At 47.3% G+C, this 137,611-nt stretch overlaps 1 protein-coding gene across 2 annotated transcripts; it reads left to right on the forward strand.

Annotated features, from left to right (window-relative positions):
- Positions 1–17,048: 17,048 nt before the first annotated feature.
- LOC143478139 (roundabout homolog 1-like) lies at positions 17,049–100,008 on the forward strand. 2 transcript variants are annotated; one of them, XM_076977094.1, is made up of 6 exons: positions 17,049–17,171; positions 17,388–17,534; positions 33,955–34,098; positions 72,275–72,361; positions 98,571–98,897; positions 99,026–100,007. In XM_076977094.1, the coding sequence occupies exons 3-6, from the start codon at positions 34,005–34,007 to the stop codon at positions 99,055–99,057; spliced, it is 540 nt and encodes a 179-aa protein (XP_076833209.1). In that variant the 5' UTR covers positions 17,049–17,171; positions 17,388–17,534; positions 33,955–34,004; the 3' UTR covers positions 99,058–100,007. The 2 variants fall into 2 exon arrangements, with proteins under 2 accessions (XP_076833209.1, XP_076833210.1); XM_076977095.1 differs by lacking the exons at positions 17,049–17,171; positions 17,388–17,534; positions 33,955–34,098 and adding an exon at positions 57,668–57,714 and having other exon boundaries at positions 99,026–100,008.
- The last annotated feature ends 37,603 nt before the right edge of the window (positions 100,009–137,611 follow it).

Consider the following 137,611-nt stretch of genomic DNA (forward strand, 5'->3'; position numbering starts at 1 on the left):
GTTCTCTGGACTGCGCTCTTCTGGACTGTGTGGACATCTTCCACATCTTTTCCAGCTCTTCTCTCCGCCCTTTGTATTTCTCAAGCATTTCCATGTTCCTAATGTTTCCTGATCACTTGGAATCACCCTATCTAACAATTTTCAGAGCAAAATGACAAAGCATCAATATGAATTGCAGCCTCTCTTGACATGTTGAACCCTTTTTTGGGGAGATGGTTGAGGAGTTTTGGGGAGGTCACTCTAAACGCCACTGTATTTTATATATATATTATATATATATATATATATATATATATATATTATATATATATATATATATATATATATATATATATATATATATATATATATATATATATGAGATAATATGAAAATATGAGAAAATCTCTGAAACTTCATGTTATTGAACTTCTGGTGTGCTTTGTAATTTAACACTGTTATGCATTAGTAGGCTGGAGATTATGTGGGTGAGACAACAATTAATATGATGCTACTAGCTTCCAAAAAAACATGGCACTAGATTACCAGGAGCCGTCCCAGGACTCAGGAAAAGGGATAATTACACAGTACACGTCAATGAACACAACTGACACAGCACCAGCCAAATGTGGCATGACTAAACTACATTACTTACACCATGTGAACAAGTGTGAGTGAACAGAGGAAAAGCTTTAGTGAAAATGCACTTCGCAAGTGTAAATCTGCAGGCAGACTTTAATAATTACACACAGTAGGGAGGCTAACATATTACGTCCACATTTTGTGGATACCAAACATGTTGATAAGCAAATGTCACCTTCATTACTGTCAATCACCTGCTATCATTACAAGTATGCGCTTGATTGTAGGTATTTAAGGAAATACATGTTCGCCTGTGTTTTCTTGACGTGACGGAGTCTGAAACGCCTTCAGGCCTTGAAATGCTAAATTGGCAGTGGACGCTGTTCCTGCAGAAGCTATTTCATTTCAGAGCTCAGTGGTCAGCAGGAGGTGCAGGTGTGTGTGTGTGTGTGTGTGTGTGTGTGTGTGTGTGTGTGTGTGTGTGTGTGTGTGTTTGTGTGTGTGTGTGTGTGTGTGTGTGTGTATTGGAGAGAGAGAAACAGAAAGATTAAGGCAGGTAGAGCAAAAGAGATACAAAGAGAGGGGCAGAGATACGAATTATATTGTGTTGGAAAAAAATACACACATACACACACACACACACACACACACACAAGGTTTTCAGGAAAACATGACATTTTGTGCTGTGTCCATTTGCTGTACGATGCTTTTAATCATTAAGCTTTGAGACCGTAAGTATGTTGCAACGCCATTAGACCATTTACTGGATTCTCATATAAGACACAAAATGGTTCTCTAAAACAGATCAAAAGAAAGAAAGCAAAACAAAAAGATAAATAAACGAATGGGAACTCACTATCGCTGCTGCTTCCAGATTATCATGCAGAAAGCTGTGGTAGTGCTGCCAAGAGCAGAGGGAGGAGCCAGGGGTGAAGGACTCCACCCTCAGCAGAGGGAGGAGCCAGGGGTGAAGGACTCCACCCTCAGCAGAGGGAGGAGCCAGGGGTGAAGGACTCCACCCTCAGCAGAGGGAGGAGCCAGGGGTGAAGGCCTCCACCCTCACAGTTGCCCATTGCCCAGTGCTGAGAGGCTTCCTCATCCTCATCCTCACCCTTAAATGTAGGCTCGTTAATTATGTCAGTGATGGAAGGAATCACAGGGCTACACACATCCAGGATCTTGAAGGTGCTGACTTAGGGCGTCCCCTCCTATCCACACTAATCTCAGCCTGGACGCACGAAATGCAGCATAGAACCCTTCAAGACCCTTCAAGACCCTGCAAGACCCTTCAAGACCCTTCAAGACCCTGCAAGACCCTTCAAGACCCTGCAAGACCCTTCAAGACCATACTCCTGCTCTATGATTCTTCTGGACTAAAGTTCTTGATGTGGAATCCTGAACAGATCTGAGAGGTGTTAGACCCTGAATCTTTCTGCAAATATGACATTTACTTACAGTGGGGCCCTTCATAATAGAGAAGGTGGCAAAAATACGTTTTCTGTGGGCAAGTTTCAATGCTCAGTGCTTTTTTATGTGTGCCGGATAAGCATATGAATCCAGTATACCTATAAATCATGTGGGTGTATATATTGTCAATTTAACAATATATGTTATTGGTAGTTTAGCTATATGGAGTATCATGCAAATAAACAGTGGTGTGATACCAGGGATTCATCCTTTATGATAAACCTGACCCACTAGGTTCAGTTCACCATGGAAGAAAAATACTTTAACACTTTAAATACTTTAATACTTTAACTTTTACTTTACTTGGCAGATCGGTGGAAGAATATAATATACCAGAAGCATATGAGCAAACCTAAAAACGTTCAGACAGTATGATACAATAAATACGATGCAATAAATACGATACAACAAGTCAGGTGCTGAGCAGTCAGCATTTCACTGCCACTGGGAGGTTATGAATGAGGTTAAGATACTTTAATTTCTACTTTTGTGGTGGTGATGGGGTCGTCACTGCACTCACCTTAGACATTGTATGAGTGTTAGCAGGAATTACTGCTAATTACTGCTCAAGAATCAATAGAGCTACACCTGTAGAACTGGGACAGGACTGGGCTTCCGCAGTCCCATCTGCAAGAACATTCACTAGTTAGCTTTTGTGGGCAGGGCCTAAGAATTTGAATGCCTCCACCTTATTGGACTACTGATGGACAGGTGGGTTCTGACACGAACCCATCGCCGTCTCAACCGTCTCAACCGTCTCAACCGTCTCAACCGTCTCATTGAGCTCCAGGTCTTCGGTCCTCCGCATGGCAAGACGCCCACTTCATTCGTGAAGACGGCCTTGTCATTACTAACGAGGCCTGCTTGGGTTGTGTTATCAGGGTTGAGATTGAGAAACGTAATTCTGGCATAAGAGCCAGGAGTGTCCAGATGATTGAGGGTGTAGTATAGACCGAGGTTGACTGCATCATCACTGGCCGAGTGGTTTGCTGTGTAGGCAAACTGGCGGATCAATGAGAAGGTGAATGATGGGTGTGAGATAGAACTGGCTATTCAAAACACGTCACGATTGCTCACGTTAAACCTACTGACCCGTAGTCATTACAACTGTTTATATCATCCTATATGGAATTGCAATGATAATGGTGATTTTAAATGTGGGCAATTTATACTGAGAAACAGGGAGGTTGGGACGTTCGGTGAAAACCGAGAGTGAATGGCACTGCGTCTCAATGTAGCAGGTGAAATTGCATCTACTCTGTTTGCTTTCCTGATGTGCTGGCATTTGGATAACCCGTAAATGTTTTTCCCCCCTCAAACTCGAGGAGAAATGGCCGGCAGACCTTGAACAAGGAGGAGGACGTTTGAGGCTTTTGTCTTTCAACACGGCTGTAAAAGTCACTGAGCTGGTTAGCCGGTTTGAAGGACTGTGTGATTTATAGAGCTTTTATCTTATGACCTGTAATGGTTTTAAGTGACCGGCCCATTCCAGAGGGATTATGGTTTTAAAAGTCTTGCTCCAGTCTGTCCTAATACTTGAATTGTGCTGCCCCGCTTCCATTGTTGAGGTTTTGGTTTCGCATCACCTTCTGACTGTCGTCCTGGTGCATTTGATTCCTCAGCAGCTATCTCTGTGTTATCTGGACCACTGCGTGGTCTTTTGCTGAGATGAGCGCGCGAGAGAGAATGATGGACTCCTTTAACAGTGGAATTAAAATGGCCTGTGATTTCGCCCTCCTGTGTTGTGCTGCCGGTTATCTCCGTGCGTTTGGGCCAGTCATGCTGAAGATGGATGTGTTGCAGACAATCTGAGGATCACAGACTGGGTATTCATTCTATGTTAGTATTACCAGACGTTACTGTCTGGTTGTAACAGACTGGGAAAATTGTAACAGAAGGATGTTTATCCTGATTAGATCTTACAATCTTGTTTCCAGTGGAAATTACTCAAATGACTATTACAGTTACTATAATGTATTTTTCAGAATCAAGCTGCTTCAACTAGGACAGTGAAATCCTTCCAGTCTCCAGCAGGAATGGATCCTCACATGTAACCCAAACACTGATGCATTTGTTTCTTACTACATTTTACACGAAACATTGCTAAAACTGTTTAGTGTCTTTAATTAACACCTTCACTGTCATTTTTTATCACTTTTATTTTGCACATTCGGAGAAGTGAAAATCTGTTGCAAGAAATGCTCACTAAAATATTCCATTTTCTGTCATTTCTGTTGGATGTGAGCAAGATGGGATGCGAGCCATCTTACTAACTCAGGGGGAGCAAGAGCAAAAGTTTATGTTCTGTTCAAATACATACGTACAGACTTCATTACTAGTTCCCACCTATAACAAAGACAAAAGAAAAACAACAGAAGGCCTTTAAACCACACAGATGTTGCTAACTTGATGAGTGACCCCACATATTGTGGTGTTTTCCTTTTTTATTGTTATGTTAACAAAATTATGCTGCTACTGTAAGTAAGGTTTAAACAATCACACGAGAATTTGTTTCATCGCCTGTAAATTAATTTACCTAAATCACAGTTAGAGAGGGTCTTGTCTCTGGAAATTCAAGTCAAAACTAATTGATTTAAAAGTAATCCTGGCATAATGTAAATGTGAGGAAAGTGTGCACATATTCATAGAGATGTGTGTGTCATCATACATATGCGCTTTCATTTATACAGATGTGCATCTATTCATACATGTGTATGTATTCCTACAGATGTGCACGGATTCCTACATACACGCACAGATGTGCACATATTCATACAGATGTGCACAAATTCATACAGATGTGCACAAGTTCCTAGAGAAGTGCACATATTCCTATAGATGTGCGGGTTTATGCTGAGACTCCTGGGTATTGCTGAGACGAGCCGTACAAGAGTGAGCCCAGCTCAAGGGACTTGTCTTATAGATGCTGTTTCCACAGTAACAGGGTTGGAGGGCTCTGTCTTCTTTCCCTCCTCACTTAAGTGCAAGTACATGCTCAAACACACACACACACACACACACACACACACACACACACACACACACACACACACACACACACACACACACACACACATACACACACACACACACACACAAACACACAACATACAAATGCATATTCACTGACAGTCTTATTGTCACGTTTTTATTTCCAAAGACTGAAAGCTATAAACAGGTGATTGCTTTTAGAATATGTCCAACAAAATTAATAAAGGGCCCGTGCCTAACCAACAAAAACAAATATTTGAAGAAAAACAATCCTGTTTATTTGAACCTTGTTTGTCTCATGAAAGGGAACACCACGTGAGTGTGAAGCTTGTGTACAGCACCTACTGATGAGGCGATCGAAGACAGAGAGTGCGGAGAGACGTCCTCTCCCTCAACCAGCACTGCTCAGACACTTCAGTCCCTTTTCACGCTGGCCTTAAATCTCAGAAAACATCTCAGGCAGGGTGTTTGTGGCCTCCAGCCTGCAGACAGGAGACGCCGACTGTGGCTTTGGTCAGACTGGACCTGGTTCTGCCCATCAAGCTGTGGATGGAGGAGTCTCCCAGAGCTGCTGGTGGACATTCACTATTACGCTGGCCAATACTAGGACGAGAGCGGACTGGGTTTTGACAGGTTGAGGCATGGTCTCCTGTGTTGGCTGTGCCTGAGGGAATTCAGCAAGAAAAAACCCACATTTCATTGCTTGAAAGTGAATAAACAAACAAGAGACAGAAATATGAGGATCCACAGCTCAGAAGAAAATTGCCTCATAGGTTTTCACCAGAAATGTATACTTACTTAAAACAAACATTGATGTGTGAATACTGTTAGATAATACATGACTCAATACATTAGAATAATGTGGAACACAGTGATGGCTCGGTCCATTGCCCTGTGTTTGGTTGACCAGACTAGTTCCTGAGCTTTTGCTGGACAGCATGATTGATGTTTCATATGCTTGGGAATTTCATATCAATATTGAATCAACAATCATTACAGGTTTGCATGATAATAGCTGTTTTATCTGGTAAAAAAAACTAACAAAAAAATGCAAAAAGTTAGTACCAATTAATTCGTTTCAAAAACGAATTACACAAAAATATTAATTAAACAGCACACAGTTCTTATGCAATACAGAATATATTTAAACGAAGGGGAGTGAAGGGTGTGTGTGTGTGTATGTGTGTGTATGTTTGTGAGTGTGTTGTTATTGCTGGGGGGGATGTAATGTTCCATAATATCACTGATTGAAATGTTTGTTTATGAGCAATTATGAAGAAAAGATATAATTTCACACCGATACACCTACATTGGCTGTTTTTTCAGTACTTTTTCATCTCTGCAATTCATATACAGGTCTGGCAATTCGTATCTATGGCTGGAAGAACGTATTCAAAATTCAAATATTCTAATTGAGGACCAACAATTCTAGGAGCTGAATATTCATCCCTTTTTGGATAAATAATGCAACGAATATCAGTTATTAGCATCAGTCTAAAACACCTGGGTCCTTGTGATCATGGCTAGTCCCTCGCCTGTGTCTGCTGGTTCCTGCATTAGCCTAGACCGAATGCATTAAGCACCGATACAAGATGACCGGGCAACAGAACAAATCATGCAGGCTCAGTGGGTGATGAAGAACGGACATTAGACTACCCGCTGTTAGCAACTGGGAGAAGATCTGAACATTGGACCTAAACTGTCAGGATAATTGTGTCATTTTTCATGTTATTAGTAACACTTAAACTGTGTTTGTTTATTTATTTATTTGCTCATTTATTTGATTCCCCGCATGTAAAAGTCAAGCGAGGTACGACGAGACGTGAGGTGCCAGTCAGTATGTTCAAACATCTTTTCTAGCGAGAGACACGTTTTCCGAAGTGTTTTGCACCGCGGGTGTCGGTGCGGCTGAATTCAGCCGATGACTCAGTCCTATTTGAATCCAGCCACCAGGGACCAGGAAGCGGCACTTGCTCAGGTGTCCTATGAATGTCATTTGTTTGCGAGGCAGATCTAAATAAGCAGGCGAGATGACGAAGACGCTCGGCCAGAAGAGCTGGCTTCTGTCCGTCTGACACACGACCACTAATTGGCCGATACGGGCAAAGTACGTGTACCGACGGGGCGGTGATCTTCGGGAGGATGGATCTGACAAAACGGTGGCATGTTTTTCATTTCCACCAGAGAGGGAGAGAGAGAGAGAGATGAATACAGACGGGGGGGGGGGAGAATGAAGGAGAAATAAGAGTGTTTGCGAGAGGTCAGAGGTCAGAACCCATATTTCAGCCCTGTCCTCAGAGCCGCGGAGGCACCTCGCAGCCTCCCCGCCTTGCCTGACCCGTCCGATCCGCTGGGGTTGAGGCTGACGGGGAGGTGAAATGAGAAAGAGAATGAGGAGCATGTTGTGTTTGAGGGCCGATGTGTGGGGATTGTTAAAACAAGTGTGCTGGTGCACATTGGCGTGTGCGTGTGTGTGTGTCAGTGTTTATATCTGTAGACATGCTGAAGCTTCATGTCAACATCATTGGTACATGGGTATATCATGAGTTGACATTTACACAGGCTTGTATGTGAACTGCTGTGTTGCATGGTTGGGGGTGTATGAGATGTCTGACAGCTCTGCTTTGCTTATTATAGTCTTTGGAGACTAGATGGAGCGCTAAAATAGCAGACAGCTGGCTTACAGCTGACCTTTCCAAAGTCTTCTAAGGCTAGCATAGCCTAGCGTGGTCTATTTCTTCTTCACTGGATATGGTTTCTGCCTCAGTGAAATATTGTACTATTTCCACCCCACATTTGTCGCCAGAAAGTGAATTAGTTACTATTGTCAAATTGTTTCTTTGGTTCAGTTTTTCACAGCCCATTATTGATGGACCATAACCAACACGAGTTATGTTTTACACACACACACACACACACACACACACACACACACACACACACACACACACACACACACACACACACACACACACACACACACACACACACACCCTGAAATGGAAACCAGCCTTCACTTTGCCCTGGCCAGTGTTACAGAAGCTTGCAGTGCTTCTCTGTGTGTATACATCTTCCTGTGTGTGTGTGTGTGTGTGTGTGTGCGTGTGTGTGTGTGTGTGTGTGTGTGTGTGTGTGTGTGTGTGTGTGTATGTGTGCGTGTGTTTGCATCTTCCTGTGTGTTTGTGTATATCTTTGGAGTGCTCTCTAAGCTTTTGAATCATTGCCTTGTTTAAAGCCTCACAAAGCAAGACCCTGTAGACATATGAAAGTTTTGATTTAAAGAGCTTAATCATTCAGTGAAGTGTCATCTAGGTTTATAGATCATACAATTATGATTATACAAGTTTTTATGAAGACCGTATATTGTTATTGAACTGGTTACTCCGTATTGGCGTCTATATCAGTGTCCGCTGGATTCTGTCATGGTTCTGTAGTTGTGGTGGAAGATGCTACCAGACCATGTTGTGCTATGAACACCAGAACATGTGAAAGGTTTGGAAAAGCCCGGGACTGACGTACAAGAAGTACATAGTCAAGTCAAGATTTTGCTGATTGATTGATTAATTGAATGATCAGCGCTTTTAATACTGTCCAGCCTCCTTTCCTGGTCAATGAGATGTTACACTTAGGAGCAGATGACTTTATGGAGTTTTTGGTTCACCATAGCCAGCAACTCTAAATGAATTCAGTGATTTCAGTCGTCAGGATAATCAGTACAGGACCCACAGGGGTGTGTTTCATCGCCAATGTTATATTTCCTATATAAACGAATAAACGCTGTGCATCTCAACCTAATCTAAACCCTCGCAGTTATACATTATGCAGATGACACCGTTTTAAACTCATATGATGATTCCTTAGTGTGCTTCCATAGAGAGACATCACATTTTATCAAGTGCTGCAGTGAGAACTACTTTCAACTCAGTGTCAAGAAAACAAAAGATATGGTCATTGATTTTAAATGAAACAAGACTTCAGTTCCTGTTACTGAGATTGATGGAGTCCCAGTAGCGAGACTGAGCATATGAGCACCTCGGAGTGGAGATTGATAAACGTCCCGATTGTGCAGAAGCAAAGAAAAGACTTGAGTTGGGCTGACGTGTGTTTGTATATATGGATAGGTAGGTAGGTAGATAGATAGCAGAAAGGAGGAAAATACTACAATAAGACATATAGTAATGTAATATATATGGTAAAAACACACATGAGAACCCCCGAGCTTCACAGAACATGCAGTGTAAGCACAATACTGTATGGCATGGGGGATTCAGTAGAAACGTGTGTCCATGGCGCAGATCTAAAGTTGTGCTCGCGCCTTGTGGGAACGAGCCTCGCGTCACCTGCACGACCCTTTCAGTTGTCACGTTAATGAATTCAAAAATGCTTCCGGTACACGGATTTAACATTTCATTTCTTAAAAAGACTGAAACTAATGAAAAAAAAATATCGTGCGTCGCCTTTAGCATATTTTTGAGAGTGCAGCCGCGCGTTTAAGGCAATTTGAGGAGGAGGCGAGGGAGAGGCGCGCGCGAGGAACGGTTTGGCGCGCGGTAATTAAGAGCTGGCTGGGTGGTGACTTGCTGGGTTGAGATAAGGAGTTTGCGGAGCAGAGAGGGGGTTATTAGCTGTGTTTACTGCTGCGCGCACACAGGCCCGTGGGTGTGCATGCAGCACGCGTCTTCCTGCGCGCGCCTGAGGTAGTGCGCGAGCGGGACTAGTGCGCACCGGTCTTTAAAACCACTCCACACACAGAAGACCTGCGTGGACTTACCAATAAGGCCTTTTTATGCACGTGATTGGCGGTCTCGTAACACAATCGCACAAATCACAGGGGGAGACAGGCGAGACTTTTACGCCCGTGCCAATTTACTCCCTGTACTCGCGAGATTTATTGAGTCCGACTTGAAAGGCAGCAAATTGAGAAGCAAAAGAACATCAGAATGGATCGATTCGCTTATTAGAATAAGCGGCCGTGATCAAGAGGACGTGCTCTTCAAACCACCGTCGTCCAGGAGCGACTGAGTCTCACTGGCCACCTTGCAGGTCTCTTTCCGAACCGTATACCGTATCCGCATCTTTATAAACAATTGTTTGACATTTTAAAATGACAAATAATTCAGTTTGTGGATGTGTAGGGATTCAACCCCCCCCCCCCCCCCACCCCTTTTGCAGGCGAAGTGGAGTTTAAAGAAGAGGAGAATGTCATTCAGTCTCCATTACCATATAAATAACCATGAACGAACAAGTATATGATCACTGCACTCTGCGGGGACGGAGAGAGCGGAGGAGAATGAGAGTGATTGTGAGTGGCCCCTCGCCTGCCTGCTGCCTGCCGTGGCCCTCGGAGGGCGCGAGCACGCCCAGCGGCCCCGCAGTGATTAAATAAACCAGTGCGCACCGTACGCGCGCGTCCGTCTTTGTGCCAACACATTAGAATGCGTGGGTGATATTTGTGAGAGACCAAGTAAAACCTTTGGTAGGTGAGAATATCGTTTCCACCGCCATCAACCCAGCTCGTGAACTGTTTCACTGGTGCATGTATTCGATCACAGTGAAAGGCTATTTTAACTGGGGGATTGGATAACCTCTGCAGGTTGCTGTGTTGGCCTGCAGAGCGTGTTTGCCGAGCCTGGGCCTCTGCCTCGACAGGCCCTAATAAAAGCCATAATCCGTTATAGTGACAGGGCATTTTGCTGCAAGGCTGGCAAATATGTCCTCAATCCATAAAAGGTGCTCGGAGTTTGGTCACGCGGCTCGGGCCTAAGCAAAGGGAGGTGGACTTCTAGATGCTACCGATTCTTCATCCACCACGAAGAGGTTTCTGTTGTTTTCATTCAGTTTATTTGAAATATTAATTAGGTTAATTAGGGTAATCATGCTAGCAAAAGACGCGTTCCTCTTCAAATGATGCTGCAGTTAAAGTTTGAAAATGTTTTTGAAGATATTGGTGTGTTAAAGTTGAAGCATGCTTTCCTATGCATAATTTTTATTCAAATCGCTTGGATGAATTTTTCAGCATAAAATGATATGGCTGAAATGTGAAATACTGATAATTTTGCTGGAGAAAGTGCATTTCCCCCACTGGAACCAAAGACACTCTAATCACTGTCTCTTGTGGACTGAATTCATCAGCTTGTTTACCAACCTTAACCTGGCAGACAATGTAAAAGCATCTCAATTTATACCTAATTAAGGTTGGTAATGTATGTAATTAAATACATTACTGTGTTCCAATTAGCAGGTCCTGGACACATACATCACTTTAATTGATATCCAGTTTGTATTGTGTATGTTGTTTTCCCAGAGTATCCCAATGCTAGCAGGTATTTTGAAGCATGCGTGTTTGTATGTGTGTGTGCACACAATTTGTGGCTGTATATGCAAATCCATGCATGCTGTACCACTGTCGTGTTTATATGTAAACCCATGAGCTCTGGGACGTTTGGGTACAGCGATAGTGTTCTTCATTATTCACCAACATAAATCCACTAGAGGGTGAAGAATGGTGATTTGGTTTGTGAATGACAGGTTCCAGAGAAGTGTGTGTATGTGTGTGTGTGTGTGTGTGTGTGTGTGTGTGTGTGAGAGAGAGAGAGAGAGAGAGAGAGAGAGAGTGTCTCATTAGCTCGTGTCTCTATGGGCATTTTTTAACTCTGCTATACTGACCTGTTCAGTCAGAATTCAACAGTTTGGTAATCAGTAAGAACACAGATTATTATCATTTGAAAAAAAAATAACTTCACCTCTTTCTAATTAAAAGTTTAACATTACAAATCTGCTAAAAGTACATTTTTACACTCTGGTCAGAGCAGAATCTTTTCTAATGACTTACAGCATGTTTAGCGTTATGGATTGGCTAGGGAGCTTAGAGCAGAGACTCTTCTGTTCTTTCCATTTGACTGGCCTTGTCCAGCACGTTCTGAGAGAGAGGAGGAGGAGAGTGAGGGATGACCTCCCAAGCTGCGCAGTAACGACAGATGACCTGATCAGTGATGGAGGAGAGAAGGGCTTTAGGGGAGGCGTCGGCACGTAGGCCCTCTTGGATGGGACTGATTGCATCCTGTGTTCATCACGGGCCGTCCAGATAAAGGGGGCACTGATCGATAGCCATTTCTGATCCTCCGCAGTGAGCTGAGCTTTATCAAAGGGAAAGAAGTCCCTTTTCCCCCGACAGCCCTTTACTGATAACTAACTACCTGTTTGCAGTTCAGCTCTGGTCAGCGTGGCACAGAGTATTAAAGAGTGGAAACGTTGCCTTACGTACAACACCTAACCATTTATTACAGACTTCTAAATCAGGAGAGGTTGAGGGTCCGCAGATGCATTGCTATTGTCAAAAAAGAAATTTCTAGTTGGTTCTAGTCATTTCTAGTTGGTTGTCAAGACAATTAATTAATATGTAATGTTTTCATGCCAGATGTGTGATTTTCCCCACGTGTACAAGACCCTGATATCACACTATCTAGCAGACTGTTTTTTCCTGTCCAACAAAAGCCTGTAAAGTGACTGTATGTGTTCCTGCTCACCGCTCACTGACAACTCACCGATATGCATAAATGTTCTAATTATGTCACATACGTTTGCAGTAGGAATATCATATCTTTCTATACCTCCCTCCCACTGGTTGCCTTTATGAAGATGTCTTGAAGTGGGGGGAACTTCCACCTGAGACCCAGTAAGCTGGTTGCTTAATGAGATGTAAATTCCTCTGAAATCTTCATCTTATACTGTGTATATTCAAACCACGAACCTTTAGTCTTTCAGTTCCACGGGATCTAATCTGCATTCAAAATCACAGTCGGATTTATAAGCAGCTAAACAGAATTTCATCTTAGTCAGCGTATTGGTTAGATATCAGATCTTAGGAATATTGCAAAAAGTGATTTACAATTTGAATGTAAAAGGAAACCATTTTAACAGACTGAAGCCTGAATGACAAATTCATACGAGACTAATCAAACAAGATTTGCTATTGTTCACTGAGTTTTTTGGGGTATTTTGGAGGTAATAACGTAAAGGTAGCATCTTGAAAGTAGTAACTTTTACTAATCCCACATCAAACGCCCCTCCCCACCCCTCGGAACAAAAAAACACCCATAAAACTCTCATTAGATCTTTAAAAACCTTAGGGGACCTTAAAAAGTAAGTAGACTCTTTCAAGCCAAGGAGACCAACTGTTATGCTTGTGCGGTTCATTAGAATATATTTACTTCCCATCCTGGTGTTTCTTTCTGTTGGCATAATTAAAGAGGAGACAGTGACCCTGCAGAACACCCCCCCCCCCCCCATCTCCTGAAGCAGGGCTACATTTAGTATGCGTGTGAGACTGCTGCACACGACTCCCTCTTTCATTGGATATGATGTGGTGGTGGTTGTGGGGAGGAGAGTGACCTTCACGAGGGAGCCAACACTGGATTACTGGTGAATAATGAGGATGTTGACTCATCTCTGCCCGAGAAGCTTTTCCTGGACTAAGTTTAAATGACCGCGCTGCACTGCAATGCAAGTGAAACTTGTACGCAACTGTTCGTGCACGCTACACTTTTTAAGACAATTAAATATGGATACATTAATCAGATAATCCAAAGGTCAGTGTTATCCCAAAGTGTTCTATTGTATTATGGAAGCATGTTTAAGACACTATAACCCCTTTCGTGTTCTGACTGGTTTTGGTTATGATGGTGACCATGTACCAGCTGTGGACGTGGCAGCACGTCAGAGGAAGTGAGATGTTCAGGGGAAAGAAACATTTGGCCTAAAACGTTTTAAAAATCAAAACAGGTTTCAATGCCACAAAATGCCATCTGTAGGCGTGAGAAAAAACGAAGTGCTTCATATGCATTCTGAACATGCCAGCATTACAAGCAAGGGCTTCTGATGTATTCGACAACAAAAGCCATGTTTTCCAATGGAGACGTTCTGTGATCGCTCATATGTGATTGTTCTTCCCATCGGGGGAACACATGTATGAGTGCTCACTGGGACAGAGAAGGGACAAATACAACGAATTAACATCGTACGGGCGACGGCGGTCCTAAATAGAGCTCGGGGCTCCTTCGCGAGATTGCAAATTCCCCGGGCCTGACAACAAAGCACCTGGCTGGAGCTAGACGTTCATTTGTTTTGACATGCTTTATAATTTAATTCCACCGCAGAATTAACTTCTAGTCCGAAAAAGCTATTAGCCAGGGATGGAGCTGACGGTCTCTTAGCTAGGCCTCTCCCAGGTGAGCCGCTATGTTTATGCCCAGCACGTCTGAATGAGTTTCATTGTGCTTTGGAGGATTCAAAGCTCAGGTGGTGTCTTTGAACAGCTCCGAATGGATTTGTGTATGATGTAGTGGAATTGCCTCTCTACTGCGGGGCAGGGTCCTCTCACCTCTGTGATGATGCCAGAGGACCAGAGCCATCGTCCCATGCAGGCTTTGATGAGAGTGAGCATTAACTAGCGCTTGGGTGTGGTGTGTGTGTGTGTGTGTGTGTGTGCCGAGCAGGACATGACTAGCCACTGGAGGATTTTTATATTGGTGGTCTGATTTCGAGCTTCTTACAGATATGCTCTGCTCTGAAATTACTCGCTGAAACAGAACCGCATTTGAACATCAGAAAGATGCCGAATAGAAGCCACAGATGGTTACTTCACAAAATACACCACCACCTGCCACTCCTGTAGTTTTCAACAACTTTCAAGAAAAAAAATAGTTTAATAAATAACCGTAGAGAAGCAGGAAAGTGAAATATCAGTTAGAAGCCTTTTGGGGAAAAAACAGAACTGAAATGGTATGTGGTGACACGCTGTTTTTTCTTGAATGTGCTTTTAAATGCTCTCACATTGTGGGTGATGAATATGCAGACTTTCTAGTGACTGCACTATAGGTTTACAAAACAATGTGGTCAAACCTTATGACTGGTTTGAATGATGGCATGTTTCCACTTTCAGAGATGAAAAGGTTCTTGATTTTAAGAGGGAGAGAAGATAATTCATGAGCTAATTGATTATATGTATTAGAGGTGGATAGAAACTGAAAGATCATCATAGTAATGGATGTTCAGTCTCCGCCCATCTCCACCCATATATGGGTTAGATTTTACTTACGCTCAATGTAGTTCACTCCGCCCATATATGGGTTAGATCTTACTTACGCTCAATGTAGTTCACTCCGCCCATATATGGGTTAGATCTTACTTATGCTCAATGTAGTTCACTCCGCCCATATATGGGTTAGATCTTACTTATGCTCAATGTAGTTTACTCTGCCCCAAGCCACTACAGATGGGTTTCAGGATTTAAATGTAAAACAACGAGGAAGGAAAGTCTGACTATGTGATTTCTTTTCTCGAGGCATCATGGAACTCCAGATGGAGGATGCCTTATACATACTGATGGAGATCTTCTCAGCTCGGTCCATCTGGTCTACGAGCTCACAAATCTGTCGCCTGGTGGCATTCTCAAAACTAAAAATGATGTTGTGAATATTACATGTGCGTCTCTCCTGAACACATAGTGTTGCACTCCATTCTTGTTCCACTATGGTCTTGTGGTCCATTCCACTCCCTCGACCCACGATGCAACACTGCACATTTAACGGCTATTGTAGGTTTGTATGAATCGTGTTCATGTGAAGCAGAGAACGTATCTCCACAAATGTGGAAGCCCAGAGAGGCGTCTGCAGTGAGAAGTTAACCATCTCACATTCTCCCACTACACAGCTGTCGTAGCCGCAGTGCAGCGCCGGTCGGTCTGGTTCCTCACGTCAGCGCTCCAGATTCCCAGTTATGTTCGTCTACAAAGGAAGAGAGAGCTTGAATATCCACTCCTGGATGATGCGTGGGTGCTGCGTATCGCGTTCGGATAAGCAGGTCGAAGGTGGCGGTTGGTTCTGAAGCTGAGAAAGTGACCCCACGGCACACGCGGTGAATTTCAATCGGCTGAAGCCACGATGGGGAGGGTGAGATGAACACATGTCGAAGTGCAACCAGCACACAGATCCTGTCACAGTGCAACCACAGCAGTTCATGAACACGGTTCTTTCATTCCTTTACAGAATAGTAGAAAAGACAACTTTTGTATATACGGCATTTCTTAAAGTCACAATTTGTATACAGAATCATCTAGCTTTTTTACAGGAGAAGTTACTTTATACCAACGGTTTACATTCAGCACTTTCAGTGCTGAGTAGCCTAATGCTTGTATTTAGGACTACAGACACAGTGCCTGAGTTATCGAGGCATCTCAGTGTTTCATATTGTTCGGGTATTTTCATAAAGTCGTCTCACACATAAAGATTCCATCCAATATTGACATTCGTGTGTCATGCTGATTTGAAAGAAGTGCACAGAGACCTTAACAGTAATTACTGTCACGTAGGGAAACCTGGACATGAACTATCTATCAAAAGAGGACCACATGTAAGTAGAGAGAAGGTACAGTCTCAGCATAAAAGATTTACTAGTGAATGTAGAATTAGCAGCCTGCACTGTAGTATGGGTAGAGTCTGCAAATAACCCATGGGTCAGTCTCTTTGTCCTCTCCTTGGTGAGAGACCATCAGAGGACATTAGGAAGGACTGGGGTCCTTCATTCCCTCTGGACATGGCCCCCATCCCCTGCTGGTCAGCCCCGTTAAGGTGTTAATTGCAGCAGGCTGCAACATAGATCCGGGCGGGACCTTTTGTGGAGAATGTTGGCCATGCAGCTGGAAGAGAGTAGCGTTTGTTTGTGCACTTTGAGCAAACAGCAATGCCAGGTATACATATGCCTGTTGTGATAAAGTGGACCACATCACAGTGAATAAAAGAATATAAAAAAATAAATGGGGACAACATTGTCTCTCATTGTCTCCTGTCTCACGTGCATCTCTCTAGTATGAGAGATATTTCTATTTATATGGGTATCATGTGGGTATTTTTCAGGTACATACAAAGCCCACACTCATTTTATGCTGCACGAGGTTTTGTTCCGTCGCAGTGTTGCTAGGTGATCGCGACTAGCATCTTAATTGACAAAAATGTAAGAAGTTAATTTCTAGGTCTTAAGTTAAAAGGAAGCTGCCCCAGGTATTCGCTCCAGGACGTACCACTTAAAAACCGCACCTGACAAAAAAATTAAGCAGAGACCTCTTTGAATGTGCTTGGAAATCCCATCGGTGTGATGTAAGTCAGGAGTGGGACTCAAATCAATCCACGATTCACAGCACCGTGTCGTCTCGGCGCAGTTTCAGGAGAAAACAGACAGACAAGGAATAGTTTGTACACCTTGCCACGCGATCTCTTAATGAGTAGTTGCAGTTAAACACCTCTCTCGATCGGGCACCTCAGTCTCTCCAACCATCTTCTCTTTGTATGTTTCTTCCTGCGTTTGAACACCAGTCACAGGTAACGACGGAGCTGCGTCGGAACCTCACCAAGTAGTGATACCGACCATCGAGTGGAAAGTTGCGTGCGTTTGCTTTAAGACATGGACGTGTAGTGTCTGTTCCAGGATCAGTTAAACGTCAACTGCGGACGGGAAAGTAGGTAAGTGTTACACCGTAAATTCAGCTTTCCGAGCTGTACACCCGGCGATGCGTTTCAGTATTATCGGTAAAGCGAGGGTGAAAGCAGTGAATAACGTAAAATATATTGAGCTTAGGAACACATGGCGAGTTCATGCATCTGAATGTTAGTGCCAGTGTGTTCTTTACGGTGTATCGACAACTTTCACTGCAGCTACGGAGACGCTGCATCAGCCCTGAAGCAGTTACGTGCCCGCGGCATTACGATCTCGCTGTACAAACGATCTATATCAGTGGACTGTTATTCCGCAGAATCTGATGACCATTTGCAGCTTGGAAGCTTGAATACGACATGCTTGGATGTTTCAACTGTATTCATTAATCTCGTTGTTCATAAGGTTTCTCGTTTAAACTTTTAGGGTGAACGTGCAGTAATGACAACTAGCATTGCCAACGTCTTTTGGCATATTGGGGTTTAGCTTACAATGTTCATTGAATGGATTCTCTTAAGTGTAAGCGAGCCGTCCGAATCCTGCTGTTGGGGTTTTTATCACTGGTTCTGAAAAGCTTCAATGGGACACTGGCAATAATATTTTGGTTCGTCGTAAAGACTTAAGGAAGGGAGCTGTCCTAAGACTGTGGTGCTGAAAGTTTAAACGTGTGCGTATTAGTGATGTATTGGACTCGCGATGTGCACTGAATACGTGATTTTTTTCCCTTTCTGCCTGGTAATGTCCTTCTTAAATGTATGAAATGGAGAATACCTCCATGAATTAATCATCACTCACAACGTGCCGAGTTTGTTTAATCCAGTGATTATAATGTGCCGCGGCGGTGGGCTGTCCCCAAGAGAAATCAGCGTTTCAGGGTCTTTTAGTAAACCTGAAGATATTGCAAACTGCAATAATTAATAGAAAACAAAGCACTTTTATTGCATATATAATATACTGGCATCTGCCACAAAAATATTTATCTAAGATTACATATATTAATTATATAAACATATAAAATTACAAATTACATCTATCTTTATACACCTCTGTAACAAAATGAAATGTTGTGTATATATATATATATATATATATATATATATATATATATATATATATATATATATATATATATATATACATATATATATATATATATATATATATAAATGTATATACTTTTTATTATTTCGTGCATAAAGCTGCCCCTACCAGTGAGTACCTAGTTGTTAACTAATGAGTGACGACATCTTTAGCGAGTCAATCTGGCTGTTGTAGCACGCGAAGAGGCTTCAATGAAATCTCACCGTTCAGCCACGCTGAGTTTATTTTTTTCGTGGTTTGAAATTGTTGGCCCGCAAGACTGCTGTGCAATTTGAGTGTGCCGTTCCTGTGTGCTGTTTACCACTGAATTGTAGTGGTTTTGTAACTTTTCCCTAATACCAGTCCTCCAGGAAGCCTTTGCCAACCAGTAAAACCAGTAAAGTGTGACTGGTTTTAAATCCCATTCCTTGGGGGGGTTTTGATTAAAAAATGTGAACTCGAGGATTTTGGGGAGCGCGTGGAGCAGTGGTGTGTAAAATACTCTATTTCTTGTGGCACCCTGCATTCGTGGTCTCACATGTGACCTCCACCATAGCAGGTGACTCACCTCACTGAAGTCCTCACTGTCATGTCAATTTCTCGAAAGCATGCCCCGGTAGATGGCTTTGGACCTTAGCCAGCCGAAAGAGATTACTATCTCCTTTCCTATGGTCCTATCACTTCACAATTCAGCAAACATAAATAATCATCTGGGGGTTAGCAGTGTTTGTTCAGTACATTATGTGACCCACAGCAGTAACGTAATAGGTTATAATATTTTCCTTCATATTGTGCAGCTGTGTTCTATGGTTCATTCCTGTGTTAGCTGTAGAGATGTTGACCTACTAATGCCACTGACCACCTTATGATGTGGCACTTTGTACTGTACTGCATGCTGAATTGCCAGAAAGGTCGTGCGTGTTTATGCTCTTAGGAGTTTGTGTAAGTGTAAATATATTCTCCCCATTTTCTGCATTAAAACATGCTTGTGTAAACACTCATCAAAACAACTGCAAGGACATTGGGAAAAAAATCACATTTTCCCAGTTGAATCATAGGCCTTGATTCCAGACTAACGCTACGGTTTGATGGTGCATTTGTATTCTCTAACAACTTTACAAGCACATTGTAGGTTGAAATAATAATAATTCAGCAAACTGAATAGATGTGATCTGGTTTAGTAAATTCAGCTGAGGCTCCTCCCGTCTTTCAGTAAAGTCCAGGTAGGTCTGCGTGGATTCATAATATATTTTTCTGTAAGCATCTCCCTGGCCTCTTGAAAGTCTCATTGCTGGCTTGTCTCATGGCCATGATAAATACTCATGCGGTGTGATTACCTGTCCAGAACATGTCTCTCGGTAGCAAAATGAATCTCTGCAGCCTGCATCTGTGTTCCTGTCCAGCCGTCCCCCGCCGTGTCCCCCGCCGTGTCTCCTGACGCGTCTGCTCTTATAAATGCTCCACCAGTGAATGGTAAATGTGAGATTGGGTGGACTTCAGAGGGCCTGGATTTATTATTATTCTCTTTCAATCTATATTTCTGTGTGCAACTGACACTGTCTCAGAGTTTAGTTTGAGGTTCTTTCTCATTCTCTCCCTCTCTCCCTCCCTCTTTCTCTCCCTCTTTCTCTGTTTGTTTATCTCTCCCCTCCCCTCCTCCTCCCCTCTCTCTCCTGGCCAATGTAAACATTTTGCATCTTAGTTTTTAATCTTATAAATGATCACAATCTCCCTTGGTTGTATTAATGGTGTGTTGGGGGAAAATACTAAAGTATTGCTGATCTACTATCAGAAATAATATGCTGCAGTCACACAACTGCTGGTCATTGTGTAAGATCTTACAGAACAGTGCATGATAAAATAAGTGTGTTTTTTCCATTGGCAGCATTTTTATAATGCTAGACGAGGTGGCATCTATAATTCTGTGAACGTTTCTCACCAGATCCTTTAACATGCTGCAATAGCTGCGCGCTGTGGTCAATGAAGCATTTTTGTGCAGATTCAGAGATATGCTTTTGAAGCATTGTCCTGTTGGGAGATCCAACCATGACCCAGATTTTAATCTAAAATCTTCCTTTATTTGTTGTAGTCCTTTATTCCATGAATTCACAGGCCCATGGTAAAGAAAACAAAGGAACAAAACCATCCATCTTCACAGAATCATAGATCCATCACTTCCTACATTAGATCCTTCTGAATAGACTAAACCCTCGTTACACCAAAGGTGCCTTTGGTATTTGTTGCCAAAATCAATTTCTGTATCATCTGACCATAGAAATGATGACAGTTTGGAGACTTAGTCTAATGCAAACAACCATTGTGATTGGCCAGCTGTGATTGGTCAAACTTTTATCTAACCATCCAATAGGTTTAGTATCTCAACTACTGTCTTAATAGAGTATTACAGAGTATTGGGCTATTTTTGCACAATTGTTGCCTGTGTTATCAACATCAACAGCCTTTCTCTCATTTAATTAGTACATGTTTAGTTTAATGGTGATGGTTATGTGGGCTTTGACCTGTGTGTCGCTTCTTAACGAAACAGGAAGTCAAGACTGACTGCTTAAGAGTTACTAACCACTTAAAAAAAGAACGGGTATAAGTGTGTGTGTGTGTGTGTGTGTGGTTCTGTTTGTGTTTTAAAGCTTAGATTTCTGCATATTTTCAATTTATGAATGTATATTTATAAACCAGTTATTTTCTTTATAGTCAAACTATATAAATTTAAACTATATATAACAGTGGGGAACCGTCAGGGCCCTCTACGCCCTCTCAGAGGGCCTAAAATATTCTTAAAGCATTATATATATAATTATCCAATTTTATTTTATCTACTTACAGTTTGACATTCGACATCTAAACAATTACAAAAATATAAGCAAATAAAATATTCACCCGTGTCTATTCAATCTGTGTTGGAAGGTGAGGGGTTGAGTGGAAGCCTGTGAGCCTGTGTCTCCCCCTATCAGGACTGTGATGCCCGCTGTTCGTTTACAGAGGGCCTGGCAGTTATAATTCAGCGCAATACCAGTTTCAAATGACAGCAAAATTGACCAATCATATCTTCTCTCTTAGTGGGCGGGCTTAACTGTATGATAATTTCCGCCCGCTGTGGCGACGCTAGCTGTCGTTAGCACCATCGCTAGCTAGTTTCGAATCATCCCTTTGACGTCCTCGTGCGCGTTGTTTACATATTCCGCTTCCGAGAACCACGGAGCTGTGAACCTTATTTTGTTTGGAAACTTATTTTGCTTAAGATGTTATCTAGTACAGATATTATTGTTTATTGCGTTTTTAAAGCTGTACTGTCGTCTCAGTTTTTCTTTATTTAGTTTATTAAGAAAGGAAAAAAAAAATTCGGGGGGGGGGGGGGGGGGGGGGGTAGCGGGCCCAGGTTTAAAGGTCACGGTTCGCTACTGATATATAAACTATAAATAACTATTTATAACTATTTAATTAGGCACTGCACTGCAATAGTTTCACTGAAGTGCTCTATACTTTCTCTTTTCTGCGTAGTCATTTAGTCCCTTTAGAACAGTTTAATTGCTGTTCAACAGGCAGGTGTTTTGTAAGCCTAATGCTGTTGACACCTTTGGTGAAGGGGTTTTATGAGTAGCCCGTAATGCATCAGGGACTGTGTTCCACTGGGTTCGTTTCCAGTCTCCAGTCTGGCTGGGCTTGGCCCAGGCTTGTGCCTGTCATCTAGGAATGGCTACGGGTTATGTGGCTGTTCTAACAGCTGATACACAACCGTGTCAGAAAAACACAGGAACAACTCTTAGGAGAACCTTTGGGTTCCTTTGGGTTGCTCAGTTGCTCATGTTCTGCCCGAAATCAGCTCTCTAACCTAAGGCTCTCCATCCTAGGGGTCTCCATCCTAGCGGACTCCATCCTAGGGGTCTCCATCCTAGGGGACTCATTCCTACGGGTCTCCATCCTAAGGGACTCAATCCTAAAGGTCTCCATCCTAAGGGAATCCATCCTAAATGTCTCCATCCTAGGGGTCTCCATCCTAGGGGACTCCATCCTAGGCACCCTAAATGTGACAGCGGCTTTGATGTAGCATCAGGCAAGCCCTGCAGTATCTCACCTTCAAACGTGCCCTTGTTTCTCCAGAGCAACAGCTGGTGAGAAAACCCCAACGCCATCTGTGGGCAACCCACCGCCGACAAACATTTAACCAGTTAGGGGAAAGAAACGTTCACCTTCTCCCCTTTTGTGTGTGTGTTCCTACTGCAGCGAATCGCTGCATTATTTAAAAGGTTTTAATGTCATAAAACAGCTTGATGCTCAGCAGGTGGCCGTTTAAATAATGGGGCGGTTTTTCATCCTCGGTTCTGTTTGATTGTGCTTTGGAAGCCAGGACTTCCCCGTCCCTCCCGTGGGCCCAAGAGAACTGGGCCAATGCGGCTGGTGCGTCCCCCGAGGCAGGGGTCCCTTTCTGTCCGCTGCCCACTTCTGTGGGACCACTTCCTTTCCTAGGGAACCAAGGCCTGGATTTCAAGGAGCCACGCTGGTGCTTTTCATGATCAAAGAGCATCGCTGAAACCACCGGGGCGAATTACGAGTTCCTAAACTGTGCTGTGCTCTCCCAGAACAGAACCAGCTAAAAGCGGATCTTATCAGTATTATAATGCTTGATTCGCACACATTCAGTAGCAGCATGGCATTTCATTTTTATCAGAGACAATAGAGTTGGGGGTGACAGGCGGACTGTGTAAACTGATCAGCTATCCATCATAACTAAACAACTCTCAGCACAACCATTTCAAGGTCAGTAGTGGTGGGTAATCTAGCATGTACAAGGGCAGAAGTGTAATATTGGATTCCACTTTACAGTTTCCATGAGAATTAAAATTTAAATAAAATTTATGGCCTCCGGTCAATGGAGAGACCTTGTTTGTCCTGTCTGCATCATAAGTATTGTGTTAAAATTTAAATTGCTCTGGGAACATTTTATTTTGGTAAATTTAATGGTGAAGTCTTTATTTGGGATTTCTTGATATAGTGGTTTAGCTTCATTGCATAACAGAACTGGGGAGTTTTTCTGGTTTGATGTCTTGAGGCCTGTGCTCCTTACTGAGCTGAATCTCCTCCAGTGTCTGAGTGTGGACCGCTGGTCTTCATCTTCCCGCCAAAACACTTGGCCACGCTCGGAGTTCACACGTCTACGCTGATGTTTGTGTTTCCTTCCCGGTGTTAACCATCAGTCCCGGCAACCCACTGGACTCTGACAGAGGAGTTATTATATCCCCCCTAACCCGCTGGACGGCTTCTCCTGGGGTAGCTGGGGGCATTTAAGTGACACCATGGGCACAGATGTGGGCTGGGCACTATAATAATACCTGCCCTCTGCTATAATCCCACCCCCTCCACAACAGCCCCTCACTCAACTTTAGGGTCAAAGGTCAGTATTTTCAACAGCTGCTCAGAACAAGGTCAGTTCATCAGTAACCTTGACCCCCCCTTGTTTGTTCCCTCTCTTAGGGATGTCCCAAAGTCCTACCCACTCTGCGTGATACTCTCAATATTTCCTGACACGCTCTGTTCACTCTATTAGGCCCTTTAATGTAGTATCATAACAAACAAGGCAGAGATTGGGCTAGCTGCCCCTCCCCCTTCCGTCTGGCTGTGTGTCAGCAGGTCTGACTCCAATAACTAAGATGGATGAAAGGGTGGTGGTGGTGGTGGTGGTGGTGGGGGGGGGGGGGGGGGGGGTTGTGTGTGTGTGTGTGTGTGCAGGTGGGGTCGCCTTTGTTTCCTGAATGCCAGCCAAAGCCAAGCATCTCGCGGCTTATTGAAATGACCTAATGTAGATTCAGAATCAGTAGGGAAGGATATGGGTCTATATCAGGGAGCAGGAGTGAGGAGTGTCCTTGTGTACGCCTGTGTGGGAGGGAAGGAGTGATTGTGGGGGAAATGAGTTGCAATGTTCCCGCCCCTGATAACACTGTGTAATTGAAATCAAAAGAGAGATCATGTGACTGAAAGAATTTGAGCCCAGAGACAGAGGAGTGAAATGAGAGAGGAGTGAAATGAGAGAGGAGTGAAGTGAGAGGGGTGAAGTGAGAGGAGTGTGAAGTGAGAGAGGGGAGTGAAGTGAAAGAGAGGAGTGAAGTGAAAGAGGGGAGTGAAGTGAAAGAGAGGAGTGAAGTGCCAAAACCAATAAATAAAGCAATAAATTACCCTGGCAATAGTTCTTCAGTGTGTAAATGTGGCATTAATTGTACATTACTTATTCATAAATAATGTAGTGTTATTCTTAAAATGTGTATATATTTTTTGCCTATAGGCGTGAGGAACAGCAGTCTGCCAGCATATGGGGGCCCCATGTTCCTCTGTAGAGGGGCCTAGAGGGGCCCCATATTCCTCTGTAGAGGGGCTCCATGTTCATCTGTAGAGGGGCCTAGAGGGGCCCCATGTTCCTCTGTAGAGGGGCTCCATGTTCATCTGTAGAGGGGCCTAGAGGGGCCCCATGTTCCTCTGTAGAGGGGCTCCATGTTCATCTGTAGAGGGGCCTAGAGGGGCTCCATGTTCCTCTGTAGAGGGGCCTAGAGGGGCCCCATGTTCCTCTGTAGAGGGGCCTAGAGGGGCTCCATGTTCCTCTGTAGAGGGGCCTAGAGGGGCCCCATGTTCCTCTGTAGAGGGGCTCCATGTTCATCTGTAGAGGGGCCTAGAGGGGCTCCATGTTCCTCTGTAGAGGGGCCTAGAGGGGCTCCATGTTCCTCTGTAGAGGGGCCTAGAGGGGCCCCATGTTCCTCTGACCACAGGCTGTATGGTCTATGGTCTAGTGACTGGTGCAGACCACAGGCTGTATGGTCTATGGTCTACCGACTAGTGCAGACCACAGGCTGTATGGTCTATGGCAGGCGTTCTCAACTAAATTTGTCCGCGGTCCAATCTTGGCAGATACCTGTGACCTGAGGTCCGGTGCGGCGGGGGGTGGCGAACGTAAGTTGTTGAGCGGGGGGGGGCGAACGTAAGTAGATGAGCGCGGGGGGAGGGGGGGGGGGTGGGAGCCCCTCTACAGACCACAGGCTGTATAATCTATGGTCTACTGACTGGTGCAGACCACAGGCTGTATGGTCTATGGTCTACTGGTCTACTGACTGGTGCAGACCACAGGCTGTATGGTCTATGGTCTACCGACTGGTGCAGACTCACTTATTTCTCAGTGTATACCTTTATATATCTTTAATGCTACTTGAAGAACAGATATTGAATAATTCACAACTGTTCAGAAACAGGCCTACATCTTTGTACTTTAATAAGGATTTTTCCCTGAAGTTAAACTGACTTGAAATAGAGTTTATTTATTCATTTGTTTGTTTTCATAAGTTGAGCATAAAATGAATTGATGATTTCTTGGAGAAACCTTTCTTTGTACCACTGTACAGCACCTGAGTGTTGAATAATATATTAGAATGTGGTGTGGTGCTTTTAGCTGAACACAGACCCGTCGTCTTAACTTTGACTTTTTGAGTCAGACATGGTCTTCAGGTAGGCTATGCTTCTTGAAATATTTTACTGCTGTTCTCAACTGTGAGCTGGTATACTGATCATTGTTAACTGTGACTTAAACAGACACTGAAGCGTTAGGGTAAAGCCTGTGAAAGCATGTGTCTGAAACTTTCCTTTATTGATTTTCACTATGTCCACACGTCTATGTAAATCTACCGAGCCTTATTTCCATGAAACTTCAATTCAGACTTTTAAATTTCTCTTACATGTTTCCAGTGTGGCCTCTCAGTGACTCATTTATAGTCGTTTCCATGGCGAGCGGATTTGAATAGCTCTGTAGGTATGAATTATGTACAGCAAGTGGTCCCATAAGAGAGAATCACATCCCCTCCCCTGGACCGCAAAGATGAGTGTGTCCCTCGAGCACATTGTGCTGGGCTGTGTAGTCTAAGTACCTCATGGTTAAAGGCCTATGAAGTCTGATCACTATTCACACATGGAGGCAGTCTGGCAGACAGAGGCACCTCAGCCCTGTAAACACAGTTATCAGCAACGACCTGCTGACCTTTGGGGTCAGGGGTCACAAAGGTTATCATTTCATGGGTGTCTCTTCACCTTGGTGTGGCGGGTGGGGGTGGCGTATCAATAAAGGATGGAAATCTCTGTGCCGTCTGACCTTGACTCGCGGTTTTCCATTATCGTCCCACTTTCCTGGCCTCGACGTGTGCTCAGCTACACTGATGGATCTACAAATCAGAAACCGATTCATTACCTACCGAAATGCAAAGAACGAATCACAGTTTTGGCTCAATCACCCGCAGGTATTTAGCCGATAGCAATAAGTCGACGGCGGAGAACGTCAGCACAAAGACCCGTCAGGCCCCACTGAGCTGTGCAGACAAGTTCGCTGCGTTAACAGCGTGCTTAGTCTTGTATGTATGAAGACGCAGACATCAGAAGTCGCAAGACACCGGGGGACGGGTGGCGTCCTGGTCCTGTTCTCCTCGCTGGGAACTCTGTTGGCATTCCAAACCGCTGCGATTGAAAATGCACGTGCAAACAAACTGGAAGCCTTGATAAATGTGGCCCTTTTTTTTTTTTGTCGCAAATGAACGAAGAGTAAATCTGCACGAACGCTGCCAGAATGTGACCGCGGTAATTAATAGCATTTGTGCAAATGGTGAGCCATGCTAGTAATTAATGAAGGCTTCTGAGTGCAGTTTTGTGAGGATTTTTTCGTTATTAAAACGCATTAACTTTAATCAAGCTGGTGTGCGATACTGCCTCATTATAGAAATGCCATTTATTTGTAATCTGAGCGATTTGAATACATTTTTAACCAAGTGAAAATCAGTCTGTCCTGGGTAATTATGGTCTATGTACAATAATCTGCATTGGCAAAGCCAGACTAGCCTATCTGACATATCCCTGTGGAACAGGAGAGAGACCAAGGGGCAGTGGAGTGAGACAGGGCTGATTGACCGCCTGAGTGCGTGCGTGCAGGTGCATCCGTGTTTGCACAAGCAAGCGTTTAAGAAGGTGCTCCTAATGGAATTGCTGGAATTCGGTCAAAAGAGAGATACTGGAACCACTGCCACTAATGATAAATACCCTCATTGTGCTCCACAAATGCTAACAGACAAACTTTTCATAGTGACATGCTAGTGATTTCCTAGACATGGTGATATTCTAGTGATTTCCTAGACATGGTGATATTCTAGCGATTTCCTAGACATGGTCATATTCCAGTGATTGTTTTCCTGACCAGAGGTGTCAAGTAACAAAGTACAAATACTTCATTACCTTACTTAAGTAGAAATTTTGGTTATTTATACTTTACTGGAGTAATTATTTTTCAGCTAACTTTTTACTTCTACTCCTTACATTTTCACACCATTATCTGTACTTTCTACTCCTTACATTTTAAAAGTAGCCTTGTTACTGCTATTTCATTTCGATTTATTTTCGTTCCAGCGTGCCCTCGTTTAAAAAAAAACCCTATCCTGACTAATCGCACCATCCGGATAGAGTGAATTTGATTGTGGTTGGATGAGAAGTATAAACACATAATATAAACCCTATTGGTTTGTACGTGATCCATCGCACCTGCACACATCACGTCACACTCCAATGAGGACATAGCAGACATATGTAGCTTAGTGTAAAGATGTCCGTGGCAGAGACTCAAGAGAATTCCAGTGAAGTGTCCCAACTAAGCACCAGCGAGGAGGTTGTTAGCCAGGAAGACCAACCAACCCTTGTACTAAAGTACATTCATTTTCAATGGGCATATGTGCACTATAGACCCCTGTGGTGCGACCTAAGCTTTTGTCCTTAATGGCTTGTTCCCCCCTTACATTACTTTTACTTTTATAATTTAAGTAGTTTTTAAAGCAGTACTTTCTACTCAAGTAAATGTGTATTTTACTTGAGTAGAAAGCTTGAGTTGATACTTCAACTTCTACAGAAGTATTTTTAAACCCTAGTATCTATACGTCTACCTGAGTAATGAATATGAATACTTCTGACACCTTTGTTCCTGACACAGGTCACCTAATATCAGTTATATTTTTCAGCGCACACTTGGATTTCAAGAAGCTTTTTGAAACAAAGACAAAGAGTCTGGATAAGCATTTGTCAGCTGTCGGTCTCATTCAGTGACACACAGTTGGGGTTCACTCTAGTGAAGTCATGCCACCATTTTTTTGAGTGTCAATCATTTTTTTGAGTCTCACCTGTTTTCTTCTCCTTCAATATAACCAGCACCACAATGCAAATCAAAATAGATATAATGTCAGGATTGCCATCCGGATCTGAGTGTGAGGCCCCCGGGAAGCGACCCGAATGTTTGGCCAACAGCACAATGACAAGTTCTAGGACTGAACAAGTGGCATTTAGGGATGTGTGTGTGTGTGAGATGCAGCGCTCGCATGGCTATTAACATCATATAACCTCCATGCTTACAGCGCGGCTCCCTTAATTAGAGCTGTGATTGGAGGCAGCGATCTGCCCTCCAGATAATGGCTGCAGCAGCCGCTCTGTTGCTCGATTCATCGTCTGCGGACGTCTGACGCGCGGGACACGACGGGACACGTCGAGACTCAGAGGCAAGGCGTGGGCGCTTTGTCCCTGCTGAGCCAATCAGGGTGGCCGGAAGGGCTTTCGAACACGGCACGTGGGACGCCTTAGGGTTGAACGGCAGCGCGAAATGCCTCGTCGTTCGGTGGGTCGTGCGTGTGTGTGTGTGTGTGCGTTGCGTGTTGCAGAGGTCATAGAGTGCGCACCGCAATAAAACAAAGACAGTTAACGGTATGAACTGCAGCACTGTGAACGTGCCGTTAAAAAAAAAGCACGCTCATCTAGTTTTTAAAAAAAATTTTGCAGTTTGTGCATCAGATGTCATCTCCGCTCGACAGTGATGTATCGACACAGAGCCGTAAATGTTTTAGTGTCAGGCTTTGAGCTTAAAACTGTATGAAATATCTCCCTGCCTTGTTGGTAAAGCTCTTAGTCAAATTATTTTCCCAATAGCACTCTCTCGTTGCAGGGCTGGGGGCACTTAACTGTGTCAGCCATGTCATGTCATGAAGCTTTTTAATGCTTACACTTCTTCCTGTACGTCAGTTGGGGCTCGTTCGTCAGCCGTGGTTCAGAGGCCTGGGGTGGAGCTCGCGGGTCTCAGTTGCGCTCATCTCCAGGATATAATCACCTTTTAATTCTTCCTCAGCAGAGCGTGAGAGAGATGACGGATAGATGACCCGGTCCCTCTGGCGAGGAGACCCTTCTCCCTGCTCGGCGGGCGAGCCTAGACTTTGGCTTTTTCCACAAAATTAATCCTCGTTTTCAGTCAGCCTGCTGGTTCTCCCATGTTGCTAATAAGGGTCTGAGATGCTTCGATGGCGTCCAATAAATTCCCCGAACGTCTCCTACAGGAATAATAGCACATCTTGTTAACTATACTGCCATACTCCATGATTTCGGGTTAAATGCCAAAGGGAGACTTTTGTCAGTGTAACTAGTGGTTTATTAAATTTTACTGTGGCACACACACCGCGTGTGGGGAACAATCTTATTGGTAATTATGCCTTTCAATTTTGAACATGAGATTCCTACTGTTTGTTCCAACTGTATAGTCAATCTCTAGTATTTGAACATCTGTAGGTTGCATACGTCCCCGGCTTGTGCAGCGCTCACAAACATGGCCTCTGATAGATCTCCGAGCTCAGCTACTCAGGCTGCACCACGAGGCCGTATGTCCACTGCAGTAAAAGCCCAGAGAAGACTTCCCATTGACATTCATCATACGTTGTCCTGCGCGCGGCCCAATGCATAAGCCCCGGCGTGCACGCGCGCGTCTGTTCTAGCGTGATTGGTGTCAGCACTCTGGCGGGACTGGATATATAGTAGCGAGTCTCTCTACCGTCGGTCGCCTCGCGCTAGTGTTCGCGTTGATCCTTTTATTGTAATGAAGTGGGCCCAAGAATAACGCTCTGTAAACGTGGCCTGTTTAGATCGCGTCTGTCATCTTTACGAGGTGTCGTGGCAGGAGAGGTGCAGGTAGTTCGCGGTGGCAGGCAAAGCACGTGACATTGACACGGGGAAATAGAGCTCGCTTGAGTAAATTGTGCACGCGACTGCAGCCGACCCGCAGGGAGCACGCGCCGCGCTCTTTCTCTCCGGTCTGGGCAGCTCGTGAAGGTCGCAGGTGCGAAGAATGTTTGTTTACCGTCATGGTAAACAGCGGGGCGCGTGACTAAGCAGGTGTTGCGCGATGAGTCAGGACGTCAGATGGCTGTAGACTAACGTGAGCTCGAGAAGTCTGCAAGTGCGTTGGATAGGCCTAGTGATAATTATAAAGGACTGCAGACTACTAGAGAACGAGGCATGACGTTAGTTTTGCTTATATATTTGTCTAATGCATTTGTTGACTGTGCCACAGATGCACACCATCATTTAAACAGCCACGTGCAAAATTGATCATGAGTAAAGACAGACAAAGGTTGAAATAACGGAACCGGATACGGAGCGCGCACCAAGCGCACGCGCACTCCGTGGGACGCATTGTTCCGCGTGGAGGGTGGTCGGAGGTCTTCGCGCTCTGGCGCGTGCCTTGTGAGGAGATGCAGTTTGGAGTGGGATGCAATGAATAAAACGATGGGCTGGTGTGTCCATTATTTGCACGTCTCGCTCTGAAACTGTTCAAGCGAATACACTGGAATCATATCAAAAACATGTCAGAGGAGCTAACACGTGGGTCATTTTGTAATTTGACACTGGCAAATAAACTATGTGCTGTCCTAGCCCTTGCTCTCTCTCTCTCTCTCTCTCTCTCTCTCTCTCTCTCTCTCTCTTTCTCTCTCTCTCTATCTCTCTCATAGCTAGAGAGGCAGAAATTGGAAGATGAAAGGAGAGAGATTAGGCTTGAAGGAACAGTGGGTGTTGTCAGAGGTAATCTGAAGTGCATTTGATTTCTCAAAGCCCTCGCAGCACCTCCCCCCGGTGATTTACCTGCTAAGCCCCCCAACCTTAACACTTCAACCTCCCCTCATGGGACACAGAGCACTATTCATGTGCAAATAGTGTCATGTCATTTTCAAAATGAAAGCCCTAAGTGAAGGAAGTGACAACTTAGTAAGTTCTGAGAATAGGCGGCGTGTCTGGAAACAGGCACGAAGAGCGTGTAGATTTAGGGAGGTTGACATTACGTGCTGTCAGCGTCCTGAAAGAGAAACGGGGAGAAAAGAGTGCAGATCTCTTCTCCTCCGCAAGCTTCATTGTGCCTCAGCTAAACCTTGGGAGGGAGGATTCTCGCCCCCTCTAGCAGCTTAGATTCCTTTACAGATTACCATGGCAGGTTCTCATAGAACACCGAAATAGCTTTATCTCGCTCCTGCAATTAGAACCATCTACATTTATATCTCGTTTCAGGTCACGCTTCTAAACTTTAGCAATCGTGTAACGTTTACATTTTAAAGAAAGGATTTCATTTTTTCTTTTCTTAAGTGGCACAAGAAGACGAATCAATGCATATATCTTATTCAGCTTACTTGACAGCAGACTGTTTGCGCCTCATATGCTTTCAAATCCAACAATTCTATTATAGGATTTTTCTTTGGTTGTTCACACATGAATTTCAAGGGAACTTGTTCTCAGCCATCAGATTAGTCATGTTTGATGATGTGACGTTAAGGATTTCAGTTAGTGATGCTGAACACATTCTGGGTGTGTGCGCTTCAGTCTCAGGTAGAATGGACCATAAATCGCTTTATTTTTCTCTCTCTGCTGGCTGCTGATTTGCTACATAAACGTGCATGTAAATTGGTAATAGGCGGAGTTTCACACAAATTTTCCATTATCTTGAATCAATCCGTTCATTAATCAAAAAGAAATGTATAATTCCTCTTCGCCGTCTGCAGCTGTAAGTGTTGCGTGAGGGGTTATAGGCCATCTTCCACCGAGCCTCTCGGCCAATGGGCTGTCACAAGCATCTCACGCCTGGTAATTGGGTATTTATCTGATTGATTGTGAAAAGCTCTGTGGCAGCCTATCTGACACAATTATCAGGGAGAATTCAATGTCTGTCTCCCCCACCCTCAGCAGGACAATAGCCGGACGGAGAGCCCACTGTGTTATGAATGAGAAAATGGAAAAACATGAAAAAAACCATAGAGTTAGAAGGATAAAAGCATACTTGCCCTCTGTTGTCCAGTTAGGGGCAAACGTTCCTGTCATCACTGTATGCAAATTGCACAATTGTGAGGGACACAATGCATAATTCTATCAGCCTGCCACAACACTAGGAAGAAATAGGGCGTGATAAGGGAGTGTGTTAGCCCACGGCGTCGATCTGATAGGGCCACGTGCTCACGCTCCTCTAATTCGCTGCCCAGGAAACACTTGGAAAGAGAGGGCGAGAGTGTTTACTCAGTGTGCTGGATGATAAGAAAGGGGGAATAAATATTCCAATTCACAGTCCTAGAGCTTCTTCCTTCGCAGTGAGCAAAATGTGTGTGTGTGTGTGTGTGTGTGAGTGTGTGTGTGTCACAGTTGCTGGACAGAGGGAAGAGGCAGTCAACTCAAGATTTTCAGTCTTTAACATGAAGTGATACTTTCCATGAGAAATGTTTTTTGTTGTTTTTTTTTCACAGATCAACAAGCTTGTTAAGACACAAATGTTGACAGATTATTAATTTCACTCGGATGCACAGTCAGTTACCATAGTTACCCCATGCTCATGTTTTCAGGGGTGCATGGGCTGACACTTCATAAACTAAATTGAAAGTGCATGTATGCATATAAACTGGTGTGCAATCATGTATAATATAGTCGAATATTAGACAACCCATAGAAGACTAATATCAGTGGGGCTGTGATGGATTCAGCCCTGTTCTGCCTTTATGTGTGGCAGATTAATAAGTTGCTGCACCTGTAGCTGTTCTGAATAAAACCTGGGAGGTAATTCATTGGATGCTGGTCCTGAGGTAGGGCCAGGAAGTGTTGTCATGAGAACCGTGCAGAATAAATCACCAGCTATATCATGGTAGCTCTTCCAGTCAAATATTTCCATGTTGCACTCTGCTGTTGGCACGCAGCTGTGCTTGCTAAGACTTGTATTCTGACCCGCAGCATCTCAGGACTGAGCAATGAATTGTTGTTATTATTAGCCTTTCTGATGTTGGTAACTGATGCTGTGGGCGTTTGCACAGAAGACCTGCACGCATTAGCTAACTGAAATCATTTTCATCGAAATAACACATAAAGCGCTCACCTGTGCACTTGTATTAGTTAGTTGGCGATTCGTCGCACAGCCGTGCGAAGGTCTGATGCTTTGTCGATGTCTCCTGACCCGTCGCGCTTTGCTTTTGAATCGGATTGTGAATGGACGTGTCTCCGTTTTCCTGTTCCCAGATGAGACGAGGAGGAGAGGGGACCCCGGGGATGCAAGCCCAGTAAACATCATGCGGTTCGCATGGTCGAGGGTCACGGCCTTCATCATCGTTACATTACTGCGGTGTGGGCACTCAGAAGTGGTGGAGCACTCTTTTGTCCCAGGTGAGAGTGAGTGCTTTGTTGTTTCATTAATTTAACCCCAGAGGGCACATCTAGAACATAATCCTGCAAGTGTCCAATGACACCCTCCACTAGCCACTACAACTAATTTGAACAAAGTCTTTCTCTAAACATTCCTGCACAAGTATTCCTGCCGGCTATAATTGAGCTGTGGTACTCTAAACAAGATCGTTTTTATAGTTCTCCTGTAATCAGACTAATGGTGGCTATGTCCTCTGGCTCATTTAAAAAAAAAAACTTTTCTCCATGTTACTCTGGTCTTAAGTGCTTCAACGTCTTCTCAGATCTGTTTGTGTTACTGACACCATTTAAGGAGAAATCAAAGGTTTAGCTTCTCAGTCTTATTTATAGAAGCACAGTCAGTGAACGTAAAGTGGCTGATGACCTGCTCAGTTCTCTGGTAGCTGGGTGTCGTTGGAAGCCTTGAATTCCAGGCAGTACAATACGACTTGGATTGACGAACTGTGGAATGAGTCTTTCTTGTGGCATGTTGTTCATTTTTGACTCACAAATATATCTCGTGCGATTGAAGAAAAAAGTCAGGGAAGGCACTCAGACAGATATTTGTGTGAGTCTGCCAACTGGGTCCTCATAAACACAATTAGATGTCTGTGAATGGGTATGTGAAAAATGTCTGTTAATGTGTGTTGTCATTAATTTTTTTTTTTTAGAATAGACATATTTGGTTCATTATAAGTGTTAAACACTTAGCTAGCTAACACCTGCATGGGAAATGCTGGTACCAGAGAGAGGGTGAACCCGGGCGTGCGAACAGAACTTGCTGACAAGCACTCTGTGCTGTCATAACTAGCCAAATATTCAACTCTAATGTAAAATATCTAGACAGCTTTAGTTTATTTGGTACTAAAGCTCGTCTCTGATTCCTAATTCAGATAACCATTATATTAAGGTTTTTAAAGATCATTACCATTTTAAAACATTGCTTTTCTAAAACCTTCCCATAATGCCCATAAACTATTGTTGAACCTATTGGAACGTAGTTCAAGTTTAAGAAGTCTGCCTCCATCAGTCTGCTTGCTATCAGTTCTTTGTTACTATCTTGATTTCTCATCTTCTTTTCACTAATTCATGGCCGACAGGGTGAAGGCTCTCTCTCTCCTTTAACACCTACTACTGCCCCTCTCCACCCCCCAGCTGCCCATCTTTTCTTGTTTACCTCCTCTCCTTCCATCTCCCCCAGTGCTCCCCAACAACCCCTCCCCATTCCTTCTCCTGCACCCAGGAAACAATTTATTTGTCTTCCGGGGCCGGCACGCGCCCCGCTCGCCGGGTTTGATGTTCTCGGCGGGTGTGTTGGTGTGGGCGGTAATAATTTCCGCCAGGCGCGGCCTCTCCGGGCTCTGTGTCGGCTCCTGCGCGGATACGCCAATAACTCGGGTTCCATATAGCGATGCTAATGATGGAGGCTGAACGCGGCTTCCACCCCAGTTCCCTCGGCCTGATGGGAAACCGCATTATGGGCCACTGAGCCGCAAACCAGCGTTCCTGCTGAAACCCAGGCCTGCTAAGGCACCGTTGTGTATGGTACTGCATTTTGGTACAAGAATGGAAAGTATGGAAATAGGAATTATTTTAAGGAGCAAACAAAATCAGTGACTTAAAACAGTGAAGTGTAGCAGTGCATGAACAGATATGACGGACTGTACCAGTTTTAATGAGGCATCTGTATAATTTAAGTGCTGAAAGTTGTATGTAAAGGCACTACTGTGCAAGAATATGAGAATAGCTTTGAAAAATAATGTGCTCTGAGTTTGTGAACAGCTACTGCAGCCATAGTCTAGGGGTTTTAACCAAACCGTCACCATATATCTGCCATGTTTGAACACATTCTTCCACTCTGTGATTTGATTTCTCTTGATAGCACGGAGTAGCTGAATTAGCTCGGCTGTCTGCAGCGTCTTCATCGAAACCAGGGCTCTGGGTTTCATGACATCATCACTTGGATGGGGATTGTGGTTATTGAATGGAGACTCGGGTTGCAGGCAGGTCAAACTCTTGAGATGCACCACCTTCCCCTCATCACAGACTATTTCCTGCCTGGCGGGGTTTTCAATCGGCAGATTGCTTAATCGAATGGGGAGCTTTTATCGAAGCATATGGGAAACGTCCTGTGGAGTAGCCGGCGCGGTGAGTAGCTGAACTTTTGATTTCGAGGTCGTGTGAGCGGAGATCGTTCCACACCGTCCGCTGACCCGGCGCTGGTTTACCTCTCCGCCCGCACGCTAAAATGGAGCCGTCGCTCCTTCCAGCAGGACGCGGCACTCTTGGAACCGTTTCATCGCTCACACCTCGGTGACGGCAGCGCTATGATCTGCACACGTCCCCCCCCACCCCGCCACCTACACGCACTCCGTCAGAGCCCAACCTGCGGTGATTAAATACGGGGTTAGTACAGCACTATAGGAATATTGAATTAAGCCGAGGGCCACTATGACCTTTTTTCGAAATTACAAAGCCAATTGCGTGAGACGGCAGAGGAGTTTAATAACAGGTGGTGGCGGGACACAGCCTGAAGGGTAATGGATTCCCTTCGGCCGCATACTGCTGACGACACTTCTTATAAACGTTACTCACTCTCTGCAGTGCTTTAGGGCGTATCTCTCAGCTGTCGGTCACGGGGTCGCTCTGTAGTCACATCTGCGGGTTTGCCTGAAATTAATATATAGATCCACATGTGATTGATTTATGTAATGATAATTATGCACAGTGATACAGTGGCGCCATGTTAATGATGGCGTGCCTGTGTGGCGGCAAAGTGTTCTGAACGCTGGTAATGATCACGGGTCGGTTGACTGAATCGAGGCCGCGTGCAACCTGCTTGTCATCAGGGATCGTTGTCTCTCGTTGCAGTAAAATGGCCTCCACCGTGATGCACAGAAGCTCAGATGCACTGCCTAACCATCAGAATTCAGCCAGATGTTAAATTGCCTTGCAGCAACTTATTTTATCCAGTATGTACTTTTGGCTTGGCACAAGCTAAATGTTTTCCCTACAACCCTTTTAAAAATCAAACCTCTTACACCGTCAACAGAGCCAGTGGAGGTTCAGCTTTGGCCAAATACATCTTAAGCATTCATGCTACGTCTGCCAAAGTGAAGGGGGATCTAACTGCTGCTGTCCTGGTCTTGGCGCGTGGAGAAGGAACGAGATGAGAAAGAGTTGCTCGATGTAGGCAACTCTGCCTTCGGTAAGGGCCTCCCAGCACGAGCCCTTCAATATCTCACCTCACAACCCGCTGCAAATTGCCCTGTAATGGTGTCTGTTCGAGAAACGCCAGGTTCACTCCAGCTCTCTTTTGTTTGTTTGTTTTCTCCGAAGGAGACGTAGAGCTCTGTTCAGGTTGCGCGTCTCGGTTATTGGAGGAAAGGAAAGGAACAACACGCTCGATTGCAAATTAGCTTCGAAACATCAAGAGTTGTACAATTGGTATTGACCAAAAAAAACAGCCGCCTCTCCTCGGTACAGGACCCTAATTAAGATCGGTCACATGACTTGTGGGGTTGGGGTTGTTTCGGTGGAACATTTGGTAATTAATACACGCTCTGTTATAAACCTCGTTCAAATCTCAGCGGCTCCCATTACGCAACGCGGGACGTTGTCATTCCACACACGTACCCCTGTGGTAATCATTCCTCCATCTCTGGATTTTATTTTGTCTCAGGATAACCATATCGTGTAAAGTGCTATGCGATAGTTCTTTGTCCTCCAGCTTACGGGGAGATGATTTCCCTCTCTGTCTCCCAGCTCAGAGGACGTTTACGACATTAGCAGACTGCCCAAAGCCAGCCGTCTTCACCTTACTCTTAATAACAGGTGGCCACTTCTAATGTAATGTTCTGGCTTATTAGCGGTTTTAACAGACAAATAACGCACAACGCGTCTAAAAAGATGTTGTGAAGTACCTGAGGGGAATTCACGTGGAGGCCTTTCACCGAGAACTGTTAGAGACAGCTGAACATCCATTACATTTAAAATGGCTGACAGCACAAATAAATGTTTATCTCCCACATGCTACAGCTATTCAGTGGACTCCTAATAACTTTCTTCACAGTTTATGAAAAAATGCTTGGTATGCATTATCCATTTCTAATGACACTCATCAAATGAGAAAAGTTTTTATTGTAACTTACATTTTTGCAAGCACACGGGCCTGTATATTAATAAAGCGTCTCTCTCTAATAATAAAGAGAATCTCTAATCATTTTATATCACCATCACGTTATATTAATGTAATATACTGAGAAAGTGTATATATTCCGTATATATTTAGTGTATATGTGTTCACTGTTATTCAGTATATTGCACTGTAAATTATGGTATAATTGCACTATAACAGTCATGTTGCAATGCAAGGTGTTAGACAAGATTTTTATACTTATAGCCAAAATACAAATCGAAGTCACATCCCAATTTTCAATTAGTTATCAAATATGTATCTTGGCCGGGAAGAATCTTCAAATCGTTGTTTTTGAAGTTTTGATGTGGTCAGAGTGCAGGTACCGCACCAGTCCTCCCAGTTCCCCATTGTGCACTGGATGGAAGTAATCTCCAGGTGTGAGATGACATACCCCAGTCCCAGCGTGGCGGATCAGGGCACAGCGGTGGCAGCTGCTCGGGGTCGGAGGTTCAGCCCCGCGTGACTTCGTTTCCACCCTTCCCCAACCTCCATTACCACCCCGCCGGCATCCTGCAGTGAACAACCCCCCCCCCCCTCTCGTCCCACCTTATGCACTTATATACCTGCCACAAACGCGCTACACAAGTGGCAGGCTTCGCCCTCTGAGATACACACAAGACTAGGTGGTTTAGAACACACAGCAGTACTTCATTTAATGCATAAATACGGCATGTAAACCGAGGGCACTTCAAAAGGACAGGAAGTAATTGGAATTCACATTGCTTTTCTGATTAATAAGCTGTTGAGAATTTCACAAGTCAAATCCCCAGTCATGTCGGAACTCATTAAGAGTTACTTGTTGGCCTGGGGAAACCTTTCCATTTTCCTTCGGTTAATATTCATTGTTTCAGGCAGAGGTCCCGTCTCAGACAGCGATATAAAGAGCTCCTGCTCCTCACGGGCTTCGTGGATCTCACCTTTTCAAGGACCTTTTTTTTTCCCTTTGCAGCTGGTCTGGATGAGGGTGTGTGCCGTGCAAATGGTGAGGAGACGGGTGTGGTGCTCAGACTGAACAGGTGCATGATTGGAAATCCATGCTGCAACGTGCCGTGGGGAAGAATGAGCGGAGCTGAGCTTCCTGTCTTCCCTAGCCGCACTTCCTTTCTAAACCTGCAGCTTTGGAGCGCTCCAATGATTTGTGCGTGTGTGTGCGTGTGTGTGTGTGTGTGTGTGTGTGTATTTGTAACAGGTAAATGATGACTGCCTGCAGAGAGCACCCAGTGTTCGCTTTTATGTTCATTTTTTCTGTTGTTTTCCCTCTTTACGCTCTTTGTAATAACGTAAAGTCGGTTTGGTGCTGCAGAATGTGCTGCGTGTTAAGACAAAGCGTTCGTGTGATGATGAACGCTCGGTCTTTCCGCATATTGCGATAGGGGCGCAGGGAACGTCTGCATCACCTGTCACTGATTGCAGGATCAAAATTCAGGTCTTGTCATAGCCGGAGCACAGATCCTGTTAGAGCGCAGCGGCACGGGGAAGAAGTGCCCTCGGCAGCCCCATGAAAGCCCTTGAAATGTGGCATTTAGCACTGCTTTTGAACCTATTGAATTGGCCTTCCTTTTCACTCAGGAGAGATATCGGAGATCCTCTAGGTAGTGTCGACGCCTCTTTCAGAAAGAGAGGCGGTTTCGGTCCTTTCATTCGTCTGTCAGCGGCTCGGCAAACTCCGGATCCCGAGGTGAAGTTGCCGGCGCTTTACGTGAGAACGGGGGGTGCAGGACGAAGGGCGCAGGCCTAAACTAGCAACCCTCGACGTCAAACGAGCGACCCTTGACCTCAAAAGGGCGACCCTTGACCTCAAACCAGTGACCCTTGGCCTCTTTGTCTCCGCTACCTTTTCAGCCACATCGCTGAGAGCTGCATACCATGTCTGCAGGAGGGATTAGCAAGACCGAGCGGGACCTCTGTCCCTTCTGGTCACCGGCGGGACAGATGCTGAATGTCCTCCCGTGCGGGTCGGGGTCCTACAGGGGAACAGAACCAGAACGGAGCAGATAGAGTAGAGGCCTGCATGTCTGCAATGGCCCATGGCGTGCTTGCATTAGCATTAGGGTTTGCGCAAACGTAGCTTAGCTCGGGGCAGCTTAGGTGAGCATATGACACGTTTGAGGAGCTGAGGAGCCTCCTTGGTGTTTGTGTGCTGTCCTATCACCCAGGGCTGGTTAGTGATTCATAGATGCATCACCTCTTTTTCTCCCTCTTATATTGCCCTTTTATTCCTGCGCTCTGGTTGTCAGTATGCCGCGCAGAGCGTCCCAGAGCCGACGATCAAGTCGCTTATTGCTTTGTGGAGCTCAAACACAACTGCCACCGTGCTAACAAAGCCCTGCGCCTACATCTCTTTGCGTACAGAATACAAAGATTGGATTAACCAGTTATTCCAGAATGCCCTAAACTCCCCTGACAGTAAATTGACCATCAGGACATCCTCTCTCTCTCTCTCTCTCTCTCTCTCTCTCTCTAAACTTAATCGCCCTGCCACTTAATCAACTACATAAATCGGCCTTCCCCTTGATATATATAAAAAGCTGAATCATGCATCTTAAAAGTTATTCAATGGCATTGAGAAGGCGAACCAACTTTTCCATTGTCCCTCCGAGCAGCGGCGGAGGGGCAGAACCTCGCGGTTCTGCGGGCCTGTTTAGCATTCTCCGCCGCTCTTTAGTATACAGAAAGATAGTCTTTGGCTTGGAATCGAAATGGCTTTTAGGAAATGAAAAACAGGCCGGGCATTATCCCCCTTCATCAGTCTTGTGCTGCTGTCTGCTCCGTGGCCTTATCTGTGCTGGCGCTGTTGTGTGGAGTCACTTCTTGTCATAAGACGAGGTTTTGGGGACTTTACAGAAAGAGAGGATTACTTTCAATAACATTTTTCATCTGACCAAAGTAATAATGGCGGAGAGCTACAAATATGTTTCTTACCGTTTAATATCCAATAGTGTTTGAAGGACTTTGATCTTACGTGTGGCGTTTGCATTTGTTCAGAGTGTCGTCTTCGGAAGTGGATTTTAAACAAATTTTTGTACCCGGGCTTTTCTGTTTGTTTTTCAAACTTTAGGAAATATCTGTCATACTGTTGTTTTGGCTCTGGACTCTGAGCTCGTTCTGTCTGCGGCCCAAGAACTGGCAGGTGTTTTCGGGCAGGTGAACCGGTGGTTCTCCCGTTATAACCGAATCATGTTTATGCAAAAGCTTGATAAAGGCCTGAGTCTGCTTCATGCCAGCAACCTGCTTAGATGAACAAATATTACCTCACTCATCCGATGAAGCTCATCTGTCCTACATCAACCGTGTAGTGCGGCCTCTTGGGTCCTGAGGTTCCTGCGATGGGGAGCAGGGTCTGGGGACAGGTGCATACGCCACGCTGTCTGGCTAATAAACTGCGTTTACAGCCCCAGCCGGGCGGCTAGAGTAGGCATTGCGAGCAGTAATTAAGGTGCTACCGGGACACAGAGCGTAGGCTTGCCTGATCAATTACTTCAATTTATGCACATTAAAACACTATCACACACCACCTCTAAGTGCCCGAATCTCGTTTGATGTCTTTCAGATGCAAACGCACACGAGCCGAGCACCGGCGCGAATATCGACCGGGCCGCGCGAACGCTGTCCTCGTGCGCTGACGGTTCTTTCTCAGTAAATCCTGATGAAAAGCAGCGTTGAGCTGTGGGTCGCTTTTATAAGGGCAATTAGAACCAAGGGGGATGTGAGAAACAGCGGACTACGGGTTCTGGCAGACAGACCCAACGGGCCCCATTACGGAACCTCTCGCGATGTGAATGCCAGGATGACACCGGCTTTGTCATGCTGTAGGCGTGCTGAGGGTGGAGGAGCAGTTTGGGTGGAGGATGGGATGGAGGTGCAGTGCTGATGGGTGCAGAACGGAGCCGATAGCTCGCTGGCACACAGCCCAAACCCAGACAGCTCAAGGATGCGCAGAGGACACTGGGTATTGTAGTGCGGCGGCTGGGACGGGATACCTGACGTGGCAGGGGGGGGGGGGAAAGAGGGGGGTTAAAGGTCACAGAGGTGCAATTTGGGAACCATGAAAGGAGCTTTTGATGCAGCCTATGCATGCATAATGGGACCCTGTGATGATGAAGATGATGATGATGATGATGATGATGATTTTATGATTATATATCGGTCTTTCTTGGCAGACCATACAACGAGCGTCACGTGTCTCGTCCTGAGTCAGGTGGACATATGTGAAACAGCAGAGTCCACCTCTCACTTGTGTCAGAGATCCTCTTCCGTCCATCTGCCGTTTGGACAACTGTCTCCCCGCTGTCTCCCCGACAGGACCTGCGAGTGCATGTGTGAGTGCGTGGGTGTGAAACAGAGACGTGGGCCAATGGAGTGAGATGCCAGAGAAAGTGCGTCCGCACAACAGCTGACGCCTCACGTCCTGGCCACGTGCTTCACAACTCTTCTGGAATATACGATACTTTAAAGTTCCCAGCATGGATTTAAATTTCTTTTCCATTGTGCTGTTTTTTTAAGCACCACAACCTTCTGCCTTTCATGTCACCAGATGGCAGTGAATTAGGAGTTACCGGTTTCTGTAGCGGTGAAGTGAGATTGTTCTCTTTGCTGGCTGCTGTGTGTCAGATTCTCGCTCATCCTCACCCAACGGTTGCCACTCACACGACTCGCGGCCACTTTCGTCCTGCCTGTGGCTGAGGGGCCAGTCCTGTCAGCGCAGTTACAGGGAAGTGTGCAAAGAACTGTTCGTTTCAGGGTTGAAAGCCAAAATGACTCTCGATAGCCCGTCTTTACTCTACACATAGAACGCGTTCTACCTCTCCCGCGCAAACACTCAAACACAGCATGAAATCATGGCTGCTGGGTAATAACGCGGAGGAGAGTTCTCCAGGGCCTCTGATGGGCCCCTCCTGGTTTCACACGGCATCAGATAAACCTGGGAGGGCTGGAGAAGCCACGCATCGATTAGACACTTGAGTCTTTGTCCCCAGAGGACATTCGATCGGCCGCCGTGGCTTGTGGGCAGTGGGGGAGGGGCAGGGAGAAGGCTCCGCCTCCCTCGCTATCGGACAAGGAGCTGCTGCCTATTGTCCATCAGCTCATTAATCATTTTTGTCATCTGGGTGTCATTCAGCCTGATGAGCTACGTACACTGTCAACTGAGACTCCCCCCTGATGCTTCTGGACACACACACACACACACACACACACACACGTATGGCTAAAGCAGACACACGCACACGTATACAGGCCAGAAACCTTTACATGCTTCCCAGCTGCTACTGAGTCCATCCGTTCATCAGTCTATCAGTCCATCAGACAGTCGGTCAGTTTGAGTATCATTCAGACAGTGAGTCTGTCAAACAGTCGGCTAGACCATCATTCAGACGGTCAGTCAGTAGTGGGTTGAATGCTGGTTGTGTCTGAATCTGACAGTGTAGATGGAGCTCAGAGTTCCTCATATAGATGTACACAAAGCATGAGCGCTAGACTTCAGTGGTCACGCGGTATCACTTCTACCTTACGGTCTCCTCAGCACTCCAGCGCTTGTTCAGCAATCTCAGCAGATCCCTACGGGCGTCTGGCAGTCCAACCGTGCAAACTCGTAAATACACTGGTGAGTTTTGTCCATTCTTAGCTTCTCCGTGGGCGGGTTGCTGGTTGGCTCTCCTCACCTGGCCGCACACATGCACCCCCCCCCCCCCCACCTGCCTGGCTCTACCGTTGAAGGTCTCTCGTTGGGGGTGTTTCGGAGTGGTTGATCCTCCCCCTCACCTCCCTTGTGCCTCCTGCCACGTGTCTCTGTCTTTGTGTAAGCTCAGCAGGGGACGTGGGAGCGCGGGGCAGCTTTAGCGTTAGTTTTAGCTTTGGGCTTCGGGTATCTGTGTGTTTGAAAAGTACACATGCGATTAAACCTCTGAGAAGATTTTTTCTTCTTTCCTAAGTGCCGATCGACCACTGTATGCGTGCGCCTATGTATATGTGTGTGGTTGTGTGGGCATGTGTACATGTGTCTGTGAGCGTGCATGTGTGTGTGTGTGTGTGTGTCCAGCTGCTATGGTGCAGAAGCATCATGGTTTCGCTCTCATCATGACACTGCTGACTCTACACATGTCAGGGAGTCAAGGTTACTCGCCTGTCCTCCGCCATGACACTCGGCCGAGGCCTCTCCAGCACAACATTACTAATTCATCCACACTATTTATTTATCTAATTGCTTTTTACTCCTTGACCAGTAAGTGGTAATATGGCGTCCCTCAGAGACCCGGGGATCAATACGAGGTCGGTGCTGTGGGTCTGCTGGTCCCGATACGTCTGACCCGAGCGCTCGAGCAGGTGCCCACGGCGATACGCACGCCTCCACGTGTGCCGTGAGCCGTCGCGGCCCCGTAACACGCGGGACCCTACTCAACGTCTCGCCCCGCTTTGACGAGACTGTCTCGCTCGCTCCCAGAGTCCCGCTGCTCGGCATCGATCCGCCGTCAGTCAGCGGGATGCTTTCAGCCTCTCTTCAAAAGAGAGGTGTGCGTCTGGAGGACTGGAATGAACGATTGATCGGGGATGGAGGGAGGGTGGCATTGATCAGCACCAGTCTTTCTCTCTACCTATTCACAGATGGCGTGACATCACTAGCCCATGATGAATCCATGGTCTGCAGTGTTCCAATACTGATTAAGCCGTGGGAGTTTTTTTTTGTTGTGTGTTTGTAAATTTGTTACACAAATGAATATACTCCCTGAAGTCTCTTTTAGATTCAGTTCAGATTCCATTAAAACTAAGATTACGCCTGTGCACCTAAACACATTCATTATTGACACAGTGCCGGTGTATAATAAAATTAAATTCCCAATTATAAAAAATAGCTATTAACTTTTTTTTCCATGTAAACAAGTTTCTGACCTTTACCCCGTCCTTTGGCCTTGTGCTCGACCACATTCTTTACATCCACTGTGTGACGTGACATGTTGACTCACGGGTGCCAACAGCAAAGGGCGTTTAGCCTGCGGTTACACATCATCACCGTCCAAACCGATGCGTGATTCAGCCTTGCGTGCGTGTGAGAGAGTGTGTATGCGACCTTCAAGACAGACTGCTAAATGAGCGTGATGGAGAAACTGCCGTAGATGTTTTTAAAGCAGCTGTTGAGGTGGTGCTTCAGTGTGTGTGTGTGTGTGAGAGAGTGAATAATACCTGACTTCAGTGCCCCTGTCTTTTGTTCTTCATCATACTCTCATCAGTTCAAATGTGCCTTTTTTTTACCCTAAGGGGCTTCTAGGAGCCTGGGCTTTGAAGGCGGAGGGTGACAGGGGGCAATTCAAGCCATGAATAACTGAACAAAGATCTGTCAGTTTGGAAGAGCAGTTTGCCTCCCCTTCAGGTGTCTGTACGCCATTATGCCATTTTAAACTGATCTCCCAATCTGGACCCTTCGGTTAAACACGGCTCCGCCCCCGTGTCGAGAGCAGGTAATTAAGGCTGCCATGGAGCAGACAGGTGCTCGCTCCCGGAGACCCGCCAAGCTCCGCTCTGTCCCCAGATGCCCCATTAGGGAGCTGGGAAGCCTGGAGAAAGCTGAGCCTCGTGTGGACCCAGAACTCCAACCTCCACCTCCCCCTCCACCCTGTGGAAGGAGCTGCATCCATACCATTAACCCCAGTGCCCACAGATACCTGCAGAGCCCAGACCGTGTTTGTGTGTGTGTGTGTGTGTGAGTCAACAATATGACTTTTCGTTGTTTTATATCTTTAATGAGCATATGGGGTCAAGTCTTCATCCAGGAAAAGAGTCATGGATCGCACTGAAACTGTTTCATGCCTTCATGAGGTGTTCGCTTCCAGTGATGTCAGAATGCTTTAGATATATGTAACCAATATAGTGAACTCCTATCCTGTGCTGATGTAGTGAAGATGAAGATAGCATGAAGGTAGTGAGATATTTCGGTACAGTGTTACTGGGCAGGGGTGGGTTTCCCGAAACGTTCGTAACGCTAAGTACTTCTTAACCTCGTACGTTTCATACGAGGTTACGAAATACTTGGCGCTACGAACGTTTCGGGAAACCCACCCCTGTTCTGTAGTAAAAAGACTGTAATCTCAAGGCAGTGCCTTCAGATGATCATTTAGTAAATCTCCGTGTAGAAGGCAGGAGGAGCTCGTGGCCGTGAGCCACAGGCGTGTGCGTGATAGATGTAGCTCCGCTCTTCCGTACTGGAGCCCTTCTGAGGCTGTAAAACCTCGCGGCATGACGAACCCACCACTCCACTGTCTCGCTTACACGCTTACTCAGTGCTTTTACATCCGCCGTAACTCATGTCCCCCTCTCTCTCTCTCTCTCTCTCTCTCTCTATCTCTCTCTCTCCCCATCTGGGACTGCAGAAGGCTGATGGTAAGCAATAGTAGTGTTCATACTTCCCATCTGTTCGTCTGACTGCTGTTTGTCCAGACAGCTCGCCGCTGACCACATACACTGAGGGCATCGTGTCTGCCCCTCCCCCCTGCTCCGCCCCACTCTCCCCCTGCTCCGCCCCACTCTCCCCCTGCTCCGCCCCTCTCCCTCCTGCTCCACCCCACTCTCCCTTGCTCCGCCCCTCTCCTCCTGCTCCAGACGAGGCAGCACAGGACAGGGCCTCCCAGTTTCCTTTGGGATTCTCCCCAACGCAGGCCCTCGAGGAACACAGCAGCTCGGGATGTAAAACCATCACCTGCATCCACACTCCAGTTTTGCATACATTTGCATATTCAGAAGCCCTCTGCATCTTCATCTAGTGCAGTTAAATTTATGTTTAACATGGTACACAAAGAATGCTCTGTGATATGTCATTGCAGCAGTAATAATACTGCAATATAATTATACGGCATTGTGTAAATGTGCAAAAAACTAAAATTTTATTTGATTACAGAGCTGCTGTCAGTGTCTTTGGTGAAACCCTTTAGGGAACATGTGTTAGGGTACCATGTTAGCTTACTATGTAATGTTAGCTTACCATGTTCCCCATAGAACTTCTCCATAGTGTGGGCGGGGTGGTCTGGGTCGTGCCCGTTTCCAATCACAATTACTGCTGTCTTTTTTTTAAAAACACAATTACAATCAGCACCATGAGAAGTATAATTGTACATCTTCTTAAATGCCAAAACATACTCTGATAAAATTTTCACCCATTCTGGGCTACCTCATCTCTTAAAATAAAATTATATTCAGCAGGCTGTGGCGTAAAATGCAGAGTCTGAACCGGTGTACACTTTGTAGCCCTTTGCAACCGTGCTGGTGTATTGTGACCCAATGACTCTATTAAATGCTTCACAAGAAGGCGAGGGGTGTGTCTGAAAAGTAATGGTGAAAAATGAGCTCCATCTCCGACCCTTCCTGAAAGGTCCTGATTTTGGACGCTGCCCCACCCGCAGCCTGACGACCGCTTAATGAAGGTGGGGGGAGGAGTCGCCCCTGCCGGCCCCGCCCCCCCAACATTCACACTCCCCAGAGCCGACGTAGAAGCGATGTGCAAGACGCCATCTCATTTGCATAATTTCAAGTTAGGGTTCTGGCAACGGTAATAAAGAGTTATGATAAAACTGTCATTAGGTCCCGGGGAAGGCAGGAGTGACGAATGCGTGGAGATTAATTCCCCTTCACTCTCCGCACCGCTAAAATGCCAGGGGAGTGGATTTAATGAGTTCATCCTCGCCATGGATACTGCAGCCCTTTGGCCATGCAACGCCGCCCACCCGACTCCGGGACCGGTAGGGTCCGCCTCCAGGTCCCGCCTCCATGTCCCGCCCCTTTCCTCCGCTCACGGTCGTATACTAGACCGTCTAGATTAAGTGTTTAAGGAGCCAGAAATGGTGAACAGTAGTTCTCGTTCTGCTCCGCTGCGCTTACGAGAAACCACCGTCTATTTTTATTGACTTTGCCGCGTTTGCTTTTATACCTTTAAATACGCCCCAGCCAGCGAAATATTTCCCCTAGATCTTTAAGGACTTTTCCAAACGTCGTTTTCAAGAGGTGGGGGTGCTTTTCCCTCAGCCTAGTGGACCCTCCTGCTTTCTGTAGAAACCCCCTTCACAGATACAGGCTGACAAACCTCTGCTCGTCCTGGGTGGAAACCTCAGGAGAAGCTGTTGGCGTCTGGCCTGCCCTGGACTGGCTCAATCACAGCGCCATATGTTCAGCACTGGCTGCGGACCCTGGAAAAGTGGACCCACAGTTCTCTGCTGCTTCTGCCCCAGAAGCCCCTACAGAACAGCGCCACCCCCTTACAGACCGTGTATTGATGGCTTTCTGCAAAGAACAGAGATTCAGTAAAACAACCGTGCCTAAACTAGCCTCGGTTCTCTCAATTAAACCACATTAATGAATGTTCTGTTTCATCCTGGCATTTCGTCCTCTTTAAATACCTTATATAATTCAAGCCAATAACACGGCATCCATTATGACTCCTCCTCATCCTCACGGCTACGACGAGGAAGCTCCAGGCACCCGATCCGATTATTAGCACGGCTCCACTCTTGCGTCCTACAGTGACGTCGTGTTCGGCCCTGCACCCGGTGTCCAAGAACTCGTGCCGAACGCCGTGACCTTAGGAGAACGTGGCAGCCAATGGCGAGCAGGCACCTCAATGCTTAGATGCTACAATAGCTGCAAAAGCCCATTTGCAATCACTCTCACGCTGCTGGATTAAGGATCAACACTGGGGGAACGGAGTTTACGTTTAAAGTTTCATCCCGTCAGACTTGTATCCTCATTTTATGGGTTATTGTATTTTCCCAGAGCTTAAATATTCGTGTGATCTGGCAACCAGTTATGGGATATGGAGGGATTGTGCAGCTCCCTACTCTAAAACTATTGTATGGGACATGAGCGGAATTATTAATGGTCTTGCGGCTGAAGAGCGGGACAGTGGACATTTATGGAAAATCTGAAACTGAATTAAGTGTGTATGTGGGTGTGTGTGTGTGAGGGAGGGAGAAATAGACAGTTGAAGGGCTTTGTCAGTCACTATACCTTATGATAATAATTTAAGAGTATTCTGAAATGAGATACATTATCATACTAATAAAAAATGTATCTTGCTTCTTGTGTGTGTGTGTGTGTGTGTGTGTGTGTGTGTTTGTGTGAGACTCCAGCTCCAGGCCTGCTTTCTTTGTCCTACGGCCGCTACGATGGCGTCTCTGACGCGTGTCCTCTCCGGTTCTGATCTGTTTCACCACCGACAGAACTTTGACAGCTTTATTGAGGCCATGTCAGTTTGCAGAGAATGTCACACTGACCACAGCACCAGATCCATATCTAAGAGGCAGAACAGAGCAAACACAATAGTGCAGAATCAATGTGGCTTTCACATCCCATCATACATCAGCTAGATATAAACTAACTTTCTCCCTTCTGCCTGCCAGACCCGGTGGAGCCCAAAGGCATTAAACACTACAGTAGTTTCTGTTCCTCTGAGGTCATTTGTTTCTACAGGACGGCACCAACATTATTAACATGTAGGTGAATCATGTGAACATATGTGTGACATGCGAAGGTGGTACATAGTATATTCCATGTAGGTGACCGATACGTATTAGTACAAACACTGTGTGCATTTTGGGGCATGGTAGGGGTAGGGGTGGGGGTAGTAGGAGTTGTAGGAGTAGGAGTAGGAGTAGGGGTGGGGGGTAGTAGTATTTGTAGGGGTAGGAGTAGGGGTAGCGGTAGGGGCAGGAGTAGGGGTAGGAGTAGGAGTAGGGGTGGGGGTAGTAGAAGTTGTAGGGGTAGGAGTAGGGGTAATAGGGGTAGGGGTGGAGGTAGGGATAGGGGTAGGAGCAGGGGTAGGGGTAGTAGGAGTGGGGGTAGGGGTAGTAGGAGTAGAGGTAGGGGTAGGAGCAGGAGTAGGGGTAGTAGGAGTGGGGGTAGGGGTAGTAGGGGTAGTAGGAGTAGAGGTAGGGGTAGTAGGAGTAGGGGTAGGGATAGGAGCAGGGGTAGGGGTAGTAGGAGTAGGGGTAGTAGGAGTAAGGGTAGGGGTAGGGGTAGTAGGAGTAGAGGTAAGGGTAGTAGGAGTAGGGGTAGGGGTAGTAGGAGTAGAGGTAGGGGTAGGGGTAGTAGGAGTAGAGGTAGGGGTAGTAGGAGTAGAGGTAGGGGTAGGGGTAGGAGCAGGGGTAGGGGTAGTAGGAGTAAGGGTAGGGGTAGTAGGAGTAGGGGTAGGGGTAGTAGGAGTAGAGGTAGGGGTAGGCGTAGTAGGAGTAGAGGTAGGGGTAGGCGTAGTAGGAGTAGAGGTAGGGGTAGAGGTAGGGGTAGGGGCAGGAGTAGGGGTAGGAGTAGGGGTAGGGGTAGTAGAAGTAGAGGTAGGGGTAGTAGGAGTAGAGGTAGGGGTAGTAGGAGTAGGGGTAGGGGTAGTAGGAGTAGAGGTAGGGGTAGGGGTAGTAGGAGTAGAGGTAGGGGTAGGGATAGTAGGAGTATAGGTAGGGGTAGGGGTAGTAGGAGTAGAGGTAGGGGTAGGAGTAGTAGGAGTAGAGGTAGGGGTAGTAGGAGTAGAGGTAGGGGTAGGGGTAGTAGGAGTAGAGGTAGGGGTAGTAGGAGTAGAGGTAGGGGTAGGGGTAGTAGGAGTAGAGGTAGGGGTAGTAGGAGTAGAGGTAGGGGTAGGGGTAGTAGGAGTAGAGGTAGGGGTAGGGGTAGTAGGAGTAGAGGTAGGGGTAGGGGTAGTAGGAGTAGAGGTAGGGGTAGTAGGAGTAGAGGTAGGGGTAGGGGTAGGGGTAGTAGGAGTAGAGGTAGGGGTAGAGGTAGTAGGAGTAGAGGTAGGGGTAGTAGGAGTGGAGGAGTGGAGGTAGGGGTAGGGGTAGTAGGAGTAGAGGTAGGGGTAGGGGTAGTAGGGGTAGAGGTAGGGGTAGTAGGGGTAGAGGTAGGGGTAGGGGTAGTAGTAGAGGTAGGGGTAGGGGTAGGGGTAGTAGGAGTAGAGGTAGGGGTAGGGGTAGGGGTAGTAGGGGTAGAGGTAGGGGTAGGGGTAGTAGGAGTAGAGGTAGGGGTGGTAGGAGTAGGGGTAGGGGTAGGGGTAGTAGGGGTAGAGGTGGGGTAGTAGGAGTAGAGGTAGGGGTAGTAGGAGTAGGGGTAGGGGTAGGGGTAGTAGGGGTAGAGGTAGGGGTAGGGGTAGTAGGAGTAGAGGTAGGGGTAGTAGGAGTAGGGGTAGGGGTAGTAGGAGTAGAGGTAGGGGTAGGGGTAGTAGGGGTAGGGGTAGGGGTAGTAGGAGTAGGGGTAGGGGTAGAGGTAGGGGTAGTAGGAGTAGAGGTAGGGGTAGGGGTAGTAGGGGTAGAGGTAGGGGTAGTAGGAGTAGAGGTAGGGGTAGGGGTAGTAGGGGTAGAGGTAGGGGTAGGGGTAGTAGGAGTAGAGGTAGGGGTAGAAGGAGTAGGGGTAGGGGTAGGGGGAGTAGGGGTAGAGGTAGGGGTAGGGGTAGTAGGAGTAGAGGTAGGGGTAGTAGGAGTAGGGGTAGGGGTAGTAGGAGTAGAGGTAGGGGTAGGGGTAGTAGGGGTAGGGGTAGGGGTAGTAGGAGTAGGGGTAGGGGTAGAGGTAGGGGTAGTAGGAGTAGAGGTAGGGGTAGGGGTAGTAGGGGTAGAGGTAGGGGTAGGGGTAGTAGGAGTAGAGGTAGGGGTGGTAGGAGTAGGGGTAGGGGTAGGGGTAGTAGGGGTAGAGGTGGGGTAGTAGGAGTAGAGGTAGGGGTAGTAGGAGTAGGGGTAGGGGTAGGGGTAGTAGGGGTAGAGGTAGGGGTAGGGGTAGTAGGAGTAGAGGTAGGGGTAGTAGGAGTAGGGGTAGGGGTAGTAGGAGTAGAGGTAGGGGTAGGGGTAGTAGGGGTAGGGGTAGGGGTAGTAGGAGTAGGGGTAGGGGTAGAGGTAGGGGTAGTAGGAGTAGAGGTAGGGGTAGGGGTAGTAGGGGTAGAGGTAGGGGTAGTAGGAGTAGAGGTAGGGGTAGGGGTAGTAGGGGTAGAGGTAGGGGTAGGGGTAGTAGGAGTAGAGGTAGGGGTAGTAGGAGTAGAGGTAGGGGTAGTGGTAGTAGGAGTAGAGGTAGGGGTAGTAGGAGTAGAGGTAGGGGTAGGGGTAGGGGTAGTAGGAGTAGAGGTAGGGGTAGAGGTAGTAGGAGTAGAGGTAGGGGTAGTAGGAGTGGAGGAGTGGAGGTAGGGGTAGGGGTAGTAGGAGTAGAGGTAGGGGTAGTAGGGGTAGAGGTAGGGGTAGGGGTAGTAGTAGAGGTAGGGGTAGGGGTAGGGGTAGTAGGAGTAGAGGTAGGGGTAGGGGTAGGGGTAGTAGGGGTAGAGGTAGGGGTAGGGGTAGTAGGAGTAGAGGTAGGGGTGGTAGGAGTAGGGGTAGGGGTAGTAGGGGTAGAGGTAGGGGTAGTAGGAGTAGGGGTAGGGGTAGGGGTAGTAGGGGTAGAGGTAGGGGTAGGGGTAGTAGGAGTAGAGGTAGGGGTAGTAGGAGTAGGGGTAGGGGTAGGGGTAGTAGGAGTAGAGGTAGGGGTAGGGGTAGTAGGGGTAGGGGTAGGGGTAGTAGGAGTAGAGGTAGGGGTAGTAGGAGTAGAGGTAGGGGTAGGGGTAGTAGGGGTAGAGGTAGGGGTAGGGGTAGTAGGAGTAGAGGTAGGGTAGGGGTAGATGTAGGGGTAGGGGTAGTAGGAGTAGAGGTAGGGGTAGGGGTAGGGGTAGTAGGGGTAGATGTAGGGGTAGGTGGGGGCAGATAACCCTTAACCTGATGAGGTGCCTTTGTCCCACTGTCCAGTCTGAAACACGGCGCCTGGCTCTGCTCAAGTGTGAATGTGACTCTCTGATGTGGTTGCTGCTTATTACCTAGTACAGGGGTGGACAGCCATGTGTGTGTGTGTGTGTGTGTGTGTGTGTGGGGGGGGGTTCAGAGCCAGACGATAACCCTCAGAAGTGGCATTTGAGACAGGGGATGGTGGCGGGTGGTCGACCTGTCTTCTCCCATCACCTCTGTGGGGGTAGATGAGGAGTACCCCCCCCCCCCCCCCCCAGACCACAGAACACAGGTGGGGCGTGTGGCGGAGGGGCACGGGGGACATAATGGAGATTCCCCAGACCCCCCCCATCCACCTGAGATAGTCTGACAGCTCCCCACAATACCCCCACCTCCCCACCCCCCAACCTTCCTCGGCCCCGTCTTTATCTGCTAATGTCTGAGAGGGAGTGGAATTCATTAATGACTAGAAAAGAGAACGTGTGTGTGTGTGTGTGTGTGTGTGTGTGTGTGTGTGTGTGTGTCTTTTCTACCTATCCTTTGTCTTGTTTTGCTTTTTATTCATCACTTTGCTACTTTGTAACATTCATCACACAGTCATCTGTTTGCCTTCTTCAAAGACCTGGCGCAGGACAGATTATTAACGCTCCTTATTGTATCTTGGCTTTAAAGAACAGGACGACCATTTTCTAAAGCTACTCTTTCATTCATGTCCAAGTATTCACCATAGAAACTTGGCACATTGGGTTACATTGGAAACCGTTCTTGGAGTAGATGGACAGACGCTGTACTGAATCCACCACTGATATGATAAGCCGTGACACACTGTTGTCTCACTTACACACTCGCTGTTGTTGTGAGATCACAAGCGTGTCCAGGAGTGAGCAATCATGACAATCTGTTTATGTACAGTAGAGCGCGTCGTCCTGGGAGCTGTGTGCGGGGCAACAGAGCCCTCCAGAGGAGAGGACGAGGAGTTCTCTTGCCCCTGCCCAGGACACCCCGTCCTTAGCTGAGACAAAGCAGGCCATGGTGGTCTTGTGTTCAGCAGTTTAAGCAACCGTGGCCCTGGTTGCCATTTTGGCCCAACAGAGACCCATCAAAGTGAGGTGAACCCCCCCCCAAACCCCCCCTCAACCCCCCATACCAACACCCCCTGAGCAGGGGTTTGGTATGGGCTCTTTTTTTGTATGCAGTAAAAATTCAATGAGATGCTTAATTACATCTTAACATGGGCTCCTACCAGCTGGCTTTACTCCCCAGCCTCTGATTAAAGGGATTAGACAAATGAAATTTAACAGCGTATTTGCATATTGCCGTGGAAGCGGCAGCAGGACACACTGAGGGACGTGGTGCTGCAGGACACACTGAGGGACGTGGTGTTGCAGGACACACTGAGGGACGTGGTGCTGCAGGATACACTGAGGGACGTGGTGCGGCAGGACACACTGAGGGACGTGGTGCTGCAGGACACACTGAGGGACGTGGTGCTGCAGGACACACTGAGGGACGTGGTGTTGCAGGACACACTGAGGGACGTGGTGCTGCAGGACACACTGAGGGACGTGGTGCTGCAGGACACACTGAGGGACGTGGTGCGGCTGGCCATGAGGACAGGGCTCTAGTCTCTTCTCTCCCTCTCTTCTCTCTCTGTGTTCTCTCTCTCTTTCCCCCTCTGACTCACTGTTCTCTCTCTCTCGCTCTCTCTCTCTCTCTATTTCCCCCTCTGACTCTCTGTTCTCTCTCTCTCTCTTTCCCCCTCCAATTCTCTCTGTTCTCTCTGTGTTCTTGCTGTCTCTAAACCTCTCACTCTCTTTCTTTTTTCTCTCTAAACCTCTCACTCTCTCTCCCACTCTCTCTCTCTGTGTCTGTCTGTCCTTGTCTCTCTCACTGTCTCTCTCCCTGTATACTGAGAATGTGCAGTCTGAATAAATGTGTGTGTCTCTCTTTCATGCTGTCTTTGCTGTTCCACTATTCATATTGATAGGATTGGTGTGTGTGTGTGTGTGTGGGGGGGGGGTGTTCCAGGAACAGGATAATTTGTAATGGAGCTACTGTAGGTTTAATAAAGCATGATCGGTTAAAGTATCTTGTTAGCAGAATTACGCATTACCATGGAACAGAATTACGATCGGAACACGGATGTATGGCAATTACTGTTTAGATGCACTTAATAAAATATCTGCCATTAAGACATCAGTCCTGGCTAGATCTACCCACCTTGTTCACTGAAGCTCCTAAAATAACCAGAACACGTGGAAGTGGCTTGATGAAGCGACATCTACAGAGTGTGTCAATATTGCTTTTTTACCATGCTGGTTATTTGATAAAAGACTGCGGAATGAGGAGGAGATTGCATGGCTGGCTCTGGGCTCCTGTCACGCTGGGTGTTTTCATTGCAGATGTGTTTTGTTTAGAGACCGTGTCTATCCCGGCGCAGCCGTTTTGTGTGTTAATTTGAGAACAAACCACATCAATCATTAACATTTTGCTTTTCTGATGAGGGGAGCAGTAATTAGTCCCAATGAAACTCACCAAACGCCAGCTTGGTCTGACTGCCTTGGCAGGAAGCTGAAGCATATCCGATTGTGAAGCAGCACTGCCACCTGCTGGTTGATATGTGAACTGTTCTATTTTGACTGAATAAGTACGAGAGGTACTTGGATTCCGATCTTGCAGGGCCAGGACTACAGAGATGAGTCTTTTGTCTGCTGATAAAGAACTGGTTTGATAACAATCATATTGTCCTATGTAAAGTGCTTTGAGATTTTGGAGAAAATAAATAAATAAACGAAAAAAACACATAAATAAATATTGTTGGAGTAGCCAGTCTGGACGAGGCTTAAATTACACAGTGATATGAATTAGACTAGAGTTTCAAGACCCTAACAACATTTCCGTCATCCGTAGTGAAATTTGGGATTTTTCAATAAATACAAATCAAGTTTGTTTTACATGATTTCATGATTAACACTTGGAGCAACACGATTCCTTTTCTTTACCTGGAATAAAACGCAGATTGTTATGCATACCTGTACATAAGGATTAGTTAGTGCTGCAATACGCAATGCTGAGAACATATAACTGTCGCTAGATCGCCATCTTGTGGCAAATGTTAAGATTGCATGGTAGTCTTTCATTATTCTTTTTAAGCACCCTTCAAAATCCAGGAACTGTTGATACAAAAGAAATTTTTTTTTGTGGTGGTTCGCGCTGTCACCTCAAAGCAAGGTGGTCTGTGTCCAATTCTCGGTTCTCCGGTCTGCTCTGTGTGGAGTTTGCACATTCTCCCTGTGCCTGCATGTCTTCTTTGGGCTCATGTCCTCCCACAATCCAAAGACATGTGTGTTACATTGATTGGCCACTCTAAATTGCCCATAGGTGTGTGTGTGTGTGTGTGTGTGTGTGTGTGTGTGTGTGTGTGTGTGTGTGTGTGTGTGTGTGTGTGTGTGTGTGTGTGTGTTGGCCATGTGGTGGACTGGCAACCTGCCCATGGTGTACACCACCCTCTCCCGGTGATGCTGGGATTGGCTCTGGCGCCCGGTTTCATGCTACAAGTGTTTGACTCATGAAGAAGCTGTGACTCAGCTGAGGTGTCATATCTGAAGAAAACAGGTTCAGTCCTGACATGTGTCACCCTCTACTGTCACGTCCCAAGATGCTTCTTAGTGACTCTGTCTCCAGCTGACGGAATGCTAAAATGTCCACAGGTGCTGGACGACTCGTTAATAAATTATTTTTTACAGCTAATTTTCCATAAATAACGAAAAAAAAAAATGTCAACAATGAAGACCAGGTTCACACATCCAATTGAAACCTTTTTTGGCCAGTCCAGACCAGATACTAGAGTCTCTGGGTGCAGTTTTTAGAGAATCAGTACAGTGGAACTCAAGCTTGTCAATGGCAGCAGGTAAACCTTGAGTAAACACAGCTGTGTACTTGGGAACCAGTGTGGCCAGGTGCAGCTGTGGACCTGGTGGCAGCTGGGAGGTGTTTATCCCAGTCGCAAGCCTTCATCCTCCTCCCCCTCATCACTCTGTTTCGCACAGTCCAGGCCAAAGACGAATACCTTCTCGTCTAGATGTGCAGTGTCTAGAGGCTTGTGCTGCTCAGGTTTAGGGAACGCCCCCTAAACCTGAGCAAGTAAGGAACGCCCCCTAAACCTGAGTTAGTAAGGAACGCCCCCTAAACCTGAGTAAGTAAGGAACGCCCCCTAAACCTGAGTAAGTAAGGAACGCCCCCTAAACCTGAGTAAGTAAGGAACGCCCCCTAAACCTGAGCAAGTAAGGAACGCCCCTTATTTCAGTGTGGCTCCCAGTAGCTGATAGATCATGATTAGTGTGATTGAGAACAGGCCACTTGACATCACTGCTATGTAGTTAATTTTCATTAGAGCAAATCACCATTCAAATTCACACCATTACCAAAGCAGCACCACTTTGGTCTTTGCAAATCTCAGCATTGCTGATGGATGAATGGATGGATGGATGGATGGATGGCGGATGACAGGAATCCTGATCCTGGTGTTAAGGGCTGGCTAAGGGTGTGTGTCTGCTCTCCTGCTCACTAACCTCTGGCATCCTCAGGTCTGTACCCATCCAGCAAGGCTTTGAGGGTCGTTACTCCAGCAGTTCAAATGGAAGGAGGGGACGATCTGATTGATTTAGCGGATCACTGTGTGCATGCTCTGGGCTCCACCGGGCATATCAGGTGGGTGGTTGTGCCCTCTTAGAGGTGATGCCCTCTTAGAGGTGATGCCCTCTTAAAGGTGATATCTTTTGCTTATTGATGTTTGTCCCACAATGTTCTGAGCAGATTTGGCAGCTGTGTTACTGTGTTTTCATCCAGTGTAAATTATTACCCATCCCAAAAAGCCAAAGTGTGATTTAAATGAGAGATTTGTGAAGAGCTCTTCTACGAATGGTACGCAAGAGACCAACCGGTTGGGATTTTCTGGGACAGAATTGTGCGAAACAGCAGATACACTGACCTTTACAACTTATCGATAGCACGAAAGTCATTTTCTTTCATAGAAAAAGCTGCTATTTGTTCAGAAATAAAAGATATTGTGCATTATGTATATGCTGATGCAATTTTATGCAATTTCAGATCCTATAAATTTGGTTTGGTTTAATAATTCAACATTTCTGCCTGTGTTGTCCCATTCGTCCATGATGAAACAAAGCAATACTGCATAATGAGTCAATAAACCAACCCATCTTTCATAAAGGCCATCGCGTCATTTCAAAACCATCATCATAAGGGTCCCTGACGACTCATATTAACCTTCATGACACGTAATGATAAATCACGTATATATCTTTCCAGCGACAGTGCTGAAAGCTTTAGCTCGGGCTGTAGGTGTGATAAATTAAAAAGGGATGGGTCGTCATTAGCAATGGGAGGTCCAAGCCCCTGGCACACGCAGCGGCCCCGTGTTCGGTAAAGAGATGCAGATCTATGCTAACAGTGAGGTCTATGTTCTAGCATGCATGTTTACGAGAAGACCAACGCATAAAACAACACGGGGGTCCTTCCTTATCTGCAAAAACGACTTTTAATTGAAGCTGAAGGTTGCGAACGGTTACGATAATGGATGGCGCTAGCACAGACAGGAGACGTGAGAGTAGGGTGATCAGGGTTTATAGTGCGCAGGCGACTGACCCATTCTAAATCACCAGAGCAGGCAAGGACGGCCGGAGCGTAACTGAGGGACGCGTCCTCCGCCACCATTACGCAGCTGGTTCTAAACGTCTCGGTTCTGGCCTTTCTCCACGTATTTATCCCAAGAGGCTGTGTTCTGCTGTTGTTATTATTGTTATTTTTTACAATCTTTAGCGCATGGGGATATGACGGAAAAGTCATGGAGTTATTCCAGCTGGTTCCACTCATTCCAACTCAGAGGAATCCTCTTCCAAAGGTCATACGTACTGTGGTAGAGTGTAAAACTTTGGGTGAACTGTTACTCGTCTACCTCACAACTGCCTAATGAAAGAATATCCTGAGGTAATTATCCGTGACAGCATGTGGTGTCTAGAAAAGTGAACAACTTATGTCTTTAGAGCTCTCGGATCTTTCATAATGATAATGGCACTACAGGCGTTATCGTGAGGTCCACCTCAAATTTGGCTTTATCTACTCAGTTTTAATCGCAGTCCATTTACCACGGCTGTGTTAGGAATGAGGCTGCAGGCATGATGGACTACCTCGGAAATACTGCGTTACGGCCTTTCTGTTTCACACCCTGAAAGTGCTTCATCATAGTTGTTTGCTCTGAGGATGTTGCGTGTCTAGCTAACACCTCGCGATGTGTCCTTCCTGTCCGGACCTTATGTAATAGATTTCTAATGATTCGTTCTATTCTCAGATAATTTCAGTGTTCGTGGCATTTGACAGTGATTCACCTTTTTTATGACTTAAAAAAAAAGGCACGTGAAGACTTGTGACACGAAGCGGTCTTTTGTCGTTATGTGAATTGAGAGCCTCGTCACCACCACCACTGCTGGGTTCACGGGCTTTGTCCTGCAGGAGGGCGTGTACGCGCCCACGTGGGGCGTGGGGCAGGTGTGCAGCGTGTCGTTGGTCTACTCTTCCCTCAGGGGTCAGATCGGCGTGCTTAATGAACGCAGGCAAACTTATACCCAAACCACACGAGCTCGGCAATCGATGCCACCGTGCTCCGTGTCCTGCAAACAAAGACACTCAACAACTATCTTGCTATCAACTAGAGTTCACCTCTGTCTCTCCCTCCCCTCTTTCCTCTCTCTCCTTGCGCTCTCTCCTTATCTCTCTCCTTCTCTCTCTCTCTCTCCCCCCTCCTCTCTCTTTCCACCGTCTTCCCTGTCATGTACTTGGTCATGCACCCGAGCGCGTCAAGGCTGCGGGACTCACGACTTGCCCCTTGATTTATCTCCCGCTCTCGTGTCTGCACCTCTTCCCCACGGACCGGGGCGTTGTAGCGGAGGCTGGACTCCCCAGCTCCCACAGGGACCGCCTTACTCACCCGCCGACACCTGAGCGTCTCCCTCACACCCGGCCGTGCCGCTGAGACGCGCCGCGTGGCCAAAACCGCCCGATCTCCACTCACCTCTCCTGCCATCACTCTCCGGGAGCTAAAGAGACAAGGATGTGCCCCCAGACGGAACGGCATTAGTTCTTGATCGACTGGAAGAACCGGTAACATCAAAAAAAGAGAAGATTAGCTCTTCCCAACTGAACTCTGGAACGTTCAGCACGCTGTCTGGTCCTGAAGTTACGGGCGTGGATCCTCCCCTGAGGCACTCGGGAGGGGATAGTGTGTGTGTGTGTGTGTGTGTGTGTGTGTGTGTGTGTGTGTGAGTGAAAGTGGCTTCGAGCAGCCGTCCGTCACCTCGCAGCTGTGTGTGATGTGAGAAAGCCGGACGCAGCTGCGTGGCGCGTCTCCCCAGCGTGTCTCTCCAGCGGGTCTCTCTGGTTCTGTCTGGAGACCAGTCTGCTATGACTGGTATGCTGCTCCCTTTGAACCTGTTGCTTCTCGGCACCTGGATAGCACATGGACATGGCTGGGGTAGGGACAATCCAGGGAGGACCAAGGGGGGGTGGAGATGGAAAGGGGAAAGGTCTCGTAAGTAACCCCCCCCTCCTACAGACTTTCTCTCTCTCCCTCTCTCCCTCTCTCTCTGTTTTCATTTCTCACATCTTCTCTTCAAGTCTCCCTTTCTCACCCTCAGTTCTTTCCACTCACGGTAGTTGGACTCAGGTTGCACTGAGGAATCTTCTGTCATTTTCTGAAGAAGTGTGACGTTTTTCATTTAGAGTAACGCAGAACACAGCTCAGAATAATCCAACCGTAGTGTATCCAAATCCCCGGGCTGCTCTTGACTGCCAGAACTCGTCACCACGGACGTGGTACTTCAGACGTCACTGTTTTCTCAGCTAATGTGTTTACGGGACCCTCTGTTCTCCTGGTCCGGTTTTATGGTCAGTGTTGAGTTGCTGAGTGAGTCTTGTCTGCAGTAAAAAGCTCTTTAAAGCAGCTCCTCTCTAAACATCCATTAATGATGTTTAGACAGTAGTGCAGTGGAGCAGGAAGCACGCTCACGGCGTGATGGTGTTCTCTGCAGCCTTGTTAATGGGAAGTTTTTTCATGGAGAGTTTGACTGACTGCCAAGGATGTTTGGCGGCGAGTTTTGCAAGGTGGGAATGAAAATGCACTGGTTTATTTCAGGCTTCTCACTGTGGTGGGTTTCAGTTTCACTACAAGAGAATTGTCATGTCGTCTTAACTGTTTCGGTGAAAAAGGTCCCACTGTCCTTATAACTTTGAGCTGACTTTCTAACGTTGGAGCACTGTTAAAACTCGAGCTGTTTCTGGCCTTGTGAGACACACGTAAGAAAAAAGGCATTTGTAAATCAGGCATCGTTAAATCTCTGTCTGGCTCAAGGTTGCATTTGATTTACTGAGTTTAAAGTTCACAGAGATCTCTCGCACTTTGAGCCATCTGTAGCATGACATGACCTCTGTGAAGGGAAGCTGTGTGAAACTCTGATGGACTTTACCATGAAGCACAGATGCTAAATTCAGCCCAATCTGTACCGATTTTTCATGCTTCACCGATACTTTGTTCATGATGAATAATAACAACGAATAAAGAAATCATCTAGAATTTACGAATAGGCCGAATAGCTTAAATATCAAGACTTTTGAAAACAGGTTTTAATTAATGAATTTAATTAATTCTGTTTTAAAGCAATTTAATGTTTATGTTGCTGTTTATTTGCCTTTGGGATTTATTGATTTATTTACTGGTGTAATTGGTCACATAAAAGATTAAATAATTAGTTTGGAATTAACAGTCCATGTTTCAGAATAATGCAGAAATTTTATGTGTGGTTCAACCGGGTTCCACTTTATTTTTCAGAAAATGGTCCATTTTCTTTTCTTGCTGTCCTCTGTTGAGAGGCCCCTGTGGTTAAGCTATGCCACATGTGAGTGCTTCTGGAAACATCACAACCATCACGTTACCAAGAGGCAGCTGACATGCTGTCTAATGACTCTTGATCATAAAAGCTCCATTTAGCCACATGATGACAACACACTAATTTGTATGCACGAGCACCTTGCCTATCAAAGAGATAATACCATCTAAGCATGACACACAGCCAGCAATCATAACCTGCAGGCAAACCTGTGACTCATAGGGATTTCTAATCAAAATCAAATCAAAATGTTTTGCTCTTTTTATAACGATGTCCTAGGAAGATCCAGTAAAGGCGAGAGATTTTAGTTTGTAGGAACGTTGAGGAACGTTGTGATGAAGACCTAAAAGTGTATGAGGAATAAACATGTGGACTGTGAGTTCTGCTGATATAGCTGCAGGAACGTTTGTGAGTGTGATAAGTGTGGTGTGCTGTTCTCAAACCTGCTTCTGATTCCTTCTCTGACCACTTTACAATAAAGCAGAGTGCTTCACCAGAACAGAAATGCCTTGGGTGTCATTTCAGTGATTGCCAAGGGACGGGATTGTCTAGCTGAGCCAGGAGGCAGTGAGAGTGTGTGTGTGTGTGTGTGTGTGTGTGTGTGTGTGAGAGAGAGAGAGAGAGAGAAAGATGGAGAGAGAAAGGGAGGAAGTCAGACAGACAGGTAAGGCAAACGTGAATTAAAGTCATCAGCAGTCCAGAGAGGGAGACAGGTATGTCTGCTACACCCACACTATTAATCATTAATGCTTCCTTCACATAATGAACACAACACACAACCTCGATATTTAGAGGCTTTTTACGTATGTTAACACACAGAATACTGTACACAGTGTACACAGTAATGACACACTTATGTGTACACAAAGGTCTGTGTTTAATACGTTCTCGTATGTATTTACGTCAGCTGTACCCGGGTCAGCTGTGGCCGGGTCAGTTGTAGCCGGGTCAGTTGTGGCCAGGTCAGTTGTAGTCAGGTCAGTTGTAGTCAGGTCAGTTGTAGCCGGGCCCCTTGCCTGGTCTTGGTTTCACATGGAGAGTAATAAATAAGCCTTTTAAAGGACTGGGGCTGTAATGTATTGGCCCAGCTGGTCTCTCAAATAAGGACGCAGATGCATTCTCCACCATTTGGAGGTCACTGTTCAAGTCCATTGCTCTCTTTCTCTCTCTCTCTCTCTCTCTTTCTTTCTCTCTCTCTCTCTCTCTCTCTCTCTCTCTCTCTCTCTCTCTCTCTCTCTCTCTCTCTCTCTCTCTCTCATGGCTCCAGGAGTTGTTGAAGCTGCTGTAATTGGGTAACAACGATCGGAGAATCTCAATTACTGTATATTCCATGAGGTCATAGCAAAGGATACAGGGGGGTGAGACGCAGAGGGATGAGACGCAGAGAAGTGAGACACAGAGGGGTGAGACACAGGGAGATGGGAGATATTACTCCACAGCTGTGTGCTGAAGCACTGGAAACTGCCAGTTTCTCATTCTCTACACCAGTACTGGCATGATACAATAAATGTATGTCATACTGTTATGCATGGCAGACCTCAAACCTAAACTCCTTCTCAGTCTCTTTTCATGATGTTGCTCTCCGTGGTGAGGAACTCGACCCCCAAGTTAGCAGGCTGTGAATAATGGCCGAAAGTGAAACTTCATGGAACCAGATTGGAAAAACAGGTGGACGGAGTGAAAGAGGCACCGTCCATAAATTACGATGCAAAATGTGCTGCGTTGAAGACGTGGGCTCTGGGCGCCCACTCTTGGGATTTGGTAGGGATCAAAAGATCGTTTGCTTGCACAGGAATCAACGTCTGAGGTCAAGAGCTCTTGATGTTGATTTCTCTCCCCTTTATGGTCATTGCAGGTGCCCTCATTTTGACACACATGGATACTGCACAAGCCTGAGTGTACACACACACACACACACACACACACACACACACAGCTCTTACAGATTAGTCACTGACTCCCACATGTACACACAGTGCCCCTAAATGCTATTTTATTGAGAAAGTTGCGATGTTGCTATTGCAGCTGGTGAATTTTCACCTGAAACCTGGATTTTCACTACTTTTGAATAGAATTTTCATCATTAGCACATCATTAGCACTTTGTAAATACTTAGTAGATTCTCTGTGCTGTGATTATTGGTTCATGGGACCCAGCTTGTCTCTCAACCTCGGGGGTTAGCACAGCTCAGGGGTGTGGTCTGTCCACAGCTCAGGGGTGTGGTCTGTCCACAGCTGAGTGGTGTGGTCTGTCAACAACTGAGTGGTGTGGTCTGTCAACAACTGAGGGGTGTGGTCTGTCCACAACTGAGGGGTGTGGTCTGTCCACAACTGAGGGGTGTGGTCTGTCCACAGCTGAGGGGTGTGGTCTGTCCACAGCTGAGGGGTGTGGTCTGTCCACAGCTGAGGGGTGTGGTCTGTCCACAGCTGAGGGGTGTGGTCTGTCCACAGCTGAGGGGTGTGGTCTGTCCACAGCTGAGGAGTGTGGTCTGTCCACAGCTGAGGGTTGTGGTCTGTCCACAGCTGAGGGGTGTGGTTTGACGATAGCTGAGGGTTGTGGTCTGTCCACAGCTGAGGGTTGTGGTCTGTTGATAGCTGAGGGGTGTGGTCTGTCCACAGCTGAGGGGTGTGGTCTGTCCACAGCTGAGGGGTGTGGTCTGTCCACAGCTGAGGGGTGCGTTCTGTCCACAGCTGAGGGGTGTGTTCTGTCCACAGCTGAGGGGTGTGGTCTGTCAACAACTGAGGGGTGTGGTCTGTCCACAGCTGAGGGGTGTGGTCTGTCCACAACTGAGGGGTGTGGTCTGTCCACAGCTGAGGGGTGTCATTCTATGCTTTTAAGCCCAACTGCTACTGACTGAAATTTCTTTCAAGTTGGAAGCCTCACAATGTGTCTCCTCTGTTGCTCAACCAGACAGATGTGAAAGTCTCACCAATTATTCAGTGTTTGCATACTGAATAATTTATGTTTTAATGAGGGGTAGATTGATTTACAGAATGAGCAGTTATAGAGTTGGTTTTTTTTGTTTTTTTCTTGTCTTGGGGCAGACAGCTATTTAACAAAGTTCCATCACAGTAAGGTTTGCATTGCTGTTGCTACATTAGGACATGGTGCAACATGTACCCAGAGACTAATCTACCTGCTGTCTTGGTCGTAGTTATTTTTTATTTAATGAGGAGTGTCGAGACAGGTTGTTGTGTGACAGCCTAATTTTTAAAACACGTTCATCTAATACAGAGTATAAATGTCATTCCTTGAAATGTTTAACATATGGGTAACTTTATTGTCGTACCGTGAAACATAAATTGGACATTTCTTGCTCTTTATATGCAGTTATGTGGAGTTGTGGGGTGTTCTGTAGCAGTCAGCAGTCAACATCAGCAGATATATATATGCTATGTCAGTGTCATCGGGAGTGTGTGGCTTACAATAGTGTGACATCTGTGGGGCAGCTTGTAATCAGAGGAAATGAAGATCGGCACTTCAAGGCCACACTCGTGTATAATTGAGTTTCATTTGAATAAACAGGCTGATTAGAAATGCAGAGGCTGCCATGGCGGAGACACAAGCGGCGGTTTCCGTCTCCCCTCTGTAGAACCGAACTGGGCAGGCTTTTGTTCACACCATTTGCCAACTGAATAGGACCAGTAATGCAACAATGCGGGTCGACAGAAGCCAGATTTAAATACCCAGCGCCTTTGAATACGCAAATCGAGGGTCTTTTCACTCGTGCTGACTTTGCGGTGCTCAGTTTAGTGCATCGAGAAAACAGTACCGTACTTACGTGGTCTGAAAAACTGGGTTAGCAGTGACAGCGAATAGACATCTGTGGTTTTAGCACACCTCGCAGGGGTCATAGGAACCTGTACCACAGGTTCAAAAGGTGAGCGAGGGCTACAGCCAAATCCGGCCTGGTGCTGGATGAATTAGCGCCAGATGTTTGACGCTTTCACTTTCCCTTTCATGTGTTACATATGCGAATGTAGCAAAAAAATGTTACGAGAGTCCATTCTGATTTATGCCGGAGCAGATATACCGTGTAAACCACCCAAATGCATTACGGTCGCTGAGCATGACCGTTTTCCCGCGCATTTTTTTCCCCCACTTTCATCTTTGCTAGTTCCAGCAGATGCTAACGCAGACAGTGCAACACTTCAGTGTGCAGCCGGACGTCCTTCAGCTGGTCGCTGCCACAGATAAATTTAAGTTATGTAGTGAACAGTTCGTGCGAGGTGGTCCAACACACCGCAGACGAGGGGAGCGGAGAAACCCGAGCCGTCCTTTGTCTTTCGTGCGTTCTCTCAGAATTTAGTGCCAGCCCAGAGTTGGCCAGGATTGAGCTGGCCAGGTTGTTTCCTGCAGTTTTGACTTGCATGTAGTCTTGATTCAGCATTTAAATTATTATTATTATTTAGCACTTTTCATCGTTTTCTTGGCGTATTAGAAGTGGGGACTACACGTCTATGTTCTGGTTATTCCAAAATGATTCCAGGTCTTGCTCCTGCTGTGTTTGAGAAGCAGGACATAGTTCAGTATCTATGGAGTGTGTGGTGGAGGAGTTCACCATTAGACAGTCTGTAGGCCAGACCTGCTTAGGACAGCGGAATGTATTACCGTTAGCTACATCCGGGCAAAACCATAAGATGAGCAGAAACAATTACACTTTCCACTTTGAATTTCACAAAATGAACACATCTCCGAATGTTTCCTGTGTAAATCTTCGCGCGTTCATAGGCCGTTGTACAATACTTGTTAAATGTAATCTAGACTGATCATCTTAAATTTGTACTTTGGACAATAAAACACTAAGCTAACAGCTAACAGAGATTTTGCTTACACAAGGGACCTCATGAAAGCACTTAAATGTTGTTAAAAACCAATACAGTGCATATTTTTATATGGGACACAGCCTGAATGGACTGATGATAATGCATTACTGAAATAAATTATGCACACGTGGAAGTGAATGTAATCCCAGGCCACCCAATTATTGCTTTAAGGCCAAACTACTAGTCTGCTTACAGAGTGTTCTAAAATACCCACTTAGATATCTGCCATCAAATAAATCTTTTAACACCACGCACATTTAATGGACAGGACGTTCCCACCAGCTGAAAGACGGCAGTCCCACTTCTCATATCTCTTCATTATGTTTCTATAAGAGATTGACATCTAAGCCAGCCAATCAGATTTGGAGTCACACGGAGGCTGACTTCTCTGTATCCTGTAAAATAGGACCAATCTGTTGCACCTAATTTAAGCCTTGCTGAAATTTGCATTAACACGCTCCTGTCCGCTGTCCCCTGTCCCCTGTCCCCTGTCCCCTGGCGGACTGCCATCTGCCTTCGTAGTGGATGGGGAGGTGAGGTTTGTGCGCTAGTCACCGTGCAGGAGTGCTTGCCCTCTCATTTACATCCTTAATATGATCACGTTTCTGCAAACTGGCACTGGTGCCACTTGGTTTGATGAAACAGAGTCCTTATCCGTCCATTTGCATAGACGCGAATGACCTTGGAGGGGCCGAGATGGAGATAAAGATGGTGTTGGGTGGAGAGATAGTGTCTGCTATTTACTCAGCTTGCATGAAACTCCATCAGATGTCCAGTAAACTGTGACCAACACATTCATTGAGAAAATGACCAAGTAATTACTCTTACAGACTGAATTAACTGGTGATATTAAAAAAACCCTTCTTTTCTCTTTTTGCTTTGCCTGAGCAGTAATTCTGAGAATTTCATCTATTTATGCATTATTCATTTCTATTGTCCTTTTTAATGGTTTTCCCTAGTTCATGCATATCATACATTGGCAATTAGAAATTTTATTTTATCGTATTCTGTAATTCAAGGAAATAATGCCTAATTTTCACGGTGGATTTGGAACTCATGTCCCTTAGGTCAGACTTGGGTTCAAGATTCACACATTGTGTATACACAGCCAGACGTTGCGTAGTGTTGAACAGTTGTGTGCTCTGTAAACCTATTAAAAACTTCTATTTTGTTGCTTGCTCTCTTTAAGGTTTAGGATAGGTGACAGGCACACACACATGCACACGCGCACACACACACACACACACACACACACACACACACACACACACACACACACACACACACAGAGTTATTTGGCCCACCACAGAGTGAATCAGGTGAGATTATAACAGGTTGTTGCCACAAGCGTAGGTTAGAACCATTACTTCAGAACCCAATGTCCTGATGAAGGTGCTTTTCTTCTGTCACGGACCCCCTCATTAACGTGTGAAGAATTCCCCGCCTTTTGTGACTTTGACACTTGGCTAATGACAGAACTCGCTGCAGGCCCAAAATGAGGTTTCATGGTGTTGAAAAGCAGGTTTGGAATTATTGTTTATGCAGGACCACAAGCCTGTAGGAATGCACAGCCTCACCTCAAACTATTTTGTTACGCAGAGCCTTTTCAAACAGTGTCTAGGCCTGTCAGCAAATGTTCGGTGGTTAAATGTTGTTAACCAGAAATTTTTTTTCCATCACAACTCCCAAGTCTGATGGGTAGTGTACTGCTTTGTTTTGTTAAATATATCGGCTGTCGTTATATTTTTTATTGAATTATATTTCTTGTGACTCTCCTTATTACCAAAATATTTGAATCCATGTGTCTCCTCAGCGCGAATGGTTTTGTCATTGTTGCTAATCAGCAGCACTGGTTCCAGAACTTCTACAGACGGGTCACTCGGGGGTTTCTGGGAGCACTTGGGGTCAGCCTGTCAGCGTAGTACTTGGGATCCTTCATTCATTCTTTGTGTTTGTGCGTTTAATTATGTACATTAATCAGTGCGTGTCTCAGAGGAGCACAGGTTCGAGCAGAGGCCCGAACGTTTAAACACGTTTATTCAGCACGCGATACCCGAACCGACCCCACAAGAGGATGAGCCACGGAGCCTTTAGAACTGCCACTCAGGTGGTAGAGAGACCAGGAAACACCAATTTATCCAACCCCAAAAATGGCACAAGCATCCACAAAGACATCTGATTAGAATCTGAACGGGGCCCTGGCTGTTTGAACTGGGTCAAAGGCTTAGTCACGGAAACAGATTCCGATTTTAAAACTTGGTTGGCTTCTTTTTGTGAAGGCTGCTGACAGGAAATTAATTGTTTTGGGTTGGCTTCTGCATCCAGTAGATACAGCACTCATCTATTAATCTTCTTTTAATATTAATGAGGTTTTGGTGCTAAGGGTCTGTGTGTGTGTGTGTGTGTGTGTGTGTGTGTGTGTGTGTGTGTGTGTGTGTGTGTGTGTGTGTGTACGTGGAATTTCTCACCTTGACTTAAATGTGAACAACAGCAAATTAATCTTTGCCTCTTGTGTACGCCTGCCTCTTGGCCAACATCATTACCAGTCTGGATACATCTTATTTCTTTTGTTGCTCTGAGCTCAGCTGTCCTTCGCTGCTTCGCGCCCCTTTAGCTCTCGTGTCTCCCCGTCCAGCAGACGACATGCAAAGATCCTCACCGCTGACTCCCAGGAGGGGCCCATTTTTTTCCCGGAGCCTGGTGCCTTGCATGCAGCGTGGCTGGAAGGCCAACTGGAAAGCCATATACATAATCCTCCCCTAATCACATGACTAATCACCTCCACAGAGAGATGTGGGGGTCCCGGGGTACTCCAGCAGGCCTTCCTGCATGGCTGTAGGGGAGACGCTGTACTAATCACCCCCACCCAAACACCCTCACTTGGCCACGCACTCCATGTGCGATGTACAAGCACAACGTTCCACGGCGTAGATGTAGCAGCGATCCCTCCTACGTTTGGTTAAGTGTATTTTGTTATAGTTGTTAGAATGCGTTAGCAATGAGACGTGTATAACTGAGTGCCGCTTGGTCGATTTATTGTGTATGTTTGGCTCCCGTGTGGAAATTGAGGGATTCTGTTTGTTTTGTTCGGTCTGAACGACTTTGAATTCTCCGGAGCTTTTTTTTTAAAACTCCCGTTAAGTCTGAACGCGTTCTTCTGAATCCAGTAATTAAGTTTATTAAGAAGTCTCAGCGTGTTCTCATGCAGTGAGGGAACAGTGTCCACTTAAACACACACATGCGACTCACAGTGAAACCGCAAACACGCTCCTCCCTCAGCTCACTCCACAAAACAAACCTTGCTCCCATTATAGAGTCAGAGACCAGGAGAAAACCTCCGGCGTTGGAGCAAACCAGGACTGGCGTGTCTGTGGGTCCACGTGGGGAAGCCGGCTAGGCTCATATGGCCCACACTAATGAGTCACCAGGGGAGGGGTTTACGACGGGCTACAGGGTGTGTGGGGCGGGGAGGGGGGGGGGGGTTGAATCTGCAAAGACCTGAAGGGCAGCTGGGTGCAGCACCTGTTAATGAGCTGTGAAGTGGCCCTCGTCTGAGCTCGGGCTGGGGCGCGGAGCTCCCAGAAGGCCCGGCGAGACCAGGGGCGACCCGGGCGCCACAGCTGAGCGACTCCTGGCCACAGCGGCTCTGCCCGAGTTCTCCTGCGTAGCTGTGTCTGTGTGGGCTGTTTGCACAAGGCTCTGTGTTGGTTCAACACTTAGCGTTATGTTATCCTTTTATCATATTTTGTCATTCGTGTAAATAAAGCTTCATTTTCGGGCTATATCTCAAACTCACATCCTCTTTTTTTCTATTACATCACACTTTATTTTCATACCCATTACTATAACAAGCTATATTCCATAAATCTGGAATACAGGGTGACTATAATGACCTTTTAAATGTCAATCTGTGCTTGCCTTCCAAAAAGTGGTGGACAGAAACATTCATTGCTGTTTACCATATACCCAGCACTGTGGCCCAACACTGTGGCCCAACACTGTGGCCCAGCACTGTGACCCAGCATTGTGTCTATGGTAAAGGAACATGCAACAGTGTACAAGATCCAACATATTAATAACATGGTGTCAGTACACAAACAGACTATGTTATACTGCCTTTATACTGTGTTTGCATGTCATTTATATGTATGTAGCAATGTTGTGTTTTTATTTGAAAAAATGAAAATGTCTCGTTATGTATGGTAAGGCTCATGGTCAGTGAAGAAACACAGGTGCAGAGACTTGTCTAATATACAGGGAAGTGTCACTATCAATTACATAAGCCCGTGTAACATATTCAGTCTCGTTTCACGGCTTCTTGCTACGATGAGCTCGGAGAGGCGCTAATGTTGATGGAAGTGTTGCTAAACATTACAAATCAGCAGTAATTACAAGTGAGGGCAGTTTAAATCGGAGTGTTTCTTCTATCTCTGCTAAACGCCCCGTGGCAGCTAAGTTACCCCCGCAGTGTTTTACACTTTCTGCGTTTACATTAGCATCTAGCATCTGCAGTGTTTGTGGGGTGACTTCAGTAGGAAATCCAGAGACGCTGGACAGGAAGTGCTCTCAGATGACTTCCTTTTAGTCCCTGTGTCTGCTGTTCATCCTTCACAATGATGCCAATCTTCATTTTGCGCTTGGACAGACTAGACCATGGTCAGCTGGTGAAATCTGACTGACTTTTCATTAAACACGCCCCCCCATCGGCCCCTCCTCGCCACAAATTAACTCCCTGTCAATGCCCCACAATAGAAGTGGGCGTGGGCCGGTCTGATTTATCCCACATTTAGCCATCAAAGGGGCATTAACCCCACCCCATATCCCCTCTCCCCAACAGAACCTCCCGTCCTGCCCCCAGGCCCGGCAAAAGAGGCGAAAGAGTGACAGTCTATTAAACAGAGAAAGTGACAAGCCCTAACTGGGGTGTGGCTATAGTCAGTGAGTGTGTTTAGGACTAAATATGATGGGACACAGTCTGTGTGTGTGTGTGTGTGTGTGTGTGTGTGTGTGTGTGTGTGTGTGTGTGTGTGTGTGTGTGTGTGTGTGTGTGTGTGTGTGTGTGTGTGTGTGTGAATTTGGAGTGGGTGGTCCTGGTTCTGCCCATATGCTCTCTTGAGGAGTCTGGGCACACATATAGATACTCTCACTCCAACTGAGGGAGACTGAGCTGGCGTTTCACCTGCTCATGGGAACCTGCTGCTTTCACTCTTGGTTTCCTTCTGTGGATCGATGGCGGACAGCTGATCGGACCCTCGTGTAGAACTTCTTTGTGTTGTTTCCTGTTCGGCGCCGTAGACCACGTCCTGCTTTCGGATATGAGAATGTGGACTCGGGCGCGGGGTTGCGGCATGAAGCCCGTGAGCGTGTGTGTGTTCTGGGCCCTGCTCCTGCCCCGCTGCTCGGTGCACGGCTACTCCGGCGCCGGGCCGGTTCTGGTGGCCACGCGCCCTGCTTCTCTCCTCTCAGACCCTGTGTTGCTCTCGACAGACGCGGGCGTGCCAGAGTCGGCCAGACAGGGGGTGACTCCCGCCCCCGACCCTGGACAAGAAGAAGGCAATACACTGGGCTACACAGGTACTGCTGTTTTCCTGTTCTCTTCCTCCGTCTGCAGACGTCCGCGTGATGGTTTGTCCCGTCTGCCACGTCCGATCCGTCTCTCTGTCTCTCTCCTGTCCTCTCTCTCATCTCCCTGACTTCACTGTCCTCTCCCATAACCCGCTCTGCTGTGGTTTGTTGTCACGTCTGTGGAAGTTGGACTCATTGTCTGACAAAGGCAAGCGATGCTGCTTGATTTCTAACTTTCACCGAATATACAGATTGGCAGAGAATAGGTTAGTCGTTAAGAAGGCTTTAATTATGGAGTAGAAGTCATTAATAGTCTGACTGCTCATGTTTTAGGTCTGTTCCTGTATATACATATACCCATTCAGACCCATTTGAAAGTATAACAGGTATGAAATACTGGTCTAATTTGCTTATGCCCCTCATGTGATCAGCATAAGAACTGTGTGAAGCTATTTTTAGCAAATGTTTCAGTAGATTTGATTTATGTGATATGTTTAACCTCTAGATGTCCCTTTGATGTATAGAGTGGTGTGGAACCAATAGACAGAGAGGAGAGATGTAAAGAGAGGAGAGATGTAAAGAGAGGAGAGATCTGAATATTCCTGCCCATCCTTCCTGCTTAAGTGAAAATCTATGCACCTTCCCAGGGCACAGAGACGAGTACAGAGTCTCAGCTGCCGTTATTCTTGGAGACAGTTCTCTAACACTGTGACCTTTGGTAGGAAAACAAGTCGATAAGCGAAAAGCAACTCTCACTACGTGTGTGTTGCAGTGGGAGGAGTCAGCCAGACACACAGACTCCAGGAGAACTGTGTGCTCACAGTTTCACTTCTCTCAAGGTCATGGATTTGTAAGCAGTGACCCGGTGGACCAGTAATCCTGAGAATATTGAGTCTGACACAACTGGGAAAACATTAATTTACATAGTTAGAAATACATTTTTAAAATACTTACATTTACATTAAGAATCCTATTGGTACAGTTTCATACATTTCATTTAAGAGCCAAGCAGACTCACAGTACGTGATGCCGACTGACACACACTACTCTGTTTTAAAAGTTAGCGGTTTGTGTGAGGTTTGTGTGCACATCTTTTACAGTCTAGTGTTTGACACCCAGACATCGATGGGTACGTTTCCCTGCAGCCCGTGTGGAACGATTTCACCAGCCTGTTCATATGCTGCGTGACTCTAGATTCGAGCTCTCAGAACAGGAGCCACGTAGCCTTTAGATGAACAGGAAGCTGCCGTAACAAGACTAACGAGGGGCTGGTGGCACAGAGGCTGCTGTGTTGAGAATCTTTTTCTCCAGGAGAAGACAAAGAAGAAAAAGAAGAAAAAGTTTGTTTTCACCGAAGTTAAATACCATCTCGCCATCCTGCCATTTGAATATGAAAGTGGTGCGTGTGTCAAAGATTCATTTTCAGCGAGGTGATTATAAAACGCTTTTCTTGCCTTGTTTTGAAAAGCGCAACATGCAGCAGAACACAGGGCCTCACATTTAATTCACGCTTTACAGTCAAAGTGATTCAGACAACGTTCCCGTTATATAACAATGAAGCTAATTATATATACGCTACTTTGTCTTTGTGCAGATCATCGCCGGTAGGCAGCCTGAACCGACACATTTCACATTCATGTAAGATTCTGTGCAGAGGTTGTGGACCATCTTGCTGGTTCTGTTGCCTCCTTTTGAAACATCACGTGTTCCTGTAGGCATCTGTATGTAGGACCTCACGGCTATGTGTCTAATGTCACACAGAAGACACTATAGCCACTATGTGGCCATTGGCTGATTAAGGTGATCGTTTGGTTTTCGTTGAGGCCTCATTACATTTGAAGTCCCTGTCCTTGATTGCTGATCCGTGAGCAACGATTATCCTCTTGCCTCTACATCTCTGATGAAGTGGACATACTCCTGGGCTTCATCAGCTCTCATACCCCCCCATCCCTGGATCAATGGCACCGTCCTGAACCCCCACCCGTGTGATGAGGTCACTGAACTGCCCCATAACCAGGTCCCCCACACATATAATGTACAATAACATATAACGGGGAGACGTAACGCTTGTGGGATCCTCTTCTAAAGACCAGGCAGGATCCACGGTCAGCTGAGATCCAGTGGAAGCAAACCTATGGAGAGAAAGACCAAGTTATTCAAACTAGCTGAATATACTTACGTATAGAAATAGAAGTCAGCTCGAGAGAATCGTCTGTAGCCATGAGAGCTGATTATGGAGGTTGGGTCCATTTCGCCGGCCTTAGACTGAGGTTGCTTTGAACCTGACATTTACATTTTATGACTGCCTGAGGCTGGCGGAGGAACCAGCCGGAGTCGTTGGCTGCACTTCAACTTTTCACGTCCACTTTAACGGAAATGAGCGCCTCGGTCTTTTATGCGTGAGCGTTTTATCACTCGGAAATAAAACGACTTGCGCTAGAACCTGCTGGAGGTGTTTGGCCTTTGGCGGAAGCGTGCGTTAGTCCGTGCCGGCTCACGCCCACACGACCTCGCCACACAGCCACTCGCCCGCAATTAAGCGTGTCCTGCAAACGCGTCTCCGTAACGCAGCCGTTTCTCCCCGAGAGTGGGAGGTAGGTGAACGTGCTATAATTAGACCAATTACCCCCTGTCTTAGCAGGGCAGCCACACTGCAGGCCCTGGAACGGAGAGGGCGTGCAGGGTGTGTGGGGGGGGGGGGGGTGGAGGTTGCCTTTTTCCCCTTTTAATTCTCCATCCGGGCTTAGCTTGCCCTGAGCTCCCCCTAGCTCCACTCTCCCCAGGTTCATTCTGCCAACAGGGGATGTGTGAGAGAGCTGAGCAGAGAGAGAATGAAGGGGGGGGGGCTTCAGAAAACACTGGATTAGCGGGGGTGGAGGGGTGGGGGGAGGGTGGTGTTGGCGGGCACCCAATACCATTTGGACCACGCACGATTGGCATGGGTAAGGGCATGAGAAGCAGCCATGCTATCTGCAGACGTCAAGCAGGCATTCTGCTCTGTAGAAGCGGACAGCCTTTACATTTCCCAAGGCGGAGATTCGCAGTCAATCGAGAGGCTTCTGCCTCAGCTCTGAATGACTAGCGTTTGCGAGCCGGCTGGGGGTGGAGAGAGGAGGAGGGGTTTGGGTAAAGATTCAAATGCAGCTCTTTTGTACGGAGGCCGGCAGTCCGTATGGCGCCCCTATGGCTGTCAGATGAGGCTGACGCTGACTGACAGCTTCAGAAAGATCCGGGTGACGTACCAGCCTTTGTAATGTGCAGTCACTCGAGGACAATTATCTCAGTTTTCCTTAGATTCTCACGCACTTGTGAGAAGCGATCGTCTCAGAGCGGCACTGGGCTTATCGGAACGTGCCCTCGTGACTGACGTGCGTTCGGTGTGCGTGTGAACATGGCCCTTGGCTGTCCGTTCGGATCGCCGCCGTCAGGGCACTGAGGAGAAGACTCCTTTGGCTGTAATACCAGGCCCAATGCCAACGTGTCGGGACGCGTTCAAGCGAGGCATGTCTCATCTTAGAGCCCTCTCATGGGTGTCGTTAGTGGCGAAGTCACGGGGGAGGGTTCGGCCTGGCACGGCCGGGCTCCCAGCTTGGTTGGACATCAGTATGTGCTGAGGGGAGGGTGCAGGCTCATACTGGGAGACATAAATCTCCACGGCACCTGATCCCTGAACTGTTCTGGCTCGTGCTGCGAGGGTCATCGGCAACACATATCCTATCCGTCATATTTATAGTGCTCATCACAACAGCCGGCTTGTTTTGTCAGCTGACAGCAGCGGGTGGGGTTTAGGGGGAGGGTGCAGATGGAGGCGTTTCAGGGTGGTTTCCACCATTGTTTGATTTTCTTTTCAGGGAAAATCTCAGTTAGCGGTAGTCAGTGGAGTGAAAGCAATAAAGTTCGATTCTGATAGAGTATTGTGTGGGAGATTGGAGGTGATGTTGACTGGATTATGAATGGTTTCGAACATGGCATATGTGTAGTGGGATTGAAGAACAGTGAGCATGCAGTCCATATCAGTGTTATGGGCACTTTTTAAAGTGCCTATTACAGTTTGAATCTCAGACTGAGACACTTGTTAAAAAGGTTTTTTGTCAGTTCCAACACACTGCATAACCAGCCTGTTAGGACCCGCGCTCTCATCCCGTCTCACCAGCCTGTTAGGACCCGCGCTCTCATCCTGTCTCACCAGCCTGTTAGGACCCACGCTCTCATCTCGTCTCACCAGCCTGTTAGGACCTGCGCTCTCATCCTGTCTCACCAGCCTGTTAGGACCCACGCTCTCATCTCGTCTCACCAGCCTGTTAGGACCCACGCTCTCATCCTGTCTCACCAGCCTGTTAGGACCCGCGCTCTCATCCTGTCTCACCAGCCTGTTAGGACCCGCGCTCTCATCCTGTCTCACCAGCCTGTTAGGACCCGCGCTCTCATCCTGTCTCACCAGCCTGTTAGGACCCGCGCTCTCATCTCGTCTCACCAGCCTGTTAGGACCTGCAGTCTCATCCCGTATCACCAGTCTGTTAGGACCTGCGCTCTCATCCCGTCTCACCAGTCTGTTAGGACCTGCGCTCTCATCTTGTCTCACCAGCCTGTTAGGACCCACGCTCTCATCCTGTCTCACCAGCCTGTTAGGACCCACGCTCTCATCTCGTCTCACCAGCCTGTTAGGACCCGCGCTCTCATCCCGTCTCACCAGCCTGTTAGGACCCGCGCTCTCATCTCGTCTCACCAGCCTGTTAGGACCTGCAGTCTCATCCCGTATCACCAGTCTGTTAGGACCTGCGCTCTCATCCCGTCTCACCAGTCTGTTAGGACCTGCGCTCTCATCTTGTCTCACCAGCCTGTTAGGACCCGCACTCTCATCTCGTCTCACCAGCCTTTTAGGACCTGCGCTCTCATCTCGTCTCACCAGACTGTTAGGACCCGCAGTCTCATCTCGTCTCACCAGCCTATTAGGACCCGCGCTCTCATCTCGTCTCACCAGCCTGTTAGGACCCGCACTCTCATCTCGTCTCACCAGCCTGTTAGGACCCGCACTCTCATCTCGTCTCACCAGCCTGTTAGGACTCGCACTCATCTCGTCTCACCAGCCTATTAGGACCCGCAGTCTCATCCCGTATCACCAGCCTGTTAGGACCCGCGCTCTCATCCCGTCTCACCAGCCTGTTAGGACCTGCAGTCTCATCTCGTCTCACCAGCCTGTTAGGACCCGCACTCTCATCCCGTATCACCAGCCTGTTAGGACCCACGCTCTCATCCCGTCTCACCATTTTGTATTTTTAGTATTTTGAATGGCTGAATTTGATATTTTATTTAAGAATTGTTCTATCGCATGTTGTTTTAAGTACTGCAGCAATGAGATTTTACATTAAATGTGTATTAATAAAGTAAGACACTATAGGCTACTGCCCTAAAAACGAGGTACAAACGTAAATGTATACAATCGTAAAATATACAATCAGATATATGGTTATACATACTTTGCCTGAGGAATGTCCAATACTCCAGTACTTTCTTTGGTACTGCTTTTCAGTACCACACATAATCCCACATACGTGTACTGGAACAGATAGCCTATCTATGGATGACATAGAAAACCTAAAAACATATTTGGATCCAGTGTGCAAAATACATAGTAAACAGGTATTTTGAATCAAAATCATTGTTGACCAGTATAATACATTTTTGACTTTTTTATTTTATTTTTATGTATTCGTGGCCATCTCCTTCGATAGGCCAGATACAGTGGGGCCTTTTAAACACGACTTCTTGTGGATGGTGCAACTATTTCACTCGCTGATTGAAATTCAGTTATTTTGCTCGGCCTTCCCCTGTCAGGGACGTGGTTGCTAGGTAACAGCTGAAGCACCGGTGCCGCCGTGTGTGTTGCTGCACCAGTTCGGTCTGAAGAAAAAAGCGTTTTTCTTTTCTTCTCTTATGCTGTTTAGGGCCTGTAAGAGCCAGACGTCATTAGAGAGACGACGTGCTACAGCCACGCCGGCTCTGTGGACGGTTGTAGCTGAAGGGGACGTCTGCTGAGGGACATGTCCAACAGCTTGGCCTGCACTGATTGGTCCGGGACTCCTTTGTAAAGGTGGAGAGGGTGTTCAGAGACTGAGACAAAGAAGTCACTTGGCTCAGTTACTCGAGACAGTCTCTCTATTCATTAGAGCCTCTCTGCCCAGTAAACCAATTAAGCCAATTTAGCATGAAAATACAGTGCGACCTGTTCTCGCTACTTTGCGTGGGAGTCAGAGTCGGAGCGAGGGGAAGTATTTCTCACTGACAGAGCTGGTTAGGGAAGATGGGGGCTTAGAAGTGCAGCGGAGTCACCGGAGACACTTTTGTTTCTTTGTAAGTGTTTCTAAGTCTTGTCGGTGCGTTTCATGCTCTAATTGGAATCCATGCAGCATTGCAGTGTTGGCATCGGAACACTAGAGGGCACTAGAGGGCACAGTCTCCCCATAACGCCTTTACAACCTTTACAATATTAACGCTCATAGGTATTGTTTACCAATATTATAGAGCTTTGTGGTAAGAGTAGGAGACTAAGAGGGGAGACCCTCCGTCTCTTTTTCTCATGGCTTAGACTCTAAGTGAGCGAGTGAGAATAGATTCTCTCTGTTTACCCGACTATTTTGAGTGCTCCACTGTGAGCATTTCTTCATGTCTTAAAGGTGAAGAAAGGCCTCCTATGTTGCCGTTACAGTTCGGGTTTTCACCGCACTGATGGGAAAACCATTTGTTCCGCGGGTCTTTGTGCGGGCGGTTTTGTGCACGGTGGATGGGCTTCTCGTGAGCGTGTGCAGGCTGAACGGCCTCCTGGCTCGGGCCAAAGCCCAGATGGCTGAAAGAGAGGCGTGTATCTCCAGTGACAGCACCGTGGCGGCCCGATAATGCCGAGCGATGCCGTGGGGGCGGGGTTGGCCTTTTGGGAGGCGGTCAGAACTTTGAGGCAGTCGGGGGGCGGAGCGGAATGGCACGCATCCCTGTCTGTCCCTCCCGGGTTCCTGCACAGCCCCTCCCAGCATCATTATCTATGCAAATGCCCCGCCCTCTTCCAGACTCTGGCCACTCCTTCTTTAACCCCTGACATAACAGACATAACCCTTTCATATTAGTTTCAATGTAGTTACCAAATAATTGACAGTAGTTAGTGAACAATACGCCTTAATATTTTAAGATGTAGATATGAATAAATCAGAGATTATCTGGTCATATCCGACATATCGTTTTGAGCAGGCGATGAACTGAATGTCTTAAGTTTGAGTTTCTTCAGATGTGAGTGTGACTGTACATGTTCCTTCCTGGTAGAATATATATGGCTAACACCAGAAGCGAACCGTGATCTTTAAACCTGGGCCCGCTAACCCCCCCCCCGAAAAAATAGTTTTTCCTTTCTTAATAGACTGCAATAATGAAAAACTGAGACGACAGTACAGCTTTAAAAACGCAATAAACAATAATATCTGTACTAGATAACGTCTTAAGCAAAATAAGGTTCCAACAAAATAAGGTTCACAGCTCCGTGTTCCTCGGAAGCGGAATATGTAAACAACGCGCACGAGGACGTCAAAGGAATGAATCGGAACTAGCTAGTGGTGGTACGCTAACGACAGCTAGCGTCGCCACAGCGGGCGGAAATTATCATACAGTTAAGCCCGCCCACTAAGAGAGAAGATATGATTGGTCAATTTTGCTGTCATTTGAAACTGGTATTGCGCTGAATTATAACTGCCAGGCCCTCTGTAAACGAACAGCGGGCATCACAGTGCTGATAGGGGGAGACACAGACTCACAGGCTTCCACTTAACCCCTCACCTTCCAACACAGATTGAATAGACACGGGTGAATAATTTATTTGCTTATATTTTTGTAATTGTTTAGATGTCGAATGTCAAACTGTAAGTAGATAAAATAAAATTGGATAATTATATATATAATGCTTTAAGAATATTTTAGGCCCTCTGAGAGGGCGTAGAGGGCCCTGACGGTTCCCCACTGGCTAACACAGGGTAACAGAGTTGGTACACACTCCTGTTAACACACCCACAACGAAGACGGCATGTCCCGCAGCTGTCCTGCGTCTCGGGTCCTGTTCTGTATCTTCCCGCGCTCCCCAATGTCATACTCGTAAAAGTGATTTGGGGCCTCGTCAGAACAGGACCAACACGAACGATGCGGCGTTGATTTGCGGCTTCCTGAGCTCCACACGCTTCCCCTCTCAAATCAGAGGAGCGCCAGCCGCACAGAGCATGTTAGGACCAGCATCTCAGCACCGCTCCAGAACACTAACACGCTCTCTCTCCTCTTCTGATGTAAATATGCCTGTACAAGCACTAACACAAAACGTTCAATAAACAAAGCCATTCCAGCTCGATAATAACTTTCTGAATGATATTGGAAGAAGTACTCATTCTTTTAGAATGATAAACCTCTCTATATTGTCTGGGTAAGGACACAAGACAAAACCTATAAATACATGCTTTTCCTCTCAAGGAAATAATACACTTCACATTTTTGTGCGGTATCGACATGCTGTCAGTGGCTGTACGATTAAACAGACCAATTTGGAACTGACATAATCAGAGACATGGGCGCAAACAAAAACGTGTTTTCCTTGCTACATTCAAAACACGCAGCTGGATGCAACAGTGTTTTGTCATGGTAATTATCTGCAGGCTTTTCAGGGTTGGGAGAATTACGCTGACTGAACTGCCAGGTATTTTAGGTTGTCAGGGCTTTTATGAAAAGGTAATTTTGCCAAAATGTAAACAAGTACACTTTAATATGATTTTTAATGTCAGTGGAAGTGAGAGTGGGATTACATTATTTCCCACAATGCCATGCACATAAAATAAGTCCATACTCAGTTTGTTGAAGGCATTCAGCATATTGGCACAAAATGTGGACGCAGTAATGAAATTCCAAGAGACACTTTTCCCTCCCTGTCTCTGGGGAGAGGTGGTATTGTCTCTCCATGGGGGGTATAATTCTCGGGGAATGTTTTTGTTTTGAGCCATGCTGTTTTGTTAGGTGATGTGGCCGGAATGGGTTAGTTTCACTGGGGGTAGGAGAAGCGGTTCTCTCTCACTCACGGCCTGCGTTACCCCCTAACCCCCATACTACTGCAACCCGGGTTTCTGAGGGGGGGCTGCATGAAAGAGATGTCCCAGCATGGAGTCCAGAGGGGCACACACACACACACACACACACACATCACAAGAAAAGAGAAAACGTCCCCAAACTTGCTTTGAATATCAAGCAGAGAATTACAGAGAGAATAGGAAGACGGCTTTTTATGTGCGAGTTATTGAGGTAGAAAATGTGGGGTCTGGGTCTGGGCCTTGACGCACTAACGGTCTGTGATGTCCGTGTTTGTGACTGGCTCATTAAAAAGGCTCCATGTTACAGAATGATAATGAATGAAACAGGCAGAACAGACCTGTTGTAGTGGTCTTGCAGAGTTTGTTGCGTGGGTCTGGTGAGGTTTGGAGAAGATTAGCGCTAATTTCCCACAGTAATATCAATTTCAGTTTTATAAGAAGGTCATACATTATTCTTTCTTATACTGTGAAATTTGGATTATAAATTGTTTACGGTGGATTATTTCTTAGGACAACCACATTCTGAATGGTGGGATCTTTATCATGGAAAGACAACGCGTTCATCAAGCGTCTACGGTCATGGAGAGCCATATACTTTAAACTTTGCAAGCTTTTATTTGGACATTAAATATCTTAAACTGGATGAACACAAGAGAAAGATTAGGATCGTCCTCACAGATAGCGTCTGCGCCGTTGCTTTGTAAAGCTCCTTTGACTGAGCTTGCCAGTTGGCGGTAAGACTGTCATGCAGCCCGTATCTCTGGTTGTAGCGGTCCTATCCATACTTGTTATGGTGGGGATTCAGCATAGGGGCCCTCCAGGGGGCCTGCACCACAGGGTGCTGCACGGCCCACCCGCACACTGGTGCAGGCGCCCTCACACCGGCCCTCACGCTGGCCCACACGCCGGCCCACATGCCGACCCCCTACCCTTTCGCCATTCCGGCAGCAAAACACACCGATGCCAGAAGATCTCCCATAGTAAGTATGTTAACTTTCTGTAGCAGAAAACTTTTCTTGAAGCACTGAGTGCTGGTTCAGTGGTCCAGTGTTCTGTGCAGCTACAACTGTCCGGGTCTGTGTGCCGTCTGACCAGAGAATAGCAGACTGTTATTGAACATTATTAATATTTCAGTTAAGGGTAACTTTGAGTTAAGGGTAAATTTGCTGAAATAGAATTTATAGAACTCATAAGAATCTTGAATTAGCAAACATGGTATGTATGAACATTCACACAAAATCCTGACAAAATAATCTGTTGATCATAACAGAATAATTCCCAACAGAATAATCTGGACATAAAAAGCTTGAAATCTTGAGCATAGCAGATGTGCCCATTCCTGGCGGTAAGTATAGCGTTAAGTATTCAGGCTGTTTTTTTAGCAGGTGGGCAGCTGATGGATTGATATTTGGCTCAGATGTTCAAAGTTCTCTGCTGTGACCTCGGTACCACTGTACAACTCAGTCAGTACTGTGAAAGGCATTGCAAACTTGACACTGTTACTGCTCCTGAGTGATGTGGGTCAGAAGCTTTCAGGTGCAGAGGTTGTCTGCTCTACCAAACACCCCTTGCTTTCTCAGATATGGACGCACTTGAAGAAAAATATTGGCCTCTTCTTGAAGCTAAATTGTAGAATAAAGATGGCTCTCTGTTAATTGTATCCTGAATCTTAAAGTTTTAATGTTTTTAAATGGCAAAAAGTAATTTAAACATTTCTGGATTAAAAAAACACAATTAAATGTTACGTTTTTGGTAGGATAAAAAAAAAACAAAACTACAAAACTTGCCCAACGTTAGTGCAGTACATTAGTGAACAGCAGAGGGCGTCGTTGCCATTTGAATGGACGAACCAACTGGTGGCTCTCGCAGTTGAATGTGCGCTGTAGCCTCAGCTCCGAAAACTACCCAGTACAACCAGTATCATAGATTACTTGTTTTAATATGGAATTTAGTTAATTTAACAGATTAATAATTGTCTGTGTTATCGCAAATACCCAAATTATCCAGCTCACGAATACTAATGTCCTAATTGCACAACGCAAGCAATTTGACAAATCACTGAGGAAAGAGAAGGTTCGGTTCTTTAGTCATCCACACTAAATGGGTCTAAACATACAATGCAATAATCCCGTTTAATCCAATTTAGCATTGCGTAGATTGTTTTTTTTTTTCCTGAGATTTGGGTTTGTTTTCGTTACGCACAAACATTAAACTTTGATTAAGCACAAGATACCCAAGGGATATATGTTATTAGACAACAGAAGCTATTAGATGGTCCTTGTGTTGGTGAAACCAGCTCGTTAAAGGTTAAAATTCTCCCATGGAATGATCCATTGTTCGCTCCTGTGGGGGGGATTGGAACATACCATTTGAGCTTCCATTCACGCCGTTTGAATGAAGTACCGTTGTTTCAAATTCCCTCTGCCGGAGGTGATGGGTCCACGCTGTAACGACAGGGACAGTAAAATTGAAGTTACAGGGGTTAAAAACATTAGGGAAAAACATTGGAATAATGCACCGGTTATCGGGAAGTAGTGGGGAAGTGGATCTGATTCGCAGCTGAAAAACTAAAGTCAGCGAGATTCTCCAGCATCAGTCTCTATTCCTAAGGAAATATCTGTGAAGTTTAGCGTGCGAGTTCAGAAGTGATGCTCTTGTGGCAATTAACGATGTGACAGTGTGTGTTTTTAGTCTGGGTGGACCTTCCTGACAGCTTTGCGGAATTCAGAAACTCAGTTGGCGAACTTTTTTAAAGGAGTGTGAGCTTTATCCGACTTGCGTTGGTTCAGAGTCGGATAATGATGCATCTTTATCTCGACCGACTGGATTATACTTAACTAATCTAGGACAAAGTCAGCTTGGATTTCGTTCATTATTGCTTTCAATAGTTCGTTTAGGCTCCCGTGAGACAACATGGGACTGTTTTGAACGAATGGACAAGCTGTCGTTGTGTTTTTTACTCATGGAGTACTCGTTAAGACCGACATAACCTGGATTACGCTCAGATTTGCGGAGTCTCCTATCATTGAGCTTAATCCCGATATCACGTTGTCCACACCAGACAAGCTGCTTGTGTTGTGAACTTGGAAACGAAACGGCATAAAGATTATGAGGGATCGAAAAGTTTCTCAGAACTGGTAAATTCTGTGGATTACCAAAATAACAAACATTAAAAACGTGCAGGCTGCTTTGGAGAGACGATGACACGAGCGTTTGGATTAGCGCTTTTATTTGTGCACGTCTGCGCAGGTATGTACGGCATATGAATGTGTGTATGCACACACACCCCCTCATCCCTCATCTCTTTGGGGTAGGGTTAATGGAGGTGTAGTAGCCCCCACTCCAGGACGCAGGTCAAACATTACAGGTATTCCAGATTACTGTACTACAGTGCAAATGGGAGATGTTTCTTTATGAAGGCCACTTCACTGTTTCTGTACACTAGTACACTATTGCGACACCCTGGAGTCTGAACACATGTTAATGCGTGTTCCTATCGATCCTATTAAACGCTTACGTTTTATTTCCATTTAAGTAATTATCATTCGTCATACACAGTATATATTCTGTCATGTTACAGTGATGCTAAAACCCATATGAAAGGCCAACAATGTTCCCAACTATAATTAACTCCAAAAAGTGCCTTTTTAAAAACAAATCTTGCTGAATAAAGTCTTTCTTTCTTTCTTTCTTTCTCTCTCTCTCTCTCTCTCTCTCTCTCTCTCACATGTCCACTGATATGACTATTATGAGTGCATTCCTTCTCGTCTTATCCATTGCAAATGTGGGACGTGACTGTTTTATTCTTCATAACTGCAGTTGTTTTAGATACAGAACAAATCTTTTAAAATACATTTTAAAAAGAAAAGAAAACAGAAAGATTCTGTGACTGTCACCGTGAGAGAATACTTAAAAGACTCTCACTGTTGCAGGGAGTTGCAATGTATTCTGTTAAGCTACAGAACCTGCTTGTCTTGTTCTGATGAATTGGTTAATCTACTGTTCCTTACAGTACATGTTTCACGTTCAGTCAGGCACTCTGGCTTTTGTGGGCCATTGTGCCACCGTAGTCCACACCGCGTCCACACCGCAGAGTCCTGAAGGACAGACTCGTCTCGGTGCGATCCGCCCGTGTCCTGGAGTCCCTGGGTTCTTGCTGCCCTGGGGCAGAAACACTGAAACCCTGACTGTAAATAACCATAATCCCCCCTCAGATCACTCCCTCTCCACAGTAACGGAAGTAAACCCAGTCTTAAATAAACCTTCACCTCAAGTTCAGCCATAAAGTGATAATGGTACACCATCAAACTTTGCTGCGTCAGTACGGGGTGATGGCCCTGGTGTCTGTGATCACGGTTGATCTTTAGTTGGGTTCTTACCGTAGGTGGACACTTGCAGTATTCTAGTTACTTATTATTCACTTGAATAATAAACACTATATGTCTGTTTTTTGCTTTTGAAATCTAGCCACATTTAGCTGAAGGTGCTGATGCAAAAGTGATTTTATTTCAAGACGCTAAATGTTTTGCTCATTGTGTTATTACAGTGTACACTTTCCTTGGTCGTTATGATTGTCTGAAGTAATTGTTTTCAAGGTATGGCTCAAAAGAGCGCTACAGTTTTAACTCCACTTTGAATTAAGCCTGTAGCTGAATGTCTGTTTGAAGCTGTCATTCTGCTATGAGAGGTAGATGGTGGCGGAAAAAGAGTTTATTCCAATGAAACTGGAAAGACAACTGACAACTTTTTAAAGTTGATTCATTTAACAAAGGCAGAGAGATCAGAGTAAAACTCTAAATAAAGCATTGCTGTGAATCCAGACTCCATTAGGGTTGTTTTGTAAGGTTGTCAGTCACAAGTGAAAGAAAAAAAAAACAACACAAGATTAAAGCAGTTTTTGTGTGCGTTATGAAAGCTCCTTACCAGAGTCCTGTTTCTCTGGCTCATTGTATATCCCGTGTTGATATTACCTCATCATGTTTAGCTGTTCTTTCAAGCATTCTTTACCATCTGAATGGGGTTCAATATGAGTAGTCACGTGGTCTCTCCAGTGCCAGTGCCAGTGGTGCATTCGCCTACAGTCCAGCAGTATGGCTACTCTTCTGCCATTTCTGGCCTCCGCTCGGCCCGCACGCAACGCCTTCGGTGGTCTTGTGAGGGAGCGCGCGGGCCCCACGGCTGTGAGATGGCGCGGGGCCGAGGAAGCGGCGAAACGCTTTAACACGCTCCTGCTGGGGCAGGGGTCGCGGGGTCGCGGTTCCAACGTTGGGGGGGGGCGGAGCCTCTCGTGCTAGGAGGATGCCCTGGCATTTCTGTTCCCGTGGCGCTTCGAGTCCCTGTGCGCTCCAGTTCCACCAGGCACTGGCCTGTAGGGCAGTCTTAGAGCGCTGCCATCTTTAGAATAAGTGCGCCTGTGGGGCAGAATTACACAGCGTCGCCATCTTCAGACTGAGCTGAGGATGTCTGGATAGTATTTAATTTTCTTTTATGGAAATAATGATCAGTTAGTCCGTGACGGTCGGCTGTCATTACACGAAGAGGGAATTTGGTTTAACGTCCTAAATAGTTTGAAATATGGTTTTACTTTATCCTTGCGCCAATTGAAACAGGCTGTCATGAACTGTATCCTGATGGGCTTATTCAGAGTCTAAAAATGAACTGGTTTGCTGTTCTCTGGTCTCATGGTGGAGCCAGGCTTGTGAAGACTTGCTGGGTAAGTCTGCAGTAAGTCGGCGCTGCAGAGAGGCTGTTAAATGATATTGAGACATGACGAATGTGCGGATGTTAACCTGGTGATTCACTCTGTTGTCATACACTAAATGGCTCTTATCAGTGACGGATGTCTCATCTGTCAGAAGTTCACCAACTTCTCACCCTGCGCTAACAGGAAAGATTCCGCCTCAGGGAATCTTTTCACGCTGAAATGCAACTTTTGGAGTAGGGTTTCTGGGGTCTTCAGGTGATTAGATAAGCGGTTAAACAAATCGTTGCACGAGCGACATGAAACGCGGCTACATTTCAGACGGATGCCTCACGTCGAGGGTGCTGAAGTGTCTTCTTCCTGTGTGTCCTTCGCCTTCTCGTCCTTCCGTGAAGCCGTGTGACTCGCGGAAGACGAACCCGCAGCTGTGATGGATGGCGGGGGGCTCTCTGCAGCAACGGGAGACGAGCGGGACCTTCCCGGGCCTCGGGACCTTTCTTTCCTCGGGTGCTCCTGGCAGTTCTGTCCAAGGTAGTACAGTGCAGTGTGTTTACTCGCCTGTGTGAGCGCGAGAGAGGAGAGAACACGAGATGTGTTGAGGAATGTTCTGTCCAGAGCAGTCGGCGTTTGGATGGATGGGGTCTTAAGTGCAGGATAATAAATCGTCAGGGCGTAAGGGGAGTGCGGAAGGCACCGGAGTCCCAGTTCGTGATAAATGTTCTCACAGGTGATCAGTGCGTATGCTTCTCTGAGGCTTCTTCCTCCCCCCGTTTCACCCTGCTGTAGGCAGACTTAGCACGGCACCCGGCTTTATCTGACCGGCCTCACATGCCCACATGGCACAGGTTACGCCGGAGGAAAAGGTACGCGTGCTAATCCCGAGCGTGCTAATCCCGAGGAGAGGTGCGCTGCTGCCGTTCGTGCCGTCTACACTTCCACCAGGAAGTGCTCTTCGCTCTCAGGGTTGAGGATTAGTAATCCTGATCCGTTCATACCTGTGAGAAACGACAGCACCCGCCGGGCCATGTGGGCTGGCCTCTCCTAAATCCCAATTAGCGTCCGTCTAAACCTAATTAAGAGGAATGAAACAGCTTGATGTTGAGGATTAAGGGCGAATGGTGGACGTGTAAATCTGTTCATTCTCGTCACCGTATTGGACTGTGAGGATCTTCTTGCAGGAGGTCCTTCATTGCCAATTGCGGTAATTTCTTTAGTCCACTCTGTTCCCATTGGTGCAGCCAGGGAATGAATTAGCAGCTCAGATAAGCCCGTGTTGTAGCAGTAGCTCAGGGACTTGCTCATCCCGTCCCAGAACACATCTTCTGTAATTGGCTTACAGGAGCGTTTTAATTGGATTAATTTGAAGATCAGCATATTGTCAATACTCTACAAATTTCCAGGTCACGTTACTGCCGATAAGCACATAATGGTTCTTGGACACCGAGTGCATCAGGATGATACGTGGTGTGCGTCGGGGACCCTGGGGTCTCCACTACCCAGCTGACCATCAATACCAGCTCTCGATCATCTGCTTTCCCCCCTTTACCCTTGTGGTATTTTAAAACCCTGGTGGAATGTAAGCATACGTCACAGGCTGTGTAGGGTAATGAGGGGAACCCTGGGTAAAATGGAGATGTTCGTGGTTGCTGCTTTAGAGTTTGTATAATGCGTGTCCATCTGTCTGGGAATGAACTGTGATGTCACGGTGTGTCTGAGACAGTTGGACAATGTTAAACCTTCTGGAGAAGGAGCATTCAAGCTTCAGTGGTTTTAGAGGTCATTCATACAAGGATTATAAGGGGGGGTTGCACTCTGGAGGTGGAGTCATTCGTCGTGGTCCAGTTAGTGGTGGTCGGTGTTGGAATTAAAAGCTTTACTGAAGTGAATGTGTCAGAGATGTTTTCAACAGTTTTTTTTTTTTCTCAAAGGAGATATAATCTTTAATGTTTTAATTTGCTGACATATTTGGCTTCTGACACGTCTTGTGATTGACAGCTGTCATCTGGCATTCCCTGCCGTCATTCATGGTAATCAGCAGCATGTCACACAGAGTAAATGAGGCAGTTCTGCTCATTCTTATATGGTGAAACAGACTCTTAACTCTTACTCTTTTTTTTTTTTTTTTTTTTTTTGCAAAAACTTGCATTTTTCAAACTGTGGTTACACTGGCTGTTAGAGTTTTTCTGGAATTTGTAATGAGTTTGGCATTAGCCAAACTACCTAAACTGCAGAGCTGAATCGCCCCTCTTTCCAGTGCCTGTCAGCCGTGGCTTGGTGAGAAATGGCTTATTTTCTCGGTGTGTCTAAAAAGGGAGTGAAGTATCCCACTTTCTGCCCCCTCCTCCCCCCTCACCCCCTTATTTGGCTGTTTTTAAGACTTGCCTTTTTGTTGCTGGTCAGCGCAGCGCTTTTGACAGATGAAGCAGGCCGACAGAGAGAACCCCCGCAGGCTCTGCCACGGGCTCCCGGCATTGTGTCGCCTCAACGGGGTAATTGTTTGACTCGTGGAAAGAGGAGGGGCAGTGGAGGGTTTGGGGTTCACAATAGCCCCCCCAGGGACTAGGAAGGCAGACACAGCCTCATCCGAAAAATGCAAACGGCAAAATGGCCCCAAAATGATCACTCCCCATCTCACATGATCACTCCCCATCTCACTCCCGTTTCACAACAAAGATGCTACAGCAATGAAATGCACACATTGTTCAGTCCAAATAGTTTTTTAGGATTTTGTTTTCGCCGTCGGGCTATTTTGAGGGGAAAGGTAAAAACGATGCTTTGAGCGTCTCCCTCGTTTGCCAGTTAATTGGTGCTTATGTGTGGCATTTTCAGGACTATGCGATACAGACTTGACAAGCTTAGACACTTCAGCTTCACCCAGTCTGCTGCTGTTGTCGGATAGAAGCGCAGCGTTACTGCTGCTTTGTGCATTTTAAAGAGACTCGGTCCCAGTCTTTTCTTATCCTCTGCTGGGAAGACTGAGGTCTGAAAGGTGGTATTGAAGACAGCCATTCCTCCCTCTCCCACCCTCTTTCTCTGTTCCTTGACAAGATCAGCTTCCTTGCCCTGGTGACCATTCTATTTCCTACACTCTGGAAAGCTTGGATACACTTTTGAAATGCTAAAAACCATTTGGATGCGCTTGTCTGGTAGAGAGAGCCCAGCAAAGTGATTGAGAGGGGGGGGGGGGGGGATTAAATTAGTAGGAAAAAGAGGGACCACTAATTAGTTGATTTAAAGGCACGGACCCTCCCCCTTGTGCCCTGTTCACCTTCTCACATAGACTACCTTTGATCCCTCTCAGCCCTGTTGCATTATGGGTAAGTGATTTTCTTCAATTATAGACCTCGTCCCTCTACAGCCCATGAACCAGCACCATCTAATTGGAACTTGCCTCTTAAATCCTGTTCTGTGGAACACATCGTAGTTCTTATTGGACCAGAATATCAATATGTTGGTATCTCACTTTAAAGTGACAGTTGCTTGCTTCTCCACTTCACACCTAAGGGCCTTCACAGCTGATGGAGTTACTTTGACAAATTTGTGTCAGATCAGCTACTCAGACTGCTGCATGCCCTGAGGCTGAACCTGATGCTGATAAAAGCATGGGTTCTTCACACAGGCACGCTCAGAAGAGCAGCATATTTAAAAGCCTGTCCTTGAAACCTCATAAGGATTTACAGTTTGAAATTCTACCTTACCATGCAGAAATATCTCCGGACACGGAGAATGGTCAACAAACTGATGTATTTTTGGTTGAACCAAAATATTGGCTTGATAATTCTATAGCTTGTTCACCTGTGCATGTCTAAATGTTTGGACCCATGCTAAGCTAACGGCATGTGAATCTGTGGCTTTGATTTAACGTGGTCCAATAATTTCAGTCGGTGTAGGAAAAAAAGCCAGAATTCTCTGGTGGTTACCCTGTCAGAAACTACGTCTTTTTCACCAACTGAAACGGAAGCCTTTGACTTAAACGTGAAGGCCAGCATTTGCTGAGCTGATTTTGCTCCAGTGTCGCAAGTTATTGGCTTTGAGAGAAATGTCACTGACTTCTTATATCCAGATAGATTTGCAGCTGTTTGATGTAAACAAGTAATTTTCCATCTTCGAACGAAACAGACCAAATAAATCAATTCAATGTTTGTGCCTGAAGAACACATGCATCCATGATTATAGTAAACAACTGTAATTACACAGAAACGTGTAAAACAGCTGTTTGTGTTAGCAGCATATCATATTAAATGTAGCTCTTTGTCACATCTTTTCCATCTAACCAGACTTTCAAAGAATGTTCACATGCGTAGTAGGTTCTCCTTTCTCAGACGGATTGTTAGCTAACACGCTGCCTCATGTAAGACAAGCCGCGTGGCTAAAGCCTCTTGCTAAGATACACGTGCAGCTATGCTAGCGGCTACGGTGGCAGCTAATCATCGTTGCCGTCAATCAAGTTTGAAGCCGCGCAGCTTGCGTTTCCGTCCGTGCTCTCTTAATGACGGTGATTGTGATGCCGCATTGTCCATTTTCTCCACGGTGTCAGCGTCCCGTGCTTCGGCATAAGAGTGTGTGTGGTGGGTTGCGTCAGAGCTGATTGACAGCCCCAACCTGTCAAATGTACACCTTTTATTACCGTAGACGGACAGATTTTAATAGACAATAGAAATGTCAGCGTTCTCAAGGTGATGACCTCAGGGGAGAAACGACATTCAGATAATGCTTGTAAGTAAAAGCCTTCTGTAATTATAGATCTGCAGAATTCAGATCTCTATTATACTCTAAGATCATGCTGGGTCTTTAACGAGCTTACTGGCATTAAGAGTCGAAGTTAATTGGGGGAGGGGGCGGGGAGGGGGGAGTGTCCACGGAGCGGATGCTAGGGGCAAAATTCAGCCGGCTTCACATGCTCTTGCTTGAATTCAAATCATCAATTTATGAACCTCAGAACACTGTAAAACTCTCACTGATCTCACATTTACCGGTGCATTCTGGCCCATGGAATTAAGTGTATTGGATTCTACGTGTTCGTAGTGCAGGTTGCGTGTTCCTTGATAAACCTGCAGAACATGTCCACTCGTACGTCCTTGCATCAGACAGGGACGTGAAGGATCCATTCCATGGCCTGCGTGGGGACACGTCTGCTTAGCAACCCTTTAAAAAGAAGACTTGGTAATCAACCCTCTGTTCCGCGTCTCTTGAGGCTCTTGAAACATTAACGCAGTGCTACACACGCAATTTGTCCAGCCTGCCTTGTCCCGGGTGTCCCAGCGTTCGCCGTGTCAACCGATAACTGCTACAACTCGTCCGATAAGTGCTCCAGTGTAACCCAGCCCCTCCCCCACCACATCTGCCATCTACTAAATGATATTTAAATGCCATTTGATTTTGCCCCCCCCCCCCCCTTCCTCCTCCTCCTGACCGGCCATCTCCAACTCTGCCAGCTTCGCAGACGTTCTGCCCAATGTTGGCGTAGAGCCCCGAGCTCCATATTCTTCCCCGAATGGACAGTGCCAAGCGGGGCCTGGGGTCAAGTTCACCACCCAGTGTGATGCGGCAGGGAGGGGGTGTGACCTTGGGAAATGCCGGCCTGTTATTGGACGTGCCGTGGGCCAGTGTAGGCAGTGCCAAAGTGCAATGCGGTTGCAGGAGAGGAAAGGCAAACACAGAACATGATAGGTCCAAGATACATGAGTATTGTGTATAAAGATTTACTTCTCAAATGTGTGCCATTTTTAAGCAGCACATGTTCCACAGGCTTGATTTAGCATTCTGCCGCAGTTCTCTGGTAACTGATATATGGAGAAGACTGTGGTCGAAACCTCCACAAATTTGACTCATCAAGGAAATGAAAAAGCTGTAATTCATAGTACACTTCATTTACACATCTTCCCACGTGCCTGTAAATCTTTCTAATAAACACACTGTTCCATGCACACTTACACGCGCATACATATGGGCAAGTTTGGCCCCAATTCCTTCTCTCTTTTAATTGTGAATGTCATATTCATGTTCTTTTCTCCTTTGGATCGAGATGTTTCCACACATGTAGACGTGAGCTGTAGCATACACATACGTGATGGGTGTTGTAATTGATACTGACTGCGTAGGGGATTGACAGGGTGGCGTTCTGACACACACAGTCTGGAATAGTCCATCTGTTCCAAACCACACATGGCAGCTCACTGCCTAACAAGCAGATCACGGAAGCTTCCGGAGCTCTCTACGGTCGGGCCCACCATGGCTGCCGACAGGTATGTTATTTATATGTGGGGAACGTTGTACAGTTCCAAACACCAATGTTCTTGTCTGATATTTTGTTTTGAAGTAGCTGCCGATACATGGTAGATGAAAACGTGTTGAATTCTTACATTTTCCTGGTTAAATTATAATAGTGACACGAAGACAAAACCGAAAATGTTATTGAAATTCCCTGCACACAGAGTTGTTTTATATAGTTTATCATTTTGTTTATCCACGATTATGGGTTTTCATCTTTATCCTATTTTATATCCTAGCCTTGGTTTACATCAAAGTCCCATCCATGTCCATGGTGTTTGGATCTCAAACCGTAGAGAATTGTAAATGTTAAATAATTTACGTTTTTTTTTCCTTTTAAGGTCCACTGAGAAAATCTTGATCAGACTCAAGAGTAATATGGCATGAGAATATAGTACAACCTGAATATCTTTCTCTCCTGCACCAACTGTGCGTTATTTAGTCTTCTGGGGCACAGTGTACCCATAGTGTTATTTATGCTCCACACATACAGTGTGCAACTGTGACCTAAATCATGTCATAGCTCCTCATCAAGAATCTCTCCACAACGCAGTATGTTCACCCGAGACCTGTAAACACGCGCCTTTGTCTGGAGTCCGTTCGCTTTGAGTATTGCCATGGACTCGTTTCTCCACCTAGACGTAGCAATGGGTGGTGGGTGGTGCTGGGTGGTGCTGGGATGTGGGTGAGATTGGGGTGGGGGGGGGGCGGCTCACATTATTTCATCTATCACATGTGAGACGATCCCTCCCGCAGCTGACTGAGGCCCTGACGGAGGCCCTGACTTCTCCAGCCTGTCTCCCACATGGGAACCTTTTGCTCAAAGCTCTCAGACCTATACTGGCAATTACAGCTACGTTTATAACATTTCAGGTGTAAATATCTCACTGAGATTTAGAGAATCTTTATGATATTGGTATTAATCTTCTAACGTTTCCATCACTGCAAGTGCTGACAAAAAGCAATAAAATGATGCACATAATAATATATCAGCCATAATGACAATAGATTAAAAGAGGGTTTAAAAGTTCCAAATACTTATAACACAAAAAGAACTGGACACATATTAGAGGCTGGGCGAATGGTGTGCTCAAAACAGTGGCACTGGACAAAGTCTGAAGCCATAGTCTCTTATCTCAAACTCTCTCTCCCTCCCTCCCTCTCTTCTTTTTCTTTATGGCATGACTCTTGAACTTTTCTATGGCAGTCATGAGTGCTGTGACTAACCCGGAGGGGCAGATCCTGCCCTTATCATAGCCATAAACAGCTGCAAATGAGCAGCTAATCACAGATGAGCTGAGCGAGATAGGCGGCGGCCTGCCGGCCTCGTGTGGGGCGTGTTGGGGGCGGTGGGGGGGGGGGGGGGGGGGGGGGGGGGGGGCTGGGTGGTGTTCGGGACGGGGTGACGGCCACGCGACCGCTTGTGCGTCACCACGGCCGTGATAAGGTGAGGTTCAGTTAGATACAAGGGAGTGTGTTTCAAGGTGCACTGACACCTTTGCAGGCACACACACACACACACACACACACAGATCTGCCGGCCGACCTTGCTCTAAAAGCCTGTGTGTGTGGTGGAGTGTTTGGTTGGCTATCTCTGTTCCTGTGCCAAGAAATCCTCATTGACAGGGACGGAGTGAAAGGAAACTCATTTCCACTCGACAGTAACAGAAGCACTGGAGCCGAACTTATTAGAACTGTCTTTCTCTCTCTCTCTCTCTCTCTCTCTCTCTCTCTCTCTCTTATATCCCTCTATCTCTAACTCCATTTCCTTTTTCTCTTTGCTAGTTGAGCGTATTCACTTGGCTCAGTGTAGATCTGTGATATGAATATATCCAGATGGTTTGTTGGGATTTTAATTACGAGCCTGTAACATTCACAGTGAATGGACCACACTGATTTCTGCCGTCCCTCGGTGGCTTTGAGGTATTTACATAAGGACACACACACACACACGTGCGCCCCCGCATGCTGCGTTATTATATGTCAGTATGTTTTAAAATAATTTATATTGTCATTAATGAGAAGCTGCCCTAAACACTGAACTTAAAACATTGTTTCCATACATTCTTTGTTCTTTGTCTAATTTGAAAATTAAACTTACTTGAACATTAAAAGTATATCTATTGGCTTATGCTCAAACCATGGTTGTTGAATCACGCAGTAAGCCACCATTACATGGTGTGTGTGTGTGTGTGTGTGTGTGTGGGTGTGTGTGTGTATACATGAGGGAGAGAGATCATAAGATTTATTTTCAGCAGCACATATTGGTTTGGCCTTATATTCGTTTTTTTTTTTTTTTTTTTACTTGGATATTTTCAGGCTGCGGCATCATGAGGTAGATTGTCTTCCAATATATTTTTTCTCTCTATCTCACTTTTTAATTACTTGCACAGTAAGGCTCTATTGGCAGGTTAGCTCAATATAGATAGAGATAGAGAGAGACTCTGTATGTGTGTCTCTGTGTGTGTATGACAGAGACACAGTCAGATGGTGTGTGTGTGTATGTGTGTGTGTATGAGAGAGACACAGTCAGATGGTGTGTGTGTGTGTGTGTGTGTGTGTGTGTGTGTGTGTGTGTGTGTGTGTGTGTGTGTGTGTGTGTGTGTGTGTGTGTGTGTGTGTGGGTGTGTGTGAGAGAGAGAGAGAGAGAGAGAGGGAGAAATCCGACTCTTGCCGGAGGCACAGATCGATGAGATCTTGGCTGCAGTATTCCCAGCTTCCCCTAGCTGAACTCCTGGAGTTGATTAGCCCAAGTCCTGCTCTGTGGAAGAGGAGAGAGATGAGTGGAGCGCGGGGTGCTCAGGAGGGGTCAGGTGGAGCGGATCAGAGCAGCAAGCGCGGAAAGAAAGCCACGCAGCGCACCGATGAGACGCCGGCGTTGTGAAGCCGTGTTTGGATGGAGGACCTGCAGGGGGTGCTTTGAAGGAGCTCTGCGAAGGGTAGACGTGCGCCGGAGAAACCGGCGTCCTGGCGGACAAGGCCGACTTTAATGAACGATCTTCTTCTGCTGAAAAGATTTGTCCTCCTTTGTCGGGCATTGCTCACTGCCACTGAATTCCTCTTTTTAAAATGGAGGCGAGCCTCACTCCTTAATGTGTGATCAAGGATGTGATCGGCGCTGAATGAGGGCCGTGGACCTGGCGCGGTTCAAAGTGCTGTGTGAATAAAACATACACTCCGTCTTCCATAGAGAACCCGAGTGGCTTTGGAAGCCCTGACAAGCAGAATTTACCTGCACATTGTGTGTGTGTGTGTGTGTGTGTGTGTGTGTGTGTGTGTGTGTGTGTGTGTGTGTGTGAGAGAGAGTGTCTGTGTGTGTGTGTGTGTGTGTGTGCGTGTGTGTGTGCACGCACAGACAAAAGCACACAGCTTTGTTCTTATGCCGTCTGCAGGATCAAAGGCGCCAATGTGAGCAGGTTCTGAATGGGGTTTAATTTTGGGCGTCTTCATCCACTCAAGCACCCAGATGCATTCAGTGTTTGCACTCATTATATTTTCAGCACTGTTTAATTAAACGTCTCTTTTGTGTCGCTAACTGTCTCATATTATTTGATTCAAAAGATCTTTGATTCTTTTCTCTTGCACTTTTTCACTAAAGTGTTGGAATTTCAGTATCTAGATGTTTCCATGGGACAAAATAAGATGAAACAGGCTAAGAAAATAGACAGTGGAACAGCACCATGATTCAGGACCATATCATGATTCAGGACAGCATCATGATTCAGGACAGCATCATGATTCAGGACCGTATCATGATTCAAGACAGTATCATCATTCAGTACTGTATCATGATTCAGGACAGTAGCATGTTTTGGGCTTATGTACATCACATGCTAAGCACCACACCTTTCAAACCATCATTTATGGATTCATTTATGATGCTAACTTGTAATATTTACAGTAAATAATGCAGTTGTTATTGCAGTGAACAGTTGCAGTTCTGTGTCAACTTGAACTAGCTTTCTGTCAATTTTGGCTCTTAAAACACTGTATTGCTGTAATTGGTTACATTCTGTTCTGTGTGAGTGTGTGTGTGTACTGTGAAGAAACATCAATGCAAACCCATGGGATCCTGCATAAATGAATTGTGACCCTGAACTGCTAATTAATCCCAGGTCCTTTTAATTGTTGCTGAATTAGATCTAAAGGCCAGTGTGGAGACACACAAACTCACACACACACACAAACTCACACACACACACACACACACACAAGCCCCCCCCCCCGCGTTAAAGATGCCACACTCATTTGCATATAAACCAGGTTTTGTGGACACAGTTCACTGGTCTCTGAACTGAAGTAATGACTTTGGCCACTGAGATTACCTCTTTCTCCTCCCATTTTAGCCACTTATTTATCTCCTTACAGCATGACAGAGTGTGGAACATGCACACACATGCGTGCATACGGATCCATGCCTGTGGCGTGTGTCAGTAGGACCCCTTATCTCATATAACACCCCCCCCCCCCCCCCCCCCCCCCCCCCACACACACACACACACACTGCTTCTCGGCTTTGATCAGGGAAGTTGCAAACGTCTAAAATGACGGTGTCTTAGTTCAAGTGTTGCTCCACTACACTCCAGAGCAGAGAGAGGATAAAGTAACCGGAGGGGGGGGGGGGGGGTCCTCACAAGGCCTTTGTTTGTGCACTAATACTCCCGAGTGCACTAATACTCCCTAAGTTAAATTCAGAGGCGTCTAGCAGCCAGTGCCACACCAGATCGATACTCACAGCAGTTCCTGCAGCACAACAATATTTTAGATTGTTTTTTTCTCCTAGTGGTTTATCAAGAGTTCCCCTTGTCTGCCTACAGCAGTTTGTCACGTCATCGATTCTGCGAATGCTGGAATCCATTGTTTTAATTGCCTGTGCTAGTTAAGGTCCTAGTATAATGGGCAGGTTCTTCAACTACGCTGCAGTGCATTGCTTCAGCTTGCAGCTGGAGCGTGTACGTGAGGGGAAAGAAGGGCTTGAGTGATGACTAGCCCAAGCAGAGACTCTGAAAGTGGTTGTCCTAGAGAGCCTCTGGCTGACTCCTCCTGCCGTTAATGTCTCATCTGCATCTCATCTCTACAGCCCCCCCCCCCCCCAATTCCCCACTTTTTCAAGTCTTGTTGAATTCTCCTCTGTGTCGTCTAGGGTCCCGGCTGCGTCAGGAAGACTCTCCGCCCCGGATCGTGGAGCACCCCTCCGACCTGATCGTGTCCAAAGGCGAGCCCGCCACCCTCAACTGCAAGGCGGAGGGCCGGCCCACGCCCACCGTGGAGTGGTACAAGGACGGCGAGCGGGTGGAGACGGACCGGGACAACTCGCGCTCGCACCGCATGCTGCTACCCAGCGGCTCCCTCTTCTTCCTGCGCATCGTCCACGGCCGCCGCAGCAAACCGGACGAGGGATCGTACGTCTGCGTGGCCCGAAACTACCTCGGGGAAGCCGTCAGCCACAACGCATCGCTGGAAGTGGCCAGTAAGTGCTTGGTTTTCTTTTATTGTTATTGTTATTGCTGTCGCTTTGGGGGGGGGGGGGGTTGGTTTAGCGCCTGTAAGAAAGGTGGCTCAACTCGGCGTGAGTGAGGATGTGAACTTCTTTTTCAGCTCTTTCTCAGCATTACGGGCCCTGTAAATAATGGCGGCGCTGATCAAGGCCTCCGCAGGACCAGCAGGTTTTCCCTGAGGTGGTTTGAAACCAGGCCACGGGCCCGATTCAGTCCTCAGTCCTAGTTCTGCGGCCGTGTTCGGAATAGCGGAGGAGCGGATGAATGGAAGGTCTCTCCCGTTTCCTCCAGGGACAGGCGCCTCAATGGACTCAGTGGGTTGGATAATCTCAAGGCGGGCAGGAAATGTTTGCCACGGTGGGCCTGCATGGCGATCTCAGTACATGGAGCTGGCCTGCTCCAGCTGGGTTGAGTAGCTCTTAAAGAACCCTCGGTAGGTGGTCAGGAGTCATCACAGATACAAAGCCTCTCTTGCTTTTGTTGTCTAGAACGTGGGGGGTGGCCCGAAGAGTGATAGGTAAAAGGTTTCTGTTGTCTGGGCCCTTTTTGTCTAATGCAAGTGTCGGTTGCAGAAGTGGACAAAAAAAAGTGAATGAGTGTGTACTTGGTGAGATTTGGATAAGGAAGAGAATTCTGCCTTTCTTGGTCTTTCTTAGTGGAAGGACTAGAGGGTTCTGTAACATTGCTGAGTAGTGGCAAAATAAACTATTCAAACCCTGGACAGATTGCCACATGTTTATGATGTCATGGGTTTATGATGTCATGGGTTTATGATGTCATGGTGTTTATGATTTCATGGTGTTTATGATGTCATGACGTTTATGATGTCATGACGCTGACGTGGTTTCCTCATGTATTCACCAGGACATTTTCATGTATATGGCCACTTTAGTTCACGTTGTATGCAGCTACAGTACCTGGTGATCGCTTGGCAAATATCTTCTAAGCTGCAAAAGGGTAGATGGATTTTGCAAGAAAAACAAGAATATACACTGTTATTGTTGCAAAGCACGACACAGTAGCGCCCGTGTGTGTTTTCACACCTTCCAGCTGATGTGTGTAGGATGGGAAAAAGAGGGAATGCTTTTTAAGCACACTGTAAATTTTAAAAATAGAAAAAAGTAATACTGCCTGTTACAAATGCAGAAGCAATTTTTTTTTTTTCAAATTTAGGTCTGATTTCAGGAGGCTATAATGTTTCAGAAATCACACACAGCCTACTCAGTGTACGGAGATAGATCAGCCAAGTTACACAACCTAGCAAATGAGTTCAGCGTACAAGAGTAGCGGTGCGTGCGTTTGGGTGATGAGAGTGTGGAGCTCTGTCTTATTCCACCCTTACTTACTATATTACAGTCACATGAACGGTGAACTTAAACGCTATATGAGTAACCATGTGAACAGCTAACTTTACGTGGTTTTGCTAATATTTCTCATTTAAAAAATATATGAAGAGCAGAAGCAGAACCATAGATTTGTGAACTTGTGTAGGGGTCGTTAGAGTTGTTCCTTAAAGTCTTACTTTTGGTGAGCTTGATTAGGTCCTTTTGCTTATTACGAAGTTATATTACGGAGTGTTGATTTTACAGTAAACATGGGCTGTAAAGATACACAGACGTCACTAGAATACCAATAGCGCCCCTTTGTGGGGAATTTCCGCTGTGAGTGAGTGAGTGAGTGAGTGAGTGAGTGAGTGAGTGAGTGAGTGAGTGAGTGAGTGAGTGAGTGAGGGAGGGAGGGAGGGAGGTTAGAAAGTTAAATCCCAGGTCCAAAAGGTACTTTGTATCCAACAATAATAACCATCTTCGTTCAAATAAAATGTGCTTTTGGAATGAGGTCAAATTATTTATATTATTTATATTTTCTTTGGGTGAAAGATTAAATAAACCAACCTGTTTTGTGTTTTTTCCTCTGATCGCCTCATGATGAGTTTACTTCAGCAGGGCTCGGCCCCAGTGCGCGTATAGTGTCTCTCCCCTGAGCTGGAGAGGCTCTAGTGGAGAGGATCTCGGATATCAACCACTTTTCCAGTGTGCCCAGGAGCTGTCAGCAGGCCTCTTGCTGTAATCTAGTCGAGCTGGCCGTGGGACGGGGGAGGGGTGGGCTGCTGTGACTCACGATGAAATGTGTAACGCCAGCATCTGCTGCCCGGTGGGCGGAGCTACCGTCTCCCCGAGTTCCTGAGCATATTTAAATTATAGGGCAGCTTGACCTTTGTGATTGACAACAGAACCTGGACACCTATAGCCTTCCTGTGAACACGCAGAGGTCTCTCTTTGTCTGTCTCTCTCTCACTGTCTCTCTCTCTCACACACACCCACACACACTAAATGTAAGATTTACAGTCTCCCATTCATAAATATTCAGTGTGGTAGCGCTGATAGATATGCTATGCTAATTGTCTTTGCGGGATTCCATTAGCAGTACCTGTACTGAAATCAGGACTACTGCCTTTTGTAAAGACTTACAGACATTAAAACATTAAGCACAGTTTGTGTTCCTGTAGGTAGTGGTTGCTCCTGCATCTCTGGAGGATAGAGGCTAGTTGCACTGAGGGAGTTTTTGCACTGCTCCCCGCGCGTACTGAGACATCGCAGGCATTCGTGTGGTCGGCTGTGTCGTATTGCAATCATAATATGCCGTAATATATTTGCCCTGTGATATTCAGTCCCGTGGTCCACGGAAAGAGTATCGGCAGGTCCTGGAGCTAAAAATGGTGGTGTGGAGAGTAGACGATATACGCTGCTCATGGCTGGATTTCAAAGTACAAACAAAAAAATAGAAAAAAACAAAAAAGAAAACAAACCCAAAACGGAGATGCTTGGGAGGAAGACATCTTGGTCAGGGGTGAGGGTGCGAGTGCATGTGCAGGCCAGCCTTGTCTGGAGGGTTCAAACACCACCATAATGGCATAGTGGCAAAGCTCTAAAGCTCCCCCCCCCCCCGGTCCAGCCACCCCACATGTAATTATGTTGCCCCAGCAACCGGGGTTGGAAGCTTCAGCCCCGGAATGCAGTAGCGGCCACGGCTCTGTGATTTTACAACGCTTTATTTTAAACCCACGGCAGCGACGCTCTCCTTCGGCTAACGCTGCTGTCCCGTCCTGGAATGTCTCTGCTTTCTGTGTCTCAAATTTGGCCTAAAATGTGGAGCCGTTAGCCTGTTGGTGTAATAAAATAATGCCGCATTGATACATTCTAGTCCTCTGGACGGGCTGCTTGGTCTTGATGTATTCCAGTATCCGTGCACTTACTGACTGGTTCTGTTGTTTTAATTCTGACTTCAGGAATGTCAGCGCTGGTTTTTCCAATAAAACCTCATGGAGGAAAGTTATCCCATAAAACCCGTTTGGGCTGCTATACCCACTCTGCTTTTTAAGAATCCCATTTGAGAGCTGAAAACACAACTTGCCTCCTCCGGTGATATTTTATTTTTTACGACCACCTGGCACAGGAGGGGCTGGAAAAGCACTCGGCCGGCCACGCCACGTTCGGGCCAGGCGGGCGAATTAGCCACGGCCCGCTCAGCGACTCCTTTCAGGGAGCCTGAACTCTGCGGCCTTGTGCTTCGCAAGGTAAAGTGGGTATTTCCCTCCTTGCGTTCTTCCCCACACCGCACACCGCCCGCAAACCCCCCGAGGTCGGACCGGGCCTTTGGTCTCCCTGTCTTCTTTTCTATACGATACTTAGAGGTTGTCATGATGTTGCAGGCATATGATATAACCCACGGCGAAACAAAGGATGAGAGAGAGGGGCGTGTAAGAGGAGAGGGTGGCGGGGGGGCGCAGGACGGTCCTGATCCGGACAGGCTCGTCGTCGAGCCTTGAGACCGCGGGACGTATTACGTAATGCGGTGAGCAGAGCCGGCGGGGGGTTTTTTTTGAAGAATGATGGACATGTCTGTCCAGTGACCCCCACGGTCTCAAAACAGCTGTGAAAATGATTATCAAAGAGAGTCGACTTTTATCATCCGTATAAACGCCGATTTTCTGAAAGATTCATGGAGAATCTAATCCACTGCTCCTTTCTGGGGATTTTGACAGCGTGAATGGAGTTAAACCAATTGTTGTTATGGCAACGTGAACGGTATAAAGTCATTCCAGAATCTCTTTGTTGCCATGCCCTTCTGTCTCTTTCTCCTGTCCTGTCTGTGAAGTCCGCATTGTGCGTTTGGACACGCTAAATCAGGCTAGTCCTTTTTGCAGGTTGCTCTCTCGAAAGCTATCGCACATCAAAGGGCCTAATTATAGCGTACTCCTCCGGTTCCTGGACAGGAAGGTTCGGAGCGGAGGGAACGGCGGGGTCCCGCGGGCAGGTGTCCGAGCGTGGACGGTCCCGCCTGCAGGGTGTGGGGTGACAGGACCCGTGTGTAAAAAGACTACGGCAGGAAACTCTGGAGTTGTTGTTTCTGTTTCCCCACCCTCAAATTGTGTGTCGAGAAGCGTTCAGTGGTGCGGCTGTGGCGGTGGAGGTGGTGGCGGTGGTGGGTGTAGCTGGCAAACGCCCAAGGCGGTGCCACACGCAGCGTCTGCTGGGATTCACGGGCTGGGTCACACCGCTGGAACCATTACGGAGACTCACAGCCCATGGACAGATTATCTCCTCCTCGGTTCCTGTCACCAGACTCTTAAGTCTTAAGCGTTATTTGTTTTTCGAGTGTTTGGTTTATAAGCTGAATATAACACGTGCCTTAATATGGCTGCTTTAATGAGGGCTACCGGAGTGCACAAGAGGGAGAGGAAACCGTCTCCCTAGTGGATCTCCTCGCACTTACCAGCTGCCGTTCTGGGGTCTGAATAGATTCATTATTGTCCCTCTTTTTACTTATTTTTTTAATGGTTAGGAAGGTGGCTGTGGAATAGAGAAAGATGTAGAGAGAAGGAGAAAATGATTAATGCAGATTTTCTGAGCTCAGGATTTCTAAGGAAAACCCTGGATGCAGCGTTGTTTATGGTCCATCAAGAGAAGCTCCAGCAAACATGTCCAGAGTTTTAAAATAAAAGCACAAACATCTGCTTCACAGTTTCCAACCTCTGTCTTCTTTCTCAACATCTGGCATCTCTAGCTGACTCTTGGGTGTGTGTCTAATTTAGTCATTTGAACATGGCCAAAACTCCGAAGAGAAACTAATCTGTGGCGTTTAATTACAGTGCAGACAGGAATTGCTGACAGATGAAAGACAAAGCTCGAGTTTGTGTCCGTTTGTGAAACGTCTTTCTTTTTTCTAGAATCTGTTGCCATTATCAGTTCCATTTTACATTTTGATTTCAACTATTGCATTTACGCATCGTCTTAATTCCGAATAACACATTGTGACATCACTCCACTGTTCTCAGTTCTCTGAGCTGTACGGTCACTGGTATGCTATATAACACAAGACGTCCTCTTTTGTGAGATCAGGCCTCTCGGCTGGATGGCTTATCCTGGCTTCAGTCGCTAGACACTAGCACACAGTTACCATTCGAAGCTTTAATACAACGAATTGCTCTTTCAAACGGGGTCTTCCACGAGTAGTGTCGGCACTGTGTGTCTGGTTGCGTCAGAGGTCACAGGTATCTGTAGTTAGTTTAGCATGGTGGGACGATGCCTTGGTGAGCCCTCCAGGGTGAGGGTGCAGCCCAGGCGAGGAGCCAGTTGGTTCAGGGTCTTCGGGAGCTGCTCTGGGGACAGATGCATGTTGAAAGCTGCTTTAGGCTTTGACGGCTACATTGCAGTGCGTGTGGGGTCAATGAATAAATGATTAGGGTAGGCTGATGTGCCCGAGGAATCTGCCTGCGTTTGTCGTCTCGCCCGTCCTTTTGGAAGACCAGTGAGAATATGTTAGTGGTAATATATAGATCATAACTCATTGGGGACCATCCTCGCATGTACTAACTGAGACACATACAGAGACCAGCAATGATAACAAAGAAAGAAGTAAACAAAAACCGACATAACAAATAGCAATAACAACAGTAATACTAATAATCTTGGATAAATGATGTTAATAATAATAAATAAATGAAGTAAGTGATAATACAAAAATCTGAAAAAATGAAAGATACCAATGTTAGGGTTTTAAATTATAGATATTTACACTAACCATCATTGTCTTATATATTTTTGTGTATGCGTGTGTATGCGTGTGTGTGCATGTATGCGCGTGTGCATGTGTGTTAGCACATGCAGGAGAGAGGATTTGTGCAAATGCCCGCGTGTGTGTGGTAAAGTTATGGCTGTTTGGTGTATATATGAGCGTTGTGTCTTTTGATTCGTATTTTGAAATCCGAAGAAATTTCGGAGTGCTTTCCAGGTTGCATCAGTCTGAAGAACCTTGATCCAGTTGGCATAGAAACCGACACCGTGTTTACAACGTTGCTCTCCCTGCTTCTCTGACCGGCGTCTGGGCTGCTGTAATGTGCATGGGTGTGGTCGGGGCAGGTTCCCAGCCGTAAAACAGCAAAACACAGAGGACCCGGTGCCATCAAAGGGAAGAAAATGGCACCGTTTGAAGATAAGACGGAGGCCAGTCTCCCATGGGCCTCAGACCAAGGTAATTAGGTAGCGTAGATTTCAGCAGGTTAAATGCAGCCGTCGAGACCGGCCTGTCCGCGGGGTAATTGGGGGGTTGTACCACGAATCCCTGCACAGCTTTGATCTAAGGAAATGTGTCTTATCCGGAGTCCCACTGTCCACAGGTGATTCTGTCCTGCCGTCCACATGGACCTAGTGTGGGTTTGTCCCTCCGATCGCCTGCGTGAGCTGAACCCTCTCACGCGTCCTGCGAGTTTTCGTACGATGTGTGGGCCGCGGAGCTAGTTGTTCGTGTCCGGGAAATGGTCCGTGAGCGGTAAATAAGGTTACGCCTTAGAGGAGTTGGTGTAAACCTACAGTCCTTAAGTAGCACATTTAGGGTGCTGGACATGCAGAGGAGAAGAGATGACCTCCCTGCAGTGTCCTGTACTGTCCTGCCGACGCTCGAGCGCCCTTATCTACTCTCCGGATCCAGCCCGGACCTTCGTGTGCCGCTGTCCTGATGGGCCCCGTGCGGTTGCCGGGCAATAGAGTGATTTCCTCTTGACTGGTCTCCATTTTGTGATACGGTCTGCACATTGCAAAGCCCCTCTCAGCTGGAGGGAGGCGATAGGACTCGCCACTCAGGGGCTAAATCCCCCCTTCGAGTGGAGAGCAGAGGCATTTAGGCCTGCCGCTTGGCTTAATCCCCCCCCCACTCCTGGTTGGAGGGACTCTGGTGGCCTGTGGGAGGGGGGGGTGTTATTTTTTAAAATATCTGTGCATGATGCAGTTGTGCTTTGGCAGACTGGACTGATTAATAGAGCCGGGTTAATCTGAGGCTTGTAGCCTTTCAAGTGGCGTTTCCTGATAAGGGCTCATGAGGAGGAGGAGGATGAGGAGGGGTTGTGGAAGCTGGAGGAAGGTGCCAGGCCGTGGGCTGCGCCCGCAGGCCAGAACACCTCTGTGACGTTCCAGACCCCCGAGGGTCACGTGGGAAAAGGAGAGCGAAGTGTGGCGGACTCCTCAGACGAGACCGGATCAGACCGGACGGGCCCGGCGGCCAGACTCGCCACCACTGACTCCGCCCACGCAGACCTGCAGACGGGACGGATGTGCGGCTGTGTTTGGCGTCTCAGCTGCACGTCTGCCCGTCAGCCGGGGTGGTTTTGCGTGAGGGAGCGTTTTACATGCAGTCTGAGTGCTGCTAAACCATTTAAAGTGAAAGGAAGTGGACCGTTCTGGTGCTTTTAAATGTCCATTAAATGGCCAGTCACTTCTGTTAGAGAAATACATGTGTTGTAGCAGTGTTGGCAAAGTCATCCACGTTGTTGTATTAGTAAGGTGCCCTTTTAGGTTGTGGAGTGAGTGAGTGAGTGAGTGAGTGAGTGAGTGAGTGAGTGAGTGAGTGAGTGAGTGAGTGAGTGAGTGAGTGAGTGAGTGAGTGAGTGAGTGAGTGAGTGAGTGAGTGAGTGAGTGAGTGAGTGTGACTGTGAGTGTGAGTGTGTGTGTGTGTGTGTGTGTGAGAGAGAGAGAGAAAAAGGACTAACAGATGGACACACACAGGGAGTAACACGATCACGAATGTAGCCACTACTCTTCATTCTAAAATCTCTCAGACATAGGGCATGTCGATGTCTCTGCTTTATTAGGATGTGTGAGAGTGAAGGAGAAAGGGAGAGAGAGAGAGGGAGAGAGAGAGAAAGAGAGGGAGAGAGAGAGAGAGCGCTGACTGAGCTCTGTGCTGAGGAATTGCAGTTATTGTGTTAATCCTCTATAAAGGGCATTACGGCTGGTGCGGTATCGCATGGCACCGCCCCGGCCCAGCTCCCCACGGCCGGCCCAAATTAGATAAGAGGCTCGCTCATTAAAAGCACATCACTGTGCTCATGGCCTGAGCAAAAGTGACGAAAGCTAAAAATAAAGTGTGTTTAAATAAACTTCTTTAACAATTAGCACTCAGCTGGCCCAGGTCCTCTAGACGTACACACCGCCGCGTTATGGGGTCTAGAATAAGCGTTTTCAAGCTGCATTTCAACAGTCGTTCCATTACAACAATAAATTCTGCTTGACTTAGAGAGGTTCAATTATGGATATGTTGAGACAGGCATATTTTATTAGTATGATAATGTATCGTCGATTTCGAAATACTCAAACTATTATTATAGGACATAGTGATTGACAAAGTTCTAACAACTGTGAGATATTTCACTCTCTCTCAGACATACGGCACACATCCACACACACACACACACACACACACACACACACACACACACACACACACACACACACACACACACACACACACACACACACACACACACAGAGGGCTCTTCTTTTTCTCCTCTCTCTTTCCCTCTGAATAGGGTGTGGCGGTGAAACTGCATTCTGCAGCATTCTGCTGCAACCCAACACCCCATGACCACAGAGGGCCTCGTGCAGGGGACCGTCAGGGATGTGGCGACACAATCACAGAGTGAGAAGGACACAGGAGGAAATGGCCCGGCCCGGCCCGAGTGAGGAAACGGCCCGGCCCGAGTGAGGATTCGCTCTGGTTTCCGTCAAGCTTCCTGTGGTGAATCCATAGATAGCTGGTACGAATTAAAGAGGAAATTTGGGTCAGGCAACAGAGTGTCAAGGGCCAGTGTCGGGAGGGAACACACACACACACACACACACACACACACACACACACACACACACACACACACAGTTCACGTCCTCCGCTTCATGTGCGTCATGATTTGTTCTTGTTTATTGAAGTATGCTATCCATCAACAGTTTTCAGAAAGTACCGTCCGTGCCGCCGACGTACTGCGATCGCGTGTTCTAAGGTTCTGTCGGTTATCGTGGCGTTCGAGTATACGAGCTCAGGGGATGTGGCGTATTATTACAGATGCGTCTCCCTCCCGTTACGATGTTACACTCAGATAAGGACACGGCGTAATTAGGGTCTCCCTACACCAGGTGCAGGCAACCACTGTTCTTGCACGAGTGTGTGTGTGCATGTGTGTGTGTGTGTGCGTGTGTGTGTGTGTGTGTGTGTGTGTGTGTGTGTGTGTGTGTGTGTGTGTGTGTGCGTGTGTGTGTGTGTGTGAGATTGACCTGCTCCAGTACTTAGGCCTGCTCTCATTAGACTCCCTCCAATGGGATTACCAGACTGTCGAGTTGGCGGGTGTGGCTGTAAGTTAATTTCATTCGCTGTTTGGGAGCCATAATGGCTTATTGATTGGCTGACGGAGACGCAGCAGGCTAACGTGGATGGAGGCTGATGGCGCGGGTGGGGGTTTAAGTTAATCTGCACTCAACACAGGGGTGGAATTCAATCATATCGGCGCCGACGTTTGTCACCGTTACGTACGCACGGGACCCCAGTGACACCCAAAGAACGGCGGGCTCGTTCGGTCCGAGCGGGTTCATGGATGAGAAGAGACATTAGTGCTTTTTCACAGTCTAACCGGACATCAGTGCACTAATTTGCCCTCGGGCCGGTCGTACATGCTGTTGGTTTGCTTCGGTGGAGCTGATATATGTATATTTGCTACAGCATCAATGCTGAGTGTGATGTGGGAGACACTTTGGCTGTGACGTCTTGGCTCAGATCTGCTTCATGCGTAACTCTGTTCCTCGTTCTGTTGGTGCATCTTAACCTCCATCTGCTGAAGAAAAAAAACATCACACTAATGTTGCACTATGAAACCAGCTGGCAAACACATTTATCCTGGAGTTTTTGCCCTCTCCGGCATGTGTGTGTGTGTGTGTGTGTGTGTGTTTTCTCAGAGGAGCCACGCTCCATTTCCCCGGCCCGTCACACACGCCCCTGTGCACCCCTGTTACCTGGAAACTGCACAGCTTGCTGTTCTGGGCTCGACTGGCCCGAGGAGCTCTCCTCCACGTCGCGTTTAGCACCGCCGACCGTCCGAGCTCCCGAACGCCCTGTCTGCTCCTCGTAGTCCTCCGCTACGTCAACAGCTCCTCGGAGGAGGCGGGTAACCGGGCCCCTGTGAGTCCGGGCTGTTTGCCTGTAGCCAGCCGGGGCCCCTAATTCACTCGGGCGATCCTCACCACGTCCGCACTTAAACGGCCAATTGACACGGAGACAAACAAGTCAGGGATGGCAGGAGGAGAATAGAGAGGGACCGGGAGACGGAGCGGGCGGACCTTGACCTCCCTTTGGCTAACGTGGGCCCCACGCCCCCACGCCGGGGTGAGGAAAAGGGTGAGCTCGCCCTCACCCCGCCCCTAACAAACACTGCTGCCCCGCCCCTGCTGGGCCTGTTTCCACTCAATCGAAGATGTCTAAATCGGCCGACCGGTCGAAAATGTGCAATTGCTCAGAAAGCTCGCTGTGGGATCCTGGAGTGGTAACAGATAAAACAGAAAACACAAAAATAAAAGAAAGAAAGCAGGATTGGAGAAGACAAACTAACTGAACAAACAAACATTAAAACAGACAAAACTGTAAATAAAGAGAGGTTGAGGCTGAAGAGTGAAACATTGTGGGACCTGAGTGTGTGCTGGCATGGGCCAGATAAGGAGACACAGGTGCCTCCCAATCCACAGGCTTACCGACAGCTGCCAACTGTGTCTGCTTCGGAAATAGCGCGTGTGTGTGTGCGTGTGTGTGTGTGCGTGTGTGTGTGTGTGTGTGTGTGTGTGTGTGTGTGTGTGTGTGTGTGTGTGTGTGTGTGTGTGTGTGTGTGTGTGTGTGTGTGTGTGTGTGTGTGTGTGTGTGTGTGTGTGTGTGTGTGAGTGGTGGTTCTCTGTGGCCCTGCCAGCCGAGACATGTCCCAGTAGGCCCATCTCCCTCCTGTGTGTGAGCCATACCCCTCTGTGTGTGTGTGTGTGTGTGTGACCATACACATACCCCTCTGGTTGGACTTGGCCCGGGTCCAGTCAGCACTACCACCCAAACGCTTGCACTCCTGATGTCTGACACAGGACTCCTCCTCCCCAGGGAGTAAAGCTGAAAACCGTTGGCAATGTGCTGATGTGGATGTAGATATGATTGACACTTTAGGCCAGTAAACAGTGGGACTCCCAAACAGTGGAACCATGGAAACAAATCGAAAACGAAAAAGTTCTATTTCATTTCCGGCTATTTATTTCAGTCCATAAATTTTGTTTAGTAGATGTAAGATCGTGAAATATAAGGAAAGTACGATATAAAATACATTGAGCTATAGGCAAGGTATTTTTCTTTCTTTTTCTCTCTCGCTCTGTCTCCCTCCCTCCCTCCTTCTCCTCTCCCCTCTCTCTATTTCCCTCCCTCTTTCTCCTCTCACTCTCTCTCCCTCCTCCTCTTCCTCTTTTCCTCTCACTCCCTCTCTCTCTCCCTCCTCCTCCTCCTCCTCCTCCTCCTCCTAACCTACTCTCTCGCTCCCTCTCCTCTCTCTCCTCATCCTCCTCTCTTCCTCTCCCGCTCCCTCTCCTCCTCTTCTCTCATTGGCACCGAGTGTGTTTGCAGAGGGCTCTCCAGTAGCCTTTAAACATGGCCTCTCTCGTCACGGCGACGGCAGGGTGCTTTGTTTACCCAGCGGCCATGGCACAGGCGGGGCACACGCACTTATTTGCTGCTGGCAAACGCCAACCCCCCTCTGTGGGCAGCCGCCCCCCACTTCAGTGACCTCCTGCCCGCTACTTGTGCGTCTCTATGCCGCAGCGGAGGGAGTGTGGCACACCAGCGGAACGGCCCTCCAGGAACCACCCGCCACACAGTTTCAAGGCCTCGTGAATAAGCCAGCAGTTTCGCTTTCTCAACAGGCCGAGTGCTTTTGTTGAGCAGAGGCCAACGGAAATACGCTGCTAATATAAATAAAACCCCAGACATGCGTTCAGAGCCGTTGTATACTTTTTAAAGATTATTCACCGGATGTTTGTTGTAAATGTGTGACACATTTTTGTAAGATCTGATGATGCATCACGGCTTGAATTCGATAAATGTGTCAGGCCTGTAATATGAGGAGTTACATTAGGAGTTTCTAATGTTTGTTGGCCACTGCCCTAAGTGCTTTTGATATGTGGATGAGCCCTGTCCTTCAGACACACCTTAACCAGGCACTCTGTGTCATTAAGAGACTCTTCAATCAATCAATCAATCAATCAAAGTTTATTTGTATAGCGCTTTTCACAACACATGTTGTCACAAAGCGCCTTACAGGATTTAAAAGGTTAACAATACTACGGGTCCAGAACCCTAATGAGCAACTGCTCCGAGATTGGTTGCGGCTCTCTGGTAGCTCGGGCTGTGATTGGCCGGGCCACCCGTCAGCCAATACACGATTAGCCGCAACGCTCGTAGGCCGGGCCGCCATTGGCCGTAGGCCTACCACCGGTTGACGATTGGCAGCAATTGGCTGTGGTAAGGCCAGTGCCTTTGATGGCTATCCCATGGTGCTCGGCAGGCTCGCTTGGTGAGCTTGGAGCAGCTTCCATTCTCCCTCTGCCCTCCTTCCGCTCCGCTTTGACCCTTCACATGAAAAGACGCTTTTTTCCCCATTTGATTGATGTTTTCAACTGTGAGCCTCGCACCACCTGCGCTTGTTCTGTGTGTCAGGAAGTAAGAATAAAGAAGGAGACTCTTGTATGAATTTCTAATTGGGAGCTTTATTAAAGCCGCGTGCTCGCTGATGGTTTTCTTTCCTTCGCCTTTGTTTATTATTTTATTTTTAATTGCACTCTTTCAGACCAGGTCGTTGAGCGGTAGTTTTTGACTTCCCTTTGTGAGCGTTTGGATGGTAGTAAGCTGGCTCTGTAGCCTTCGTGGGTCAGTTTGCTTCACTCATTTCCAGAAGTGGTTGTTTCTATAAGCCGGGCTATTGCTATGCTATCTCTGATCCCTCTCGCGCGGCTAATCTCTCACTTAGCGTAGCACATTACAGAGCTCGCGACCACCGCGGAGCCCCGCTCCCCGCTCCAGCGACCGCCATCTTATCATTTACGCACAGATGCTCCGCCAGGAACGCCGGCCACAGCCCAGCATTTTATTAATTTAATTTACTCGATGATAGCTTTTGATAAGGCGCTTGATTTAGCACATGCTTGCTTCATGCATAAGTCAACGATTCTTGGGTGTTTGAGAGAAGTCTGCCATACTCATGCTAATGAATCGCATACTGGTGAGAAAGTCAAAGTGTTTGACTAGCTCTTAGTCGTAGAGATTGGGTTCAGCGGTAACTTGTGATTGGCTTTCAGAATTTGTACATGGCCTGGCCCTGAGTAGCTGGAGAATCATGTCGGTGTGTGTATGATTGCTTTCTCTACTGGCCCCACTTGCTCAGAAGGTAATTTAAGACAATCTTGGCCTTTCATTTGCTGCAGAGAGACCAGATAATCTTGAAAGTAATACCAATATTGCCATTGTGACATTTTGATAAATGAAATGCAGTATGTGATACATGTAGATTGTTTATTGCTCAAGATTGCTGTTTTTCGTCCAGTCGTGTATTTGCATAAACTCCCACAAGCACAGATGAGATGGCTGTTTGTATCAAGCGATGGTCTATTAAGGAGCTCTTCAGACAGGGTCATTATAGTAGTGTGGCATTTGTGGCGCTCCACAAATACATGGAGATTTGCGGTTTCTCCTCTAGTCTATTTAAAGCGTGACATTGCTTTAGACACCTAAAGTCACTCCATGGGAGGTATTTATGGGATTGACCATGTTTACGGAGTTGTGCGTTTTCATGCGTTGCTCAGTAAGAAATGCAGTATGATCTCATTAATTATTCACACTATCTGAATGTCCTTTAGCCCTTGTGTCTGAATATAGATATGTACAGACAGAAATATAGGACGTAAAACACACACTGAGAAGTGTAGTACTGTTTGAGGAATGTTAGTTAAATGGGGCGTTTATGTAACTCCTATGTGAATTACTGTTACTGCTTGTTTAACCCTGCGTTTTATTACTGTAACTCAAAATTCTAATTAATGCACTTATAACATCATAGTACAGCCGTGCACCTCAAATGAAAAAAAAAACTACATTGTACCCTTTATGATTCATAAAACTCTTGAAGCACTTTAAGGAATCACTCTGGCATGAAATGAAAGCGGAACAAAAAATAGTAAAAACAATGTCTTTGCAATCACACTGTTATTGAAATGATCTTTGGTCTCGGAATAATGAGATTTGTCGATCAGCGGGTCTGGCGGGGATCAGCTCCCGTCCAGAGATGGCAGTGATACACAAAGGAGCTTCTGTTGGAGGGCCACGCGCTGCTTCCTGGTCAGCTGGTCGTTTGTCGGTCCAGGATTGGGGATGACACTGTTGCGAAACATCGGGAGCTTTCATCCTCCGGCGTTTTCCTTCCTCCTCGGGGAGAGAGCGCTCGGTGCCAACTTTGTTCTACGACCTCCGTTATTTCAGCTGTCGGCCTGCTTCGGCCGTTTGTTTGGTGTCTGTTGCCAACGTGACGAGCGGCAGATGTCAGATGGACTCTCTGATTGGTTGAAACAGAAGCGTGCCAGCGCTCCGGCCCCGCCTTTCAATCCATGGAAAGGCTGTGGAAAGGATCGTTTAGTGACGCTGATGTTGTGTTGCTGCCAAATGTATTGTCAGCACTTTCTTTGCCTTTCCTGACTGTAAATTCACGACTTGCGATTATCTTCCGCCGTCCAGACAAGCTGGTTGGACCGACTCAAGCTGATCTGTGTTCTTCCATTGCCTGAGCCTGGAGCCTCGAACCCAGCCAGAAGAATAGCCTTCATCCCTCCAGCCAGAAGACAGCCGGCCAACCCGCCCTCCGCCCCAGAGGAAGTCGGACTCGGGGGAAGTGGGACTGCTGGCTGAGTGGCAAACAATGCCTTCTGTGTGGCTCAGTTCTGCCCTGTCCCCACTGGGGCATTGTGGGAACATGACCTAGGAAGGGCTTTGCGGGGCACGCACGCACATATGCCCGCACACCCACGTCGAGTAGAAGCAGTCAGACGTTGGGGATCCTCACCTCGGAAGAGATCTCTACATAAATTACCCTTCGCACATGAGTGAGTGTGTTTTCTGAAGCACAATATTACACTTAAATCAGAACCGAGTTGGCACCTGGACTTAAAATACGATCGCTGTATCACTGCAGAATCGCATGGGCTGGCCTCGTTGTTCGGTTTTTCGGCTCCGTGGCCTGCCAGGGGTCCCGTTTCTGGGCCGCGTAGACCCGTCACCTGCGATGAGAAATTGATTCTGGGCCACTCGTCGGTCCGCCTCTACCTTGTGTTCTCTCCAGCCGCTGGTTTCAACATTCGGGGGGGGGGGGGTTCAGACCCGCTTTCCAAAGGCAACAGTGCTCCTGTCGGGCCAGAGCAGAACTTCATTGTTCTTGCTCTCCACTCAAACTGAACGGCCTTTCAGCAGGGGGGGGGGGGGGGGGGTCTCCCTCCCTCTCCCTCCACACACTGCCCGCGGACGCGTTCGCCCACCGAAGTGAGATGGATTAGATCTGGGAGAGAGGAGTTTTCAACTGAGACTGGTGTTTGCGACGGTGCGTGTGCGTGTGTGTGCGTGTGTGTGTGTGTGTGTGTGTGTGAAGTATGGCCAGTTTTCCACGGCTCACCCCGCTGGGAGTCTATACATCCATCATGCAGTTCGGGAGTTCATCAACACTGCTGCTGACAGCACCTCTCCGTAATCGACTGGCACGGTGTGACTACTCTTCAGATGATGGCAAGGACTCAAATCTAAACATACCGAACTTATTCATCATCAGACAACATGACTTAAAGGATCCCTAACAACAGAGGTGAAGACAGGAACATTATTAAAGTTGGTGGTGGTGAGAATGGCAAGTGGTGAATGTGTGTGATATTCAATATCTCTCTCTCTCTCTCTCTCTCTCTCTCTCTCTCTCTCTATATATATATATATATATATATATATATATATATATATATATATATATATATATATATATATATTAGTGCTGTCAATTCCAGGTGCCGCGATTAAAAGTCCTCACCAGGATTTTGCTCTGGCTTCCTGGATTGTGTTGATTCCACTCATTTTACCTGGATTGCTAATTAGAAAATCTAGCAAGCTTGAGCAAAATCCTGGTGAGGACTTTTAATCGCGGCACCTGGAATTGACAGCGCCTGATAAATGAACCCTTGTGAGGTTCTTGCATAGCTGTTCCCATGTCAACATTCTCTAATAACTGCCGATTGTTCATGTAGGACACATGCCTAATGCGTAATGATCTGCACTGCACGAGTCCAAATCTCAGTCCTCTACAACGATCTGGTGCCCTGATCCACCAACGATGAACACAAAGAGCAGACGCCGCTTGCCAAAGATCACTGATTCCCCCCACCGATTCCAGCGTAGTGAAATACGCTCGCCTGCATTCATTACTGAGCTGGCTGGCCTTTGGCAATGATAGCGAGCCGAAGCTCGTGCTGTGATTAGGTGGACGCGGAACTGTCGTCCCCTCCGTGCGTGTTATTTGTAGGTCACTCTCTCGGGATGGGGTCACAGCGCGGGGACACCACTTTAGACCCCGCGTTCCTCTGGAATGCGCTCGTCCCGTCCCGGGGAGTCTCCCTGTCCCGGGGAGTCTCCCTGTCCCGCCCCCTCGCCTTTCAATGGGCCACTTGTCTGGTCGATCGGTATCCGTCAGTAAGAGAGTAAGAGACTATCAGTCTCCGCGCTCCTTAGTCTACAACCTCTCCCCTCGTCACCTTTGACCCCATGTGTCCTTGTTTATAAACTTCATGCTTTCTGACAAGCCGTGCACGGGGGAGACGTGGCCTGTTTCTATACTGTTTAGTTCTTTGTCAAGGAGAAAAAAAAGTTGTCGAGAGCTTTAGAGCGACTGTTCGCCTTTCCTCGTGGGGCGGCCATAATTGAGACTGGGGTGCCCTTTGACCTCCCAGCTAAGTCTGTTTTCTGTCCCTTAACTGAAAGAAGAGAAGAGTTCTTATTTATTTATTTAACGAGTTCTCGGGTTCATGTGTATCCCAGACATGGATTAGTATCCTAGAGGTGGATCTGTCTCCGAGAGCTTAAGACGAAGGGTGTGTGAAGTGTGGTATGTGCGGCAGCAAGGGTTCGGACTAATGGCAGTCACGTTGGGGTTGTGTTGAGTCTATCAGCTTCGGCTTGACTGATGCATTGCATTTGTACCAAGGGTAACACTCTCTCTGTGTGTCTGGGTGGTCAAGAATTCCAGTCCCAAGTTTAAAGTATAATTTTTTTAAAAATAAAGTATCATTTGTTGCATAACTTTGTTAGTGCTGTTTTGATTTTTTTCTGTGTTTTGTTTACCATGAGTGCTAATTAAAACGGTACTTTAAAAAATTGCTTTTGTAAATTATGAACTGCTTTTTAAATAGCTTGAACTTTTGTAATTACAAATCAACGAAGCACTTTCGGAACTTTTCATACCGTGCTGTATTTCAAAGTATCGATTCCACATAAAAAATACGACCCCAGGCCGTACTTCAGCTCGCGTTACGGTACTGTTACCACTACTGTTACGATAATGGCAGCACGTTACATGTTTGGTGCCTGCAGAGTTCACCAGCGCTTTACTCCGGGACCGCAGGCCTGGGTGAGGTCCGTTGCTGAGGTCCTTCAGGAGCAGACGGACCTCCTGCCTTGCACCACAGACTCTGCACTGCTCGTGCAAACGAGCTTCAATTAAAGCAGCGTGTGGTACTGGTTTCACATGGAGCTGGTCCACTCTGCTCAGGCAATTGTTCTTTACAGCATTTGTTAACGGCTCAGAATTTTTTTTAATGAACATTCGGATAATTGAAAATGCCGCTAAATCTAAAATCACCGAAGCCAGTAATTTTCTGAACGAAACGGATTTAATTGGGCCAAACATACCTTTTATAATAGCTTCTACAAGACCTAGTGCAGTGATTGGCAATGCGGTCCCCCCCCCCCTATTTCATGCCCTGGGAAACGCACAGGCCTGGCAATTCTGCGTTTCCATTACTGCTTCTGCTCCGCTTAATAAGAGTAGAACCGGCTCCCTTCACGTCCAGCCTAGGTACCGTTTAGACTCTATACATGTTTCCATCTGCACTGTAAAAGCAGGTTGGCAAGGCCTTGAGTGGAACTGGCAACTGGGGGGGGGGGGGGGCAAAGGCCAGATGGATTAACGTGAAAGGCACGGCATTGTTAACCAAATTTCAACCAATCCCTTTTTTGTGCGGCTCGGTGGAACAGCGTTCAATTTTACACCCACCAGTCTGCCGCTCGGGGCTGCCGGGGTGTTGGAAACGAATTTCCACGCTCCGCTGCACACGTTACTGTCCCCCCCCCCCCCCCCCCCTACCCCACTCCACCTCCACCCCCGTTTTTATTATGGTGTCGGCGTTGACGTTCGTCAGGAGAAGGCAGAGCTCCGGTCTGAAGTCCTGCGGCGTGTGAAGACGAGGTCTGCCTCTTGGCATCCCCGAGTCTCGGGTTGCGCAAGGCGGTGGAATGTGAAGTGAACGTGGTGGCCCTGCGCTTCTGGTCGCTTTGTGAATGCTTCTGAAGATTCAGAATCCGAAGTGGCTGAACTTTTAAAATGATCAACAAACAGAAGGGATAGAAACTGGGGACGGGGAGGGGGGGGGGGCAGCCTCTCCTGGGGGTCTGGATGATGCCCAGACTTAAAGAGCCTTATTGTCTTTGGTGTTACGATGTCAAAGTCTTTGTCTCTCTTCCTGTCACATGCCCCCTGAGGGTGTATAATCTTCTGGCAATGGCATGCCAGTTTGACATGCTTTTGCATGTGTGTGTGTGTGTGTGTGTGTGTGTGTGTGTGTGTGTGTGTGTGTGTGTGTGTGTGTGTGTGTGTAAAACGTTCTTCTCTACATTTGGAGGGTGTTTGAATCCCCCCTGCATGCTACTGTGTAGGTGGTGTTTTAGGAGAGTGATATTGAACAGACCGAGTAAGAGGGGCGGCCCACTCCAAATCCTGCTCTTCCTCTCCGGTTATCATCATCATCATCATCCCTCCACAGTTCACACATCTCACGCTTCTCCTCTCAGCTCCCTCCTGCAGTGCGCTCACTGTTCACACTTTGTTAATCCATTCTGCTGTTGAAGGATTTGCCTACACAGTGTCTTTGGGAAGCTATGAGAGATTAAATAAAATATGGAAGTGTGTGTGTGTGTGTGTGTGTGTGTGTGTGTGTGTGTGTGTGTGTGTGTGTGTGTGTGTGCGTGTGTGCGGTAAAGAGACAGAGAGACAGATGCAGAGAAAAGGCCATAGCTTCTAGAGCTGACACGGTACCCAGTATGCCTGAATATGTTGGTTCTCATGTCTGGCAGTTCCTCCTGTATAGCCCTGCTAGACCTGTTGGAAGTAAAATCGTCAGCCCACACACAGAAAATAGCGCTTTGTCTTCCTCTAACATACACAGCAACATAAACATTTGTTGAAATTTTCAGCAAATGGACACCATAGTACTCCTTTTGCTTCTTACTTGTGTGTTTCTGTGTGTGTGTGTGTGTGTGTGTGTGTGTGTGTGTGTGTGTGTGTGTGTGTGTGTGTGTGTGAAATTGCTGCCGACTGGCTCAGGTAATACGTTTAGGTTATAGATTTGGCAGTAACATGTGAAAGCATGTCAACGCACGCACCTCATGCCAGCAACACTGAGAGCTTCTTTTCAACAGCGTCTGGCGCTCAACATGGATCACGTTCACCGCTCCAAAAGATCAGAAACCGTTCTTTCCTATATAAAACATTCCCCCTGCTTCAGAGTTTTTACTGGCACCACTACCATGCTGCACATTCTTGTAACAATCTTAAAACACATGCATTCTGGTCAAGACCGGTGCCAAGGAAAATAACCGCTTTGATTGGTCCTCGGTCTTCAGTAACCCCGCCCCCATGGCCCCCCTCCCACTCTCCCCCGCGCCCACCTGCTGCAGGCCTCGGGTCCCGCAGGCCCGCCAACACCGAGCCTCTCTCATTACCCATCCCATTACACTCCTGATGCTCTTGTCCACCATGCGATTAATAATGCCTGATTGCCAGCCAAGCGGGCGGGCCGTGGCGTGGGCGTGAGCGGATGTAGGGCCCGGGGCAAGGCCCAGGCCAAGTGCCAGCGTTTGGCCACATTTTTATGTTTATTCAGAGCTTTATGTGTGCGTATGGAGAGAGTAGTGCTTATGTGTGTGTATTCAGAGTGTGTTTTGGGCGCTGTGACCTTGGCAGGGTGCAGCACAGACCCACGGAGCTCACTCTCACACCTGGGGAGTTTCCAGCCCCGGAAGACGCACTTCAGAACCAGGCCCCTGCTGTCCAAGGCAAAGCGATTTCAGATATGAACTGTTTCTGCACTTGGGGGAAAAAAACCCCACTTGTCACACATATGAGTTTCCAGCAGTATATCTCTCACAAAGGGGCCATTATGCCGTTAATTTGGAAATTTTATACCAAAAACCAGGCGTTTAATATTTAGATTTGTATTCTGGCTGCGTATACCTCTCTGAGTTTATTTCCTCTCGGGCTATCTGCAGTTAGCGTCTTGTGGCCTAACCTTTCTTGCCACCCCTGCTTGTGTGTCCTGTCCACGTGAATTGCCTGCAGTGATTCTCGAGCTTTTCTGCCCCGTGAGGTCACGCCCACGAGGTCACGTCCTAGTCCCTGACGGAGAGGTCACAGAGCGGAATACGGCATCTGTCATTAACGTCTCGGGCTAAGGACACAAAACAGTCCCTGAGCCACAGTGACAGACATGAAACAGCTGCGAATGTCATCGCTCTGTGTGTGTGTGTGTGTGTGTGTGTGTGTGTGTGTGTGTGTGTGTGTGTGTGTGTGTGTGTGTGTCTCTGGATCTGTCTTCAGCGTTGGCTACACTGGGGCCCTCTTGTCTTGTTAGAGAGACGTTGACGGCTTTAATGTCAGATAAAGGACGCTCACAGGGAACTGTGGCTCTGGCCGGCTCGCACGCTGACATTACTCTCAACCTGTAAAACGGGCTGATAAAATCCTGTCAGTGTAGCTCCCGTTTTGGCCTAAATGATTGAGGATGCTAGCTCGCTAGCTATGCAGCTACATAACTGTGATAACTATATGTATAAAAAAGCCTTTGTAGATAAACTATTGAAGCTATTCATAGGTTGAGCTTTGGTCCCTGTAAACGGTTCTGGTGTCCTGTGTGAAGTGAACGTCTTTCCTTGGGGGAGGAGAGCCCAGAACGTTCTGCCTGCTAGCGAGCGGTGGTTAGCGGTCCGAATCACAGGGGAGGACCGTGTGGCAGGTTGGCACCTCCTGCGTGGTGAGAGGAGCGTCAGGGAGGAGTACTGATCACACCGACAGCGGTCCCGGCCGGCCGCGGAGGAACTCGTGCGGTGGTGTGTGTCTGTGAAAGCCCGTGGTGGGTAATTCGGGACGTCTGTGCGCTGGTCGGTCAGACCTAGACACCGTGCTGCACGCCGGTCGTCCCTCTGACAGATCCGGGTTCATTTTGCTCCTGGCTGTACCTCGTCGTGCCTGTTCGGACTCTAACTGAATCCCTCTTCCACTCGTTCCCTCTGTTTATTCCTTTTTGCATTCTGTCTCTCACTCACTCTCTCATTTTGCCCTACACTGCCTCCACCACCTCTCACCCTGCTGCTCCACCTCTCACCCTGCTCCTCCACCTTCTCTCTCTCTCTCTCTCTCTCTCTCTCTCTCCTCTCTCTCTCTCTCTCTCTCTCTCTCTGTCTCTCCCCCCCTCTCTTTCTCTGTGTACTGAAGTGTTCATGTCCCCTGGCTCTGTGCCCTGTCTCCCTGCACTACAAACCCCTTGTTTCTACCCGGTTGTGGACGTCACCCCGTCCGAGGGCTTTTCTTCAGGGCCTGCCCCCCCTCCCCCTGGTCTCTCAGCCAGGGGCAGAAAGGCAAACTGGAGGGGGGGGGGGAGCAGGCGGGAGGTGTGTGAGGAGCAGAGAACCACCATTCATCCTCTCCACTCGGGACACGGACGAGGCAGAAGGGTAAAGCCACAGGAGAGGATACAATGGCCCTCGGCAGCCTGAGTGACATTTGAACTTTTTTTTTTGGAAGAAGTGAAGAGTGTGTGTGTGTGTGTGTGTGTGTGTGTGTGTGTGTGTGTGTGTGTGTGTGTGTGTGTGTGTGTGTGTGTGTGTGTGTGCGCGTGTGCGCGTGTGTGCGTGTGTGCGTGCGTGTGTGCGTGTGTGTGTGTTTGTTGCTAGAGTGGGGGGACAGCGACTATTCACCCACACAAAGTGCTGCTAGTTCATCGGTCCTTTTCTGGAGAGTGTGTGAACACACCGCTTGGCTGCGGTCCGTCGCCAACCAGGGACCCAACAAAGTTCCCTCTATTCGCCCGGCCTGCCCCGTCTGGAGAGCTGCCGTGGACACGTTAACAAATACGGCCCGATAAATTCAGCTGGAGAACCGTCTGCTGGCATTACTGGTGTCTCCTGCAGGCCAACGGTATGGAAAAAAAACAAAGCAGAGGTCTGAATGCAGCACAGGCTCTCAAGGGTTTTTATTTCGTGGTCCATAATGCATTGCTGCCTTTGGCTGTACACAGCAGGCATTACTTCACTATAAACAGGTGCTGGTTAGCAGTGACTGATTGGTCGGGGAAGGCGAGGATCAGTCCAGTGGTACCAGCGCTCTAAAGCCACGGTGTCGCCGGCCCGGCAGGAGGGGGCCGCCCGCCTGGGGTTTTTAGAGGCGGTGTGACGCCGGGCCATTACAGGGGTCTCTAAAGGACAGACTTGGCTCTGACGGACAGGGCCGGTCCACTTGCGATCGCTGGATTGTGTGTCTGTGGCTCAGGGACAGGGCTTCCACACCCAGGACTCGAAACACTTCATGTATTGTGTTTTCCCCTGCTTTAACCGCCTGAATGAACTCACCTACTCATTATCAAGGGCTTCGTGGGCTAAATCAGGCTCGGTGTAACTGCAGAAACAGGAACCTTTTCAGAGTAAGGGGCAGGTTTACCTGACAAACTGTGCCAGTACTGCAAAGGTAATTCATGCCTCGAATTGCCTGGTTTGCATTTGACGGTGTGTGTAATACAGATTAAGATCGTAGTGCCTTTTGTCCTTTCATTAATCTTACTTTACTGTTTATTCGTTCCGCTTCTTTTAATCAGCGCTGTATTTTGTTTGGGATTAAATGAGAGACCAGGGCTGTGTGCGTCTAGGGCAGGCGATCTGAATAATAACCCGTGTGTGTATATTACTGAAGTGCGACTCTAGTTTATACTGAGTTCAATTTGCGATGTTCACTCCGGGGTGTTTTTGTCTGGCGTATCGTTGCTGGACTCAGACTGGGTTGGACCAGAGGAGTTTGGCTGTGGAAGGCAGAAGCTCCTGCAGTGGGTTCACGACTCTGGCCGTCTGTCCAGAGCAGCTCGTTACGGACCGATTCAGAACCAGCCAAAACAAACCCCGGGGTAGACAAACCACTGTGTGCGCAAACTGCCTCTGCTCTCTCCTGCACTCATTTTCTACCTAGAATACACACACGCAAACGTGCACACACACAGAGGCCTGCATCTGTAAAATAATTGGACACGAACATTCAAGGCCACACCCAGAGGTGCGTCTGCAGGTGATGAGAGCCTATCAGACGCCTTGCTGGGCGGGATGAGTGCACTGACTCTGCTGTAGTCCACGTTCCTGCTGGAATGGTTTTCATTTAAAAGCACTGAGGTGGGGTGCCCACACACACACACACACACACACACACACACACACTCCTGTAGCCATGCGCAAACTCTTAATCCACTCATTAACTACAGCAAGCATGCTGCCTGCCACAGATGGTGGTCTGGCAGAGTGACATCACACACACACACACACACACACACGCGCACACGCACACAGTCACTCAATCACTCAATCACTCAACCACTCAGTCAGCATACACTAAGATCTGGACAGGTTGTTCCCTTAGTGCCGAATTAGCTGTCGCAGGTGAAAATTCGGATAGTTCCTGCAGCACATTGTGCACATACGTAGTTTGATTTTACACGCTGAACACAATATCATAGGTGCCTGTGTTCAAGGCAACAGCGGTGTACAAACCTGTTGTTAGAGATTACATCCTTCAAATAGCTCTGGTGAGAAAAATACGTCTGTACTGCTCAGACATATTTTGATGGAGGAGCAGCTCACTTTTAACTCTAAGAGAACAGCTGACGTGAGGCGAGGTAATGACTGCAGTGTTTGGCCCTCATCGGCTCTTATCTGTGTGGGCTGTTTCCTCTTCTCCAGGCTCCTCTCCCTGTAGTCGCACTTTGAAGTCTCTGAAGGCTCCACGTTGGGGCCCATTGTGGAGCTGTTGGGCATGGCGGGGGTAACACGCATGGTGGGGGCAAACGGGGGTGTACCCGCACGCTGGCGAGGCCCCCCCACCTGAGCCCAGCTGAAAGACGGGAGAACAGGCCTGCCGGTGTGTGTGTGTGTGTGTGTGTGTGTGTGTGTGTGTGTGTGTGTGTGTGTGTGTGGTGTTGGTGGAGGGGTTCCTGCAGACAGCTGCCTTTCTGAATCTAGATTTACTCGCTAGCAGATGCTAAGTGGTGTGCTGGCTCGTTGGGTGGGGGCTGTGGAGAGGGTGTCTGTTTTATGTCTGCTCCGGGGGGATCGTTTACGACCCGCTTTGAACATGCACGGCCCGCGTGAGGTATTATACAGATGATGGAAGGGAAAATGGACTTCACCGAACGCTGAAAGCACAGTTGTTTCTGCATTATTTACAATAACAGCTGCTAATGTGCGCGCTGGCTTATGTGCGGGGGGGGGGGGGGGGGGCGCTATGAGGCCGGACGCACGGACGCTGTGTTAAATTTTCCGCTCTCTTGGAACTGTGGAGCCTCTTCATTATAGGCTGTGGAGTCGCTCGCAAGGGATTGTGGTCAGTTCCCTCCGCTGACGCTCACTTTCCAGAACGTTCCGTGACCTCGAGTGAGCCAGGCTCGGCTCGGTCCGCCATGTGATGTGCTGAACCCTCCCCCACCCGCTCCATCAGGGCCCGATACGGCGTCACACGCGCCGTTTTGATGTGGGCAGTGACACGGAATCGGGCCGAGAGGAGCGGAGCGTCAAATTGAGTGAGTGAGTTTGCCTTCAGTGCAGGAAGCTGATCCCAGGTTATTAGGTGCCTGGGCGGGAGGTGGGTAATGGGGAATGACACCCTATGAATGTGTTAGGCAGCCTCGGGACCCCTGGGACTTAGGGGGGGTTAACTGGATTTCATCAGAAGGAGGAATGGATAGCGAGAACTGGGTTGAAGACTGCCTGCAATCAGATTGAAAGCTCTCTCTGCCTTGTGATTGAGAGAGGGAGGAAAACACATGTACCAGTATAGGATCTCGACTGTACTGCACAAAGAGTAAGAGGATATTAGATAAAAAAGATGGATAGCAAGAAAGAGGAAAAATGAACAGGAAAGAGCACTCGTATTGGTTCCTCTTATTACCTGGTGAACTGACAGGTAGGCAGAGTGATATTGGACTGGCTTTATATAGCCTTTGAATGCATACAAAGTGATTATCGGAGGCGGAAAAAACGACATCTCTGTTTCTCCGACGGAGCCAGGCGCCTGTTCGTTTCTTCAGGAAGCCGGAGCTCTCGTTGTGTCTCGTGCCTCTCGAGGGCCCTGCTGAGTGAGTTATGGCCCTGCCGTGTGTCTGTTGGCCCGGCTGCCGGGACAGGGGCACCGCGAGTCCAAACAGAACCCGCAGCCTTGACCAGCGCTAAACCCCTCTGGCCATTGGCGCCCACAGCCAGAACATGTGGAAATTAGGCGGGGATTGCAGAGTGGTAAAAATACCCGAGCCACAAACAAGCATCGTGTGCCGAGATCATAAGAGCTTTTTGTAGTTTGGAAGGAAAAATATGCCTACGAAAACAGCCACATCTGAAGTCCACAAAGGTACAGGCAAAAAAGTGAATGGAATCGCTGGGCTTTTGTTTTGACTGTATATTGGAAGAATAGAGAGAAATATTCAGAGAAATATTTAGCATTTTTCCCCAGCTTCTCCGTATCCAGCAGGCGTTCGTTCCGCTGCCTCGCTGGAACTGAATCTAGAAGGTTCCGCTGGTCTCGTCTTTCCTTAACGGCTGGTGGAGAGCAGGTTCGTCAGGCTGAGTGACATATGCGATTACAGGGTTTCTTTCCCCTCAGCTGCAGAATCTTTTGTTTAAAATAGAAGAGTGCGTTAGCTAGTATATTTCAGCTCCTGACAATCAGATGAAGACCAGTATATTACATGAAACTCTAGACCAAGACCGTGTGCCAGTCCTGTCTTTTTGTCTTAGGCTACAGATGTATTGGTTTCCCTCAGATTTTGGCACTGTGTGCGGCCATTTTGTTTAGTCATTTCAGTAGCATTGAGAGTCCTGGGTTGGTATAAGAATGGCACAGCTATTAGAAAAAACTACCGGCACTGTAAAACGATTATGAAAGTGGCCCCCTCAGATTTTGGCACTGTGTTCTGCCATTTTGTTTTTGTCATTTCAGTAGCACTAAGAGTCCTGGGTTGGTTTAAGAATGGCACAGCTATTAGAAAACACCACCGAAACTATAAAACGATTATAAAAGTGGCCCAACCACAAAAATGCTCTTTAACAGCTTTTTATAATTACCTGTAGCGGTTTTATATTCACAGTTACCTTTGTACATCTTGTCGCCTTTGAAAAAAAATCTTAATTTACACTCTCTTTTACGAGCCTCCCGGGGTGAAGCATTCGATGGAATGACATTGTGCTTGTGATGTGTGTCTGTTGTCACTGGTCCTTCACACATCTCCAATCTGGCGACGTTCTTTCCACCAGACATTCGCCTTCGGGCCTTCCATGGCTGAGCTAAAACTGATGTGTGTGCTGACAGCGCGGATGAGAGCCTGCAGCGTTGGCCGTAAACCTCAAAGCCCGGTGCTGAGTTTACGTGTGATAATATTCCATATTATCCCTAACCCTTATCCCTGTTCCATTAATATACCCTAACCCTAAACCTGGATCCAAACTGAGCGTCTCGGAAGCACCGGTCCGGCTACTGACCACTGATTAGCGCTTCACAGCCGCCTCCACGATGCCTCTTTCGCGCTAGCGTCTCTCGCTGTTCCTCATCTCCTGTCGAGCTGGAGAGAATGATCTCGAGCGAGATGGTCAGGGGGCATCCCCTCTCTGCACAAACGTTTGCAGCTTTTGGCTTAAAGAAGAATCGATAAGGTTCACTGGACGAAAGGTTAAGTGCGCTAACAGCAGACTGATGAATGGAATTCTCGGCTAATGGCTGAGGAAATACCCCTTTAACACTTGTCGGGGGGAAAGAGTGATTAGCCTACATCTAAGCTGGCGCAGAGATAACCCTGTTTGAACGGTTCTGCCCTTCACTTGACTCTGCGAGTGAACAGGACGCTTGTGCAGGATATTAGCTTCTGCCCCTCCCCCGCCCCAGTATTATTTTAATGGCGTCTAGCTTCTCCCGAGTCTGCATGCCCCGTCAGAAGATGGTATCTCTGCTCTTGGCCTCTCGGGGGACTTTGGCTTTTCCAGAATGTTCTGATAACGAGGTGCTTTTCATTTGGTGGTGAGCTGAGGGCAGGCATGGGAGACACACGCAAAGTCTGCCTCATCCGTGAGGCTCGGAGACAGAGAGTGGACAAAACGTGGTGGGCAGGGTGCGAGGGACACCTCACAGGGGACAGATTTCCTTTCTTCTCCCACCCCTCGGTAAATCTTTTTTACCGCACTGGATGTTTTTAAAGGTTTGTGTGGGGTACCTGCCCACAAGGGAGAAGTTGAGACGTTGTACCCTTCCTTGGCATATATGCCACCGTTTCTGCACAGCTCTTGGGGGTCGTCGTCTTTTTAAACGGACTCACTACCTGACTACCTGACTTGAAGACCTGAACAGGTGAAGGCGAACACATAATGAGCCATGTCCTATGATTAAGTCATGTAACCCAACGCTAGACGTCCACACTGGGCGTTTATGCGCCATAAGACTACTACAGCCGAGAGGCTCGCGCTGGCGTTAATCCGTCTTTGTGCTGGTTTCTAACCGAGGGGTGGGGGGGTGAAGGAAAGCACTGCATCATATCAGAGATGCCTCACTCTGCTGGGTTATTGATTTCCATCTTTCACTGCATCTCTTTGTCTCACGCCAAGTACCCCCTCCCCTCCCCCCACTTCCTGCGCTCCCCACGCTCCTCCTGACGACCGCGGACGCAGCGCTTCCCGCTAGGCGTGCCGCGGGCCCGAGTTCAGAGCTCCTCCCCCTCCGTCTGTGTCAGCGAGGCTTCGCTTATGCGTTTGAAAAGCCTGCGTTTCTCCCGGGGCCCTGCAACAAGCCAGATACTGTTACGGGCAAGGAGGGGAACGCAGGAAATAAAGCCAGCAGAGAAACTCGGTGTCACCAGATAGGAGTGAAATTATATCTGTTTGACTTGCCCTCTGGCAGAATTACCATCCCGAGTAACAGACTTAAAATGATAGGATTTACTGGAATTTAGCTTTCTGAAGTGTAACCTTCTTTTCGTATCTTTGCTCTAGTTTCCTCCCCTTTCAGACTGTTGAGAGAAAAGGCTCCGAGTGTGGGAGATAAGATCATCTCTGTTTTCACCGCTGCTGGACAGAATCCTTCATTTTCTGTGGATGCTACTGACTCCGGCTAACGAAGGCCAGAGGTGGTCCGTACGGCGCAATGCGCTGGTGTCTCACGCCGTTCTGAGAATGCATTCAAATAGCTGGTCCTGGATCAGCCGCACCGCCCTCTCCCCTGGTGAGAGTGATGATGGGAGAGGGCACGGGACTGGTCTGAGAACAGCAGGCGGTGTCAGAGCTGATGAAGAGGGGACGTCTTGCCGAATTCCCTGTGCCCTGACGGCTGAACTAACACTGCTGTCTGCTCTTCAAAGACTATGATGCTGGCCCAGCCGGCTGTCTTGTGTGTGTGTGTGTGTGTGTGTGTGTGTGTGTGTGTGTGTGACAGCGAGGGGTTCAGTGACAACAGCATCTCAGTGAGGTCAGGCAGGAGGCAGTTGCATGCGGTGGGAGGGACAGCTTGTTAATGGGGCTGATGTTTGCTCCAGCAGTGAGACAGATGTACAGCCTTTGAGGAGTGTTTTCGCAAGTGTGTGTGTACGTGTGTGTGTGTGAGTGTGTGTGTGTGTGCGTGTGCACGTTTTGTGTGCGTGTGTGTCTTTGTGAGTCATAGCAGATTGTTCGCACTTACCACTCCCCCAACACACACACACACACACACACACACACACACACACACACACACACACACACACACACACACACACACACACACACACACACACACACACACTGACAAAGAGAGCGCTGCTTATCCGTGTCCTTGGACCCTATGCGTTGATGAGACCGAAAGGAATTAAGAGTCTCCGTGCTTGACTAGTCTGGTCTGACATATCTCACTGAGATCTGCTAAAGCAGTCCACAGAGAGAGAGAATTATCTCTCACTCCTCCCTCTCCCACTCTTTCTCTCACACTCCCTTTGTTCCTCTTTCTTACTCTCTTGTCTTTTTTTCCCCAAAGCCTCCGGTGATTTTCCTCGGCTCTCTGCCCTTTACAGACGTCCCTGTGCGTGTTCAGCTGACGATCGTTGCGTCGTCCTGTAATCTGCATCGCTCTGTAATCAGGAGCGTTTGGTCCGCCCTTCTGCTCCGCCCCTTCCCTTCAGAGTCACCTGTGGTCCTGTGTTCCATGCGGAGGGAGGGATGTCACATGACTAAGGGGCTGACCTCATCCCCCATGAGTCACTTTTAGAAGCAGGCTCCCTGGCGACGGTCCTGTCGGCGTGACAACGGCGGAACGCTCTCCTGAACTTCTTCCTTTAGTCTGAGGACGTTGGTGTTGTACCTAAACGTCTTTATTATCTCCGATAGAGGCTGCGATGAACGAATGCTATGATCCGAGACTTACGGACGGAAGTGCTTCACATCTAAGCTTAAGAAATGAATGTGTGCTGTGCATCTGTGCTTGTGTTGCTAAGGAGTATGTGTGTATGGGGGAGACGGACTTATAAAAAACCCTAGGAAAGCTAATTAGAAGGCTTCTGCTAAGAAGGCCTATTCATCTAACTGATGGTCTCCTCCTACCAAGGACAAGAAACATATGGGTGGGATTGTAGTCACAGGGGATGTGAAAAGAATGTCCTCTCACACACTATTTGTATGTGTGTTTGCCTGTTTGTCAATATTAAAATTCTTTTAGGCATAAAAATTCTTTTATTCAAGAGCACTAGACTCAATGTTATGATGCGAATTCTCTGTCAGCACCTCACCACCACTGAAACGATATACCTGAAAGAATGATCAAGAAAAGACCCGGTTTTGAATCGCTGGCCAACTGTCCTAGGTGCCAGAAGTGATTAGCGTTTAGCCTGAGTAGTCTTTGACCTCTGGATAACTATATGCACGACTCCCGTTCAGAGAGTTGCAGAGCTTCACGGGATCAGAGGCTACGCTTATTGGCTGTGAAGGGCCCCGACATAGAACGCTGTCCCAGAGTTCATAATGAGGGAATTTTACCATTCCATATGAAGTGTTTCTCTATGGACATACCCCCCCAAACCCCCTCGCCCCCCCACCCTACCCACTGGTGTGCGCTCCACAGCCCTAATTAGAGTAAGCAGGCTGTGGGAGCAGCATGAGGTAAGGGTTATTGTGGAAGGGTTCGAAAGGGGAATTGGGACGAGGCCTGTTATGATGGTGACATATGTAACGTGATCTGGAGCAGACTCACCAGCAGCGTGATTGGTGGATGGTTGAAACGTGCCTGTGCCGCTCGTCGGCGTAATTCCACAGGTTCGGGCCTCTGTCTGTTATTTTTGTGTCTGTGGCGTGAAGATTTAGAGCACATGCACGTAGGTTCTCAAGTGGAAACTAGCGTCAGAAATGGCTGTGCACAGAATGAGATCGTGAAATGGATGTGGGGAAAAAACTGCGAAATTAAGCTCAGTTAAAACAAGCCACAAACAGGAACTGCTCCTGAGTGTGTGAGATGGTAGTGACGGTGTGATGGGTGTGTGTGCGTGTGTGTGTGTGTGTCATTGTCTGTCTGTTTAGGTTAGGACTAACAGCTCTGAGTTCTTTGTGTGTGGTATCACTTCAGGGTCATGTGGTTGTGCCCAAATTGGTGGCTGAAATTATTGGGCATGCAGAGGTCATAGGTCATCCAAGAAAACTGGGATGTGGCAAGTTCCCATTCACCTCTCTGTGAACTATGACCCTGCGCATACCCGCGCATTTGTCCACTACGATGAGATAAAGAGAAGTGATCGGTTTTTTTGACTATCACTAGCTAATCTGGTAATGGTACATACCCACACACACACAAACACACAGTTTATCGCTCCATTTTTGTGTCCAAAATCCAACAAAATTCATAATGTTCTTAAATAATATCCTTTTTATTCCCTTATCCTTTTTACTATCCTTTATATTTTCTCTGTTCACATTAATGTGAGTCTGGCTTTTCTTGCTGACGGATTTGACAAATGCTTTGCTGTACCTTCAAAAAGCATATGGCCACAAAAGAGACCTTCTGAAAGTAAGGACATCACCAGTGACTTCTTTTAAAGGGCTTTTATTCCTCCCCTTTATGGCTCTGATGGAAATACAGTCAGCTCCTGTTTGGAGGACATGTTTGAATGAAAATTCTGTCGCCCTTATGAATGGTAAAGACAACTTTTAACAAGCAGTATATTTTATAGATGCAGTTTTACTACGGCCGTGAACATTTCAGGGGGGAATAATTCATCAGAAAGTTTGAAGATGACAAAATTTGGGAAGAGACTTTAACGGTTGTTCGATTTTCTTGTTATAGCTAAACCTGATGACAAATGAAAACCACGAATATGAAAAGAGGAGAAGGGTAATAATTGTATGTTTCTGTATGTGCATGCACGAGCCCATGTGTGCAGGTGTGCGTATGTGCGTGTGTGTGTGTGTGTGTGTGTGTGTGGATTCGTCCTGCTGCGTGATGGATTGGGCAGGCCAGGGCAAAGGTGAGGTCATGTGGTTTATCTGAGTGCTGTTGGGGTGGTGATGTGTGAGGGTCTCTCTCTGAGCCCCTGTGGCTAATAAGGCCCCATTCTGAAGCTCATACACCAGTAACCTGCAGGAGGGCTCCCTGTTTGCTCTTTAATTTACCTCTCGTCCCTACCTCTCTGTCTGCTCGCACGCACACACACACACACACACACACACACACACACAAACACACACACAATGTCCTCCTCTCTCCTTCCCTCCTCCCCACACCCCCCTCCCTCGCTGTCCATCAGCCCGCGGCTGTCGGCCGGGGCCACATTCGGCCACCCGAGGTCCCGTTGTCCTCCCGCGTCCCCCGCGTTGTCTTACGGTGGGGGTGAGGACGGCTCGATTTGTCAGCTGGAGCCAAACAAGCGCCGGCATCCCACGGTGTTTATGGCTGACTGATGCTTCACCGGCGACCAGAAGCCCGACCGGGGAAATGGCAAACCCATATAAACCTCCCAGGAAAGAATGATGAGCAGTTGTGTTTTCATAGAGGGGCAGTCTGACCTCGTGGCCTCTGAGCAAGTCCCGTTTTAGGGCCCAGAGCCTGATGCATCATCGCAGGAGCGAGACAGCGAGGTCACCCGGACGAGACGAAGAAGACCTGACGACGTGCGGCCAGACGTTCGCCGCTCCTCGTCCTGTCTCGAACGCGCAAGCCCAGACAGCGAGCTTATGCTCTCGCAAGCCAGTCAAGTGCAGGACTGATCAAAGCACGCGGCCCCAGCAGCCAATGAAATGGCCCGTATTCCCCCCACTCGCTGCCTTCTGCTGGGTACTGTTTTGATCTGCTCGCCCTCGTGCGAACGAGATAAAAGACTTCACGTCTTTCGCCCGTCCTGGCGAAAGGGGGGCGGGATTGTGGCGTGCCTCTACAAAGCTGACCCCCCGCGGCGTAAGTATTGGGAGATTCCAAAAAAACATTAAACCTGACGGTATGAAAAAAGGCCGAACACCATTTAATGGTGACAGAAATGAGACAGGCCTCAGAGATGCGATTCACCAAAATATGTTCACATCAAAGCAAAGTCTCTTCTGTATATCTCTTCTGCTCATCTTTTATGTATCACTGCCTCTTCAGAGAGAGGCTTTGTGCTCTTTTGGGGAAGATTCAGGTGATAATTAGGCATAGGGGTGCTTGTGTACCGCTCCGTGCGGAAGCTTCTGGAAGGTGGACTCCTCGTAATGGCGATCGTTGAGGACAGGAAAGCTTCTGTTTGGCACACTGCCACCATCACTGAGTTTGGGGCTGCTAAGGCAACAGACATTAGCATCCTTCGGAACTCACCGCTAGTTTTAGTGGAAGCTGCAAGGGTGTATTCATTGATCGGCGAGATAGGAGTCTACGTGCACACAGGAAGTCTCTGTTCATGTTGATTTTCCCTCGTCGGGGTTATTTATCTCAAGCCATCAAAGGCTCTCCTGGACGTGCAGAGAGCTGGCGGCGAGGGACGGTTAGCTGCTAGCTGCTAGCGCGAAAGGACGGCCATGTTTTATCCAGAGCACAGCTTCCCCCCGCCCTTGCGGAGGTTTTGTTCCACAGCTGTGGCCCCTCGTTAATCACGGCCGTCCGTGTCTGCGCCGTTACCTGTGCCCGCTCCAGAGTTTTCAGACACACACTAATGGCCGCCCACTTTTTTAACCGCCTCTCTTCCCCTCACGCCACCCTTCTGGGTTCGTTTCGATCTAGTGCGTTAAGTGGCTGTCTCTGGGACTGAAGCCTCTCTTTCCTTTATCAGAGACTGCAGTAAGGATAATTGGAGGGAACGGGACCGGCTGGGAGGCGGTGGAAGGCGTCGGGTTTAGTATTCCGTCCACACGGCGCGCTTGCCAGGGAGGGGCGCGTGGGCTCGAATCTGGCCGGGATCTAGCAGCACTTCTGAAGGCAGCTGCTAACACACATGAATGATGCATGTATCGATTACGGATATTGATTAAGGACTTTGGCTTTCCAGTGACCTTTAGACCTTCAGATGTGCAGGGGCTGACAGAGGCGGCTGAAATTAAAGACACCTACCAGGAGCTTTTAATGAGATTATATAAATGTTTAATTCCATGAGCGGCAACATGGAAAGTAATCTTGGGTTGAGATTCACGAGCGATGCTGTGTCAGTTCGAGCATTTCTGTGTTTTTGTACTGGTTTACATATTACTGCATTCACAATGCCTGTCATTGCATGCTTAAGAAAATAAACGAGTGATTATTATAAGGAAAACTGCAATTCAACTATTCAACTCTACCAATAGCAACATAGTCAAAGTGATTGTCATTTAGAAGTTTTAATGTTGGGCACATTCTCTCCCAGTCTCTCTCTCTCTCTCTCTCTCTCTCTCTCTCTCACACACACACACACACACACACACACACACACACACACACACACACACACACACACACACACACACACACACACACACACATATTTGACAGCAACTCCCAGAGCACAGCTGGGTTCAGACTGGGCTGCTACAGCTGGAATCTCCTTCTGGTTCTTACTGCACGATTTACCGGCACTGGCTGAGTAAGCATCCTCTGCACGGCTGGACAGGCCAGAGTTGTCTCTGCACTCCTCTCTCTCTCTCTCTCTCTCTCTCTCTCTCTCTCTCTCTCTCTCTCTCTCTCTCTCTCTCTATCTCTGTCTGTCGGTCTCTCTTTCTTTCTCTCTTTCATGTGTCTCTCTGTGCCATCTTTCTGCTCTCTCTCTCTGTTCTGTCTCATTTATTTCTCCTCTCTGTTCTCTTTCTCTCTCTTTCTTTCCTATTTCTTCTTCTCTATCCTTTTTCTTTCTCGTCTTCTGATTTAGTTCTCGGAGCAGCAGTAATGTCAGGCCCAGTGTGTGTTGAATGACTCATATCTGCGAGGAGATTTATCATTCTGATGATAAACAACCTTTGAAGAGTGGAGGTCATTTTGCGATGGTGCGGACATCACTGGTTCTATTTACTCAACACGACTGATTCGTAGAGGTGTGCTGTACAATGACCATCTGGCCATTATTCGAGGCTCTGCTGGTGCGTGTTTAATTCCTTTATTAGTGTGTTTATCTGTGATAAAAGCCTGTCTCTGTATGTTGTGTCTCTGTCCTGCTGCGGAGCTGGAAGATCTCTCTGTTCCTCTCCAAAAAGAGACGGGGGCACCGCGGGCATTAGGAACAGTTCAGACGTGCGGTTCAGGGAACAGCCTCGGAAAAGGGGGGAGAGGGTTGGAGGAGGGATGGTGTTGGAGTGTTGGAGAATGGAGAACAGCTGGGAGGAGCTGATCACACACTGCAGACACGCCACACACACTCAAACTCACAGCTGCACGCAGCAAGACTTGCACCCCGCAGCAGTGTGTGTACATTATTATTCAGATAATACATGCAACACTACTTTCTCTCTCTCTATCTCTCTCTCTCCATTTATCCTCTCTCTCTCTCTTTTCTCTCCCTTTCCCCTGTGTTTCTCTCTCTCTCTGTTATTTGCTTCGTGTCTGTCAGCCCCTTGTTTACATTTAGCAGATCAACATATCCAGTAAACATGCTGTACCTGCTATAGCAGTGTTAATGGCACGATTCAGAAAACAGAAAGCGCCATTTCTCCTTCTGTCTTTCTGACGCACATCTCGTCCCATGTGGGGTGGTGCCGAGTGACTAAACTATTAGCCCCGCCCCTTCCTCCACCGGCGTTCTGAAATTGCTGCGTGCGTCTGAGTGCCGCCAGCCAAGCGCTGTTTGCCCGGGTCAGGTGAAGAATGACCTCGTGACCTGATGACCTCATGCAGCCTATCGTTAAATAAACGTGCATCAGAGCGCAAACAGAGCTGACGACACCACGCGCCTCGAGCCGGGCCGGCCAGGGGCACAGCTGCAGACAGAGCCGCCCGTAGGTGGAGCTCAGGGGTGGAGGATAGGGGTGGGGGGTTTTACTGGGTGAAGGTCAGGACTCGGGAGAGACGGACGGGACAACACTGTAAAGATGCATAAAGCCTTTGTTCTCCGGGACAGCAGAGCATAAACCAAACGCTTGGATGCTTTTGCTTGAGTTGGCGTAGTTCAACATGTCCAATACCGTAATGTCCACCGCACACGGGGCTGCTGTGTGTGCTCACAGCGACGCTTCGTACGCTGGCTTCCCGGGTCTCACTCGCATGACGTCCCCGGCGTCGGGCCGAGCCGCGTAAACACAGCCGCTTCCGCAGTGCGGAGAGCTTGGCTGTGGCTTCCTGGGAAGATCGCGGCCTGGTGTGACTCGGGCTGGCGGTGTGTTCGGTCTGAGAGAGCGAGAATTAGAGAGTAGAGAGAGACGGGTGGGAAGACAGAGAGATTTTCCTTGTAAACTGTCTGGATAGAAGACGTTGTCTCCATTCCTGTGGTGGCTGGAATCGTACGGCCCGACTGCAAGCTGAGGATCCCAGTGTTTGGGCCTCATTTGGCCAGTGCTACATGATACTGTTTGGAAACGAAAGGCCATATTTAGCTTCAGTGTGAATGGCTGTGTTTAGAATTGATTTGACAAGTTAGGTATAATCGTTCTTAACACGGTACTTAACGACAGACAGAGGGTGGGGCTAACGAGGGCATCCATAACTTAACCAGAGAGGCTAAGACGGGTGTGTATGTGCGTATGTGCGTGTGTGCGTGTGTGCGTGTGTGCGTGTGTGTGTGTGTGTGTGTGTGTAACTCATAATTTCATTATTATTTTGTGGTCTTGTCTCACCACACAATAATTAATTGATAACTGGAGTAATTATCACACACAATTACCACATTCATAATGTACCAGGAGAATTCAAAACCTTGTGATTGTAAGGGTATATTTTTCATGTACAGAAGAGACCCCCCCTTTTAAATATCTGAACATTGTTCCTAAAAAGGTTGGTAAATGAATGTATTGAATCACACCCCATATTGGACACATTTGCAAGTAGTGTGGTCAAGAGAGGGCAGGTGTTGTGTGTTTATGGAGGAGAAAGTGCACAGAGGTGGGTTTATTACCCCACATTTCATAGAAATATATATGTAATGTAGATGGGGAAACAGAACATGAGAGAAAGAAGGAGGGGGAGAGAGAGAGAGAGAGAGAGAGAGAGAGAGGGATGGAGAGGGAGAGGTTGAGTGATGGGGAGAGAGAAAGTAGGTCTTATTGACTTTTGCTCTTTCGCTGGCTTTCACATTCAAAATCTATGATAATTAAGGTTAAAACTAAATTGTTTCTTATCAAGTGAAGAAAGACAGAGAAAAACAGAGTGAAAAAGACAAAAACAACAGCGTTCACATTAACTGAACTTCAGTAAATGTTGAGTTGTTTAAGACATAGTTAAGTCCGCTATAAAAACAGACACCGGTGTTCTCCTTCCTCACATTGATCTGACTAGCACTTTCTGCAGCTGTTACTGCCTAATTACATCCACCAAACTAACACAGATTTAGACATCCTGTCTGGCGTTATAAAGAAGAGTCACATCTCTGTGTACTGGAAGAGAGAGAGAGAGAGAGATGCATTAAATGGAGAGAGATCAGATGCAGAGTGGAAGTGTCTTGGTTGGAATCTTCTAGAACGTGGAGCTGTGGTTGGGTGCCAGTGGTGAGGTCATGTGCTGAGTTAAGCGCCTCCATTAAGGTTGTCAGTATGTCTGGATGTCTGAGAAAGGCAGCATGGCTGGAGAGGAGACGCCCTGTCCATCCTGTGATCCCTGCGCACACACACACACACACACACACACACACACACACACACACACACACACACACACACACACACTGGTTTGCATCCCTTTGTGGAGCCGTTCTTATGGTTTTATCTTACCCAAATGCAGCCAGGACACACACCTGGCATAGTACTGTCCCCAGGTAGCTGGGTGCCGGAGTGGGTCATTTAATTCCACTTAGCTGAACAAGCTGAGCTGGATATGGGGCGGAGCTCCGTCTCCAGGGGGCGGAGACGACCGTCGCACACACCCCAGAGAGGGAGCCAAGCGAGTAGCTCTTCTCTGGAGGATGACGGAGGGTCCGGTGATCCGAACCAGATGTGTCCTGCCTCACTGGGCCGGCGCCGTCATCATCAGCGTGGTCAGACGCTCGCGCCAGAGAGCTTCCCGCAGGACATCGGTAGCATTATCGGCTTGGGTAATGGGATCTCGTGTTAGTCGAAAAATAAAAAGTTCTTTTAATGTTTTAAAATCTCTTTTGACTTTTTGCTAATGCATTTTTTCAGGTATTTATTCGGTCTC

Source organism: Brachyhypopomus gauderio, chromosome 16, assembly GCF_052324685.1.
Source record: "Brachyhypopomus gauderio isolate BG-103 chromosome 16, BGAUD_0.2, whole genome shotgun sequence".
Lineage (NCBI taxonomy): Eukaryota > Metazoa > Chordata > Actinopteri > Gymnotiformes > Hypopomidae > Brachyhypopomus > Brachyhypopomus gauderio.

Excerpts from the sequence above, each read along its gene's own strand:
- LOC143478139 (XM_076977094.1), top strand. The coding sequence starts at position 34,005 with ATGCGGTTCGCATGGTCGAGGGTCACGGCCTTCATCATCGTTACATTA. Across the intron at positions 34,099-72,274 it reads GGAGCACTCTTTTGTCCCAG|ACGCGGGCGTGCCAGAGTCG; the intron begins GTGAGAGTGAGT and ends TGCTCTCGACAG. Across the intron at positions 98,898-99,025 it reads CGCATCGCTGGAAGTGGCCA|CTCTTTCTCAGCATTACGGG; the intron begins GTAAGTGCTTGG and ends CTTCTTTTTCAG.